Genomic DNA, 144,179 nt, shown 5'->3' on the forward strand with positions numbered 1-144,179 from the left:
TCCTTTCTCCTTCCGCCAGAGAAAGTCAGCCAGGCTCTCAGCCACCGTGCACAAAGACCCTTTGCCGTACCTCCAATTCTCTGTGAGCTTTTCTCTTTCCTTCTAGTTGTAGAATTTTCACTCAGCCAGGTTTCCTGTGGTTCTAGATGGTGTCTGTTCTGTCTTTTAGTTGTAGTTTTGAAATTGTTGTGCGAGGCAGCAGTTTAGGTGCTTACCTATGCCGCCATCTTGGTTTCTCTCCCTCACTGTAGTTTTTATTTGTATTTCCTTAATTGCCAGTGAGGTTAAACATCTTTTCATATATCAGATGTTTGTATGTCTTCTTGGGAGAGGTTTCTGTTCAGGTCCTCTGCCCATTTTTAAAAAAATATATATTTATTGATTTCAGAGAGGAAAGGAGAAGGAGAGAAAGATAGAAACATCAACAATGAGACAGAATCATTGACCAGCTGCCTCCTGCAAGCCCAGTACTGGAGATTAAGCCTACAACCCAGGCATGTGCCCTGATTGGGAATCAAACCGTGACCTCCGGGTTCATAGGTTGATACTCAACCACTGAGCCATGCTGGCCGGGCTGTCCACTTTTTGATTGGGTTGGTGGTTTGTTTGGTATTGAGTTTTATGAGTTCTTTACATATTTTGGGAATTAAACCTTTGTTGGAGCTACTGCTTGCAAATGTTATCTCCCATTTGGTTGGTTGTCACTTTAGAGCCAACTTACTTTCTTTGTGTCTTTCTTATGATAATTTCTTCCTTTTGTAAAAAAAAATTTATTGTAAAAAATAAGTTTTAGACTTTTTTTGTAAACTCTTTTGAAGACTATTAAAATGCTTATCAGATATGATATGAAACTTCTTTATATACCACATAACAGTTACAGCTTTTCATTGTGCATAGTTGAGTAAGTTCAGTGAAATGGGAGATTCTTAAGATTTTAAAGAGGTGTAATTGAGAGAATTTAAGAACTCCATGGAGGTATATCAGAGTTGACTCTTAAAATCAGTAAAAACACTTCATAGTGAGAAAAAGAATACACTCATCACTGCAGTACAGTTTAAATGGAAACGGCAAAGTTTTGGGTGCTGGACTATTTTGGTAACATGTCTTTATTGCTTACTTTATTGATAAAAAAAATAGTACTGGAAGGCAATAAGTGAGTTGAAGGATTTTACTTTTACTTCAGAATGGCCACCTTTGAAATTATGGCAATTACTAATTTCTCTCTGGTGGCACTTAGTACCATGTCTGGTATATAGAGAGAAACACTGGATTTAATAGTTCCATCACAATTGGATAGGGAAATTCTATCATAGTGGATTGGAAAGAGTACAAATGTCAAGGTCAAATACTGGCTTCTCCAAATGACCCGTATCAAATATTTCCCTGAACCTTAGTTTCATTATCTGTAGAAATTAATCAGATTGACTTTACTAATATACTTAAGGAAATACAGATATTTTTAAGGCCTTGTTAACAAGTGGTGTTAAGAGTGAATGAAAGATGATAGAACTATAGACCTACATAAAATTAGATGACTCTCAACTTAATTTAGGTATGTAGAACTTGTCTTATAAATGAGAATAGGCCTGCTCAGTGGTTGAGAATCAACCTATGAACCAGGAGGTTACAGTTCAATTCCCGATCAGGCCACTTGCTGGGGTTGCAGGCTGGATCCTCAATGTGGGGCTGAAGGAGGTAGCCGATCAATGATTCTCTCTCATTATTGATGTTTCTATCTCTCTCTCCCTCTCCCTTCCTCTCTGAAATCAATAAAATATATTTATTTTTTAAAAATGAGAATATATTTGAGGGGGTTATAATACTAAACCTATGATCTTAATTGATTATAATAAATGTTTTAAATATGTTTTTATTGATTTTAGAGAGAAAGGAAGGGAGAGGGAGAGAGAGATAAAAACATCCACAAGAGAGGAACATTAACTTTGACTGGCTGCCTCTTGCACACCCCCTGTTGGGGATCGAGCCTGCAACCCCGGCATGTGCCCTGATCACAAATCGAACTGGTAACCTCCTGGTGCATGGGTTGACACTCAACCACAGTGCCACACCAGCCTGGCAGAATATAATAAATTTATATAAAAGTTATAGCAATTGGTAAGCACAAGTTTAAAAAATTTTTAAAGGCAACTGGTGTTTCTCTTACTTCAAATAACCTTGCTTATTTTTCATATAAACCCATTCTTCTATAATTTTGGATGACATAACATATCTAGACTTGTTATAAAATACTAGAGGCCCAGCACACGAAATCATGCATGGGTAGGGTCCCTAGGCCTCACCTGCTATCAGGGCCATCTTCTGCCCATTCACCAGTCCCCAGTCCCGGCCCGCTGCTGACACCCATCCCTGTTCCCAGAGGTTCCCCGTTGGCCATCCAGCGATTGGAGCCTGCAGGCTGAGAGGTGGGACTGAGAGGTGGTCAATGCACCTCATAGCGACTGGTCGATAGGCTGTTCTGGTCGTTATGCCGTATGGTTGCTGGCCTTTTATTATATAGGATTTTAAGTGTGATGATGATGGTTATGTGAAGAAAAAGTTTCCATTTTCATAGATATATACTAAAATATTATGAATGAAATGATATGGAGGCTAGGATTTGTTTTAAACTAATTTAATGAGAAGCAAGGGCAATGGGGTACATAATTGGCCATCTATTAATAGTTGCTGAGACCAGGTGATGCATAGATGAAGTTTACTATTCATTGCTGTTTGTGTGTGTTTGAAATTTTTCATAATAAAAGGTTATTTAAGATAAAAAAAGAAAGAAGAGATAGAACTCAATTTGACTTAAGGATGCTTTGAAACCCTGGGAACACCACTTGGAAACCCCTGTTTCTTATCTGAAAAAATTGACATTTCTAACAGCCGTTAAAGCCTTCCCAGTGTAAAGTTAAGGAGGGCTGAGCAGAATGTATAGGGTGGAAAAGTCCTGAATAAGGTGATGGCATTTGATATATGCCAGCATCACAGCATGGGCTCCTGAGTCAGACAGGCAGAAGCAGAGTCCTAGTAAAAAATAAACATTTGAGTTACAGATTAAACAAGATGAGAATGGATTTTATGGAGAGTGAGGCATTTCAAGGTCTAGCAAACAGAAAAAAATGGATTGAGCCCTGGATATAGTTTCCCAATATATCAAACTATGCTTTGGTGAGACAGAATTAACAAGTACTCATAGATAGACTAGAGGCCCGATGCATGAAATTCTGGCAAGGGGCTCGGCCCTCACAGCCCCTCGCAGCCTCGGCCAGCCCTCACAGCCCCAGCTTCTTCGGGAAGGTCGTCCAGACGGTCGTTTGGCTGTTCAGTCTAATTAGCTCTTTAATATATAGGATTCCCATGGAGCTGTTGGTGTAGCAATATCCTTAGGAGCTCCATATGCTTAGTGAAACTGTTTGCAAATTTCAATTTTTCTACACATTGTAAATGTAATGATATTTTTTTTCACTAGAAAAATAATATAACTACTTAACCTCAGGCCAAAATAAATACATCTAGTAAGTTGTGGAACAATGTTTATATGTAGGTAGCTTAAAATTATTCTCACTTACAATAGCATGGCAGATTAGAGAAGCTAAGAAAGCCTTCTCCTGAATTAGATGCCACAAAAAAAGTGAAAAATTAGTTTTAAAAAATTATAGGAAGGATTATCTCTCCTGTCACAAAAAAAAAAAAAGAACAATCATGAAAAATATAGATAAAATGCTCCAACACTTTGAGGTAGATAAAACTTGCTTTAAAAAAATTCTCCATAAAAGATAAAATATTGATAAATTGGACTTTATCAAAATTAAAATCTTTTCCTTTTTGAAAGGTAAAATGAAAATAAAAAGGTAAGCCTCAAAAAGGAAAATATTTTATATTTTTCATGGTTCTTAATATGTTTATTTTCAAATAACATGCAAACAGAAGACTAAAATGTCAAATATTTAAATAAGACAACTTAAAAATAATTTTCATCAAACTTTTTAATCTCTGAACACCTATTGTCAAAGTAAGGCCTACATAAAAGCATATTTTAGAAGACTATAATATACACAGTTGCAAATTTGTGTTGCTTATCTTTTTCATATTGCTATGTGAATTCTTTAAAAGGGGTGTTTTAAACATACATATATTACAATATGTAATATGTGTATTGCTAACACTTTTTTCCTGCTATGGTGTGTCTTTCCATTGGCTAAATGGTATCTTTGATTAACATAATTTTTAATAGTCAAGTTTATCAATTTAATAAATTGAATTAATTAATTCACAAAAATGTATAAATGACCTGGGAACATTAGAAGCAGCATAATATCATCAGTCATTATGGGCAGGCAACTTAAATCTTCACAGCATTCAAACTGATATCATTTAAAATTGGTGAGGTGGATAGAGTAACTGGAATTTTGTAGCATTCTGTTATGAACGCAAAGTTGTTCAACCATTTCTTCAAAGCTCTTTGGCAGTTTCTAAGGTAAATACATCTCTTCTATTACTCAGTCATTCCCCATTCCCTCCTTAGGAACATATGTACAAAAAAAATTCATATGTCCACAAAAACACTTATGAATAAATTTCCATGACAGCTTTATTCATAATAGCTCAAAACTTAAAAAAAACAAACACATGCCTTTCAATCAAGAGGATGGATTTACAGAATGTAATATTTATAATATGGGTTGCTATTCACCAATACAAAAAGATCAATGTACTGAAATGGCTGGCAACATGCATTTCAGAGAGATTGTAATATGCCAAGAAACCAGATAAAATAGTGTATACTGTATGATATCATCTATATGAAGTTCATGATCAGACAAAAAATTATGGTGATAGTAATCAGTATACTGGAAAAGTGCTTGTCTGTGGAGTAGTGGATGGAGAGAGAGATTGGAGAGGGGCAACAAGAAACTGTTTAAATGGAAATAATTTGGGGACATTTTAATACAAGGACATATTTATTTGACCCCTATCATCATTCTGAACACTTAAGATATATTCATTTAAATTTTACTTCAGTATATAATACTAGAGGCCCGGTACATGAAAATTCATGCACTGGAGGGGGGGGGTCCCTCAGCCTGGCCTGCCCCCTCTCACAGTCCAGGAGCCCTCAGGGATGGGAAGTGACCTGGCGATCAGGGGAAGGGGATGCCCCATCACACCTCCACTGCTGCCACTTCCGGCAGTGCAATCTCAGCCGTCCCTGGTTACCTGAGTCTCAGATGGCCCTGGGCGGCTGGGCAGCTGCCATCCAAGGCTTGCCTGCACCTCAGGCTGGCCCTGGGCAGCTGAGGGCTGAGGGAACTGGGTGCTGCCATCTTGTAGCTGTGGTCGCCACCATCTTTGAGTTCGTGGCAGTCAATTAGCATATTCCTTCCGTATTGGCTGTGGTGCTGCCATCTGTGTAGGCGTGGTAATCAACTAGCACATTCCCTCCTTATTGGCTATGGGCACTGCCAGCTTTGAGGGCGGGGCAGTCAATTAGCATATCCTCTCCTTATTGGCTGTGGGCACTGCTGTCTTTGCGACAGCATGAGGGTAAATTAGCATATTCATTATTTATTAGATAGGATATTATATACGGTATATAAATTGTACCTCAATTAGGTATTCTTAGTGTTTTATTTAATTAACTAGAGACCCGGTACACGAAATTCATGCACTCGGGGCGGTGGGGAGTGGGTCCCTCAGTCTGGCCTGCGCCCTCTTGCAGTCTGGGAGCCCTTGGGGGATGTCCAGTTGATGGCTTAGTGCTGCCATGGAGGCAGAAGAGGCTTCCCCCACCGCCACTGCACCCACCAGCCGTGAGCCCGGCTCCTGGCTGAGTGGCGCTCCCCCTGTGGGAGTGCACTGACCACCAGGGAGCAGCTCCTGTGTTGAGCATCTGCCCCTGGTGGTCAGTGCGCATCATAGTGACCATTCATTCTGCCATGGGGCTGAAACCAGCTCTACGACCTCCCCCGAGGGGTCCCAGATTGCAAGAGGGCACAGGCCAGGCCAAGGGACCCAAATGGTGCACGATCAAGGCCAGGGAGGGACATGGGAGGTTGGCCAGCCAGGGAGGGACTGCAGGAGGGCTCCAGGGCATGTCTGGCCCATCTCACTCAGTCCCAGTTGGCAGGACCCCAGCAGCAAGTTAACCTACCAGTCGGAGCGTCTGCTCCCTGGTGGTCAGTACACGTTATAGTGAGCAGTTGTGCAGCCTTAGCATATCATTAGTATATTACACTTTGCTTGATTGAATGGACAACTGGATGACCAGACACTTAGCATATTAGGCTTTTATTATCTAAGATTTTTTAAAAGACTGGAGTCTAAAATGGATTGTCTGCTAAATTTGCAGTGATGTGTATATATATATATATATATATAATTTTTCAGATTACTTAATATTTTTAAATTATTATGTTACAATCACATGCTTTTATATATAGAATGAAACTTAAATATCCTCTCCATCAATCCTATAATTTTAGAGATATGGAAAAATGAGGTGCATAGAAGTTAATTTATTTGAATCAAGCCAAATTTAAATTAAGGCAGGACTGGGATTCATATCCATTTCTTGACATCCTACATCTGTTTCTGTTTCTATTGCACCATACTGTCTTTTCTGATGAAAAAAAAAATATGAGAAAAAAAATGTTCCTTATTAAGATATAATTTCACATATATTTACAGAAATTTCATGAGAAGTGTATATCTTGAGCCTTGATGATTACTTGAAATCTTGTTTTAATCAAAAGTGAAAGCTGTAATAATATAAAGCATTTTTAATAACTATACAAATGGAGTTCACATCATAAGTAAAGATTTCTACACAGTAAAAATGTTTTACTCTGTCACCTGTGAGAAATGTATATTCCTTTCTATGCTGTCAGATAATCAGGTATTGGACATTTGTTAGATCTTACCTCTGCAATGAAAGCTAATTTCATGCTCAGTGTGGGATATCATTGCAAATATAGAGTATAACTGCATTATTGTGTGAAAAGTATTATTTCCAATGTAAACAGTATCACATGTATTACTAGTATAATGTAGCTTAAATGTTAAATTAAATGATGCCAAAACCTATGAGCTATCTAGAAGGAAGTGATCTTGATTTCAGAGGCACATCTTCTCAAAATAAATAAATTCATAAAGAAAGTAAATTCCTAGAACATTTTCAAAAGAAACCCCAAAACTTTTTTGATTTATATTCTGCAAAGGAGTTAAAAATTTAACTTAATATTTTTTGTGCAATAAGTAATTCTTAAATGTAAATGCCAGGTAAGAGACTTAGAAAAAAATGTAACTTGAAATTTTCTGTATCCACTATTGCCAGCATCTGTTGGTTAAACTCACAATGAGTTTTATTTTAATTGTCTTTTTTCTAATTGAGTTTATTGGGGTTACATTGCTTCTCAAAACCAGACAGTTTTCAAGTATACAACTCAAAAAAACATAATCTGCACACAGCATGGTGCACCCACCACCCCAAGCAAAGTCTCTTTCTGACCCTATTTGCCCCTCTCTACCTGCTCCACCTATCCCTCACCCCTTTCCCTCTGGTTATTACCACTCTGTTGTCTGTGTCTGTGTTATATATTTACTCAATCCCTTCACCTTCTTTCATCCAGTTCTCCAAGCCCTGTCCCATCTGACAGCTGTTAGTCTGTTCCCTGTGTCATGCCTCTTTCTATTTTGTTTGTCAGTTTCGTTTGTTCATTAGATTCTACATATAAGTGAGATCATATGAAATTTGTCTTTCTCTGACTGGCTTATTTCACCCAGTTTCATCCATGCTGTCACAGAAGGCAAGATTTCCTTCTTTTTTATGGCTGAGTAATATACCATTGTGTAAAATGCACCACAGCTTTTTTATCTACTCATCTAATGATGGGCACTTGGGTTGTTTCTAGATCTTGGCTATTGTAAATATTGGTGCAATGAACATAGGAATGGATATATTCTTTCTAAATAGTGTTTCAAGTCTCTTAGGATATATTCCTAGAAGTGGAATCACTGGGTTAAATGGGAATTCCATTTTTAATTTTATGAGGAAATTCCATACTGTTTTCCACAGTAACTGCACCAGTCTGCATTCCCACCAGCAGTGTACTAGGGTTCCATTTTCTCCACATCCTTGCCAACATTTGTTGTTTTTTGATTTATTGATGATAACCATCTGGCAGGTGTAAGGTAATATCTCATTGTGGCTTTAATTTAATCTATCTGATGATTAGTGACATTGAACATTTTGTTCTTATGCTTATTGGCCATCTGCATGTCCTCTTTGGCCCATTTTAAAAATTGAATGGTTTGTCTTCATGGTGTTGAGTTGTATAAGATCTTTATATGTTACTAGAGGCCTGGTGCACAAATTCGTGCACGGGTGGGGTCTGGACGGCCCCCCCTGATCTGGGTGATCAACCAGGCTGGCCAGGGGGAGGGAATGAGGGTGGTTGGTCGGCTGTCCCTGGCCCCTGGTTGAACTCCCAGTCGAGGGGACAATTTGCATATTAGCCTTTTATTATATAGGATGGAAATTAACCCCTTATCAGATGTCTTATTGTCAAATATGTTCTCCCATTCAGTGGGTTTTCTTTTCAATTTGTTGATGGTTTCTTTTGCTGTGCAGAAGCTTTTTATTTTGCTATAGTCCCATTTGTTCATTTATTCCTTTGTTTCCCTTGCCTAAGGAGGTTTATCAGCAAAAATATTGCTCTAAGAGATGTCTTTTTTTTGCTGCCTGTTTTCCTCTATAATTTTTGTGGTTTGTGACTTACATCTAAGTCTTTTATTCATATTTATTTTATTCTTGTGTATGATGTAAGTTGTGGTCAAGTTTCATTTTTTTGCATGTACCTGTCCAAATTTTCCAACACCATTTATTAAAGAGATTGTCTTTACTCCATTGTAATGTGTTCTTTAATATATATACATTTAATTTAAGAAATTGGTAAAGAAGATAAAGCATGTATTTTTTTTACTTACAAATGCATTGATTATGCATAATTACTTTTTTTACTCCAAAAATTTTGTTCTTTCGCCCATCTTTGTTCCCACTCATTTTCTGTAATTTTTAAAGTTTTTAATCCTTTCTATTTTATTTTATATAATTAATACTTATAAAACTATAGTAGTCTTTCTCATGTACTGTAGTTCAGATGCTGAACTATTTAAATATATCAATTTCACCTTAACTAAATTGTCAGATCCTCTGGGCAAGCTCTATTTATTTCCCTGTCATCTTTTAATTGCTGCATGTTGCAGGCTTTGCATATGTATTCTACTTTATCTTACTCAGCAATTATCAACTCAGTAATGAATTGTTTGGTGTAGAAATAATCTAATTCTGGAACAATGGATTTCCTTCATAGATGTTTCTCTAAATCTGCAATTAACTACTTTCTTTCTAAGGTTCACTGTCAGTCACAGCTATAATCATGTCCCATGAAAAAAATATTACACTCTGATGTGTTCTGCATGCTACATTGGTTGTCGCTTATTGTTAATTAACGTGATACTATGACTATCCTCGTTTGATTTAGAGGATATTCTGATCAGTGCTTTTTATTGGAATGTTCAGCTATTTATAGGATATAATTGGTTAGAAAGTAATTCACCTGACATATCTGATAAGGCCAGACAAGAAAAATTGCCAAAAGATTCAAACTCACTAAACAAAAATGTTGTTCACTAAACATAGAGAGGATCTCAATAGTTATAAAATTATAAACTAGAGCTAAATTGCAAGCAGTGACCCTTCAGATGAAACTAGGTAGGCTAATTCACAGATAAATTATCAACTGTATTTGAAGAGTATAGTATCAGTCAGGGTCCTGGTAGAAAATAAAGGTTACACTCAATTTAGGATAATTTGAAAATGTATTTACAAATATATAATAAGAAGAGGTACATGTGAAAGGGGTCCTATAGCTTAAACTTCATTGGCCTTTAGGTTATATAATTACTGGAAAAAGTGTACCAGTATGTGTTAATGAGGCTTCTCATATTCCCATGTAATATCCTGCATGTCCTTCAATGAAACTTATCACATAACCAACAGCTAAATGCAAGGGAGGACCTTTATTCCTGGTTATGATGTGTTACACTAGAAGTTGGGGTTTTCTTAACAAGGATGCAAAGGAGCTATGGATGGTTCTTGGAGTGGACCATATATGTAACAAGAGCCAATTTTTTTTTTTTTTTTTTTTGGAGAGAGAGAGAAACATTAATGTGAGAGAGAACACCATCAGTGGCCTCCTAAACCCACCCAACCTGGAATCTAACCTGCAATCTAGGCATGGGCCCTGAATTGAACCCACAACCTTGTTGGTGTACAGGATGATGCTCAACCAATTGAACCACCTGGCCATAAGAGCCAATTCTTGATTCTCACAATTTAACTCCATGTATTTGTCCCACAAAAATTTATTGAACTTTTAGTGTGGACCAGTGTTATTCATACATTTCTTTTGATAGGACCGGTATCTGGACTTATTATGCTATTCCTAATCAAATTATGTTTGCTTTTATTAGCCATCCAGTCGATAAAATTTTGTGAGTTTTATACATTTAAATTAAAAAATGTTAAAAAAAACCATACCTCATTTGTAGCATTAATATTGTTAAAATTATTTAAAGATATAGTAGGGAAATTAAGAGTTTTATTGTAGCTAGAGAGAATGCTCCTGTAAAATTAAAACAGGTCAGCCCAGCCAGAGTGGCTCAGGGGCTGAACGTGGACCTATGAACCAGGAGGTCATGGTTAGATACCTGGTCAGGGCACATGCATGGGTTGTGGGCTCTATCCCCAGTTTGGGTGTGCAGGAGGCAGCTGATTCTCTCTCATCATTGATGTTTCTATCTCTCTGTCCCTTTCCCTTTCTCTCTGAAATCAATAAAATATATTTTAAAAAAGTAGACCAGTCAGACTTATACTTGCAAAATAGAAATGACAGGATTTGAAGACTGACTGGACATAGATGATTAGGTAGAGAAAGATGGCAAAAAAAAATGTGCTGTTTTTTTTTCTTTCTATGCTCCTAATTGGTGAATGTTGATATCAGTACATGTTGTTAATCAATAGGAACCTTAAAACAGGAAGTTATAACATATCAGTTTGAGGTGAGAAAATACTAATCATTAAATATTTAACTAAGCAACATAGAGTTCACCCATGAAGAACTTGGAGGAGATGAGTTTAATGACTGTGATCTGACATTATTTTCCGTATAGACATATCTCTTAGTGATTACTTCAAATCCATGAAATAGAACAGTTAATCTAACACTGAAGTCAGGTCTTCAGTTAGTAGAATTGTGATAAAGAAAAAAAGCAGAGAAGTAACTGCTCAGAGGAGAAATTCTCATTTTGTTTCAGATATGTTGGATACTGGAGCCCCAAAATATCACCAAAACAACATGTTGATGAGATAAAGCTAAGTTTATTGCTCACTGCACACCTTAGAGAAAAAAGTGCAAAGCTGGCATATTTATGAGATTTTTAAAGACTAGTTTAAGGTGAGTTTTTCCTATTCAGAATGGAAATCTGTAGGGGGAGAGGTTAGGACTTGGTTAGGAATGGATAAGGATCATGGTATAATGATTAATGATTTATGGGCATAGCAAGGTAAGAATGTTGCAGCAAAGGGTCAAAGATTCTTGGGGTATAAACTGCCCTTAAAGCTTTCTATTGAAGAGTTTATGTATTCTTTCAGAATTTTCTGGAATGAACAATGAAATTATTTACAATACTTCTCTCTCTAGCCAAGAATTTTCTGGAAAACTAAAGCTATCATTGATAAAAATAGTGAAATAGTAAAATCATGTTAATGCAGATAGTAAGCTCTGTAGATGATTTATATTCTCAGATACATTGGTTCTGAGGAGCTGCCATGTGTTTAAACAAAGATATATGTAGATAGATCAGAAGGCTAAGAAAACAGGAGAGATGTTTGAGCTCAAGAGTTTCCTCTGTAGCTGTCAGCTTTGAGAAAATTACTAAAACAATGAGCATAGGGGAGCTCTTTGTCAAGAGACATAAAGAGTGAAAAATCAAGAGTGAAGAATACAACCCAGGGAAGGCAAATCAAAACCCAAAAAGAGGATAGCCCTTACAAGAAGAAGAAAAGGAAAGAGGATATTTAGGAATCAAATGGAATATTTGAACATTTTATCAAATGATATGAAAATTGAAGATGAGGGTTTCATTTCCTCTCCTTTTTTTTGTTCCTACTGACTGCACTACAGGCACTAGGCCATTTTGTTGTTGTTGTTTTAGCAATGAAAGACACTCCTCTACTGCATAATATATCGACAAAGTGCAATAATGCCAGAGAGAGCTGGTCATTTTAATCCAGAATATATGATCAGTTTAAAAATTAAGAAAATAGAAGACAATTATCTCTAAAATACTAAATCACTTTATGTTTGCATGAGCTCAGAAATCATAGGTCAAAGATTAATCAATGAATAAATCATAGCTTTAAACTCTCCTCATAATTAATCCAGCTGAGGCAGAATTAAACAGTAGAGTTCAATCAATTTAATCAGGGGTGTGAATCTTTATATAAAGAATATTAAAGTTTTCCCTATAAATCTCGGATCCTTAATATCATGTTTTTTTACTACTATATTTGAACTTAGCTGTGCATTATTTGTAACATAGAAATGTAACATTCCAGTCCTTTGTCAGATGATGATTAAGTTATAGGAGTAAACCATATTGAGTCTATAGAATCCAAATGTTTATTGAGTACTTATTATGCACTAGGCACCTTGATTTATGCAATCTCAGTTATCCTGCAAAGTGACCACTGCCAGATCAAGTTTTACAAAGGAGAAAAATTAAGTTCAGAAGGCTCATCAACTTATCCAAGATGTCACAAGTAGTAAATGTGAAAATAATTAGGTCTAATTATGAAGACTGTGTTTTTGCTGTTTAATTTATGTGTGTGAGTTTTTATTTTCTTAAGAAATAATGAACCCATATCACGTGACTAAATTATGTGTTGGGTACATGGATTAATGGATTTTCCTGGCAAGTTACAGCCCAATTAGCAGTTTACAGGGAGACCAGAGACACTATGTCAATAATTATTATCTCATAGTTCTTACCTGAAAAGTATGTGAGCAATTGACTAAAAAATGTTAGAAATCGCTGTAATAATTTAAGGAATTAATACTAATATGGTGGAGCTATGAGTGAAATTTACCAAACTTGTGTATGAACTATGGGACTTGCATAGCCTATAGTTAATGCCAATTGCTCCCTATCTTAATGTAATTCAGGAAAAGGTATACCTGAACTGAAAAAGATAAGAACAAGGAGATGAGAGACATATGACTTCCATCCTCAAGAATAAAAAGAGAAATAGGGAATGGGAGATCTTTTTCTATGAAAAAAAAATGTGAATTTTATGTAGCCCTTAGGGTCATGATTTTTGGAACTTTTATGAAATTCCTAAACTTTGTGATTTTTATTATAGTGGCTTTTTTTATAGTATATTTCTATAGTGTTTTCATGTGAGCATCTCTTCCAACTTCCCCATCTCCCACCAAATTGGCTATATACTAATACATTTCTTCTAGTAATAAAATTTTTCCCTCCTGTGGGGAACCAATTCCATCCGGCTGGAGTAGTTCTCATTATACTCATCTAAAAGCAAGATTGGTGACTTGACCTTGAGTCAGCCAATAAGAGTAAGATTTCCACTTTACTGCATAATTGGCATAAATGCTCATATCCCAAGACTAAATTAGAGTGCCCTCTTAAACTTTATCCAGTTGTGGATATTTTATTTTTCTTTCTGCAGTTGCTACTAATTTGGAAGGACATACGACCCACCATGCAGAACAAGGCTTTAGACTTTGGGATCCATGTGACCTGTCTTAATTACTCAACTCCGCAACTGTCGCAGGAGAGTAGTAATAGACAAAATGTAAACCAAATGAAGAGGTTATGTTCCAACAAAATTTCATTTGCAAAAATAGGTAGTAGGCCTGACTTGATCATCAGGTTATAGTTTGCTGATTCCTGATATAGAATCTATATACTAAAGAGACACCTCATGATTGCATCATTTGATATAATCAGAGCTGAGTATAGACAGACTTTGAGAAAAATCTGATATTATTTGAGATCTGTATTAGTTATTTATTGCTGCATAAAAAATTTCTCCAAAACTTAGCAGCTTGAAAGAACACACAGATATTTCCTCTTAGTTTCTGTAGGTCAAGAATTCAGAAATGGTTTAAGCTGATGTTTCAGGCACAGTGTCTCTCATGAGGCTCAACTGGGGCTAGGAACTCACCCACGTTATTTTTGGAAGGCTTCAATTCCCCATGGTCTATTCACTGGAGACCTCACTTCTTCCCCAAGTGGCATTGCCATAACATGGTAACTCAGTTTCCCCAGAGCAAGTGAGAGAGATACAAAGAATAAGAAAGAGAGTAACCTAACTTTGAAAGTGATCTACCATCCCCTCTGCTGTATGCTATTAGTCATGCAGACCAACGCTAGGTGTGAATTCCAAGAAGCAGGGATCATTGGGGGCCATCATGGAGATTGGTTACCACATGATCCTAAATGTGTCCATGTTTGACAATGTCTAAATCCTTCGCTGCATTTACAAGTTAAAATAACAAATAGCTTTTTTTAAGCTTCTTTTTTTTTTTTTGTCCTTAATAGTGATCAAAGTTTTTGCCTGTCTCATTCTATAAAGTGTAAAAATGTTCAAGGTGAGTATGGTGGTTGGTAAAGAAGAGGATGATCAAGGAAGGAACAGGGGAGATTGCAGGGGGGTGGCAATGAGTGTATTATTCTCCACAAGCAGTCATGTGTGATGGAGGACATCCAGAAATAGAGTGTTGGCAGCTCACAAAGGAAAAAACATTAAGCTGAGTTCCTGATAGCAAAGATGAGAAAGAAAAAGGTTTCATATTGAGCCATCACTGATCATAGATGAAACAATGGGAAAAGAATTAAGTGAAGCCACATGTCAGGTAAGTTTGTTTTTCCACATGAGCATAAAGAGCAGAAAATATTAGGCATCTGGAGAAGCATAACTTCAGACAAATTGTACAAGATAATGAGACGTCACTGGGATCTGATAAAAACACTGAAACTGCTCAAGAATATCTGACTATTGGAAAGTTCTGGGATGAAAAATCTAGGTTTATTATTATGATGTAAAAGGCATTTGCTACATAATAGCTAAAGCTGAACAGTGGTTCAGATTTTCTTAGGAAATCTAAATAAATCACACCAAGCAGGCCCATAATAAAATGCAATTATAAAAGGGAAATATCATTAGGATTTGTCTTATGGCAATAAATCATTTTAATAACATGGCTGTTAAAATGCAGGATGAATATCATAAGGTTTTTGGATTTTGGTCTCTATGAGCTGTTGAAATGAACCTATTGAATGAACTAAATGACTGAGATTGAAGCATCCATCTTATATAAAAACTGCTGTTTGAAATTTTAACCCTGCTATTTTGGCTTCTGTAAACGCTTGCTTGCTTAAATAATAAGGAAAATAAGACTACTCCCATTCCAGAAAGGCCGTGGACTATGCCCCAGACAGAGTTGTCAGTGCTGACACCAGGCCAGGCCTTGAGATATGGTCCCATGGTCCCTTCCCAGCACATAGGCCTTCTTTCCCAGAAGGCCCGGAAGTCTCATTCCAAATTTGGGAGACAAAAGAGCTAGGAAAAGTATAAATAGAAAAGGTTTCCTCCATGTGGTGGTGGGGGGGGGGGGGGGCAGAATTTAAAAGGCACATTTTTCTCTGGCCCTGACCTTAATAAAATGTAACTCCCTTTCTCTAAGCATGGCTTGGTTTTTTTTTTTTTCCGGTCTTCTGTAACAAGATGACAGAATTTTGTTATACTTGGAAGTGCAGAATTTTAACTATATGTACATGGAAATAATGAAGAGTACTATTCAAATTAATACAAATATTCAGATATGTGCCTTTAGTTTTATTAAGCATTGTAAATCGGAAGATATGTTTATAAACAGCCTAATAACTAAAGGCAAAATGTTTCTGAATTCTGCATAATTATTCAATATGCATTGTTTACTCAGATAAAGATCAACATCCCAGACTAAAATGGACATGGCGCTTTGACCAGATAATAATAATAATGATATAATAGGAAAAATATGGTATCCAATTTGCTAAATAAAATTTAAATTTAATAGAGCACATATACATTTAATATCAGCAAAGTAAAATACTCTTGATGTAATGGTCCATCATTGTAAACATTTTACATTTTGTTAGTACAACAAAACTCCTCTTGTTCACATCCAGTAATTTTCTGGTTGATAGGTATTCCTGACTCAAGCCACAGCTGAAACTGCATTATAAGGAAAAGGCATCTTCAACATAGTTATAAATGGACTGAAATATACACATTTTCAGTGCCACCTATTGGTAGAAAGAAGAGATTTGCATACAGTTATTTTACATTTTTGTGGTAATGGATAATGTATGAATAGTGAACAAAATATATCTAAAAATTGTGAACTAATTTGGAGTGGCTTCATAAATTAGTATTAGATTTGCTAACTCATTTATATATATGAGAATATCCTGGCAATTTCAGTTGAATAAATAACTAACAATTCTGCATGGTATAACTTTCATGATTTTCACATCTTTGCACTGAGGTGTATAATATAAAATTCAGAGGTAAATTTGGCTTATTTGTTTAAATTGTAAGAAAATGTGACTATAGCTTGATTTCATATCCATGCATTTTTCAAATAAATAAAAAATACTTTTTTACCCAAATATATTTACATAGAAATTAAAAATATTTAAATTAAGATAATCTTTGCCTCAATATTTGGAAATCCAATGATAATTTCTTTGAAAATTTGAACATTTATTGACTGTTTGTTATTTATGTGATAGCAGAAATATATCATTTACTATGCTATTAAATAAAATCAATTGCATCGTTTGGTACACTTAATTTGCTATTTTATTCCCATTTAAAAGTTTTTAAAAGACATACACACAAAAATAAACTCAAAATGGATAAAGGACTTAAACATAAGACGGGAAACCATAAAAATACTAGAGGAATCCACAGGCAGCAAAATCTCAGACATATGCCAAAGGAACTTTTTCATTGATACTGCTCCTAGGGCAATGGAAAATAAAGAGAAAATGAACAAATGGGACTATATCAAAATAAAAAGCTTTTGCACAGCAAAAGAAACCATCAACAAAACAACAAGAAAGACCACTTCATGGAAGAACATATTTGCCAATGTTATCACTTGATAAGGGTTTAATCTCCAACATTTACAGGGAACTCATACAACTCAACAAAAGGAAGATAAACAATCCAATCAAGAAATGGGCAATGGACCTAAATAGAAACTTTTCTAAAGAAGACAGAAGGAAGGCCAAGAGACATATGAAAACATGCTCAAAGTCACTAATCATCAGAGAGATGCAAATCAAAACAACAATGTGGTACCATCTCACACCTGTCAGAATGGCTATCATCAACAAATCAATAAATGACAAATGTTGGCGAGGATGCGGAGTAAAAGGACTCCTGGTGCACTGCTGGTGGGAATGCAGATTGGTGCAGCCACTGTGGAGAACAGTATGGAGTTTCCTCAAAAAACTAAAAATGGAACTCCCATTTGACCCAGTGATCCCACTTCTAGGAATATATCCCAAGAAGCTAGAAACATCAATCAGAAAGGATATATGCACCCCTATGTTCATAGCAGCACAATTCACCATAGCTAAGATTTGGAAACAGCCTAAGTGCCCATCAGCAGATGAGTGGATTAAAAAACTGTGGTACATCTACACAATGGAATACTACGCTGCACTAAAAAGGAAGGAATTCCTACCATTTGCAACAACATGGATGGAACTGGAGAGCATTATGCTAAGTGAAATAAGCCAGTCAGAGAAAGATAAGTATCACATGATCTCACTCATTTGTAGACTATAATGAACAACATAAACTGATGAACAAAAATAGTACCAGAGACAGAAAGATCGATCAGATCATCAAACCTCGGAGGGAAGCTAGGGAAGGGTGGGGTAAGGGGGAGAGATAAGACAAAGGACTTGTATGCATGCCTATGGGCCTAACCAATGCACACAGACAACAGGGGGGTGAGGGCATGAGTGGGGGGGATGGGGGAGTAATGGGGGAATAAGGATACATATGTAACACCTTAATCAATAAAGAAATTAAAAAAAAGACATCCTGATAAGGCATGGGATAAAGTGACAAATAAAATGCAATAATCAATTATCTGTAATAACATTTGGTAGGCAACGTTGAGGTGACATTTTTCCTCTGTTTTTTATATTATTATAACTTCCAAAGATCATATGCTAGCTTTAAAATAAAAAGAAAACAATATCATTAAAACTAACTAGTAAACCTGTAACAGTTTAATAAAATATATGTAATTATTGAAATTAAAAATTCATTAAAATAATGAAAAATAGCCTATGCCTTCCAAATTACCCAGTACCATAATTTTTTTTTCATGGTGTTTGATTTTTTAAAAATTAGTATGAAATTGTGTTTTCCAAATTGCTAATAAGCAATTGTATTATATATAACAATTGTATTTTTACTTTAATTAAAAGAAGGGACTGTCCTAACTTGCCCCATTCCTCTAGCTAGATTGGAAATAAGGTTGTTGCTGAAAGATGAGTGGTTTTTCAACAGTGCTTAGTGAGTCCCTAGTGATCCCCCAGGGCAGTGGTCGGCAAACTGCAGCTCGCGAGCCTCGGTTTGCCGCTCTGTTGACTAATGAGTTTGCCGACCACTGACCTAGACTCTCGATTCCAATAATTACAGGCTGTTGTTCCTTGTGATTAAGCCCCCAGGGGGAAGGGCAGAAGGAATAGAGGAGGGATGGGATCAGGAAGGGCTCTGAATCCCCCATCTCTGCTTCTGCTTTTACTTGTTGCAGTGGCTGGTTTTACGCCTGTCCTGACCAAGATCCCCCATGGGATATGCAGATTACAAGATAATATTTTTGTGAGGCTTTCTCTGTATAAATAATTGGACTTTAAAATATTTTACAACATCATGGCCCATGTCCATGAAGATTTAGAATAATGGTTAGTAAAGATGTACTTATGTACTTGTTTACTATCTAATTAATACACATAAAAATTTTTCATATTATTCAGGCACCATCATTTCCTGCTCATGGACAGGGACTGTCTTTTCATGTTTTTATTTTATTTTCAAATGAAACATTCCTGGATAATTTCATATCTCCAGCCATGAGAAAAAGCAGCAGTGCTGTTATAACTCACAATGCTGTCTCCTGTCGGAAGCTATTTATATTGAAACAATTGGGTCTTCTTGCTTCTGTAATTTCCAATGCCATTTATTTAATGCTGATTACACCCTTTCTCATGATACTACATTATCCATCATCCATGATGACACCCATGAATAGCGGCATCTAATGACTCTCTAAGGTCCAAACCATCCCTCTATTATGCAGAAAAAAAAGTAAATAACTCATTTTCTGGTCATGTTAAATTTAGTAGGTGTATTTGGAATGTAATACTGTAAACATAGAACAGCAATACATTGTTCACCCATGATTTTCTCTTGAACTCTTTAGGCCACAATTATTACATTCTTAGGATATAATCTGTTGTTGTTGACTATACCCCTATCTACCATACCACCACCACCAACAGCATCTTTACCTTGCATGTCCCATTCCTCCTTTCCCGCTGGCATCCAGGGTAGTCACTCCAGTCCTTCCTTGGAGAAACCTACTCTACAGAAGTTGTTGCTTTTGGTGGATGAATGAAGCCAACTCAGCAGGCAGAGAGTTTTAGAACACCTACTATATCTTACTTTCCTTCCACCATCACATTTACTGTCTATGCATCTACTGATCAAACCCAACTGGAAGCCAGAGAAAAAAAGGGAGCCTTGTTGATTCCCTGTACTCATAGTCTTCATCTACCTCAGAGCACAGTAAAAAAGAAGAAGGTCAAATCTATCAGGAAGGGTAAGTGAAAGATATTTACATTATGATTCATAACAGTAGCAAAATTACAGTTATGAAGTAGCAACGAAAATAATTTTATGGTTGGGGGTCACCACAACATGAGGAACTGTATTAAAGGGTCACGGCATTAGAAAGGTTGAGAACCACTGCTCTAGAGGGAGATAGTTGGGACATCGGAGAAAAGTCACTAACCAAGGTCCAGGAAGGAAATCTGGCGAAAAGTTTATAAAATAGATTATGTTCCTTATGGTGGCTCTCAAGTTACCTTGGTCAGTAGTTAGACAGCCAGGAGATAAGCTTTAAGTGAAACAGAAAAAAAAATTAAAGACAAACTGGAAACCTTGAGAGTAAGATGGTATCCTCAAGGACAAATCAGAACCTGACTCTAATTCGAATGATACAAGGTATATGCAGAAGAAGCAAGTGCCCTACAAGCCAGAGTTGCAGGTGAGTCTGGCCTGGGTCTTGAAGAAACCGAAGGGAGAGATCCAATAGTAGGTAGAGGACCTGTGGGTCTTTCAGCACATCAGGGACAGAAGCCAGTGGATCAGCCAAAATGTGGCCAGTTCTGGCAGTGCATGGGGATTTGCACACATCTTCTGTAGGCTTCTGCTTCATTTGTACCTTTCAAATCTCACTTGACTCTCCTGTGTCCAACCCTAACCATACAGGGGATGTGATTCTAGAAAATGTGATTCCTGTTTAACTAAACTGGCATAGTACGAAGCCACCACACTCTATCTTTGCTCTCTTCCTTGGCTGGAGAGCCCCATTACCTCAATTCTGTCACCTAATTGAGGTCGCACCTTCCTCGGCACAGAGAATCCTTTTCTAAATCCACAAGGTCACCCAGCTGGTATGGATCAGTGGTTGAGCACCGATCTTTGAACCAGGAGGTCAAGGTTTGATTGCCTGGGTTGTGGGCTCAATCTCCAGTGGGGGACATACAGGAGACAGCCAATCAATAATCCTCTCTCATCATTGATGTTTCTACATCTCTCTCCATCTCCCTTCCTCTCTGAAATTAATAAAATATATTTAAAAAACAAACAATCAATAAAAGGAACAAACAAATAAATCCACAAGGTCTTTTAAATGTCTTTCCTTATAAATCTTATAACAAACTTCGAAAATCTATTGTAATGTTTACTATATCTCATACTTGTAAATTATCTAATGTTACTACCTTACTAGTAAATGTCACTCCCTTAAACCTAGTACATAAAATTGCTCAATAATGATTCCTTGAGGAAATAAATAAATAGCATTTATCACATCCTCCTCTTTATGTTGGTTTATTTAGCTGTTGTTTCACTTGTGAGAAGGATTGAGTGGCTTATTGGTGTTTCTGTAGTCTCAGCACCTACCAAATGCCAGGGGCATTTTATGTGTTTAGTCAATTTTGTTCAGCAAATAATTTTATATGTATCGCTATCTTTCCTTCTGACAGTGGAAGATGTCTTCCCTGGTAGATTTGTACATTTTCCATATGTTCACACTGCTAATTGGTCACATAGTCTGAGGGCACCTAATAAGTATTGGTTAACAGTGCTTCAGAGATTTATATTAAAATCAATATGTGATTTATACCTGAACATGCTGGATATTTGATGTGTTCATGGGTAGTCATGTCATGAAAGGCACAAGGAATTTTAATGCACTTGTAATTTCACTTGTCAGGAAGCCAAGTCATTGATCATCTTTACAATCACCACAATGGATGACTCTAACTCATGCAGAGAGGCAGTTATGGTAGCTGTCACAAAATGTGATCAATCATTTAAGAATTAATTTCAGCTCAATGTTTATAGATAAATTACATCATGCTTACCATTTGTATATCTGTTTTGCATCATCACTTTTATGGCTTCTCTTATCTTTTTGTGAGGCATGTTAAGCTCTCTGCCTATGAATTCGACCTAGTAAAACAGACCATTTGAGCCACACTAACATGTTCACATCTTGGGGTGGGGGTGGGGGTGAATAATTAAACTATTCACCAGTTGAATGCAATTTAACATCATGCAACTTTACTAGGCAACACATTTATTCAGTCTAATGCACTCTGTTCTGATTTCTAACAACAGAAGCCAGCTGATTTTCAGTCAATAACAATTTACAGATAAAAATCAATCCGTTTTACTTGACTAGATTGCAAAACACCTTATAAGTATTTATGTTTTTAGATATGTTTTTTTCCAAAGCAAACACGTTTAAAAATCTCAATTTAATTTGTTTGTGAAATTTTTTCTTTGTTTGTGAAATATTTTAAAAGCCATTTTTCCTCACCCATCTTTTTCCAGGAATTTTAGCCCTTTTTCTCATTTCTCATGCCCCTTCTATTTTGAATTTTTCTGTTTATATTTATTCTTAGTAAAAAATCTTATTCAGGATCTTTGAAAGAGAGGCTTATGAAACATCTATTTCTGACTATGAAAAAATGTATTTTATCAGACCTCTCCCTTTGAAAGCAGCAACATAAATGATGTCTGGAATACAAAAACAAAGCCAACAAAATTGTTTCTTGAAGTCATCAGAGAATAACCTAGATAGGCAAGACTTAACTGGCCAAATTCCAAAAGAACAGAAATGTCTCAAAATGAGGTGGTCAAGGCATTTGCTGATTTTTTTAGTGATGCAGAACCCAGACGTTGAGCAGAAAACACTGGCTCAAATATTTGTCAGTCTCCCAGGACGAGGAGACAAAACTTAGAGTTCTGGGCTGACAAGGCCACTAGGAATCAGGAAACCCATGCCCTTTCCTCTGCTTTTCTCCTTTGAGCACTTGAACATTTGAGGATGAAAGAAAAGAGAGGTCAAGAAGCCAAGCAGAAGGGAAAATGGAGAGGCCAAAAGGCTAAGGAGAACTCTTGGTCATCTTGTTTTGCCAAAAAGATAAAATTGTGATTTCAGAGCCAACCAAGGAGAAAGGGCTCCAATAAACATCCCAGGCTTTCAACTGCAACCTCTGTAAAACACTCTAGGACAGTGATCTTCAACCTTTTTTATCGCAGGCACACAAACTAATTTCTAAAATTCTGTAGCACACCAAAATTTATATTATATTTTTTGCCAATCTGACAAACAATAAAGGTATAATTTTGATTCATTCACACTGGATGGCTATTGTTGTGTTGGCTGTTGTCATTTTTTTGTTTGACAATCTAAGGGAAAAGAGGTCAGTACCCCTGACTGCAGAGTCAGGTACTGAATATTTTTAAAATCCTTGTGGCACGCAGGTTGAAAATTGCTGCCCTAGAAGTAAAAGCAAACTGGGACTAGATCAGACCTCCGTAATTTGAAACCCCACCTCAAACCATTTGCTCTCAGATGGGTGCAAAATAATCTCATCCTATTTGGTTGACTTTTCAAAAGAAAATTCTGAGGGATGACTTCATCATCTACAGTTTCTACAGTATCTTTCTCTTGTTACAGAAGACCGGAAAAAAAAACCAAGCCATGCTTAGAGAAAGGGAGTTACATTTTATTAAGGGCAGGGCCAGAGAAAAATGTGCCTTTCAAATTCTGCCCCCCCTCCATCCCACATTTTCTTTTTATACTTTTCCTAGCTCTTTTGTCTCCCAAATTTGGAATGAGACTTCCGGGCCTTCTGGGAAAGAAGGCCTATGTGCTGGGAAGGGGCCATGAGACCATATCTCAAGGCCTGGCCTGGTGTCAGCACTGATAACTCTGTCTGGGGCATAGTCCACGGCCTCTCTGGAATGGGAGTAGTCTTTTTTTCCTTATTATTTAAGCAAGCAAGCATTTACAGAAGCCAAAATAGCAGAGTTAAAATTTCAAACAGCAGTTTTTATATAGGATGGATGCTTCACTCTAATGATCTAATATCACCAAGGCATGCCTGAAGACAGGATCAAAAAGAAAGATTTAAAAAATAGACAATAAAAAACCCTCCATTATCCAGATATGGGAAATTAACAGATAACTTTGCTGATTAAACAGAGCAACAGATCATAGACAATATTTACCCTGAAGCATGGAAATGAAGAAAGGAAGAGAAAAAAAAGTGTCATAACTCTATGAAAGTTAATGAAAGATGCCATGTGTTCTGTGCAAGACTTTCCCGACATGAACATTAAAATAATTTTAATTTATAAGTTTGAGAAAATAAATAAAATATTACAAATCTCACCAGAGTAATAGAATCTATAGTAGGTTCAAATGGACATTCTAGAACTAAAAAGTGCAGTGGCTAACATGAAGAAATTAACAGATAACTTTGCAGATTAAACAGAGCAAAAGAGAAGATCATAGACAATATCTACCCTGAAGCATGGAAATGAAGAAAGGAAGAGAAAAAAAAAGTGTTATAACTATATGAAAGTTAATGAAAGATCTAACCTATTTTGTTCTGAAGTCCAAGTAAAAGCAAAGAATGAAAATAGCACAGGACCAACATTCAAAGAGTTACCGTCTTGGAATTTTTCAACACTGACATAAAACATTGAGTCACAGGAGTCAAGAAGCTCTACAAAGAGGCTCATTTTAAAACTCTTCTAAGCATGTGCCATGCATTCTTTGCAGTGTCCTTCTGTGATGTTTGATATCTTCATGTATCCGATTCCTTTTTATCTCCCAGGGTCTTTTTGCCAATCACATTTACCGCATCCCTGCATAGATACTATGCCCAGATTAAGAGAATCACCACAGTCCAAGTGACCAAGTGGCTGCTTCTCATTGTGGACAAGAATAAATACTTTGAGATAAAACATGACATCTCCTTTATACAGCTAATTGTATAATAACCCACTGCGGCACAGAGGGAGGAAACAAATGGATTCTTAACCTATGATAGTAATTAGCTTTTATGCCTGAGACTAAGGATTTGTAGTAGCTCTTAATAGCTGTCTGAAGCCAGTGGGAAAGACTCATTAGCATATCTACAGTACTGGAGTTTTACTCGGGGCCAATCAGAAACTCGGCTCTGCGCATATGCATGCAACTGTGTGAAACGTGTTATTTTTGCCCATATCTCTTTCTTCTATGTAAGTGCACCTATTTAATAAGAATTTTTACATTTAAAAATAAAGAGAAAATATAGATCTCACAATGGGATGTTTTGAGGATTTCCTTTATATAGGGGTATGCCCAAATCTATCTTGCACGTAAATGTGCTTTGTAATAATTGAGTATTGTCTTAAATGCATTGCTTTGTGATTCTCCAGTGACTGGATATATGATTTCTCCAAAACTATTAGGATAAGTCACTTGAAGACTCCCATCACATCTTCCTAAAGTGTCAGTACTTTTACACCATTTGTTATAAACGCAGTATATACATCTCTTTCTCAGAAATGCCTTTCAGGTATAGTTCTCATCTTATTTGGAAGCCTGTTCATGAAAATAATTTAAATGCTCTGATTTTGTGTCAGTTTTGGCCTTGTTTTATTTGACTTCTCAAGAGCAGTAGGTGCCAATAATCAAATGTATTGCTTGATAGTGTTAAACAAAACAAGCAACCCTGTTCTCATGTACCCTTGTAATTCATAGGTATGCACCTTGAGCCAAGTACTCCAAACTGTGTTCTCCAGTCCTTGGGAACCTCTCGCTGAATCACAGGTTTGCCATGTGTTCTCTGCAAGACTTCTTTGGAAGTAGTTGTATTCAGGTAGAAGTTTCCATCTGTAACTACTCCCCACCAATGAAAGGTATGGGCTCAGGTGTAAGAGAAAGCTCTTTTTAAAATCCCCATAAAACATTCACCCAAGATTATACTGTTCTTGTAAACTAGATCAGCGTTTTCTCATTCTGAATTGTGTTTGGCTGTTAATGTTCACTCTCTGACACAGCAGGATGAATTGTGCAACACCAATAAGCACATTAAAAATAAACAACAAAAACCCTTCAATGCGGTGCCACATTCCTGAAGTTTCTACCCAACGTTTGTATCAGATTTTAGATATTTTTGAAGAGTAGGGGAGATAAAATAATCAAACACTTTCTAGCATTATTGTGTGTCTCCTTTCAGCATTTTATCTAAGAAAATAAATACAAATATAAATACATCTTACCTTCAACAACCTTAGAATCGGATACAGACACAACAGGTAATCTCATTACAGTTACAGATAGTGCTACAATAGGGCTATGCATCTTGTTCTGTGCGAACACATTAGGGGCACTTTGGAGGGTCAGGGTTCTGACAAATACAATGAGTTTTATAGGCTAGGCTGCAGATAAATGAAAATGGGAGACCGATGTTCCATGCAAGGATACAACTTAAGAAAGGCCCAGAAGCAAGGGAGCCCACTATTTTGGCAAAAATCAAGTGGTTAGTCATGTATAGTGCAAACATTTGCAAGAGAAGAAGCTATAGAAGCAGACCAGATTCAGAACAAGAATTATCCTAATACACTAATTAGTATGAGTTTTAGTTTACAGGAAAAATGTGAGAGTAGCATGCTCAGACTTGCATTTGGGGAAGAAACATGAAGTTGACAATGTGAAAAAGATATACCCATATTCACACATTCACACACACACACACACACACACACACACACACACACACATTACATAATTAGACTCAAGTTACTAAGAAGTGAAGGATCCAGGATTAAAACGGATGCATCTATCTTCTCACATTTTGTCATCAAACACGATTTTAACTGTGAAAATATTTTTTACTATTTTATTTTTTAAATATATTTTTTATTGATTTCAGAGAGGAAGGGAGAAGGAGAGAGAGATAGAAACATCAATGATGAGAGAGAATCATTGATAGGCTGCCTCCTGCACACCCCCTAATGGGGATCAGGCCTGCAATCCAGGCATGTGCCCTTGGCCAGAATTGAACCTGGGACCCTTCAGTCCACGGGCTGACGCTCTATCCACTGAGCCAAGCTGGCTAGGGCTATTTTTTACTATTTTAATTAGCATCACCAGAAATTTACTAGGCAGCTACCTCTATTGTAGTTACAGTTCTATCTTCATTTAGCAGAGAAGGAACAGGGACTGGAGTTCTAGGGAGGAATGACTTGGCTAAGGCCACAAAGGAAGAAAGAGATAGAGCAGGGTATAAAATCTGATGACTCTCAGCCCAGAGGTTTTTTGAGCAAATACTCATTACAACAAATAATATTATCCACATATCTATAATAACAAAAGCATAATATGCTAATTAAACCAGACAGCTGAACAACCTTCCCATGTCCTTCTGGATGATTTTCTAGACAAAGCCGGGGCTGGAGGACCGAGGCAGCTGCTGCGGCTGTGAGGGCCGAGGGAGCCGCTGTAGCTGCGAGGGTCGAGCCCCTTGCACAAATTTCATGCATCGGGCCTCTAGTCTACAAATAATACAAATGTCATCTGACCCTGAAAAAAAACAGCCCAGTCTTTTCCCTTCATTGTAATTTATTCCTTCAAAAACATTGTTTCCCATTGTTTATTAACCAACTCAAATTTCTCTAATCCTATATGTATGTTATCTCTGTGTGTGCCTCTGTGTGTATTTCAACAACCATTTGGACATCAATTCCACAACGCTGGTCAAAATAAGCTAACAATGTTTCTTGTAAATGTGGTTATTTCAGGTTTTCATCCCATAAAACAAATCAAAGTATATGGGTTAGTATTTCAATATCTTGAGGAGCTTATTAAGTTGGTGTTTCTAAGTACCTAATAAAATTTTAAGAGAAACCTTTCCTGTCAATATTTCCTTACTCAAAATTTCAAAGTTGCTTTTTTAATTTTCGTTACAGCAGAGACATTTCTTCAAATGCTGTGTCCTCTGACTTCCATCAACCAAGTGAAGTTACACTTTCTCTCTGGTAATAACACAATAACTTAACAACTATATTTCTGTTAGAAAAATACATTCACATATCACTTAGATACATATTCTCTGCAGGCTGCTTTCATTTGCCTGGATTATGGATGCATCTCGCAGTTATGTAGCAGAATTATGACATCATCTGCCTGAATGAAATTATGAGTTTAATATATCTCATTTGTGCATTGCAAACACTTTGGGAGCTCTTTTTCTTCTAAACTTTAATCTTTGACAATATAGTTTCCACAGTTTCCCAGCCACAGTAAACTCATCATTGACTGACAACAGATTGCCATTTAGAACATTAATTGTGATTTTTGCCAACAAGAAATATGAGCAGGAGACAGCACAATATTAAAAGTGAAGAATACGAACCAAAAATGAAATACCTGGTGGCATATCTGGAAAGAAACTGGCATGTCCATGATGATGAGGTTTCCATGGGGCACAATTTCATTCCAAAAAGAATATGATGATGACATTTTAGACTCCCAAATTCATAGTCCCCATGAAATATTTATAAGACTTTACAAAACAATGTGGTAATGTGGAAATACATGATTAATAATTAATAAATAAAAAAATCGCCAGAAATCACAATAGCCCTAGTGTTTAAACATGATCTCCTCAGCTCACGTAAAAGCACATATGTATGTGGAGAGGATTGGCATTTACCACCCAAAACAAAGATTGTGGGTTGGATTTTTACTTGAGTACCACACCTTCATTGTAGGTATTGATGTCAAGAAGAAGGAGAGCTCCCCTTTTTCCTTAAATTTGATCTCAGTAATAAAAAGTGATTTTTTCTGCATGCACCAGTTTAAATGTCACCTGAGGCGGCTTCACAGAGTGGCCCATAGCATGTAATGAACCGTGAGACAACTGCCAGATGGTTTGTGGGTTTATTCATTACAAGACACAATCACAGTTTATTAACAAAGGAGAGGAAAAAAAATCAAATCAAGTTGGCTTTAAAGCAAAAGATGAGCTATATTAATGAAACAGAACACCCAGTCAATTTTCATCTAGGCTAATTGTCACCTCTCCATATATTGATTTTTGGACTCAAATACTCAATAGTAAATTAGGGTGTTAAGTGACAGTACCAATATTTCTTCTGGTTAGATATCTAAGTGGTAGACTTTAATGTTTTACTATATGCTGATTTTCAGCCAATTGTGATCAATCTTCCACATGAATGAACATATGCCTTTATCCTTAAAGGTTTTATGCACTACATAAAATGAGAGCGTAGTGAGGGCTCTCAGGCAGAATCCAAGCAAAGAAATGCATTGCTATTTTTCAATCTCAAAAGTCTATTGCAGCAGAAACTCATTAGAGCTTGGATACTTGGCAGCTGTAATTTTTTTCAGTAGAAAGCTGACTTTAAGAAGTGGATTCTCCTCTAACAACACAGAAGGGGTCTTCTCAGTCTTCTCAGCATGCAGAAACTTCATTTCTTGCATTTTTTTTTCACATTGCTCTTCACACCTTCCAGCAGCCATCTAGAGGCATTCATTTTTTTTTCAAGAGCATTTATTTGCCCCAGGAATGGCGACATTACAAGAACGGATGCTGTTAATGAGTTAGCACTAGATTGAATACTTAGATTACACCAAGCCCAATGGAGACATTCATTACATGTTAAAGGTAATAGTAACCAGAACTTCTAAAAGAGATTTTTTTAAACTCATGTGTGTCTTGACAATGAAGATGTTTTTATTTGCAAGAGCTCAGTCAACTTTTTTCTATAAGAAAAGGCTGTTTTGGTGGTTATAGTTTCACAAAAACATGGTTTTGAAAATCAATATTCTGTAACAGAATATTTCAAGAAGTGTTTACTTCCCTCCACAAATATTTACTAAAAACCTAGAGTGTGCTGTTCTGCAATGTGCTAGAGTATGAGGAGATATTAACAAGTCAGCAAACTTACACAAACCCATCTCTGTGGGAACTTTCACAGTGGAAATAACACAAATTATAACACATACCAAATGTCATGTCTTTGGGCAGTATGCACTATGAGGAAAAATAAAGCCAGGTAAGTGGATAAAGAATACAGTGAGAAGGTGCTATTTTATAAAGAAAATGAAGAATAGCCTTTTCGATAAGGAGATATTTAAGTGAGACCTAAAGGAAGTAAAGTGCAAAACTTGCAGATATTTGGGGAAGCAAATCTCCAGCAATAATTACAGAAGCCAATTGTGGTGCCTGTTGGGCATGTGTAGGAAGCAGCAAAAAGGTCAATGTGACTTGAGTAAGAAAAGGGGAGAGTGTACAGAGTAGCCAAGGTGAGAGCATTGGTGATATAAAGACTTTTTAGTTTTATTCTTGGTTAAATATGAAGCCAGTGAAGGAGTCTGAACCAGAGGGTCACTTGTCTAAAAGGAATGACTGGGACTTAGGAATTTAACTAAGTATGAGGCAAGATGAGATGCAGGGTTTCAGTTTATAGAATACTAGGGGCCCAATGCACCTTGAAAGGAACTGTGGGCTGCGAGGCTGCAGTAGGCACAGAGGCGGGTCTTGGCCTATTCTTCATGCCCCTGCCCAGCCCCTCCCGCCACGGCCCCCAGTCCTCTGTCTGCCAGCAGCCCTGCTCCCACTGCTGCTGCTCCCACACACTGACAGCACCAGCCCCGCTCGCACCCACTGACAGCACAAGTGAATGGGGCCGGCATCAGCAGCGGGTGCAGGCAGGGCCGGCGCTGTCAGTGGGTGCGAGTGGCGGCTGCTGCCCCAATTGCCCCTCAGGAGCAGGGGGAGGTGGAGAAGCCCTCAGGGGTGATCAGGGCTGGCAGCCTCCGCTCACCTGCTCCACCATCCCACCACGGCCAATGCCACCATGTTCTGTACATGTCCCCTGGCGGTCAGCGCACATCATAGTGACCGGTTGTTCGGTTGTTTGGTTATTCCAGTTGTTCTGCCCTTCGGTCTATTTGCATATGAGCCTTTTATTATATAGAATTTTAGTGGGCCAGGAAGTGGATGGATTAGAATATGGAGGTGGAAAGTTGAGAATGGGCTAGAATCTGGATATAGTCAGAAGGAAAAGACAGACAAGGCTTATGGATGGATTAGATAAAAGAGGTGGAAGATAGAAGGAAATATAAGATGAATCCAAGAGGCTTGGCTTGAACACTAAGAAAACTGAAGGTACTGAGAAGAGAACCCAAAAGGCACAACATCATTTGTTTTTCCCACAAACATCTTACTTATCACAAGAATTTTTATAACATTTAAACTAGAATTGGAAAATGAATGTCTATATGATATATAATTTATTTATTATTTTTATTAATAATAACGAGAAGAGAAAACAAAACTAATTTTTTTTTCCTGAAAAGAGTGAAACTTTCTCTCTGAAACAAAGGTATGAGCAGCAGGGTTAGTCTCTGAGAATGGGTCTCCATACTCGGTCCACATGGAATGTTTCAGTAAATTCTAGAGCAGAGAACATTTTTATCTTACTTCCTGTGTTACAACCTGGAGGGATTCCAATATTCTTAGAGAAGTCCTGGGTGCATCATGGTAATCATGTGTGTGAATGCTCTTTGAGGTTTTGAAGCTCCAGCCAGCCTAGCGCCATAAAGACAATAAGTGAGAAAGGGCTGACAGAAACCAGTGAATGTTCAGGCATCTCAAGTTGGTAACATGGCTGGTAACTGTTACCAGAGTGGGATTGGGTGGAGCAAATTACACTCATTTTATGAAACAAGCAATTGACACTAATATTTTTAAACCAATAAAATATCAATATTGAAATATTTTTAGAATCTTCATTTTTACCAGTGCTTCATACCTACACATGGGATTTAAAAAATAGGGACAATCATAAAGCAAATCCCAAAATTAGATTTTTTTTAAAAAAAAATTGAATGTGAGCCTGGGAGAAATACAAGGCTGGCTTCTCTGTCAATCTCCTATTTGATGTCCTCAACTCTGAATTAATTTCCCTTTTCTATGACTACTGAATTGCCTTCTTTGGGATCCACCTTAAAAGTGACTTCCCATTTCAATCCTACAACCAAAACCTCATTCTACCCAGTACACCGTGACTCTTCACATGCCTGGGTTCATTTCCCAGCCTTACAAGGGGTTCTGCGTTCTGGAGAAAGGGGCTGTGCTTAGATGATTAAGAAGTCCGGAGACGAAAGATAATTTTGAAAGGCATTGGGGGTCAGAGGATCTTCAGCTAAAAGGAACTGAAGACTCTTTTCTTGACCAAGGACCCGTGCTTTTATTCAACACAATTTGTCCCAAGGTAAGGTGGAAATATACACTTTAAAGGGTAAGGTATCAAAGGGTAGAATACAGAAGCATTATCAGTTTAGGAATAGCCGGTGTTTGGCCAACAGGAGGCAATAAAATGCCCTGACCTGTCTGGCAGCAAATGATTATCCTATTCAGGTTTGGGGGAAGTGCCATTTAGCTGTTTCCAACAGGTAAACTACATATGTGGCTCACCCTTGTTGAGCCCCCCAAGTCCCATCAATCTTTTGATGGAACTCTTGTAATTATTCCATGCTGGAATTGGTTCCCAGCATTCACATCTGCCTTAATTTTGACAGTTCTCACAGTGCAGCATATTTATTTCATGTGTCTGTCTTAATAGAGTTCTCAAAGTGAGCTTCCTTTACAGCAATGGTTTTACCAACAGACAAACTGTTACTGACATCTTGGCCTTTGGAAACCTGTTTTGGGAGTGTTCTTTCACTCTTGCACTAGAGAAGAGAAATAATTTGGAAACATTGCTAGCACCCTCCTGGATCCATTTGTCCTACATGCACTACAGCTTTATAGAAACAGATTTTAAATGACTGTTGCAATCACCAAAATTTTTCAGTAAATGTAAACATTCATTTTTTTTTTCTGAGTTGAAAACATTTCAAAGAATTCAGAGTTTGTGTATATAACAGATGGTTCAATTTGGTCTACAGAGTTCAGTGTATCTAGGGATAATTGGTCTTGAAAAGCAAGGTAATATGACTGAATTGCAACTGAGTATTACACATAAATAAAACATACTTGTAAAACTGTTCAAAGTGATACTTAATTGTCCCACCTGGACTAGCACACAGCAGTTGAAAGTGTTCTGATAGCACCATTTGTCTCCTAACTCACTTAACATTGGCTTTTTGCAACTTCAGATCATATTTGTGCTAACCCAACCGAAGTTCAGAACTAACACAATTTTCCACAACTTTCTAGTAAACAAATGAGAGAAGGCAACCCATAGCTAGACAATTTAAAGATACAGAAAGTCAATTAGCTGCATCATCTTATTGCTACCTTCATTATAAGGAATAGCAATGAGAGATTGCTCTATGCTTATATATTTCCTTTTGTTGTTTTGTACTCTCATACCAGCAGGTATACAATTTACAGCTTCAAATGGTGGATTTTTGTCAAAGGTTAAAACGGATTAATACCAATAGAATCACATAGTCAAGATACTCAGGACCAATGAATAACTAAAAATTTTATGAGGATTTTAGTTGCTTTTTGAGTGCATTACTGAATCTAAAACTTGTACTAGTCCTATGAGATAGGCTAGATCTTGCCGGTATTTAACAGATGGACAGTTAAATCTCAGAGATGTCATCTACCCAATGTCACCCAGTACCTGATGGCAGATCAAACCTTAAAATTCATAGATTTTTATTCCAAATACAATGTACTCAGTCCAGACCTCACTGACTTCTCAAAATAAAATAAAAATAGTAATAATTTCAAATGGTAAGATAAAATCCTCTTTTCTCAGTAGTTTAAGAGAATGTGATCGTTTAACCAATCTAGGAAGTAAAATAAAACATTAGTGAATGATCTTTGAGAAAAGTATTAGAAATAGTGGAAATGGTGAAAACAATATGAAGTGATCTTTAGAAGAAAGTTGAGTGCAACTTCTGAAAGTATTATGTTACATTTGTCAGATCAGTTATTTCAATTCATATGTAGGAGATTAACTTCACTCACTTCCAGGTTCACAGCCACAACTCATGACCAATTATCAGCCAAGTTTGAGCCTTTGATCCTGCTATGGAAAGTGTGTCCTTAGTTTTCTCAAAGGCTGTATGAGAACAGTGTGCAGTGAAACAGGCAGCAACAAGAGATTCAATTGGGCCTGGGTTCCTTCCAATCCTGTCTCCTCCATTTAACAGTTTAGTAAACTTGGCCCAATCATTACTTAAACCATATTCCTCTCACTTTTCTCAGCCATAAATCAAAGATAATAGTATCCACCTAAAACAATTGCTGTGAATACTAAGATGATACATGTAAAGGTTAAGAACTATGTCTGGCATAGAACGAGCAACGATAGATAGTTGCAGTTGTTGACTTTGTATGCAAAATAGAAATATCAGACTGTAGTAGGGCAGCTGGCATAATCAGCTTTTAAGGATGTCATGATTTGTTTTTAAAAAGAAAGGAAAGGAAAGCGATGCAGATGTGGAGAGTGCAGGCTGTAGATAATAATAGTAATGAATGAATGAATGAGGCAACACCTTGACCCTGAGACCTTTAGAGGCAGAGAAAAACAAATAACACAAGAAAGCAGAATTCTTGACTGAAAGGCACATAAAAAATTAAAAGTTAATTTAAGGGATAAATACCTTCCTTGCCCTTTTAGAGATTATTTTATGGAAGGAATTCTTAATGATAAAATGTAGATGGTACATGTATCTGCAAAAGCACACATACATACAGGTTGCCTGCACAGCTTTCTCAAGAACCTGTTCCTGCCTACAACTTCTCAAATTCCAGCTATTCTGTTTATTTTTATCATTAAAAACCCACATAGTAAAAACAATGACATCAGATTAATGTAAAAGATTAATTCAAGAAACAAATCGTAAAGTATTACCAACATTATTTTTCAAATGTGAAATTCTCAATTAATTATATCTATTTCAGAACTATCTCCAGATATTGAAGTTATCTTCTTTTAATATTAGCCTCTGGTACAGATGATGGCTAAAAAAAGAATCGCGAAAAACTGAACTTTTTAAAAATGCACTTGATAATTCATGTGAAGGATGTGAATCAAAGTCAGTGCTACCTATTCATTTGTAAGCACTACAGTTTCAATTAATTATCACTGCTATTCAAAAGATGATTTTTATCATCAGAAAAGCTACCATTGGATGATTATAAGAAAATCAAGTCTTTATTCAGGTGAAATGCAACTTTGTTCAGTTACAAAACCCATAAAACAGTTTTTAAATAAAGTATAGTCTCATCCCATACACAGTAAAATATAATTAAGTTTAGTCCCTCATCCACAGAATCTACATTTAAAAGCTCAACTCTAAATGAGACTTCTTTCTCTTTCTGATTCTTCTCCATTTCATCCCCTCCTTCTAGATTTTGACCTCTGGGTCTTGGAACCATGCAAGATATATTGAGATATTTTATCTAATGTACATATTTTGCAATTCATTTTTCTGTTCCCATATAGTTAAAATAGATTAGTACTCATAGATATTAAGTTACAAAGTCCAGTTCAGTGCACTAAGATATTGCAAATCAAAGCAGGCAGCTAAATCTTTATTTTCTATATATATAAAAGCCTGAGCAACCATTACGATGGAACAACCGGTCACTATGACATGCACTGACCACCAGGAGGCAGATGCTCAACACAGGAGCTGCCCCCAGCCCACAGGCCCCAATCGCTGATGGGGCCTGCAGGCCAACCTCCCAGTCCCTCCCCCCAGCCTGGCCTCCAGGGGGCTGATGGCTGGCTCCCTCCTCAGGACCAGAGGCCAACCTCCAGGTCCCTCTCTCTTCCCCTCCCCGCAACCAGCAGGCCCTGATTGGCCCCTCACCTGCCTGCCATGGTGGCAGTTGGCCCCTCCCCCTTGCCAGCAGGCCCCAATTGCCTGATTGGGGCTAGGCACCAGGCTGGGACAGGGAACTGGGGGTGGGTGGCAGCAGACACAGGCAGTGAAGGAAGGAGGATGGGGAGGTGGGGAACCTGATGGGCCCTGATCACTAGCCAGGCCTAGAGATCCCACCCATGCACAAATTGCATGCACCAGGCCTCTAGTATTTAAATAATTATTTAAATCAGTGGTTCTCAACCATTTTAATGCCGCGACCCTTTAATACAGTTCCTCATGTTGAGGTGACCCCCAACCATAAAATTATTTTCGTTGCTACTTCATAACTATAATTTTGCTACTGTTATGAATCGTAATGTAAATATCTGTGTTTTCCGATGGTCTTAGGTGACCCTGCTAGCGGTTCTCAACCTGTGGGTCGTAACCCACAGGTTGAGAACCGCTGCTGTAGAGCCTAAGACAATCGGAAAACACAGATATTTACATTACGATTCATAACAGTAGCAAAATTATAGTTATGAAGTAGCAACGAAAATAATTTTATGGTTGGGGGTCACCTCAACATGAGGAACTGTATTAAAGGGTCACGGCATTAGAAAGGTTGAGAACCACTGATTTAAATTGCAACACAGGCATCTTGAGAGTTTATTTAGTTTATCTCTTGCATCTTAGGCAAAATTATTGTAGTAGTTAAGCAAATATTCAAGTTTTACATAGAATTAAATAAAATCTTCACATCTGCACATACAGCTTCAACATAATTTATGGATATATTTTTTTATCCGTTATGTATGGTATCTCTGAAGTTTTATTTCCTAAGAACTTTCATAAAATAAGTGACAGCATGAAATATCTTTTTTAATTTAACTGAATACAGACTATGGCATTTTGTTGAACTTATTTCTTTAATGTGGATAAAGATAACATCTGTGCATGCTGACACATTTTTGAATAGTCAGTCTAATCAACACTTTTTAAAATTAAAATAAAATTTAATCATCAAATAAAATAAAATCTAAATTGCCTAGAAAACTCTGGGCTTACAGCTGACTAGCCAGCAGGTCATATATGAATTTCATATTCAGCTTTTTAAAGTTGTAAATTGAAGAAAACTAATTCAAATTACTTGAGGAAAATTTGTTACTCTGTTTATGTCAAATGCTGTGAGCAAGACAACTTAATAGAAATTGGATGCATTGCTATATTGCTGGAAGATACTTTAGTTACAAAGCTGAACAGATATTTAATTATAAGTTCTAATATGAATATTCTCATGACACAAGGAAATTATAACTTTAAAAAATCCAGACATATTAAGGAAATAAGGGATAATAGGAAACAAAAGCAAGGATTCTTCAAAAATATGACTATTTACCTTATAATTAACAAAAGTATAGATTGAATCAAATATTTTACATGAAGGTATTAAATGTTTGTTAAGTCACTCAACAGTTCATCCTTTGGGAAGATAATGAACCAGTTCATTAACATTTCTATGTTATAGCCTCTATGGATATAATAATGTTCCACATGATGAAGCTGGCCTTAGTGATGAGCTGCAATTCTCCCGCTAGAGCTAAAGAGAGAAGAGCGCTGTTAGATGACTCAGGAGGAGGGCACAAAAGCTGCTCAGGAAGGAAGCTGCTTCTTCGGAAGCTAAAGCGGGAGCCCAGTCAAGCCCTTGTGACTGCTCCAGATAGCTAGCTGCTCACTCTCCAGAACTGAGCACTGCTGCCCAATGGAAGCATTGAGGAGAAACAAAAATTTCATTGGTTCTGATTTTTTTCAAAAAACAAATTGTTATTCATGATAATTAATGTTAATGGGTAACATTAAAATTTAGTGTATTGCATGTTTAATTCTCCAGAACTTAATGATAGCTGTTGCAAGTCCTGCACAGGAAGAGCATCCTATCCTATCTAATAAAGAGGGAATATGCTAATTGACTGCCATGCCCTCAAAGATGGCAGCCCCACAGCCACAAGATGGAGGCGCCCAGTCCCCTCAGCCCCTCTGGAGCAGCAGCTGCGCACCTGCCTCCAGAGTCCCCCAGTCCCCTAAGCCCCCAGCCACCCAGGGCCAGCCCGAGGCTCAGGTAACCAGGGCCAGCTGAGGCTTGCACTGCCAGCAGTGGCAGCAGCAGGGGTGTGATAGGGTGTCGCCTTCCCCTGATCGCCAGGTCACCTCCAGCCCCTGAGAGCTCCCGGACTGTGAGAGGGGGCAGGCCGGGCTGAGAGACCCCCCTCCAGTGCATGAATTTTCATGCACCAGGCTTCTAGTATAATATGCAAATTGACTGAATGGTGGAATGACCAATCGGCAGGGGGTGGGGCCAGCAAGCAAGCAGTGCCAGGCCAGCCAAGGCACGTGCCAGTGTGCAGAGGGAGGAGACAGAAATGGGGGGGAGGCGGCAGCGATCAGCAGTGGCGCGATGGTGGTGGGATAGGGATGCACCAGACGGCACCATCCCTGATGGGCTGGCCTGGTCGCCTCCCACAGAGGGAGGCCAGACTGTGGCTTAGGCCCGCTCCCCATGGGCCTTCAGTAGGACATCTCCTGAGGGCTCCCAAACTGTGAGAGGGCACAGGCTGGTCTGAGGGACCCTCCCCCCAATTGCATGAATTTTCATGCACTGGGCCTCTAGTTCTTTATAAAGGAGAATGACATGGACACAGCAGTCGAAGTGAATAATGCAAGGGAGTAATGTTAACGCCCATGGTAATTAAATCTTGACGGATAAAACTGAGTCAGCCCATGAAAGCTACAAACACAAAAAATAGCAATAAAACAAAACTCTACACACACACAAAAACAAAAATCTCCAGATAAAGAAGCTGTTTGTGCAACTAAAAAGTTGTCCCAAAGGTCTCTTTAAAAGAATAATGTGTTGTAAGAGAGAGGAGGTTTATTGTTTATTTTTTATTGAATTTAGTGGGGTGACATTGGTTAATAAAATTATATAGGTTTCAGGCATGCAATTCTACAATACATCATCTGTATATTTTATTGTGTGTTTGCCACCCCAAGTCAAGTCTCCTTCCATCACCATTTTCCCACCTTTACCATCTCCTACCTCTTCCTCACCGTCCCTTTCCTCTGGCAATCACCATACTATTGCCTATGTCCATAGTCTTTCTGGTGTTTGTTTGTTTTTTTTTTATTACTAATCCCTTCACCCTTCTTACCCAGCCCCCAACTCCTACCCCTCTGACAGCTGTATCTCTGAGTCTATTCCCACTTTGTTAGTTTGTTTTGTTCATTAGATTCCACAGATAAGTGAAATTATATGGCCTTTCTCTGACTGGCTTATTTCACTTAGCATAGTACTCTCCAGGTCTAACCATGCTGTCACAAAGGTAAGATTTCCTCCTTTTTTATGGCTGAGTAGTATTCCACTGTGTAAATGTACCACAGCTTTTTTATCCACTCATCTGCTGATGGGCACTTGGGCTTCTTCCAAAACTTGGATATTGAAAATAATGCTGCAATGAACATAGGGGTGCATATATTCTTTCTGATTGGTATTATGGATTTTTTTGGATATGTTCCCAGAAGTGGAATTACTGGGTCATAAGGAAGTTCCATTTTTAAGTTTCTGAGGTAACTCCAGACAGCTTTCCATGGTGACTACAATAATCTGTATTCCTATAAACAGTACAGGAGGGTCCCCTTTTCTCCACATCCTCAGCAGTGCTTGTTTGTTGATTTATTGATGATAGCCATTCCGGCAGGTGTGAGATGATATCTCATTGCGGTTTTAATTTGCATTTCTCTGATGATTAGTGATGAGGAACATAATTTCACATGTCTATTGGCCATCTGCATGTCCTCTTTGGAAAAGTGTTTATTCAGGTCCTTTGTCTATTTCTTAATTGGATTGTTTGTTTTTTTTGGTGCTGAGTTTTATAAGTTCCTTATATATTTTGGATATTAAGTCCTTATTAGATGTATCTGTGAATATGTTCTCCCATCCAGTGAGTTGTCTTTTCAATTTGCTGATGTTTTTGTTGTTGTTGTTGTTATTGTTTTTGTTTGTTTGTTTGTTTGTTTTTGTTTTTGCTATGAGGAGTTTTTATTTTGATGCAGTCTCATTTGTTCATTTTTACTCTTGTTTCCCTTGCCTGGGGCGATATATCAGAAAAAATATTGCTATGAGAAATATCTGAAATTTTCCTGCTTATGTTTTCTAGGATTTTTATCATTTAGAGCCTAACACTGAACTCTTTAATGCATTTTGAGTTAATTCTTGTAAGGAGCGTTAATAAGAGAAGAAGAGACTGAACCTGGAGCTTGCATAGCCCAAAACTAGAGTGCTGTTTCTCAATGGACACTTGAATGAAACAAAATGGTTCCATTTTCCTTAATCCATAACTTAGAGTAAATAACTTCTTAGCATGGTTAAATATTTCAAATATCATTTATGTTATTATATAAGTAACTTTGAATTCAATTCAATTGTTTGGATTGGTTTGAAAGAAATTATCTGTGCATTCTTTTTCAAGCAGATAATATTCAAGATTTCTATGCTTCTCTCTGCCTTACCTTCTCTATGTTTACACAGTCATACTTTTAACATTTTGAGTAAATATCTTCTTCTCAACCTTGACATTTATCTACCTTTCTGCCTCGTGGGTTCCCATGTTCTCTGATACCACACTGACATGTAAATTTCAAATTTTTAATGTGCTCTTTATTTTCAACTTAAAAACACATCAAAATCAGTATGAAATTTACTGTATTCTAAATAGATCTTTTATGATGCTTTTTGCTTTCTATATATAAATAACTTTAAAAAGAAGAAGCATTTTACCTAATTAAGACATTTTATAAATGTTACAGGTGATTTATTTGATTCTATTAACTCTGCAAAAAGTGCTGAAAATCCTGTGGTAGGTTCAAGCTGGCATGACCTGCTTTTCTCTTTTTCTTTTTATCCTCATCCGAGGATATTTTGCCATTGATTTTTAGAGAGAGTGGGAGAGAGAGGGGAAGACCGAAAGAAATATTGATGTAAGAGAAACACATCTATTGGTTGCCTCCTGCATGCGCTCTGACCAGGGCCAGGGCCGGGGAGGAGCCTGCAACCGAGTTACATGCCCTTGATTGGGATCAAACCTGGGACCCTTTGGTCCACAGTCCGATGTTCTCTCTCTATCCACTGATCCAAACCAGCTAGGGCTACTTTTCTTTACTGTTCTATTTCCTACTGCATCTTCTACCTGTTAGACACCTGTGCACAAATTGAGAGCTCTCCAGAATTTTACAACTATCTGATTTTGGTAAATAACCTGGAATGTATGTGCATTCTCTGTTTGACACTTTAGATTCTGTATGAATGGCAACATTTTTTTTTTCATATTACTAGAAGATCCTTTTTTGACTCTAAAAAAATGTGTCTGATGACAAAAAAGAAACTATACACTTTGTAAGCCATGGAAGACTATCCAGATGGTAAATGACAGAGTGTTTAATCAGCAGATTGCTTTTTCTCTGACTGAAGGCCAATAAAAAGTACTTTGAGGATGCTAGGTATGAAGGGGGGAAAAGGGCTGGGAAGGCAGACTGCCAGTGAGTAAGCATTAGAGGACTTTTCACCCTGAACAGCTCGTCAGTAAAGGACTTTTTGATGGTCCTCTCATAAATGTTCAACATCACTTTAAATATTGGAAATGTACTGAGCACAAATTAAAATCAATAGATGAAAATTGAATTGCATAAAAGAAATTTAAAAAGCATTTAGAAAAAGTTTTTCTATTGCAGATATGCATTACATTTCAGATGACAATGCAGAAATTCCCCAAAGTAGTTTCAGTTTTATGTTTTTATCATCAACCGCTTTAATTTCCAGTCTTCAGTTTTTTAAAAAATTAATAGAGAACACTTTTATTTTTATGACCCTATGGGAACTGCTTGCTGTCACTTCTCAAACTACGGAAATTCCAGTCATTATCTTCCTTGTCATATCACCTTCTTCCCTGTGCATCTTCACATGGCCTTCTTATAAGAACACTAGTCACAGGACTTAGGGCCCACCCTGAACCAGTATGACCACATATTAACAAATTGCATTTGCAAAGAGTCTTCTTCTAAATAATGTCACTTGGGTGGGCATAAATTGGGGAAAAACAATATTCAACCCAGCATACTATCTCACTACATTTTAAATTATACAAGGGCAGAAATAGAGTAGGTTTGGGGTCAATATGGCATTCCTAGCACCCATCTGTATACTAATGGATACTCAATAAATATACTGTAATGAATAACACACATTCCAACTTTGATTTAAATATGTTGTAGTATGTGTGGCTACAGTAAGCAGGAATAATATGAATCTTTCAGTATAGTAATTTCTTATTGATAACAATTACTGAACAACTTCATTCTAATGTTCTGTCACTTTGCAATTGGAACCTAAAGGGGCAGAGGGAGACTGAAATAAACTTTTCTTTTCTTCTAAAAGGGAAAAGGTGATGTGTTTGCCTAGTCTCCCTAGAACCACAACTTCCTAAACTAATATTTTAAGCAGACTGAGAGGCTATTACAGTTACTGCCTATCTATACATATAAAAGCCTAAGCGACCATCACAACTGAATGGATGACCAAACGGACAACCAAACAGGCTGCGTGGGGCGACCAGGCTGGCAGGGGAATTAGTGAGGGACGACCAAACGACTGAGAGGTGGTCTGTGTGGGGCGACCAGGCCAACAGGGGGCTTAGTGAGGGACGACCAAATGACTGAACAGAGGGCTGTGTGGGGCGACCAGGCCGGCAGGGGGGTTAGTGAGGGATGACCAAACAACTGAGAGGTGGGCTGTGTGGGGCAACCAGGCCAACAGGGGGCTTAGTGAGGGACAACCAAATGACTGAGAGGTAGGCTGCATGGGGCAACCAGGCCAACAGGGGGCTTAGTGAGGGACGACCAAACAACTGAACAGAGGGCTGTGTGGGGTGACCAGGCCGGCAGAGGGGGCAGTTATGGGTGACCAGGCTGGTGGGGGGGCAGTTGGGGGCAACCAGGCCAGTGGGGGAGAGGGGTAGTTGGGGGTGACCAGGCCATCAGGGGTGATCAGGCAGGCAGGCAGGCAGGTGAGCAGTTAGGGGCCAGTGGTCCCGGATTGTGAGAGGGATGTCCGACTGCCTGTTTAGCCCCAATCCCACAGGGCAGTTGGACATCCCCTGAGGGGTCCCGGATTGGAGAGGGTGTATGCTGGGCTGAGGGGACCCCCATGCACGAATTCTGTGCACTGGGCCTCTGGTGTAGTATATAATGCAAGAACATTCCTCTTTCCACCAAGCAAGGAAATAAGAAGACAGCTTCCTGTAATTCAGAAAGTGTTCTCACCAGGCTCTGGATCTGCTGGCACCTTGATCTTGGACTTACTAGTATTCCAATCTATGAGAAATACTAGTACATTTCTGCTGTTTAAGCCACTCTGTTTATAGTATTCCGTTGTAACAGCCTGAACTAAGAAAATTGTGCAAAGGCCTGTTCCTTTTCACCAGAGCATTAAGGAGATAAGTAATTGTAGGTCTTGAATTTTGATGCTCTAGTAGTTTTCATAAATATTATATATTCTTTGTGTGTGCTAAAAACATGGGTGTAGCCAACGGACTTTTGAAGATTAGTTTAAAAAAAAACATCTTTACTTTGATCCATAAATGTTCTTCAAATATGATCTAAAATACAAGGTCTATTTTCTGCCTATAATTATTTTGGGTCAATAACTGATTCCTATTTAACTGGATCTGTGACTACTGATATCTCTGAAGATACCTTGGAAAGTCTGAAACAACTTTCTATTGTCTTTGTAACGAGACTGTCCTTTTAAAGTGATTTCTAGTGGTACAAACCAAATTTTTTAATAGTTCATTAGGTTTGAATGCAAATGGAATATCTTGGATTAAAAAAATTTCATAATGCAATACTATTTTACTGTTTTACATCTGTCAAATATTTTAATAAACAATTGTTCAAGACAGGCTATCACATAATAGATTCTACCAATAGCTGAAAATTTCTATTTGCTATTATTATGATTGTCAGAGTCCTTGAATATAAGAAGAGAACTTTAGTGTTGGTTGCCAAAAATTCTATGCAAATTTCTGAAGAGAAAGAAAAAAATCTGTTTTAAATGGGTCTGGTATTATATAGTTGATTGAAAATTAAATTCTGAGAAACAGTAATGTAGTCTTATTGGCGAATGTATTTTCTTAAACCAAAGTCAATTTCTTTTGGTCTTGGATTCTATTAAAATTTCCATTAATTACAAATTAATTATAAGTTATAATGTGACATAGAAAACCCCTGTTGTGTGGTGGTGGAGATATAGCTCTGGGATGAAGAGCTTTGTATTTCACTTGCTGCAAAATGCAGAGAAGAGAGGCAGGTTTGGTGTTGGAGACCGGGTGTAAGCTGACAAGGTCCTTGCACCTGAAGGGGCTAGCAAGGCTGTCCCCTACCCACACAGTTTTCCCAGGCTTGTTTGGATGGCGGTTATCAGTAGAATGACAGCAACCTTTCATAGCTTACCAAGAAGTCTGTAACTATTTACTGAGATTTGCTGTACTGAGAATTTGTCCTTCTGCTCTGTCTCTCCCTTAGAGATTAAGAGGAACAAAGAATACATTCCTCTTGACAGACCTCTTATTCAGTGTTTTGTGTATAAAAGGCATTACGCAGTTAATAAACTTGCTGCAGTCTCTAGATAATCTGTAGTCCTCCCGATCCCGCTTTCCTGTCTTTCTTTCTTTTCTCAATTCCCACCTCCCTACCTCAGCTCGGTTCAACCTGTCAGGCTGGCCCTGGCAGTTTGGGTTACTTTTGTTTATGATATTTTATTGTAAAACAAAGAAGTTAAAAAGAAAACAACAGAAAAAAATGACAGAAAAGCCAGTATAAAAGGAAAAATAGAACATTAAAGAAACAGAGATTTTAAAAGAGAAATATACAGGATTAGCCTGACTAGTAATAGAGAAAGTAAAACTAAAACAACCAGATAGGGCTACTTACCTATCAGACTTGCAAATGCATAAATATTTATGAAAAGGTTGATAATACCAATTAATGGTGGGAATGTGGGATAATAGGAACCATCATGTACCACTGGCAAGAGTATAAGGGAATGAAGTCATGATATAATAAACCTGGCAGTATGTAGGGAAATTCTTTATATGTAAATTCTGTTATACTCCTAGCTTACTCCTGGGCATGGGTACCAGAGGAACTTTTCCCCAGGTTCATGGGGGAGCTCATATGCAGCTACCACCATCATGACATTTCAGTAGCTGAGATTTAAAACCATCTAGCTATCTAGCAATAGGCAAGAGAATGAATAAAATTAGGTAGATGCATAACATTGAGTAGATGTAGGGAAAATTATGCAAAATAGTCAAATATGAAACAAGACTGATTTAAAATTTTCTCTTTTTATTATTGTTTTACAAAAAGTTGAAGCTGAAAATACTGCTTGGCTCCTCAAATGCCATTTAATGTCACAAAGGGCAAATAGATTAAAATGAAAAAAAGCACAAAAAACATTTTTCTCTTTCGGTGGGGAAAATGTTCTCAATAGTTTAAAATTCAAATTCACCAAAATAAAAGTTTCCAAAGGTGTAACACATGCCATTGCTGTGAAATTTACTTTCTGATTGAATGTAAAAATTATTCCACAGGTAGTCAACCCATTTTGATGACTAATCTGCTATATAAGAAGACAAATTTAGAAACAGCACATAGTCATTCATTTTAGTCCTATAAACAAGGTGAATTGGGGTATTGCAATAATTCACCTGAAATACAAAAAATTTAAGTGGCTTTTCTCAAGTGCATTTATGTTACCCACGGGACCAAAAGCCCCAAGTCATGTATCCCTTGGGCCAAGCAGACTCAATGATCAAAAGGCTGTAGATAGCTGTGAGATTTATATATACAAGGTGTTCAATTTCACACTTGTACAGCTCCATTGTAAAGAAACATTATATGTGTTAAATAGTCCATTCCTCTGTCATGTCACAGTAGTCAGAAGAAGCTATTCAATATATAGAAAGCAGTATGCCATATGTTATTACAGGATAACTCCAGTATGGTGTAGGACTAGGTAAAATTGTGAGGTAGGAAATTATTTCTTCTTTCAAGATGTATCTCCTCTTCCCATCTTCCCACATTCTGATGCTTGTAACACCATCCCCTTCAGTTGCCCTGTTTATTCTCTTTGCGTAGTGTCTTTGATTTGATACATCTCACCCTAAATATATAAAAACTTTAGGTCTGAGTAGGCCATGGAGAAAGCTAGAGTAGGAGCACTTGCAATTAATAAATTGATATTTCTACTAAGGTACAGGTCCCAAGGCACATAACTATGTGTAGGCTTTGGAGGGAATTCAAGATATGATGTTGAGTGGGTCTAATTAGTTTGATGACTGCTGGCAGGTGGTCTCTGAGTGGATCATTACCTTCCGGACAATCCAGCAAAAAGTTAGCATGTCCCACAAATTAAAGAACTATGGTAATGGCAAGTTCAAGAATAGGCAATATACACTAGCCCAGGTCAGCAAGCTAGCAATAAACTTTTAAAAGGTCTAAGAAAAAGGGTCCAAGTCACAGGACTAGAGCTTCCCGGAGAATTCCAGCCCCCAGGAGTGGAGGAAGTAAGGGCAAATGGCAATCTTAGACTAGGACTGGACAAAGAATGACAGGATAAAAATCTATTGGGCATATATTTCAGGTCAATATTCAGAAATGTCAGGACTGAGTGTCACCAATGAAAACCAACTTTTTAATCAGGTAAATACAAAATATATACTCTGAAATGCATACTGTTGCTATGGAATTTACCACATTATTGAATGTATAAACTCTGCATTATTGAATGTATAAAACTTGACAGGGGAAAATGCCACTAGACCTGCTTAAGTACTTGGTATTACTGATTAGAAATGTGACAAAAGGAGGAATAATCTAGAAGGTTTACTATCTGGTGTGACACTTAAAGTATTGATTTAAGTTTTCCTCTCCACATTAATCCAAGGGCACAGTTATTTCCAAAGTGCTGATTATCTTGAATTTACAGTTCTAGGTCAAGGAGGCCAGTCATGCAGACTAGTAACCAGTCAGAACTTCAAAACCAATAACTGATAAGATGTTACAAGAAAATATATTTGCATTTTAATAAGAGAATGGTCAGTAATCTAGGAAATTAATTCTTAAAGTTAGAAGTATGAGCAAGTGATGAAGCTTTTTATGGAATCTTATCAAAGGTCTCAATATGTATGTAGCATAGATAACCATCTTATTATCCTATGTATAAAGTTAAGATTGTCACATATCTTTATATATATATAAAAGCCTAAGCAACCGTCCAACCATTCAACCATTAGACCAGTAGCTATGACACACAATGACCACCAGGGGGCAGATGCTCAACGCAGGAGCTGCCTAGCAGGGTAATGCACCTGAAACCAGAGAAGAGGGAAGCTGATTCCAGGGTGCTTCACCCAAGAACTGCCCTCTCACAATCCAGGCCCCCTCAGGGGATCTTGGAGAGCCAGTTTTGGCCCAATCAGGCCAAGGGACCCCACCAGTACACGAATCTGTGCACCAGGCCTCTAGTTGTGAGTAAGTACAAACAGAATTGAAGCTCTTGCTTATACTCATTTTATTACACACACACAAAGAAACTGTAATACTAACTCTCCCAGTTTGCATTAAGATAGCTCAGATGTCATGTGTCAGTTTGTTTTTGTTTGTTGTTATTTGTACCTCTGCCATATTTAAACTAAATTACTTCCTCAACATTGTATTAATATTTAATAATATTCTTATAGTATCCTATGTTATAATTATGATTGTACCCCCAGCCAGAGCATGATTTCTTTGACTATCAAAATTTCTTTATGCAATTTTCATGACTTTCCAAGTGGTATGTTAGCATTTGTTCTCCAAATGAAACAGACTGATTTGTGGCATTTGCCAATTTCTGAAATATAATGTTCCCACATATTGAGTGCTTTTCATGTGCTAACCATCATGCCTTGCATGTATAATTTATTCAATATGTATCCAAGCTGCATATATTGAGCCCTGTTTAGTTTAATGAGGAAATTAAATCTCAAGAAAAAATACACCTCAGAAAAAGTCTGAGTAAACAGAATTTAAGAAAAGAATCAGAGGCAGTTTAGCACTATTATGGCTACATAAACAATCTCCACACTTCAACTGCCTGGGTTTAAATATTGCTTCAAATATATAGAACTAGGAGATCTTTGTAAGTGGATTTGTAAAGAGGATATTTACAGTTCTTCTATCACAGGATTGCTGTGTGGACTGAACATGTTTATGTATTTGAAGAACCTAGCACAGCACCTAACACATAGTAAGCAATTTATATCTATTGACTAATTTATTTCCCTTTAATATTATAATTAGAGAGCCATCTAGGAGTAATACACAGTAGAGATCCCCTTTTTTAATGAAAAGAAGTTTGCAATCACTGGTTAGCAGGGATGGGCATTTCAAGGGAAGTCTGAGTGGTTGGAAAATACATATTTTAGAAAATTATTTAATCAGAACCATTAGAGTTTTTAAAGGTAGAATGTAGAATCTACTGCTACATTAAAGATAACAAATAACAGAGACATGTATAAGAAAAAATAGTGTATTTTTTTAAAATCTGAGATCCTGAATTTATGTAATTCAGGGCTGACTTGATGGGGTCCAAACTGTATTCTATTCTCTGCCATTTTAAAAATATTGTCCCTGTCTACATAGTCTAAGGTGGCTTACTACCAAATCCAAAACAGAGACGCTCCTAGGAGTCCAGTGAAGAGTAAAAATAAGGCAGGATGGAGAAGGTGTATAAATTAGCTTCACTCATATCTCTTTGGTAAAATGAAATTATATGGTCACTTTTATGGTTACAAAGTAGTCTGAGACATAAGGGATTTATTCGGGGACAGTGGTGTTCAGCTAAAGTGCAAGGCTTCTAATACTAAGGAAAGAAGAGGAGAATGAATATGAAGGTATAAGTCTTTGCCAGATGAGCTAATCATCAGGGATGCCTTCCTTTTGTTCATGGACAGGTGGGTCAGGTTGGGGTCCATAACAGGTGAAAGGGTATTTGATCCTCTGGAAGATGATCAAGATATTCACTAATAGCCTAATTCCTTTCATTTTCTTTCCAAATGACCTTCAGCAATCCCTAATTACATTATTTTGGATACTGTAATTATTTTGCCTGGGTTGCTATTCTACCTTTAAATGCAATTTACACATCCTGGGTTAGTAATATAGCTAAATCCACTCAGGTGAAAAGGGAACTCTCACCCCTCAGAAAGTAATGAACCTTATCATGGGCATAATCCAGCTGGTTCAGGCACATTAGCTATTAGCAGATGTTCCCTTTGGCTGAAAGATTGACGGCTCTCCTTGATTCTCCTCATCAAGATTTTTTTTTTCATAGTGCCTGAAGATGACTATCTCCAAGGAGACATCACAAATAGGAAAACAAGATTCACAGACATGCATCAATAGAATATATTTTTTATTTATTTATGATATGCAAGGAATATTTTGCATGTTTTTGAATACATGGCTGAGGTCAAGGTTTCATGGTACTTGAGCTTAAGATATTTAAAGCACAAGAAGCTTGCCTCAGAATTTTTGTAATTTTGTTCTTCTTTGAAAGAAAGGAAGAAAAAAATAAATCTTAATTGGTAATTTATTTTAACTTTGTGTTATTCTAAAGTTTCTTAAGCTTGTTTTCTAACCCAAGCTCTGTCAATGAATGTCTTTGAAAATAACTACCCCGTCTTATTAATAAGCAATACCCTTAAATGTGGGACATATTTACAATTAACTAATTATTTCAGAAGCAAGCTGTTAGCCATGTGGTATACCTAATGAATGAGAATTGTTATAAATTTTTAAAAAACTCAGATAACTTTATTTTTATTCATAATTCAACAAGTCTTTCTACTTTTCATATGCTCTAAGGATAATGATATTATGTTACCCATTTGAGCCTATGGATAAATTGAATAGAAGATTATCTAATTCGTACTCCAACGTAAATTCCCAATCTGTTTGTATGTAATGAGTGAGGCTTTGAGAGATACAAAGAAAGAACATGTGTGTTAAAGTCAGATTTGGAGTTTGACTCCTGACCTTATTCTTTTGTAGCTTTGTGAATTTGCCTGATGGGCTTGTCCTTCTGTGTCTCATCTCACCTTTGATCTACTTCCATTTCCTTCATGACTCTTTCAGATAGACTCAACTGAGAGTGAGTCTGTTTCTGTTTGGGTTCAATCAGAATGGAAGTAGGGGTGGATAATTTTCTCTGGGGCCTGAAACTTTTAGTACCCCTTGTAAAATTGCAGAATTATACATACAAAATTAAGTAGGAAAGTGAATATTTATTTATACCGAGTAAAGAAATCACAACAAATTATATATTTTAAGAACACATAGTACAAATTCTTAAATAAATGTTTAAAACAAATACCATGAATATAGCAAAATCCCCAAAATTGTATTTTTGCATTACTAAACTGTCTCTTTCCTCTACATTATTTTTACTGTAGCTTTTCATATGACAATGATTTTAATAATAGCATTCTCTCTAGTGAAAAGAAAAAGATAATCCTGCATTTACTCTTGTGTGGTTGAACAAATTTTGATTTGGTATCCTATATAATAAAAGCCCAGCAACTAAGATGGTGAAACGACCAGAATGACCAGAGACCAGAACACCACAGCCCCTCACCCCGGCTGGCTGGCCCTGCCCCCCAGGGAGCTTTTAGGGGCTATCAAGCAAGCACGCAAGTAGTTAGGGGTGATCAGGCAGGCAGGCAGAGGCAGTTAGAGGCAATCAGGCAGGCAAGTGAGTGGTTAAGGGCGATCAGGCAGGGAGGCAAGCAGTTAGGAGCCAGCAGTCCTGGATTGGGAGAGGAATGTCCGACTGCCAGATTAGGCCCGATCCCACTGCAGTCAGACTTCCCCCGAAAGGTCCCAGATTGAAAGAGGGGCAAGCCGGGTGGAGGGACACCCCCCCCAAGCAAGAATTTTGTGCACCAGGCCTCTAGTTTTACTATATAAAGAATTTAGAAAAAGTTTCTTTTAATCTCACAAAATCCTTTATAGCTTATAAATATTAGGATTGTGTGAAATGAGAAAATATTAGCTTTTTTTATGTGTTGAGTATAAGATTTGAGTATTTTTCCAAAGATAGATTTCAATATTTTGACCTTGTTGCTCCTGTGATACCCACATATTTCCTATCCCAGTTGTCCTAGACACATTTTCTATACAATACTACCTCTGGCGATGCACTTTCTTGTTCTGTAAACAGGTAAGTTGACATAGAGGTAGCAGGGCATTTCTGAAAGCCATTCCCACAGTTGTATGACTAACAATGACTTAACTATACAAAAAAGGGACTGTGAGCCATAAAAATATATTTCCCCCCCCCCCAAAAAAAAAGCAGTATGAATTTATCCCAAGCTCAATTTCCAGGCAAAACTGTTAATGGCCTCTCTAACACACCACCCATCCGAGGGGAAGATAAATTAGAGGGGGAAAATGAATTCTTAATAAATAGTAATTGAAAAAATATTAGTCTTTCAAATTTTTCAGAAACTGTGACATCTAAATATATTGATAGGTTCTTTCATAAGGTCTTGGAAGGGACTTATGCCAGAAAGGGACCTGAAGCATAAACTTTATTAATACTTCAAGGCACATGGATCTGCAGACAAGAGGTGTCCAAGTGGGAGAGAAGAAAGTTAAGATATGTCTTCGTGGCTTCCTCCCTGTTCTGGGATATGACTTCTGGCAGTGGGTGTGTTTTCCTCTCACTATCACTCTATTGCATGGCCTCTCTTTCTTGCCTATAGTTCTCACTGACGAGAGGTTGGCTATTTGTGACTTTGTCTCTATCACTGCAGGTTGTAGGTTGGCAGTGCTTGGGGTCCTGTATCCAAAGGCCCAGTACCTACTGGGTAACATTTTTATTCACTTGCCCATTGAGACCTAAGGATGACAATGATTTCCTGCTTTTGTCAATTTCTGGGTACTTCAATATCCCTTCTTGATTCTGCTCACACCTCTGTAAGGAGTCCCTTATTAAGATATCTTAAATCATCTGAGTTGAATTCTATTTCCAGCAGCATCTTGGCTAAGGAAAGTTACTTTAACCTTCTTAAGCATACATTTTTTTATCTGTAAAATAAACAAAATCAGATCTATTTCATAGATGTGTTTTAAAGATGAAATGAGACAATTGTGCAAAATATATGCCACCATTTCATTCAAACACACAGAATCAGAGAACCCCAGTCTCCCAGTATGAACTAATATAAACTAACACTTCTCACTCTGTTTTTTTTAAATTTACAATGTTGTGTATTTAAAAATATAACACATAAATTTCTAGAATAATAAAATTAAAAAATCAAAACCATACAAAAGATAAGCCAATTTTTATTATTAACTTATATACATATATAATTACATATATGATTATATAGATATAATCATAACAAACATAATGGAGAAAAAAATTTAAACCTACCTTCAGGGAAAATTTGTGCACTGGCAATGTTACCAGACTAAGGGGCATTGCTTGCTTGCACCAATCAAAGTCCAATTAAAGGTGGTTAAAGGAGCTGAGGTCATGGGCTCTATAGCCTGGATGGGGCCAGGGTAGGGAGTAGTTGATCATTGCATCAGGTCCTGATGTCAGCCATGGCATTGTTCTGTATGGTTTCATGAAAGTGTGGTCAGTAGGGTATTTCACTTTCATGGGCCTGGGGCTGAAAGATAACTGAAATCAAGATGTCATCCTTATCTTGACCAAAACTCTGTTTCTGAGGTCAACAGACCTAAGGCTTTGTCCTTAAGATGGTTTGATGCTAACTAGAATCTGATGTCCTAGGAGCTTAATGATTAAGGAAGGGAGTGGTGGGACAGAAAGGACAAAGAGTCCTGTTAAACAAATGGAGTTTCTGTGTGTTTACAGCAACTAATACAGACTGGACTTACCTGTGTGAGGACCAATAATAAACAGCTGGCCAACCAGCACCACTCCATAACCAATGCATTGAATAGTACTATATTGCAACCTTTTATTCCACTTATATTTCTTTCTGGTTCAGGATATCCTTGCACTTGAGCTATGTTAAACGGAAACTTTCATAGCCAAAACCTTTTCTGAAAGAAAGGCTTTCTTGAGCCATATGCTAGCCAGAAAAAAAGGACTAGGCCCTGAGGCATGTGCTATAAACTCTCAGCAGCAGAGCTAGATGGAGAAGACAATGTGTCCACCTTTAAAGTTGACAGGCTCTTTTAAACACCACGTGTTGGAGAAGATGCGTGTAAGTTGTTTTGAAAGAATTCACATGGCTATGATAAAGTAGGTGAGAGGAGGTGAAGCAGGGCTAATTCTAGGATAGTTGATGGTCCATAAAGAAGTGTTTTCTCTTTGGATTGGTTGTGATCAACAATCTGGAAAGTTCGTGGGTAAGCAAAATGTGGCTATTTAGTCACTCTTTCTAGATAATCATGGAAATAGCCACCCGGAAATTAACTCAGAGTTTCAACACACACTCAGGACTGTAAACAGTCTTTTTTTTGCGTTTCCTATGGCAGCTATGAACTGATTAACTGCTCTTGTCCCTTCCACCCTCCGACTTGCTATAATTTAATTTAGGACATTTCAGAATTATTTTTCTGCCAACTCCTTTCTTCCCTCATCTCTGTCTTTCTGGGTTTATGTATTCTTTTTTTACCCTTGGTTATTTTGTAGTAAAACTCTCCTGACAAACTCACTCAGGCCCAGATTTCTTCTAAGAAATTATTTACTAGAAATGGTTTATGCCTGTATCAAATGCCAATTACTAACAGCAGAATCTGTGCCTTATCAGTATACAAACCACCTGATGATGAATCAAGAGCAGAACAGTCTGTCCTCAGCACAGTTCCCATATTATACTGCTTTACCTTCAGTCTGTAGATCAGGAACTCCTAGTGGATTGTTATATGTATGCAAAAATCACATGACCTAGTTTCTGACTCAGAAGTAATTCAGAATTAAGTTTGAGCCCTCACAATCATTTCTCTTGTGCAAAGCTAGTTCTGACTATTCTGTATGTGATATAATAAATAAAATAATCAACATCCAGTGAAATGATGTGTGTGTGTGTGCGTGTGTGTGTGTTCCTTCTAAATATCATATAGAGAACATAAGAGAACGGGCCCACTGGTAGGTTTTAGCCTCCTAAAGATCAAGGTACTTATTTTTAATGAAAAAGGTTAGGTAGGGAGAAGAAAAGGGGAATATTCTTAAAGGGAAAAAGAGAAGTTTCATCTGAATGCATGCAGAGAGCGTTGCCATGGCAACTTTACTCCAAGTGAGAAAAAGAACATTTGTCTTGCCTGTTATTCGGATGTCCATCATGTGCTGGCAGCTGCAGAAAATCTTCTGTTATTATTGCAATTTTTTAATTTTCCAAAGGGGTATAGATGAATGGTTTAAGTAGTGATAAGGCATCTCCCCAAAAGTTCTGGTCATCATCTAAAACACTGGTCCTAATGACAGGATTATCCATTATCTTTTCTAATTAGTGTCATTGTCTAAAATGTCTCCTGTAACTGTTAATAAAGACAAGAAAATGTTTGAGAACACAGAATTCCTTTATAATCCATTTTTTCATTGTTATTTGTATTAGGCCAACTACATTTCATATATCACATCACACATACAGTATATATGTATGTTTATATATATATGATAGACATATATATAATTCATATCACATGTACATATATATCATTCATATCAAATGCTTATGACTAATAGCATTTACAGGGAACAATATAAAAATTATGCTTTATATTGTTTTGACTCCTTATAATGTGATGAATTTTACTATATGAAATCAATACAAATAACAGAGGTTTAGTATTAAAATCCACATTAGTCTACAATTGCAAGGTACTTTATGCTTTGGGGAAAAACTATCAATGCCCAGTCATTTTTGTTAATAAAAATGTGTTGGGATAATTGCTTCTTCACAGGCAGCAAACATAATTCTCCATTTGAGATGCAATTTAGCACAAAGACTGGGAACTGTGGAGCCAGTCACCTGAGTTTAATTCTTGCTTTCCCTTTTACTATGAGTATATGTATAACCTTGGGCCAGTTTTTTAACCTCTTGTCCAATTTTCTTCATCTTTAAAACAGAGAGTGATACTCTATGGAGTTGTTAGATCAAAAGTCCTAATACAAGAATTGACAAACTTTTTCTGCAAAGGAACAGATAATAAACATTTTAGGCTTCATCAGCCATATGGTCTAAGTGGCAACTAGTAAATTGTCATTGTGTGAAAGTGGCAATAGACAAAAATCAATGGGCCTGGCTGTGTTCCAATTGAAGTTTATTTAAAAAAAAAAAAAAAAAAAGCAGACAGCGGGGCTGGGTTTGGCCTATGAGATATACTTTACCAAGCCCTGATTTAATACATAAAGTGCTTATATGGTGCTTAATTCAGAATAATTGCTAAGTAAGTGTGTTAACTTATAGAGTAATTGTGAATTTTGTTGCTGGTTTTAGTTTAAAATGAACAGAGCATTTGAAGTTATCAAAATAGCCTCAATAATAGTAATTCAACTGAGTCATAATGAATTCAGGAAGAAATTGACTCAAAGTTTTGAACTCCACTATGACAGAAGATACTAGGAAAGAGATATGACTGTGGAGATGCTTTTATTGCAATAGTGAACAGTATAATCTACTTCTTATAAATCAGAAAAAATGCTTAATTAAAATGGGTTGAGTAGAATTCACTGCTTTATAATGATGTTTTTAGTGCACCTTTGTATTAAAGAAATCATTTTTAAGAACAAGAGTAAGGTTGGCAACAATCATTGATCAAATGAAGATAGAATTAAGACTGAAGAAAGTGATATTTGAGAGAGAAGGAAATATCCTCAAACTGCTGTGATCACAGTTGATTTTACAAAATAAGCTTTTAATGTTCTTGATGATTCCAGTTGTGCCTGCCTTTCGTAATCAAAATACAGAAACTACCTGAAATTGTATGAATTGGCAGGTTGTGAAATTTCAAATGCCCATTTCAGTGGCACTAGTGATAGTATTTCAGTGGGATTAGGTAATATCCAAGCTGCCCTTTACCAAAATGACTATCCATTGCTCAAACCATTCAATCCCATACCAACACACCCTCCAGGTTTCACTTGCAAGTTTATCCATCAAATGTATAAGGTGTGTAACAAGAACAATAGTTTAAAAAGAAAATAAAGATAAACACTGACTAGCATGCATAATTTTTCCTGGGACAAACTGTATTGAGCAATAAAGCAACATCTGTAATTTAAATATTAAATTTTCTCTGAAAAATTTGATTACAAAGCCCCTGGAAACCTATATTGAAATTGATTTAACTAATTATGGGAATAAGCAATAATTTTGTTGGCTTTGCAAATTTATGTTTAACTAATACCATGAACACACACTGCCCAAAGATTTAAAGTTGAACTTTCTATAAATTTTTATATCATCATATCTTACAACTATGTAGTGCTTATAGTGATGCTCAGTTACAATAATAAGTGTGATACTCTAAATAAATTTAGAGCTGTCTTTGAACACCTGATAATTTTATCTTATGTCAGTGTTTTAGTTCTCAAAGTAATCACTAGCTTTAAATTAAACATTCCATGTTAGTTAATTACTTCAGTTCTATAAAGTATAACTGTCTGATAACCAAAAGAGATTGATCAAAACATACACACACATATTCATTCATTCATTCATTTATTAACATGGATTTGTGTCCTGACTGCCTTGGACAGGCCCTTTTATATCAGTTTCACTGGTAGATCTCACTTTTGATGTAGGGCGGCACCCCGGGAAGCCAAGATAATCATCAACCCAATCCAGGTCCTTGTCAGGGAATAAGAACAAATTCAAGCGCATGCAGAAAGATTTAGCAAAACTCAGTACGTTTATTAAAACAATAGTGCACATTTGAGAAGTGAGAGTGAGTCACCTTGGAGAATGAGAGGCCCCAGTGGGGTCTGATTGAAGGTTTTTATTAAACATGGGCAAGGGTGTGGTAGGGTGGTCTTTGGCTTCTGATGCTGGTGAGGTGACTGCCTACTGAGATTATCCTTGTCTCTCCTCTCTGTATAGAAATGTGTTCCTCCCAATTACAGGAAACTGCGGAGGCAGGAGCTGGCAACAGGTGGTCAATAAAGTTCGCTGTCTGTGATGTCCCAGCCTAGACAGAGAAGGGCAGGGTAGAGCATGAGGTCTTTGTTCTCTGTTCTAACTTTTCTGCTTCACATTGATTCCCAAAAGTACCCCAGTTTGGAAAGTAATATATGAAGATGCACTTTTAGTTTTTTTTTATTCCTAGAAGCTCTCAACAAATAGTTTAGTACCTACCATGTGCCAAGCACTCTTCTAGGCCCCATGTATTATATATAATAAAATTATAGGTAAACTCCATTAATTATTAAAGAGCCCATAGAGGCTTCTACTTTTCCCAGGGTAGTAAAGCAACTATTATAAGCTCTTACTGTTGATAAGTAACTAACTGCCTTGGCTTCTGACACTGATGGACTTCATTGGCAAGCTAAGTACTCCTGACTGAAATTAGAAAATTAAACAGAAATAACTGTCACAGTTGGCGCACATACAGTCCTGGCACGAATGTAGCATCAAGGTCTTGAACACAATTAAGGATTTCCAGTCTTTTATCTAGCTGTGAGGTTTGAGCTCCCAGGATTAACATCTATATATATAAAAAGCCAGGGTTCACAATGTCCAAAAACGACCGGAGGCTCGACCCAACGCCAGGCTCCGGTGGGAGGGGACTTGTGGCAGCGGGGACAGGGGCAGGGGAGGCAGGGCCTGGCCAAGGGCAGCCTGCCTCCCCACATGGCCGGGGCGGCTGTGAACGCTCCTGATGGCCCACAGGAGCTGCTTCAGCTGGGCCTGCAGGCTCCGCTTGGTGCGGGTCACAAAAGCACAGGCACCACCCCCATGCCACACCCCCAGTTCCATCAGTCCCAGGGGCCCTGAGGCGCCCTCCCCGAGCTGTTTCTGGGAAGATCCCTCCCTCCCAGCGCCCATGGCTCCCGAGGAGGCGGCGGCACCGCAGGCAACATTTGGTGGCCATTATTCTGCCTACCACAGGATGAATCAGAAAGAATAAAGTGAAAAGGGACAATGGCAACCAACATTTAAATCTGGAAGGCGGATGAATGTGGTCCATGCCTTAGCAGCCCCAGGATATTGCCCCTGAAGTGGACCCTAAGCCAGGAATGAGAAAAGCGAACGGGCGCCAGGGGTTACCCCACAAAACCCCCAAAGGCGCCCGTGTTAATGAACTAAGTACCCCTGGAAAGCTGGGGCCAAAAACAAGAGGATTGGTCAACAAAGGGCTCTGATCCTCAGATTTCCTTCTCCATTCCACACAGCTGGGCAGCTGCCCCGAACCTGGCCCAACTAAGACAGAAGGTTCATTGTCCTGAGAGGATAAAACAGGTCTCTGAACCCAGGACACAGCAGGACAGCTGGGAGGGGCAGCCCTGTGACCCACCAGCGGCTCCTGTGACTGCTCCATCCTGGATGCGGGAAGCCCGCCTCCGGTCCCATCACCTGGGGCCCCGCCCCTCTGGCTCCCAGACGGTGAAGTGAGGGCTCAACTCTCCAGACAGGACACTCCAGAATTTATCCCCTTCAAGCTCTGACTATGTTAACAACAAGTATTTGGTTACTGTTGTTTCATTTCCTGTTTGTTTTCGTTTTCTTCTCCCTGCATACTGTTTTCTCCAAATTGTTTGTTTTTTTCCTGTTGGTATTAGTTCTCTTTCAGAGTCCAACTCACCAAGAAAATAACACCTAAATAGGATGGCATCAGAGATTTCCCAACGAAACAGCCCAACCCCAACTCTCTGTATTGAGCCCCTGAGTCAACCAGCCCTCGTACCCCCCGCATAAGGCTACTCAGCAGCTTGCTTTCATAAACCGTTTTTTATATTCTTTAAGCAATTATAGGAAAATGCAAAGGTCCTAAGTGGTCAGTATAATGGCTCTTGACGATTGTATACTCCTGCGCAACCCATACCTCACTCGAGATATAGCACATTTCCATCTCCCCAGGAAGTTTCGTCATGCCCCAGTCAGCACCTCCCCCACCACAGAGGAAATCGCTATGCTATCCAATCTCTTAGACATGAGCAGATAACCAGGGGTCATCAATATTTGAGAAAAACCTCTAATATAACAAAAACAAACAGAATTTTGAGGAAACAATATGCGGGGGGGGGGGGGCTTAAAAACAAAACTATAATTACTATATTCAGACTTAGGAAAATATATGGCACATGTGAAATAAAAATTAGATGCTGTTTTTGGGGAAAAAACACTCTGAGAATGAACAAAACAAAACAAAAAAGTTCTTAGACTTAGATAATATCCTAGCAGAAGTGCAAACCTACTTAAAAGGGGTCAGCAGCCCTGACTGGTGTGGCTCAGCTGGTTAGGCATCGTACCCTGCACCAGGAGGTTGCTGGATTCCCTGTCAGGGCACATGCCCCAGTTGTGGGCCAATTGATGTTCCTCTCTCTTCTCTCTCTCTCTCTCTCTCCCATTCCCTTTCTCTGTCTCTCTAATAATCAATAAACTATTATTTAAAATAATAAAATAAAATAAAATAAAATGGGTCATCAAACTACAGCCTGCAGACCAAATCCAGCTCCACCTGCTTTTTAAATAAAGTTTTATTGGAACACAGCTACACCCATTTGTTTTGCTTTTTTTAATCTTTATTGTTGAGAATATTACAATGTCTCCTTTTTTTCCCTCCATTGCCCCCTCCACCCTGTTCCTGACCTGCCCCAGGCCTTCACCACCCTATTGTCTGTGTCTATAGGTAATGCATGTCTTAATAATAAAAGGCTAACATGCAAATGGTCATTACATGCGATCAGCAGGAGACTTTGTCCCCTGCCCTGCGGGGCTTGATGGGGCTGGGGCCAGCCGGGTTTGGTCTCACCCAATGGGGGTGGGGCCAGCCAGGTCTGGGTCTCATGCGATTTTGAAACACCCCTGGGTGGGCAGCACACCCAAGACTCTGACAGGAGGGAGATTTTCATATACATTTTACTAATTTTCTTTCATCTCTGACACTTCTATTATAGAGAATGGGCAAATAGCAATATTAAAATATTTCCTTTAATTAATTCCCTTTTAATGTTCATGAATTTCATGCACCAGGCCACTAGTCCATATATATAAAAGCCAAGCGACCAGAACGACTGGAACAACTGGTCGCTATACTGCTGGCCAACCAGCCCGATCGGGGATGGGGTCAGCCAGTCAACCTCCCATGGCCCCTCCCTCCAGTTGGCCTGGCCCTGATTGGCCCCAATTGGGACAGGCTGGCTGGACCCCACCTGTGCATGAATTCGTGCATTGGGCCTCTAGTATTAATATAAAATCCCAAACAGATATAAAGATTAGTTTGTGCTTCTACATAGAAGGAAATGAAATGAAATTCCACTTGACTAACAAAGACATGAAGAGGCCAAAGTTGGAGCAGGTTATTTGAAATTACCTTAGAAGGAAACTTAGATAAGCAGACTGGAAATAATCTCATAAACATTACTAGCACAATGTCTTGTCAATTACTGATTTCTAGGTGGATTTCCATATCTATCTTGAGTGTGCCATGTGCTTTCTCACACATTACTTAACTTGATCTTCATAAAAATCTTAAAATGATGATAGACAACATGATACCCTTTTGCAGATATCTAGAAGCTTGATTGTTTGAGTCTTTGGGGATAATCATTTTTTTACTTTATTAAACTACTCAATTTCTCCAAAGAAGTTGTACAGTTTTATACGTCCATTTAGAATGATGTAGTATAAAATATTTTGACATTATTAAATTTGAAATATGGATTAATATTTTGCTAAATATGATTCATAACAAAAAAATCTGTGGTTTCTTTTTTAAAATATTTTATTGAATTGGTTAATAAAATTACATAGGTTTCAGGTATACAATTCTACAATGCATCAACTGTATATTGTATTGTGTGTTCACCACTCAAAGTCTCCTTTCATCATCATTTATCCCTTCTTTACCCTCTTCCACTTCTTTTTTAATCTTTATTGTTGAGAATATTACAATGTCTCCTTTTTTTCCCTCCATTGCCCCCTCCACCCTGTTCCTGACCTGCCCCAGGCCTTCACCACCCTATTTTCCTCTGGTAATCATCACATTTTTGTCTTTGTCTATGAGTTTGTTTGTTGTTGTTTCTTATTTTTTTATTTCGTTTATTCCCTTTACCTTTTTCATGCACTCCCCAATCTGCTCCCCTCTAACAGCTGCCAGACTGTTTTCTCTATCTCTGAGTCTGTTTCTTTTCTTTTTTTTTCTTTCTTTTTTTTTGTTCATTAGATTCCGCATATATGTGAAATTATATGGTACTTGTCTTTCTCTGACTGGCTCTTTTTTAACTTAGCATAATACTCTCCAGGGCCATCCATGCTGTTGCAAAAGGTAAGATTTCCTTTTTTTATATCATCAAGTGGTATTCCACTGGGTGAAGTATCATAGCTTTTTTATCCACTCATCTTGGGTTGCTGGTTTCTTTAAGTGTTGTATAACTCTACAATCTGCCTATAGATTAATTTAGAGCTGGCCTTTGAAATTATCTCAGAAGTTCTAGGTTTATACCAGAGTAATCACAGATACAAGAATAATAATATTCATTTAAGTTTTCTATTCTTTATGTAAAGCAAAATTGTAGTACTGCCAGTATCCAATGTGTTAGGCTGTTACATCATATGAAGAAACCTCTCCAAAATGTTAGTGGCTTACCTCCAGAATGATTTATCACTCATGCTTCATGTCCTTTACAGATCAACAGACTTTTTTCACTATATCAAGGACTTGAAATAAAGGAGCAACCATCATTTCAAACACTGTGAAATGTCTGTGCTGTAAAGAGAAGTTTAAATGCTCAGAAGATAATAGAATGACCAAGTGAACTGCATAATCATAAGAGGGCTAAGAAATAGTCCAACCTTGTGCCTAGAAGGGGAGAGAAATATTTGGTAAACAGCAGTGGTAACTACCAAACATATGATTTCATTTAGCTCTCATACAACTCCATGAGGCAGGTATTAGTTTCACTCTTTTAAAGATGAAGAGAAAGGTTAAGTAACTTGTGTAAGGTCATACAGATAGTAAGTAGTGGGGCAAAAACAAAGCCAGTCCTACTATAGTCTCCTTAAGCATTACTGTGTGGTAACTGACAAGGATCAGAGAGAAATGGAGAAAATGTGTCTATTAGATTAAAAGCAAAATACAATCATGCTACTATTGCAGACATGCTTCTTTTTATTCATTATTTCTCTAATCTCTTTTTATAACTGTTCCAAGAAGTAATCTCTAGAAACCTTTTTGACCTTAGCCCTACTAAAATAGCTTCCAAATGTTTAGTTTATGCCTTGTGCTTTCTAATTTTTGTTAATGAGCCAAAAGCGAATATCAAGTGGTGCTTACTTGGGAATCATATTCTTTCAAGTAATTACCATTTGTATTCTTTTACCTAATCACAAAAAAGAGCGTTTATTACTATGAAGTTGATGACTTTAGCTCAAATAAAAGCTTCATAGGTACTAATCTTTATTTTATCTCCTTTCTATTTTGTCTTTGCATTAAGATATTTAAGGAAACTACAGTGACTTAAATCAGAAAGGAATAATTATTACATTAAACAAAAATGTTTTTTGAACATAGAAAATGAACCTGAAGGGTAAAACAAATTAGTATAATAAATATGACCAAATATTTATGTGAAAAGCATAGAAATAACATAGAAGAGCATAGACATTATACAAAGTTCATGTGACAAAAATGTACAGCATACAGAAAATAATTTAAATGGAGCTCCAGTGTAACCATCTAAGTAATAAAATCTCTATAAACTACTAAATTGCTGTTACATTTGCCTAAATAATCTTTATCTGGTAGCTTACAGAAGCTTTAAAATTTTATTTTTCTTGCATATTTTTAAGAGTTTTATTCTCTTCTATATAAAATGCCATCAAAATTAAGGCTCACAACATCCATATTTAACTTTCCAGTTGAATGGATGCATTCAAGGGACTTTATGCCAAGTTTCTTGAGCTGCTCAATAAATCCATCATAAAGAAGATGATCTAAAACCTGCAACAGATGCATTGATCTAATCAGTTACAGTAAAATACCCCATTTAGTGTCATAAACCTTTCAATATCCAAAAGCATTGACATTTAGTAGACCAGAAAGCTGACTCACAGGAATATTTTTTTAATGTAGCAAAAGCAGCAACTGATCAGCATCTTTCAATATATAGTTGTTACTGTGGACATAGTGTAAAATATTTTCCACTAAAGACATAAGCATTGCAAAAATAAAATTAGATACTATGCTCTACAAGTAGGGATCCAATCCTCTATAGAGTATTGTTATAAAACATCATATTAGAGAAAAATTGTAGTGAAAGGTAACTCAAAATTTAATAGTCTCACTTTCAGATACATTCTGAATCACTATTTTAAAATGCTTATAATGAATGTATAGTTGAATGAAAATCAGAAAACCAGGGCTCTGTTCATAACTCCAGCACCACTTACCTGATGATCTTAAACACTGCACCTCAAAACTAGCAAAAGTAGTGAGCTGGGATATTCTTCAGTGTGGTGCTCTACAGATAGGGAACCAATTGTTAAAATCCTTTCTGGTAGAAAAATGTTAAATATAAGTGAATAAACTGCTATAGGATTTACACATGTTATCAGAGAATGCTGCTTTAAAAAAAAGCTAGGTGAGTCATGTTATACCAATATTTTTGGTTTCTTTTGTGTTATGTTTCTTTTCTCCTTGAAGAAAGGGAACAGAATGTTAATGTTGATGCTTCTAAAACCAACACATTTCCAAATTATGAAATGGAAATAATGCTTTTATCAAGATATCATGTTCAAACAGGTGAAAACATGATTGTCATGCAAATTCAAATGACTACATGAAAATATATATTTACATCAATAATGACAGAACCAGTGAAATTGAGTGTTTATAAGTATGTTTGAAAATTAGAATAAGATTGCTATCTATGCTGAAACCGGTTTGGCTCAGTGGCTAGAGCGTCAGCCTGCGGACTGAAAGGTCCCAGGTTCGATTCCGGTCAAGGGCATGTACCTTGGTTGTGGGCACGTCCCCAGTGGGGGGTGTGCAGGAGGCAGCTAATCGATGTTTCTCTCTCATCGATGTTTCTAACTCTCTATCCCTCTCCCTTCCTCTCTAAAAAAATCAATAAAATATATTTTAAAAAAAGATTGCTATCTATAATAATAAAAGCATAACATTCTAATTAGACTGGACATACTTCCAGATATCCTTCCAGATGACCTTCTACGAAGCCGGGGCTGCGAGGGAAGACTGGGTCCTGGGTGCCAGAGGGAAGCCAGTGCCAGCACCAGGGGAAGGAAGGCCTATTCTTGCACGAATTTTGTGCATCGGGCCTCTAGTGTAAGAAATAAAACTGATTGTTTTACAGGGCAATCCTTATTTAAAGATGTAAATGAAACTCCCCCTAGAGTTATTCTAGAGAGCACTGGCTTAAAATGTTTAAATTGTAATCATAAATGACTTTCAAGAAAATTCTCTTTGATTTTTAAAAATAGCTCTAAAGAATTGGCCCATCAGAAAACAATATTCACAGTATATATTTTATATAAACTTAATATTTATATCTCTTAATCATATACCACATAATGAATATTTTGTATATATAAAATTCAAAAAGCTTCCAAATGGTTTTCTTTTAGTGAAAGGGTTATATATAGGCATATTATTGGAAGGATTTTTATGCTAAGATACAAAAAGTTTTGCCTGTCAAGACTCCACATCACGCTTGAAGAGAAATATATTTTTATTATATCAAATAACTCAGAGAATAACACATTCATTCATTCATTCATTCACTCTTATTTGGCAAGTAGATATAGAGGGATGGACACAGAAAAAACATATGCATCCTTTCCCCGCAAATTCCAGGTAGCCCCCTTGAAGATGCTCTCCATAGATTTGAGGGAAAAGCATCCGTCACCAATTTTCGTTGGTTGGTAGAAGAGCTGAAATTCTCTATAGAAAAAAAATCACACAAAACCTCTCTCAATCATCCTTATTGAAATTGTTATATACCTTCAGCAGGGATTTCCACCCTCTGAGGAATTTAAAGCACCCTGGCACGAGTATCAGCTAAAGTTTGTTGTCCGTTGTCCTTGTTTTCATGAACCATTGAATCATGGCATGTAGAATTCTCTGTCTTCTTCATCAAAAGCCATTAAAACAAGAGTCTCTAGAAATATTTTACTAATCATTTTGACGTTTAGTGCTAGGTAATATATTACATGATATAACTGGAATGATTATACAAGAAAGGAAATGATGATAAAACATTTTCAATTCTGTAACATCTTATTTACATTATTCTACCTTAAGTTTTCAAAGTACTTGGGAATTTTTAGCACATTCCTAGTCTGTATTAAAAATCAATTTTGAATTTAATGAAATTGAACTGGAAAATAACATAGAACTAAGGATTTTGTACTCAGAGACATCATTACATGCAAATGGTACTTATTGCAGAATCACTAGGCACAGTAGGTTGCTGAGTTACAGCTTTGATAAAAGGACAACTTCAGCTTTACAAATGTTAAGCCACACTGTTGAAAGACAACACCCAGGAGCTGCACCCATTTTTTTCATGAATTAAAAAGCAAGTAATAGCCCAGCTGGCGTGGCTCAGTGGTTGAGGGTCAACCTATGAACCAGAAGGTCATGGGGTTTGATTCTCCATTAGGGCACATGCCTGGCTTGTGGACTGGATCTCCAGTAGGGGGCGTGCAGGAGGCAGCCGATTAATAATTCTTTCTCATCATTGATGTTCCTATCTCTCTCTCCCTCTCCCTTCCTCTCTAAAATCAATCAAAATATTTTTTAAAAGCAAGTAACAAAGTTAATCTAACACTTAAAAAGTGCTTTAATTTTCTTCTTTTGAGAAAGGACTTCCTATTCATGAGATTTTAGTTGCTTTCTCATTTCTTTTCTTCTAGACAATAAGACCATAATGGGTGTTATTAGCATTTTTGTCTAATAAAAAATTCAGAGTAGATTTGAACAATATGCTATAATGTAACGGACCAATATCAGCACCAGTGACAAAGGAATTCATGAAGTAATCCTTTCTATTTTTAAATAGTCTTAATGAATAGTCATTTTAATATCTATGTCATAAAAATAATCTGAAATTTGGAAATAGGGAAAACATTACTGGGTGTTCCTTTATTTCAGTCCTGGATATGACTTTATATTGTCTAGGATTTTTCAGAACTCTGTAGGGGCATAGGTTAACTGTTAATTTTTTATCTGGTAGAAATGCAAATACTGTCTTCTTAGTAGAATGTATACACTCAAAAATTAAACTTTCTGATTATGATAGACTTCATTTTTTTAAGTAACCTTGCAATTTTATCCTAGCTTGCCTATAAATAGCTAGTTTAACAAATGTTATTGGGACATACCTTTAATTAATGTGTTGAATAAAATCATTGACACATTTTCATTTTATAATTAGATGACACTTAAACAATATGGGTTTGAACTGCACAGTTCCACTTAGAAGTGGATTTTTTCAAAACCTGTGGCTGGGAGTCCGAGGTTGCAAAGGGCTGACTCTATGCTTGGATCTATGCCATTTTATATAAGAGAACCTGAGCATCTGTAGATTTTGGTATCTACAGAGGGATCCTGGAACCAATCCACTGCAGATACTGAGGGACAACTTAGGTTTGGGGAAGTCAAAAATTTATGTGAATTTTTAACTGCATGTGGGGTTAAAACCCCTACCCCTGCAATGTTTAAGGGTCAAATATATATGGAAACCATAACTTTACCTCTTGGAAAATTATACTCTAACATTCCTAATGGTCCAGATTCAAATATATTTATTCAAAATGGTTCTTAATTTTATCTTTTATTAGAATCAACAGGAGAGATTGTTAAGCCACAGATTGCTGGGCCCCAGAATTTCAGATTCAGTAAGTTAGGGTAAGGTCCAAGAATTTGCATTCCTAAGTGATAACTGTGTTGTTAATACTGGGACCAGGTTTTTGAGAATTACTGTTGAAAATGTTAAACATCATTCATCACAATACTCTGCATAAGATTTGGGAAGTTACATGACTATTTTATATAAGACTGTCATAGGATCTTATGAGTTACATAATTTTTCAATCACTTTGCCATATAGCAAATTAGAATCAAATTCATTTAAGAATTTTGTATTTATATGTTAAATAAAAGAAACATCTATTTATTTTTATTATACAAAAAAATACAAAATATGCAAATTAGTAAGTCCAATGTTTTGACTTCTCTATTGTGTTTTCAAAATTCTTACATGATGAAGGGGATTCTTTATCTATTTAAGTGCAAGGAAATAATTTTTTTTTTTTTTTTTTTGTAATCCTCACCCAAGGATATTTTTCCATTGATTTTTAGGGAGAGTGGGAGAGAGGGAAAGACAAAGAGAAACATTGATGTGTGAGAAACACGTTGATTAGATGCCTCCTGCAGGAGCCCCGACCAGGGCCCGGGTCAGGGAGGAGCCTGCAACCAAGGCACGTGCCCTTGACTGGAATGGAACTGGGGACCCTCTGGTCTGCAAGCTGACGAAGAGCAAGGACATTTGATACTGTTAATTTTTGTATTCTTTTTTTTTTTTTTTTTTTTTTTTAAATATATTTTATTGATATTTTACAGAGAGGAAGGGAGAGGGACAGAGAGTCAGAAACATCGATGAGAGAGAAACATCGATCAGCTGCCTCCTGCACACCTCCCACTGGGGATGTGCCCGCAACCAAGGTACATGCCCTTGACCGGAATCGAACCCGGGACCCTTCAGTCCACAGGCCGACGCTCTATCCACTGAGCCAAACCGGTCTCGGCTAATTTTTGTATTCTTTTAGAACTTTTTGAAAATAGGGAAACATAAAGAACTTCTCTCGAAGCAGAGCCTCTCTTCTGATAGAGGAATTTAAAAAATCACCTGGAATTTCTGCCCAGAATGAGCATTGCTTCCTAATAATTCTCTTCCTGTCAGGCTAGCGTGGCTCAGTGGTTGAGCATAAACCTATAAACCAGGAAGTCAGGGTTCGATTCCCAGTCAGGGCATATGCCCAGGTTGTAGACTCAGTCCACAGTATGGGGTGTACAGGAGGCAGCCGATCAATGATTCTTTCTCATCATTGATGTTTCTCTCTCTCTCTCTCTCTCCCTCTCCCTTACTCTCTAAAATCAATAAAAGTATACTTTTTTAAAATTTTCTTCCCAATCACTTCTTAATATTTGCCAACCTTCACTGAGTTAAGAATAACCAAGAGGTACTTGTTAAAAATACATAATCCTGGGCCTCCCCCAGGCCCTCTAGATCAGAATCACCAAGAAAGGAGCTGAAGATGATCAGTTGCTCAATAACATTCTAGGTGATTCTAATTATGAGTTGCAGAGGGTGATCTGGGGTCCATATATGACTAACCACTTCCTTGATACAGTTCAGTAGTCCCCCAACTTGTCTTCTTTGTAGATCTTTAAGAAAAATACTGATTCTTCTCACCCCTAGATATTCTGATGCAATTGTAAAGTATCATTGGGACATTGGGATATTTAAAACGTGGCATATTTCTCTAATATTCAGCAAAGTTTGGGAAACCACTGACCCCGTCAGTAAGACTTATTTCTGAGAGTTTAAGAAAAAGAAACTTCTCTGGCTCAGCATCTCTGACGTTTATTTTGTAGCACCTCGTGAAAGAGGAAAGATTAAAAACCTCAAGTTTTCATTTCCATGGGTCAGAAGAAGATGGTGGACTGGAATAGTGACGCTGGCCTTTAGCTTGGTTGGTGTGTTGGGTTTTTACATTGCGGGGACTATGGAGTAGTCAACATGCTGTTAATTACTTAGAGGAATCTCCCGCAGAAGAGGCCGTGATCTGGCAGTAAGAAGCCACGAGGTTTTGTCTTGTCTCAATCACTTAATGCCTAGAAGGTCACTCTCTTTTCTGGGCTTCTACAGTCTCACCTTTACAATCGGGCCACTACTCATCTTGACCTCCTTCACAAATTATGGTGAGTCTGTGAGTGTGAAGTATTTTGTAAAGTAAGCAGTGCTAATGATACCATTCTCTTCTTGTTGCAATGATATTACCAAAGTAATCAATTTTATGACATTCATCACATTCGAAGTGTTTTTTTATTTTTAAACTATTTCCTGAAGTAAGCCATGCATACTCAAGAGTGACAAATTGTAAACCCAGAGATAGAAAAATGTTTTACAATGAAATGCTCTCAATAAATTTAGTCTAAGTATTTTTAATGTTTATGTGATTGATATTTACCTCATGATTTTATTTATTATTACCTAAAATACTTAAGATGAGAAAAAGTAAAATATTTGTCAAAAAGTTTCCTAACATCTTTATTCTACTTTATTGTCCTTTTGACAAATAGTCCTAATTTTTGTTATTGAATTTCAGCAGTTGCTTTTGAAATATTTACCATCTAGTTTCAGTTTGTTTTCACTAAATGATATGAACAGATATAGGGTGGTTTAATCTTTTATGCATTTGTATGTTATACAAGAAACAGATTGGAAACAGTTCCATGTTACCATGTTTCCTAGACAATAGGTACTTGAGTTCTATAAAGATAAATGCTTTTTAATTCATTTTTCCCCAAAACATGCCTATTTTCCCAGTTCACATTTGAGTTACTTACTTAAAAGGCTTGACAGATCCATGTGTGTGTGTGTGCGCGGGAGGGGTGGGGGGCTGGTGGGGAGGCAAGGATAATATTCTCAAGTGACACTTGTACCACTTAGATTGGGATACTAGAAACCTAATTAAAAAGAAAACTTACTATGCAAGAATAATATCCTGTTCCCCCAACATAAAACAAAACAAAGTTGGGATGGATGGAAGGGTGGACTTACGGAGTTCCATTTAACTTCTGTGGAAAACTGAACAAAAGTGGCTTTAAATAATGTTCTGGCTTACACCATTTCAACTATTTTAACAATGTCCCATCAAATACTATGTTTTGGTCCAACAATCTATCTTTTGAAGTCACAGAAGTGAGACATTATTTTTAAATTTTTTTTTCTCATTTCTTCAGTTTTCTTGTTCTGGGACAATATTCTATTAATAAGAGTTTTAAGTCCCATTTGGCGGGCACTATTTAATTAATTTTTAAATTTCCCAGGAATCCAAAGATCCTTACTTATGAATGGTTTGAGGATATATATTAACTGGCAACAGCACAGCTTCAAGAAAATTCTACTGTGTGTGCACATTGGGCTTGCCTATGCAACTGGAGCCCACAAGTCCCGAAAACCGACTTCTCAACAGGGAGCAGAAACTGGGCACGTGAGCTTCTTTCTACATCTGGAAGCATGCAACAGGCTTTCTCTATAGATCCAGTCTAGCCCAGTATTCATAAATATTTTACTAACAATGAGCACATGGGTCTAAGCACTCAGTATATTTTGCATATTAATTGGCAAATGTGCCCTGAGACCCTGCTGTGTTGGAAGCACTATGCCACACGCTGAGGCAGCTGGTGAACAACAGAAATGTGACCTATGCTCTCCGAGGATTTATGGTCCAGTGAGGGGAGACATGCTATAGCAATACCAGGCGACTGTAAGCTACGTGAGGACAGGGACCCTGTCTGTCTCTCACTGCTTAATTCTTGAAAGCTGCCTTAATGAAGTCTAGCAACACATTTGCTCACTGTAAATTGAATGAATGAATATATTTAGAACAGTTGTTCTTCTCTTTATTTTCAATATTCTTATTAATCTGAAGTTCACTCAGGCCATGCCAGAAATCTATTTCATCTTTTGAGCGGACTATGGGAATTAAGAAGCCTATAAATTATATCCCAGGCTCTGGTTCAGCTCAATATACTACCCTGTATCAGTACTGTGCCTCAAGACCAGCTACACAGGCCCTGTTAAGGAAAGATAGCTATTATCTGGGTCAAGATTCATCTACTCACAAGAGTATTTATTTAATATTCCTTTTGAATATCTACATCTCACTAATATTTTGCACAAGTATAAAAGCCCATATAGGGAAGTTATAGAAAAACCATATAGGAGGGTCTTCTGACCCCATGGCTGATGTTCACAGGAATATGTGAGAGAGTCACATCTGAGAATAATGTCAGGGATGTTTCCTAAAATGTAAACAAGGATTTTTTCCTTTAGTGTGTTAGAATTAATTGTCACTTGGGAGATATGGAATATTTTAAATATCACAAAGTACCTCCAAGTTTCTAAGTTTGAGTATTTCTTTTGCTTTTGTAATATAAACTTTCTATGTCATTTCTATAATTAAAATAAAACAACTTAACAGTCATAATAAAATGAAATCACATTGATTGGGTTAAGAAATATAATCCCAAGAAATCAGAAACATCAATCAGAAAGGATATATACACCTCTATGTTCATAGCAGCACAATTTAAAATAGCTAAGATCTGGAAACAGCTTAAGTGCCCATTAGCAGATGTGTGGATTAAAAAACTGTGATACATCTACACAATGGCATACTATGCTGTATAAAAAAGAAGGAACTCTTACCATTTGCAACAGTATGGATGGATATGGAGAGCATTATGCTAAGTGAAATAAGGCAGTCAGAGAAAGATAAATATCACATGATCTCACACATTTGTGGAATATAATGAACAACATAAACTGATGAACAAAAATAGATCCAGAGACAGAGAAGCATCCAACAGACCTTCAAACCTCAGAGGGAAGGTGGTGGGTAGGGGGGTAGTAAGTGATCAACCAAAGGACTTGTATGCATGCATATAAGCATAACTAATGAATACAGACACTAGGGGGTGAGGGCATGTGCTGGGGGGTGGGAGTGGCCAGGGAGAGGTCAGTGGGGGGAAAAGGAGATATATGTAATACTTAAATCAATAAAGAATAAAAAAATAAATATAAACACAAAATTGTTGAATGGTTTGTAATATATAGCTATACCTATATGTAAATTACATATATATAAACAAACTATGTCTATATATAACAGTATTTGAACAATATAACAATTCAATTAATTTAGTAAAAATCACTATTAATACTTTTAGTTTTGCAGAATAATGTCAAATGATGCTATATAATAAATAAAAATTTACTCTTTCAGGGGTGAAAAATACATCAAATTAGTTAAGCTTTCATAATTAACTAGAGGCCCGGTGCACAAAATTTGTGCTCTTGGTGGGGGTCCCTCAGCCCGGCCTGTACCATCTCGTAGTCCAGGTGCCCTCAGGGGATGTCTGACTGATGGGGAGAGGCCTAAGCCGGCAGTAGAACATCCTTAGTGCTGCCACGGAGGTGGGAGAGACTCTTGCCACCACTGCTGTGATCTCCAGCCATGAGCCCGGCTCAGGGCTTCTGGCTGAGTGGCGCTCCCCCTGTGGGAGCACACTGACCACCAGAGGGCAGCTCCTGCACTGAGTGTCTGCCCCCTGGTGGTCAGTGCACGTCATAGTGACCAGGAGTTCTGCTGTTCAGTCAATTTGCATATTAGCCTTTTATTGTATAGGACTAGGGGGGGCGGTCCCTCAGCTAAGCCTGTGCCCTCTTGCAGTCCGGGAGCCTTTGGGAGATGTCCAACTGACAGCTTAAGCCTGCTCCCCCAGGCCTAAGCCACAGTCTGGGCCCTGTCCCCCATCTCTGCCCCACCGCCACTGGTGGCCTCCCTCTGAGGGAGGTGACCGGTGGGCTGATCGGGAGATGGTGCTTGCTGGTGAGCGGCCGGCCCTGCCCCCCATTGCCCTGCTGCTGCTGGTTGCAGCCCCCAGATCACCATCCCCTCCCTCTGCCTGCTGGCACCTGCCTTGACTGGCCTGGTGCCGCCCACTCACCAGCCCCCAAGGTAGGCCAGAGGTGTGGGAAGCTTGGCTTCCTCCATTGCCGGGAGCAACTCAAGCCTCCTGCTCTCTCCAGCTCTGTAGCTGCCACCATTTTTGTTTGGTATTTATTTATCTTCTATAATTGAAACTATTGAAACTTTGTAGCCTTGAGCAGAGGCCAGAGCCGGCCAGAGCAGGCGGGAAGCTTGGCTTCCTCCATTGCCGGAGAAACCCAAGCCTCCTGCTCACTCTGTGGCTGTGGCCATCTTGGTTGGGTTAATTTGCATACTCACTCCTGATTGGTTGGTGGGCGTGGCTGGTGGATGTAACAGAGGTATGGTCAATTTGCATGTTTCTCTTTTATTAGTGTAGATGTCTTAATCTGCATATCTGAATTAAATTATGATGAAGAATCATTGATTTGCAAGCACACAAACCTAAATACATTGAATAATTTGTGCCTCTGTAAAGCAATAAACACAGTTCTAAGAGCTATTCAAATTATTTAGAATTATAAATTTGTGAAAGTTTGTGGACTGAATTATAAGTTTGATGCTTTTTTAGAAAAAACTAGTCCAATAGAAGTCTATGTAGGGAATATTAACAAAATGTACTTGATTACCTTCATTGTCTAAAGCAGGGGTGGGCAAACTTTTTGACTCGAGGGCCACAATGGGTTCTTAAACTGGACAGGAGGGCCGGAACAAAAGCATGGATGGAGTGTTTGTGTGCACTAATATAAATTCAAAGTAAAGGAGCGGAGGGGAGAGCAAGAGAACCCTCCACTCTTTTGACTCCGCGGGCCGGATAGAACAGCCAAACGGGCCGGATCCGGCCCGCTGGCCGTAGTTTGCCCACGGCTGGTCTAAAGTCACTAGATATTTGACAGATAGTTGATTCAGACAATTATGGCTCTTGCTGTTTTGACTTTTCCTCTCTCTGCCTCATTTACTAAAAGACACGTGTGAAATACTAATGAATGCGTAGAAGAAAATATTCCCTAGTTTGCATTAGTTGGTTAGAGATTTTAAAGGCATTGATGAGGAAGGGATATTTAGTTGCTATTGAAAAGTACTTGGCCAGATGCAAGGTTTAGCAGAAGGAAGAGTTGGAGATTCAGGGAGAAAGAATGACATATTGATGGTCCTGAAGCAAAGGAAAGAAGAGGCCATGGAAGTAAAGAAAGTCTGGAGTGCTGACATGCAAAAGTTAAGGGAAAATGATATAAGATAAGGCTGACATAGCAGAAACCAGATAGAGCAATGCTTCCAAAACTACCTGATATGGAAGAACATCTTCCTCTCTCTACACACACAACACATACGCACACACACACACCAAACTTTCAGGAACCAATTTTATTTCACTATAATAACAATGAGTAAATTAAAAAAACATTAAAAATAAAAGCTTATGTTATTATAATTTTTCAATAATTAGATTCATCAGACATAAAAGTATTCTGTCAAATTAATATTAAAGTCTCTAAATCTTTCCTTTCAATTTTTGTATTTATCTTATCATATTTCATGAACTGCCATGAAATTGTGGATCACACTTTAAGTATCAGAGGTTAGCAAACATTTTCTTTAAAAAGCCACATGCTATAAAGTCTTTTTTTACAGCTACCTAACTCTGCCATTGTAGCTTGAAAGCAGCCTTAGGTGATATGTAAATAAATAGATGTGATTGTGAGCCAATGAAACTTATTTACACAGTCAGCTGGCTGGATTTGGCTATAATTTGATGATACCTGTTATTGTTTTAGAAATTAAAGAGGCTTTTTGATGCTTTTCTAAAACCAATATGAGGAGAATGAAATTAAATTAAAATAAGTAATATGAATAAAATAAGTATAATTTGATTTGACCTTTATCTTGTTCACTCTACATAATTAAATGGAAAAAAAAGAAAAAACTTTATAGGAGACAGATATTATGAGACATATGGACTCAGGTAATGGCATTTTCTATAACAGAACCATCTAAATTCAAGAGATGTTTGGGAAGTATAAATTAATATATGATGATCAAATATCTCAGTTTTCCAGGGACTGGGGGGTTTCTCAGGACACTAGATTTTCAGTGCTAATGTGTGGAGTAACAAATTATTTCAATATTTCTGTCTTTAAAAATCTTGATGGATCATAATAAATGAATTCATGTCCTTATACCTTTGTCCAAACCTTAGAATGTACAACACCAAGAATGAATCCTATTGTAGACTATGGACTTTGGGTTCAATTGATGGTAACAAATGTACCACTCTGGTGCATGATGGTGGTGTTATGCATGTGTGGGGGCAAAGGTCATATGGCAAATATTTGTACCTAGCTCTCAATTTTGCTGTGAATCAAAACTGCTCTAATAAAATAAAGCCTTAAAAAAATAAACTTGGTAGAAAGTGGTGTCATTAATTGAAATCTATACTAATAAAAGGGTAATATGCTAATTAGATTGGGAGACCTTCCGGACATCCTTCTGGACAAAGCCATGGTGGTGGGGCCAAGGCAGAGGCAGTTAGGAGCAATCAGGCCGGCATGGGGGTGGGGCAGTTGGGGGTGAGCAGGCCAACAGGGTGGGAGCAGTTGGGGGCCATCAGGCTGGCAGAAGGGGCAGTTGGGGGTGAGCAGGCAGGCGGGGGGGGGGCAGTTGGGGGTGAGGTGGCTGGCAGGAGGGTGGCAGTTGGGGGTGAGCAGGCTGGCAGGCAGAGTGGTTAGGGGCGATCAGGCAGGCAGGCAGGTGAGCAGTTAGGAGCCAGCTGTCCCACATTGCGAGAGGGATGTCCAACTGAACCGGCAGTTGAACATCCCCCGAGGAGTCCCAGATTGGAGAGGGTGCAGGCCAGGCTGAAGGACACCACCACCACCCCCCTCCCCACCCTGTGCACAAATTTTGTGCACTGGGCCACTAGTAAATAATAAAGGAAGAAATGCAAGTGAGGGAGACATATATATGTTTTGGTTTCAGTTTAGAATGGACAAATTATCAACTACCTGAGAAACAGTCTTGGGACTGAGCAGGAGACATTTGATATATGGTTCTGGATTTCATAAAGAAATACTAACCTAGAAATACTAATACATGCTGGGACATTAACAGATTGTCAATGCACCTGCCAAAGACCACATGAAACACACCTGTCATCAAATGCAGTTGGGTTCCTTGACTTTTCTCAGTGAAGAAAATCATGCACCACGGGGAACTGTGAAAACACCTCAGTGAGAGGGTATTAGAAAGGGCACGAGTTAGCAGGTGAAAATTAGCATTACTAAAGTGTTAAAGGGTTATTCTGGATTGTATTTTAAGTTTTTATGTGGAGGGCTTTAGGACAGGATGCAAAGAAATAGGTTCTTGGCTAAGCACTTTTCTTAAGCAAGGGAATGCTATGATGGAGTACCACAGTAATTCATCTAGAAGGTGGGAGGAATGAATGGAGTAAGACTAGAACTAATCAGTAAAGAAGCAGTCGTCACTCCTATTAGCCCAGAGAGAAGAATGTTTGGTCTTTGTGTGTGTGTGTGTGTGTGTGTGTGTGTGTGTGTGTGTGTGTGTGTGTGTGTGGTTGCACAGTGTTCTAGCTTTTGTTGGCACTCAAACGTGATTACAAAAAGGTCTTGTTTTTGTCACATTCCAGCAGTCACCCAGGGACCTTTTTTATGTTATGAAACTGTTTACGTTAATAGGGGATATTGAGGCCTAGTTTTTATGGCCAGGAGAAATATCAGCTAATAGATGTCAACAGTTACTCTTTCCTTCCTCAAAACTAAAGCTGATATTTAAAGCTATGAGCATCCCAGAGATTTCTTAGGCAGAGTGAGCAGATTGCAAGGAGAAAGAATATAAGGCAGACCCTGAATTATATCATCAGGGTTTTGAAATCTCTACCTTCCCTCCTTTTTCAATTACTCCCATCCCCAACCCCTGAAATCATCTTTAGGTCCTGGGGTAATATAGACAAGATCAAACAAGTTTTGCCTCTAGCAAATTGAGAAAATTGGTTGATAGGAAACCAGGGGACTCCACAGGATACAGGATTCTGACATCTCAAGCTCTTTTCAAAAATAGTTATATTTAAAAAAATCCAAAGATCACAGAATCCACTTTTCGCAATGTTTATAGCAGAAAAAGAGGCTTTTGATTGGTATTTCTGAGAACATTAAAAGGGGCATGGATAAAATTTTAAATAATGGTTGGGAAGGGTATGAGAGAAAGCTGAGTAGAAGAATACAACAGAACTTAAAGATATTGTTAAGGGTCCCAATGAAATTAATCATCATGTATTTCAAATTAATCATCAGTTTAGAGCATCTTCATGGTTAGCCATTCCCTGTAGGCTTAGGGATACAGGATCTTAGAAGTTAGTACCTTTGACTCTCATTTTCTATCTACTTCTGCTCCTTCATGTTTAAGTCTTTTCAGATTTAATTTCAGACATACCTACAGACATGCAGCACAATATTGTCGCTTAAAGCACAGATTCAGAGATCATTTCTGAAGGTTCCAATCCTGGGTCCACATCCTTCTTTTTGAATTTTTATTGAATTTATTGGGGTGACATTGGTTAATCCTATCTAATAAAAGAGTAATATGAAAATTAACCATCACTCCACTACACCCACAGGCCATGCCCACCAGCCAATCAGGAACAAGTATGCAAATTAACCCAACCAAGATGGCTACAGCCACAGAGTGAGCAGGAGGCTTGGGTTTCCCCGGCAATGGAGGAAGCCAAGCTTTCCACACACCCTGGCTGGCCCAGGCCTCCACTCAAGGCTACAAAGTTTCAATTATAGAAGATAAATAAATCCCAACAAAAATGGCGGCAGCCACAGAGCTGGAGAGAGCAGGAGGCTTGAGTTGCCCCCTGTGATGGTGGAAGCCAAGCTCCTGCAGCCCTGACCTGCCTTGGCCTCCACTACAAAGTTTCAATTATAGAAGATAAATAAATCCCAACAAAAGTGGCTGCAGCCACTGAGCAAGCAGGAGGCTTGGCTCCGCTCAAGGCTACAAAGTTTCAATTATAGAAGATAAATAAATCCCAGATACCAGGGCCTCTGCTTGGGTCACCAGGGGGCGTGGCCAGCCTGCAAACCACCACAGGCCCCTCGCCCAGGCTGCCCCACGCCCCAAGGGAACCCCCACCCTGATCTGGGACACCCTTCAGGACAAACCAGCTGGCCCCCACCCCCACCCATGCACCAGGCCTCTATCCTATCTAATAAAAGAGTAATATGCAAATTAACCATCACTCCAACACACAAGATGGCTGCCCCCATGTGATCAAAGATGGCTGCCCCCTGTGGACACAAGATGGCTTCCACAAGATGGCCTGCAGGGGAGGGCAGTTGGGAGGGACCAGGCCTGCAAGGGAGGACAGTTGGGGGCGATCAAGCCTGCAGGGGAGGGCAGTTAGGGTGACCAAGCCGGCAGAGGAGGGAAGTTGGGGGCAAACAGGCTGGCAGGGGAGCAGTTAGGCATCAATCAGGCTGGCCGGGATGTGGTTAGGGGGTGAACAGGCTGGCATGCAGAAGCAGTTAGGGGCAATTAGGAAGGCAGACAGGCGAGCTGTTGCGAGCCAGCAGTCCTGGATTGTGAGAAGGATGTCCGACTGCCCGTTTAGGCCTGATTCTACCGGACAGGATCGGGCCTAAATGGGCAGTCAGACATCCCTCGAGGGGTCCCAGGTTGAAGAGGGTGCAGACTGGGCTGAGGGACACCCCCCCCATGCATGAATTTTGTGCACCGGGCCTCTAGTAAAATTATAAAGGTTGTAAGTGTTCAATTCTATAATACATCGTCTGTATATTGAATTGTGGGCTCACCAGCCAAAGATATCCATCACCATTTATTCCCCCTTTACCCTCTTCTACCTGCCCCCACCTCCCTTCCCCTCTAATAATTACCATACTGTTATTTGTGTCTATGAGGTTTTGTTGTTGTTTTTGCTTAATCCCTTCACCTATTTCACCCAGCCCCCTGCCTCCCATTCCCACCCCCCCATCTCCTTCTTGATCTTTGGCCTTGGGCAAGTTAATTAATATGTACCTCAGTTTCTTCATCTGTAATGTGAAAATAAAGCCTCATAAAATTATTATGAGAAATGAACAAGTCACTACTTGCAAATTTTCTTAGTATGCAGGGCTTTTTATTCTTTTGTTAGTACTATTGCTTTTTGTTGTTGCCTTTATTATTATCACATTGTTAAATATTAATTATCCCAAAGAGAGATCTTGCCTTTGTCCCAGCTCCTTATAGGTAATTTTTAAATCCTAGGAATTTCCAGAATTATAGGAGTATCTCTGTTATTCATAGTGGGTCCATCAAACTGATACCATTGTAATTAGCCTAGTTATTAATAACAGGAAGAGAGCAAAGAGAAGGCCAAATATTATAGGCATATCATTTGTGCAGCTTTGTCAGGAAGCTACAGTTGAACCCTCCCCAGGAAGCTACTGGTCTATTCCCTGCAGATCACTGGGGGAAGGGGTTGGACAGAGGGAGAATAGACACATGCCCAGTAAAATCTGGGTGAAATAGGGAAGGTTACCTGTCTGTCAGTCACACTGGGAACAGGTCATTGGCCAGAGGAGGTATGGCCACTGCAAGCTTGGCAAGATTTGAGATATCTAATCTCCTAAGCAAAGGAGTTTTCTCTCTTGCTCTCTTGACTCCTGGCTCTCTGCTGCTCTCATGTTTCTGCATTCACCTACATGACCCACAGCCATGTGGACCCCCCACACACAATGGACTAATGGATTGCAACTAGCCTGATCCTGTATAGGACACAATTCCAACATGGAATGGAAACTCTGGACACTAACTTTGATTTTAGCTCCACTTAATCTCTAGCTGCACTTCTTCCAGGACTGAATTAAGGAAAATGGGACATTGAAAACCCAGGGATGTAATTTCACACAAATAAAAATCACTCATCCTCCTGTGTGAGTCTCAGAAAATTATTTTTCTGTAAGGACCCCATCCCAGCACCCAGTGGACAGAGGGACACCCCACTTCCACTGATAACAAGACCACATCTGATCATTTATTCTGACATAATGAAAGATAGGACCAGCCATAACTGAGAGTCTTAGGGTGAGGAGTGGCCATGCAGAGAGACCATGTGATTAGAGCTGGGATGTGGAGGCATGTGATACAAACCCGACCTCTGAGGAGGAAAGAGGGCTGGGGATTAAGTTGGACCATATGGGCCATGATTCAGTTAATTATGCCGATGCAATATAACCTCAATAAAATCTCTGGTCAATGAAGTTTGTATAAGCTTTCTGAGTTTGCAATACTTCCATTTGTGTGATGTCACACATCAATGCCAGGATGGTAACACATCCCTGAGGACATAGAAACTATATATTTTTTGGATCCACCAGCTCCTGATTCCAGCTTATGCATTTCTTCCTTTGGCTGATTTTGATTTGAATATTTTGGCTACAATAAGAAATGAAATCATAAGCATAGTGCTTTCCTAAGTTCTGTAAATTGTCTTAGAGAATTATGAAAACAGTGTAGTTGTAGGAACCCCCAACTTTAGAGACAGCTGATCAGAAGGGAGGGTGGCCCTGAGGATTCCTGAAGATGTGTGAAGTTTTGGGAAGAGTTGGCTGTATGAAGATCTGAAGATCTTAACTTTGAATTTGGCTAACTGTGAAAATATGCAAGTTAATATATGCAGATTATTTTACTGTATAGTAAGTACTACTTAACCATTAGCTATTAGCATTATTTTTGTTGTTTCTTGTATCATTTTTACTTTCAGATTCATTTTCCTCTTTTGCCCAGGAGCAACAACAAAATGATTTACACTGAATATTATCATGTATAAAACCACTGCTCTTCTTCACATTTTCTGTGATGCCTTGGCATCCTGAGATTACCTGTACTTGATGTGGCATTCCAGTCTCTACCTATTCCCACTGTTATTCTTTCATCCTAGTATATTCTCCACATACAATTCAGAGTTATCCTTTAAAAATATAGGACAGACAATAATTACCTTGTAAGCAAAACGTTTAATATCTAACTCAGTACTGTATCCATACTTCTCTCTGAACCCGTAAGATCTATGATAATATGGCTCTCACACCCCGTCAGTTTTCATCATAGGTCCTTCCCCCCTTTCATGCTTCACTCTAACAAGCTGAATTTCTTTCTTTTCCTCAAACACATCTCCTGATTCCTGCCTCAGTGCCTAGAATACTGTTTCCCCAGAACATTTCTATGACCCTCCTTCTTTATACAATTTCAATTTCTATTACTATATAATCTTCTCAGAAAAAGTTCATTAGGTGTGTGTCGAACGAATAACTTAATGGATAAATGTTTAAATAAAGAACAAAAGAAATAGATTAATGAATGAATGAATGAATACACTCCAGACATGGTAATGAAAGTGGATTATGCAAATAAAGCTCTTTGGAATGAACACAGTGACATTATTTAATTTGTGGACATATAAAATGCTGTTTTGTTTTATTTTTATGAGAGGAAAATTGAGTGACTATTACAGCCTGAGGCAACTGGAAGATGAATTTGTCACTGAAGTGAGAAAACAATCAGTGAAGAAAATTAAAGCACAGGAATAAAACCTTGATTTTGTAAGTGGTATGGAGAACTTTAGTTGCTAGTTGTGATTAAAATAATAGCTCTCAGCGTACATTAGTTCTAAGTGCAGTATTATAGAATATATATTTATGTGCATTTAAAATTTGTGTGAAATTGTGTTTTAAGTTATATTACTGTACATTATACAGTAAACCACATTTTAAAAACTTTAAAAAACAGAATAAATTTTTGCATCTTCAATGATGTTAATTTCTACATATTATTTCATTTTTAAAAAAGAATTCCTTAAGGTGATATAATTATATTGTTTTCATGTCATTTGCTTATATAAAGAATGATTTAATATTATCTTGAATAAATAACCAAAGTTAATTGAATATTTTATTGCAAAAATGATTGATTTCCACTTATACAAAAGACTCACTGCTGTTGTTTTTAATTTTTGCAATCTTTTGTGAATTAATTTTCTTCATTTCAATTAGGTAATTATAATTATTCAATTTTCTTATGGAAAAAAGATAGATACATTCTACTTCTGAACAAATTAGTCTTTGTGAATGTTAAGTTTGAGATTTGAAATAATACAATACCTTCTTTATAGGGTAAAAAATGTTAATTCAGAAAAATAATAATATTTTAATGTTATGTCTTATATTTTTCAATTAAAACCACTCCATTTAATGTCATTAAATAATACATTTTCATAAAATTGATATTTCTGTATGTATTTGTTGCAGCAATGTTACTTGGCATTCTTTAGCCAATGAGACTAAATTCAGCGAAAATTACATTTTAAAAAGTAAATTTATTTCTTTGATAAAATAATGCTCTAAAACATTTTGTTGTGTCAGAGTGATGTAATATAAATTAAATATCAGAACTAATTTTTGCAAGACTGGACCTTAACCTCCTGTTTTTCTTTCATTTAGTTTCTTTGTAGAGTTGCTATGAAGTTGTAGACTGTGAGAGAAAAAGACAATTATAAATTTTTTATACTTCTATGGTTATAAAACTTGGATGAATTGACATCCTTTTAAAAAGACTTAAATGTATTGCCTGGCATGAAGAATTGACCCCATTAACAGTGTGCTGGAAAGGGTAGAGATAAGCCATCATAACTTGTAGGGTCAGCAGGAGAAGCTGTACAACTATAGACATTGCAGGAGAATGATTTAGAGATTGGGTCCCTTGGCAAAGTGCCTTCAGCTCCTAACATGAATATCAGCATGACATGAAGTCATAAAAAGGGGGCTTTCATGCAGGTTCATATCTAAGTACTTCAGTGTTCTCCTCCATCAAATCCCTCTTTGTTTACCATAGTCACATATCCTAACCCTTACCCCTCTGTTCAACCACCATATCTCTCCTTTTCAGTTTCTCCTTTCCCAAACTGCCCTCCACCCTGTCTTCATTTCACAACTGGCATTTAAGTAGATTTGCTTTGTAGTGCATTTATAATTTTGAGATCTTATTAAATGGCCAAAATATTTGTTTTAATAATAGGAGTAAATATAATGTGTGTGAAAGTGTTTTAAACATGTTGATTATTCAATCCTCAAACATTGTCATCTTCATTGAACAGATGAGGAATTTAGGCATTGAGAGTTAAAGTAACTTGCCAGTGTTCAAGTTAGTTTAAGTGGTGGAGCCAGGATCTGACCCAGTCAATTTATCTTACAGTTTTTACTTCTCAACTTTGTTTAATAATTTCTCTTCTAGAATTTAATATTAGTTTAGCTTAGATCATTTGACACTATGAAGGGATCTTAATGGAATGCTTAATGGAATGCATTTTTAAATACATAACTTTTTAAATGGCCTGCATTATGAATATATATATAGATATATATATAGTCATAATATATATCTGACGAGAAAAAGAAGCTCAAATGACTCTGGAAGTAGTTTGGTCTTTGTAAATTCCCCAAATATAAACCAAACTAAATCATAACATTCTTTTGTCTTCTAGAATTGTATACTAGTTAGTTAAAGAATAAACTTTATAAAAATTTCCATGGAGAATTAGAAATTCTTTTCAGAATATGCCACCAAAACTGACTGAGTATTCCTTTATATGATAAATCACTATAATTTTCTAAGTAGTTCATTTTGGCTCAGAATATAGGCTCTGGGATAAAAACTACCACCACTCACTAAGGTGTATGTCTTTGAGCAAGTGGCTTCACTTGTCTCAGACTCAGTTTCTTATTCTGTTAATTGACAAATGAAGTTTTATTTAATTCATAGAGTTTTTTTTAGAATAAAAGATGGTCATACATGTAAAAATATAGCATGAATCAAGTATTCACTATGAGCTAATGTTAACTTTAGCAAACTAAGGCTACGAGTTTTCTTACTCACAGGAAAGGGCTCACTCTTTGATACCAGAAGTTTGTTGTGCTCTTGTCCCCTTATCTCCCATTTTTGTTCAATCAGGGATGATGATGATCAACCCATTCACAATCAACAATATATAATTTTAGTCAATGCCTTAGATTGATGTCTCAAGGCTTCAGATTTCTCAAGAAAAAATAAATTAAAAGAAGGAAAGAAAACATTGTTAACAATCAATGTACTATTTTAAGTATAAGTACTATTATTGAATTTCTCATCTTCATTTGGAATATAATTTAAGTTTATTTTGTTCATAGGACATATATAACATGGTTAGAAAGGAAGATTGAAATTATACTTATTTATAGTGTTAATACACTTTTATGCATGTATACTACACTCCAAATCAATTTATAAATTAAAGAACAATTAGTGAAAACACTGTCTACTAAGCTGGTTATTAAATGACACTTCCTTGGGTTTAAATGGCAAACTATTTGAAGGACTCTTTAACTCAAAATATTTTAGGTTTGTATGTGAAATGTAGACCTCAATTTGGGAGGGTCTATAAAGCTAAACCACAGAGAATAAGGTGCTCTAAGCACTCATCTATCTGCTCTAAGGATTTACATGAATATATCTAATGGCCTGGAAGTAGTTTGGTCTTTGTAAATTCCCCAAATATAAACCAAACTAAATCATAACATTCTTTTGTCCTCTAGAATTTTATACTAGTTAGCTAAAGAATAAACTTTATAAATATTCCATGGAGAATTAGAAATTCTAGGCAATTAGATATATCTCACTTTGCTAATAGGCCCCTGGTCCAGAGTGGCCTGCTGTCAGCCTACAACAGACATACCAATGACACCACACTCCAAGGACTTTCCACATATCTTGTTAGTACCTCCAGCATAGTTGTCCAGTACTTAGAGCTGCAAATATTTTCAAGCACCTAGATTCTCTCCAATTAGAAAAGAACATTTAAAACTTTAATCGTTGGCTATGTCTCTAACTTTTAGAGCCGAGTTATGGAATAGTAAAGCTTATTTTACGCATTTGTTATTTTGTGAAATTTAATTAATAAACCTTTGATATTTAACAAATCTAAAGACTCAATTGGACTAAAATTTAAAGATTGCCCTTCTCGAATAGCTCTTAACCTATTTGCTAAGGTCCAAAGTTTCCTTTCCCTTTCCTTTATTATTCCACTTATTTTTATTATTCTTTTCCTTTTTCCTCCTCCTCTTCCTTCTCCTTCCCATTCTTTCTCTTTCTCCTTCCTGCAACATCAATAATAAGTTACATATAACTGCATTTTGAATGTTTCTGAATTTGTTTTCGTATTATTTAATTCTCACAGCATCCATATGAAGCAGAATATTATTTTATACCATTTAAAGAAACCCAGGCTGACATGTTCAAGTCCTTGTTTCCCACTCTGACCAAGGAACCAACCCATTTGCACACAAAGATTAAAGTCAATGAGCTGTTTTTATGGGCTTCACTTCTCACATATTCCATCATCAAGAAGCAAATTTTTTACATGGTATCCACCAGCTGGTGCCAGAAACCAATCATTCTACCACTAATAGAAAGATGTGGCCAGGAAACTGGGAAGGCTGGTCAACAACCTTAATTGTTTTGATCACTCACTGTTTAGTTGAAACATTGTTAGCTGAAGCAGCCTCCACCTGTTTGTTTCATGTAATTTCCTGCCTAAAGGTTATGGGCTATCCCATAGTCTCAATAAAAGGGATTGCAAGGCCAGAGCAAGGGGTAGTCCTCCCACTAGAGGTGGGCTCCCGCCTGGCCCCCAATATTCCCAAATTAATACTTTTCCAAGTCTCTTTTCATTTGTGTGCGGCCTTCTCCAGAACCTGAACCCTGAACAGGAACCCTGAACCACGGGGGACGTGAAAGGGGTTCCCACAAGCTGGTACACCCTTCATAAGGCCGATTACTGGAGAAGAATGGAGAGATTCACTGAAAAACATCAGTTAGTGGACACATTGTGAAGATGAGATGCTATGAATAGCATTTGTTAAGTGTTCTGAGATAATAGCCAATTTGTAATATAGCTCTTATCTCATACTCAAAATTCATAATTTTGGAATCCAATGGGTGGGACTGGAAGTGGTCCCTTTCACCATTATTCCTTTTAACCCACTTGCAACCTTTTTTTTTTAGCTTATGTGTAACTATGGACTTTGATGTCACACTCTAGGCACACGGAGAAATATACTAGGAAGGTAAGAACTCCTCTTGGGCATCTGTTAGTGCTGCCATATCCAATGTTTAAAGCACCTGGATTACTTCAATGACTTTATTCAGGAAGGGCCATCAGGGCTCAGATATCTGCAGAAGGAAAACTCAATCACCTCTGGAGGTAAAGCATCAGGACCAGCTGAAGTGCTGAATAAGGACAAAAAGGAACGATGATGGTTAGTGAAGTTGTGAAATCAATGTATAGGTTGCATGTCATCTTACAGACACAGAAAGTGTCATATGTTCTCAACCCCCTTTCTAGTTGTGCCACTTATAGATTTACTTTTTTGCCACAATTTTCCTTTCTTTTGCCCCCATTGTATTCTACTGCTGTAGATATATGGTGTATATCTAGTGATGGTTAATAGTTCAGAGAGTTTAGATATCAAGATAGGATTGTGAGGGGACTAGCAAAACCAGAACTAGAACTGATTACGGTGATCAGGCACTGACAGGCGCGCTTAGGGGGTGGGGAGAATGATTATGTTTGTTTTTGAATTAAGGATAGTTAGCTGCCTAGCCTGAGTGGGATCGTGACTGCAGTTTGGGAGTTGAAGAGTGGCCGGAGGTGTGTGATGATGTTAGGAAGGGGAGGAGTGCCTGCCCGTGAACATGTGTGGCCCCTTACCATCTTTCAACGCCTTCCCTACTCCTTGATCATTTCTTGCACTCTGTGTCCCATCATTCTATGGTAGAAATCAGAAGAGTTGTTCTCTTCGACTTCCTGTAAAGTGTCGGCACAAATAAGCACCTGAACCAACTGCGATGTGATGTGAGGAAGTGGGTATGTGAGGAATCCCTGTCTTAGTGAGTGTGACCACACAGGCAAGAAGCTCCAGACAGGCAGGTGTAGATGAGGAACCCAGCGCTGCCTGTGCGCACTGCGGCTGCGGCCCAGAATCAGGTGTGAGAGATGGACAATCTGTGGGTGCCCAGCAGCAGCAGCCGGCTCTATTGCTAGAACATCCTCTAAATCAATGTGGGGAGTCTGGCTGCATCACTACTTAGGAGCCTGACTTTTTGACCCATCCAGAGACTCTGCAGTCTACCCGATATTCCTTACCACCATTCTGTTTCTCTGACAAGACAGGGCCTTATTCTATTGTTTGCAATTAAGACTATCTGTTGAAACGTTGGACAATAAAATAAATTTTAAAAGCCTTCAAATAAAAAACACAAGCTATTTCAACTTTTTAGCACCAGGAAGAAAGGCCAGGAGAGGAACCCAGTAACAATCAAGGCCTGCTTTTAATAACTATAACTGTCTTTTTTATATCCACTTTTCATTCTTGAACAGAAAAAAATTACAGGAATAGAAACTTTTAAATGATATCAATAGAGGTTTGATGGCAATTACTCAAGGATATCGTGTCACTCAATTCATAGAATAACTTCCATAATCAAGAAGAGTGTAAACGTGTAAAGACCAGAGGGATGAAACAAAAGGTCAGAGATGAAAAAAAGAAGATGTAATGTGGGCAGAGCGAGCCCTCTCATAGTGAAAGTTATTGAGTGATTCAGCAAGTGAAAAAGCAATGAAGCAGTGCCCTGTTAGGTCAGCCGGGGTATCTGTTATTGATGCTGCAAAGGTCTTACTTCACCCGCAAGTATAAATACTCAACAAGGTCAGGACTTTTTACCTTTGATTTAGTTGTTGGGGTGTAAAACCGATTACTTGAGACAAAAACCAAAAAAAAAAAAAAATGTCAAAATAGAAAGTCATTTTTTTTAAATCAAAAAGGTTAGCAAGATCAGGCAGCGTGAATGTGAATCTGAGGTGACAGAAAGGTTTCAAATCAATAAGAAAAAAATGGGATTTCTCTCTCTTTCTCTCTCTCTCTCTCTCTCTCTCTCTCTCTCTCTCTCTCTCTCTCTCTCTCTCTTTTACCTGTAAATAACAGTTGGTTTAAGTTCAATTCGAACAAAGACAAAAAGTCAGTTTCAGAACCAGTTTGCAATCACTGACTCACTCATCAAACATTTATTCAACACAGCATGTTTCTCTGGCTTAATGCAAAGCTCTGAGGCTTAAAAACAAATGAGTCTCTTTCTATCCTGGAATAGCTACAATTAAGGGAGAAGACAAAGAGCCCATCAGTGAATTTAGAGACACACTTAAAATGCTGTAGCAGAGGAAAGTGCCGGATCACGTGGGGGCCCAGGGATACGGGTGTTTGAATGAGCCTAGCTGGGCGGTGGCTAGTCTGGAGAAGAGCATTACAGCATCTGTGCATTTTCCTCCTCTCTCCGGATCTTTCTTCTCCTTCATCTCTATATTTCATTTATGTTAGCTAATAAAGAGTTAACAAAAATGAAAGGAATGCTAAAAGAAAGTGATCCAAGTAGAATAAAATTCATTCAAATTTAGAATATGTGATAGAAGTATTCTTAAAATTAGAACATATAAAAAATCAGAGTGAAAAGAAATACCTTCAGCAATTATATGTAATCTGTGATATGTCTCAGTGGAGAGAAGGAAAGGTTATCTAGGCTGCCTCTGGGTAAAATCTGAGTAGTCTTGCTCTCCACACTGGTGGGAAAATGTGCATAGAATCACGGTTGTTCTCTCCTTTATTCTGGGCTGCTGTAGGCACCGCATGGCCCTCTTCCCCCAGTGTGCAAACATTAGCCTCTTGCCTATTAATTTATTTTCCCTACGTTTCTCTATAATGGTTCAAAGCCTGTGTTTATGATACCATTTCTACTTAAAGTCATAGATATTAACACTGTGGTATGTTGAGGTGTATCCAACATAATACAGAAATACACCATAGGCAGAGCCTGAAATTGGATAAATATCATTCAGATGAACTTCATTATTCAGGTAATTCTTGTTGCCCATCTCTTGATGTAACTAAAATCTACTAAGAAAAAGCAATTGTTGTTTTAAATCAAGGAACTAGTGCTTGCTTGGGAATTACACCTAGTCATATTTTTTCACATAAGCTATTACTTTGAATAACAGAGACCTAAATAGGTGCATTTGAGGTCTATATTCAGAATATTTTTATTTTATTATTGTAATCTGCTAGGAAACTAAAAGAAAGAACATAAAAAATAACAACACCACGATTGTGGGTGCTCAATGCCTGCACAGTAGAAGAGTCTAGAAAAGGAATACTAATACTCTAGAAATGTCGGTGAGTAGCAAGAACCTGTTAAGAATAGTGTACGACTCACTCGGCCGGGTGGTTCAATGGTTGAGCATCGACTTATGAACCAGTAGGTCACAGTTTGATTCCAAGTCAGGGCACATGCCCTGCTTGTGGGCTAGGTCTCCAGGGTGGGGCCTGCAGGAGGCAGCCAATCAGTGATTCTCTCTCGTCATTGATGTTCCTATCTCTCTCCCCTTCTCCCTTCCTCTCTGAAATTAATGAAAAAAAATATTTAAAAAAAATAACAGTATAAGACAGTCAGTCAGAGAGAGGAGACAGAATCTTCACTGTCAGGGAGAATGCTGCAAACCACATAACATTGATTGCTCCCCCTCCTCAGGAAAGGAACTGCATTAGATACAAGACTGCTGCCACCAAATTGGGTTTATTTAGAAAGAAACACAACTTTATGGACCATATGGGGAAAGAAAGAGAACAAAGAAACAATTGATCTTTGACTAAGACTTGCAAAATGACATCCAAGAAATAGCTCCACAGACTTGCAGATCTGAGGCAGTATCTCGCTTGGGGTCATCCTTAGACTGAATCGGTGGTGGGGAAAATGCACACTGAGTTCTGGGAAGAAAGAACAAGGTCTGAGAGAGGGAGAGTGAGAGAAAGGGAGAGAGAGAGGAGGGGGTTGAAAACAGCGCTGAGAGAGGATTGCACTTAAGGATGACAAAGAAACAAAGAACATGTGTACTTTGGAATATTTTTCTCTTCTCTTGTTGAGGTAACAAGAATAGAACAGAACAGAAATTGAGAGCTTAATAGCCCCATCTGACATGAAAAAAATAAATAATAAAAAATTTAGAAGAATACGAAGCCTAATACAAATATGCTAATAAGAAAATTCCCCTGCAACAAATTTCTATTTGAAAGATTATATGCTCTGAAACATTAAAAAAGAATTTCAGACAATAAGGTGGTGAGGGCCTGGGGCAAGGGGTGAGGGGTGATTGGAAGGGATCAATGGGGGGGGGGAAAGGGGACATATACTTTCAACAATAAAGATTTAAAAATAAAAAAAATAATTTAAAATAAATTAGAAAAGAATTTCCTATTTTAGGTCTCTAGTGAGCCCATAAATAATCTGATTTTCTATGAAATTAATCCAGCCTTTGAATTGCATTAGTATACTCTGAAGAATAGAAAACTATACATTAGACATAAAATGAAAATACATTATTCCTTTACTTGAAATGGAAATTAACTTGTCCACAAGATATAACGTTTCTCCCAAGATACCAATGGTTAATTGGCATTTATTTTATTTTATAATAATTTCAATAATATTTAAATTTTAGTAACTTATAGTTCTTTTATTCATTCCATTATTTAGCTAGGTAAAATTGTTCTTTAATATTAATAATGATCTTTTGATAGTAATATTTTATCTGTCTAAAAATACTCTAAAATACACCTTATTACAAGCAGTGAGTTATATTGCAGGGAAAAGGAGATAATTACTTTAGCCTGCTATCCTAACAATACAACCATAGTTACCACAGGCAGGTTATCAATTTTGAAATAATCTGCACCAATAGTTGTGACTCTCTAGCCTTAAGACTTTCTAGACAACTCTTTGGTGAAACTTGCAAAAGTTGTTCTAATAAACAATTCTTTAGTATTGTCTAATGTTTAATTATCTGAAATTAGCTTAAAATAGCATTTATTGGTAAGCTTTAATTGTCTATTCTGAGTAACCTTCCAAATTAATTACGTATTCTTTTGGCTTACCAGAAGGATAATGTAATTAACCTGACTTCTTAAAAACATTTCTTGGAGTTTCTCCAGAAATAGAATTTTAATTTAGATTCTTAGTTTCTATTAGTCCAAATTTTCAATGGACTTATTAACTTGGTGTGGGGTGTGTGTGTGTGAATGCATATGGATGCCTTTACTCTCTCTTCAGAAATTACTCTGGGTGTTGCCCTACTGACCTGATTTTTTTCCCCTCAAAATCAGGCTACCTTGCCTTTATCCTGTGCATAAGCTTGCATGAGATGAATCTTTAGTCTCAAGATGTTCTTAATTCTTCCTCCTTTACAAAATGAGTATCTTTTTGATCACACATTACAAAGCCACTGCTGGGGGCATCGACACTGACCAAGGCAAGAACCATCTCTCTAAAATATCCTCAGATATTGAATACACAATAAACTTTAGAAAAAAAGTCACACTCAAAGTGCAACGTGAGTCTATCCTTAAACTGAAAAAACCATTCTATATGCAATATAATGTGTGGCGACACAGAAAACCTGCATTGCTGGTCTAGACTGAGAAAGCAAAGGTGGATATTAAAAATTAAGCTTCATTTGGAAATTTCTATAATTTATGATCTTGGTTAAGCTTCTACTTTTGTTTTTGACACTATGAAAGTTTCTAATGAAGTAAGAACATGCTCAAGGATTTTACAGTCAGTGATCAGGTGATAAGCAATTGCATAAATAATGGAATAAAATTAAGATCAATGTATGTAAAGTAGAAGAAGTGTTTAGTTCTATCCGTGGAGCAGGGCTCAGAAATTCTTTCCAAAGAAGAGGCTACTTGACCTGTGTCTTGAAAATAAGAAGTTATTAGATTGGCAAGATTGTTAGTAGGGGAAGAACAAGAAATCTAGAATGTATGTATTGAGTTTTTAAAAATATGGTTTATAAAATAGTCTGATTGTTTTTCAAGAAATGTAAATATAATAAGCATTATATTTATATTTTTATATTACTTTTCTTGGTGGTACATTTTGTTTTTATTTATTCCTGTCTTTTTTTAAGGAGGGACTGGGGGGTGATTGTTTGTTTTTCCTTTTTCTGTCCTGGTCCTTATGCATTATGTTATGGCATTCCTCTACAGAGTCCAGTTTCTTTCTCACACTAATCTCTTGCTAAGCTTTACTTTGATTACTTGAAAAGGAATTAATATTCAAAGAGAGACTGCATACTGTGAACTATTCATGGTGAAAGCCACATGGCTAGGGCCAAGTTAGTGGCCTCTAGGAACTGAGAGTGAATTCCAGCCAGCAGTTAGCAAGACAACATGAACCTCAACCCAACAACCACAAGAAACTAAATTCTGTCAACCACCTGGGTGAGCTTTGAAGACAAACCTAAGCTAAAAGTGAGACTGTTGTCCTGCTCATAGCTTGAAAATTGGCAAATGAAACACATTTTTGCAGTATAATAGAAGAACACTGATTCATACATGCATGTACATGTTTGTATATAGGTAGGTAGATATATTATCTATCTATTTATATATCTATTTATTGTAGATATCAAAAATCATAGTGAATAGAGCTGAGTTTACAATGTAAATAATGGTCTGTTCCATGTTGAAACCTGTTTTTGCACTGAAAATATAAAAATTTTCTCCCCTAACACCATACGATTGCTTGCTGAAGGCAGCAAAATGAAAAGTTGTTGACTACTTCAGTCAGGAAGTCATGCAATATAACTATACTATATGAGAAATTATGCAGCTTTAAAAATTCTCTAAAAAGAGCATCATAGTCTAACCTCAGCTATGCATTTTAGCAAATACAAGTTAGTTTGTACTTTCAAAGCTATTCTACCACCCAAAATATATTGCCTGGCAGGCATGTTCAGTGGTTGAGCATCAACCTATGAACCAGGAGGTCACAGTTTGATTCCCGGTCAGGCACATGCCCGGGCTGTAGGCTCAATCCCCAGTGTGGAGTGTGCAGGAGGCAGCTAATCAGTGATTCTCTTTCATCACTGATGTTTCTATCTCTCTCTCCCTCTTCCTTCCTCTCTGAAAGCAATGAAACATATTTTTTTTAAAATAACTCATTTCTTAGTTTTAGTTATATTTTCTCTTGTTCAGTGCTCAGGGTAGAAGACAAAGAACTGGTGCCCCTCTTCTGAAAAAAAAAAATCTCTTCACACTCTTGGTTTTATTATTAAAAGTACTTTAAACTCCATTTCCTTAAAATCACTCACTTTGTAAGGCCACATGGGAGGTTTGACATGTTATGTCTGTGAAGATTAGAGCTAGAGTTGATATATAAGAAGGCCCCTCAGAAATTCAGCCATCTGATTTCTCACTAAAGAGATATCTCCTTAATCAAACTCATCCCTTTTATTAAAAGCTATACTTTCCAAAATGAAATCATTCCCTAAGCCAAGAATGTTCCCTGCCAATGATTCTATTGGAGTTGAAATACTATTTCCTATACTGTAATCCAGAAAGAAATATGTCCAAATAATAATTCATAATAGAATATCAATGTGATTTTTATCAAAGAAGGTATAACACAAAACTGTAACAAATTTAAATTTATTAGACAATTTAAATCAAATTGATTAGCATTTGGATATAATCAGTCATGGGCATGAAATGGTTTTTAATCAGGTAATGACTTCATTAAACATGGTTAATCACACACCACCTTGAACTCATTTTCTAAACATAGAATTAATTATTCAAATTATAGCAATTAAAACACACCAGTCAATGGCTGGATTCATTTTTGAAACTACCTAGGCAAGCTTGCCAAAAAATCTACTCATCATTTGCAGGAGTTGGAGTGTGTATTGAATATCTAATTAAAGAAAATAGACTTTGAATCAAACAGTGCTATAGGAACAAAATATGGATAATGTTGTGTTGTTATTTCTTAGCCAAATCACATAATAGACTTAGAGACTTAAACAGGGCTTAGAGGATACACTTGACTCTTGAAAAAAGTGGCTCACTTAGCTCTTATACGTAATTTATCATTTACTTTTAAACTATGGTATTATTGTTTTTTTAATATACAGTACTCAATTCAGATAAAGTAAAAATATATTTTCTTTACTGCCCACAAAATCAGCATATAAGTATAGAATACCTACTCAATGCATAGGTACAGCAGGTAAACAAAAGAAGTACAATCTACCTGAGTGATTTTAAATCCAGTTTTGGATGCTAGATATAAAATGAGGAAAGCTACAGATTATATGTACTTAAATTAGTCAATTAAGGAGGCTTTTGGGCTTTCTGTTTTGAGGCATACACTTGGCAAGCATATAATTTTTTTTTTGCAGCTCAACTGGAGAAATTAAATTAGATTCTGTTTTATTTGACTCTACATAGTCATTCTTGACCACTTTGGCACTGAGTAGAATAGTTTATTTTCCTGAGTATGCTCATTTATGTATTCATTGAGAAATGATTTTTTATGGCCAATAAACATTTAGGAGATGAAATGGAGCATATTGCCTTAAATGTATCCTGTATCTCAAAGTTTTAGTCATAGCAGTTTAAGAATAAAAATTATTTTGTGTAATATTTGGTTTTTCAAAATTTGGTATACCATTTAATTATCCTACAATGTTCCAATTGCTAATGGGTATTATAATAATATACATCTATAATTGTAACAAAAAATTCCAACGTTAATTTTAAGGAGTTGGCAGACCTATAGATGTCTCAATGTACATCAGTTATATTTGCCCACCCATTGAAACCCACTGTATAAAGATTACATGTGAAAAGAATTCTCACAAATTCACAGAATGAAGTGGGTTTTTTTGTATAATTCTTAACAATCTTCCTTTCATTATAGCAATCTTTTCCTTGTTAAAATGACCAAATCAGCAGGCAAAAAAAAAAAAAAAAATGATCATATTTACCTCTGTGGAAGTGGTAACTCTTAGTAACATAATGTAAATGTGACAATAAGATACATAACTCATTTCCAAGAAACATCTAATTTTCACATATTAGTTGTAATTTAGAAAATAGAGTGGAAACATCAATGTGTCCTCATCACATAATGTTCTTTTATGGACATGAGCAGTTCTCACAACAGTTTTCAAAATAAACAGCTGTCACTAAAGAAAATAGGCAGTGATAATAATAATAATTTCAACTTCATTCCATTTTTACTTTATAGTGCAACATCAGGTATGAATTTTTCTGGAAATTAATATGCTCCCCATGTCATTCTGAACCTGTACTTACAGCATATTAAAGTAAACTCATTGACTTAGTAATTTGGTGCCTCATTACCATAAATATATTTAACAAGACTGAATAATTTTATTGGAATTTTCCAGAAATTATATCATTATAATATAACTCAATAAGAGGAAACATGAAAAAAAATGTTCCAATATCTTGCCCATGTACAACCATATTGTAGTAAAGGTTAGCTGACATATGGTGATATTTTTTCTTTGAAGCCAGAATATAATGACAAATAGTAGCTAAAACAAGCAATACACATTTGAAATACCACCCTGAAAATTAATGAATTTTCATATACATATTTGTCACATGTAATAAAAATGCACTTTATTATGTATACACAGAATACTGTTTAGCTGCACAATTACTATCAGGATTTGAGTGTTTTTTGGTGCCTTACCCTGGTCTCAGTCCTGCAGAACCCTGTAAAGTATTTCCTGTGGCAGATTTTACTAAAGGTTTGGAACTATCAAGGCATGGCTGGAGACTGGAATTATGCTATATCCCTGCTCGTAAAACATATTCCTCAGATGCAGGGGGTTGAGTTAATCATACCCCTCAGTGCAAATTGTATTATATTATCATTGATTTATGAAAGGCCCATGTTAAGGATAGAATTCTGTTCCCTTGAAATTCATATGTTGAAGTCTTAATCCACAATGTCACTCTATTTGGAGATGGAGCCTTTAGGAAAATAATTAAAGTTAAATGAGGGCATAATGGTGGAGCCCTAATCTATAAAATTGGTGTCATGCCATGCGGTGTAAGAATGAAAGGAGACACCAGAGACACGCCCCCCCCCCCCCCCCATCTCTCCAAAGGAGAAAAGCAGAAAGACCATGTGAGCTCACAATGAGAAAATGGCTGTTTATAGGCCAAGATAGTTACCATCAGAAACTGAATTTGTTGGCATCTTGATCATGGGCATCTAGCCTCCAGAGCTGTGAGAAAATAAATGTTCAGTGGTCAAGCCACCTAGTCTGTGGTAGTTTGTTATGGCAGCCCCAGCAGATTAATACAGCCACTGTCTTATGTTTTGGACTTATTTCAAGTTTAATTATTCATTTCTCATACCTTTGTCTCCCTAAACCATTCCCTGTCCCCTCATCTTCTAAGTAATCGTCTTTATGTGTTACATATATCCTTTATTTTATTTTATTTTATTATAAACTCATTACATATACTTTTTGCATGAATATATTATAATTTCACAGAAATGGTGTGATTTTTATAGCTCATTATGCATGACTTACTTTTCACTTGGCATCCTGTTGTTAAGACCTACCCATGTGGCTATGTGTAAATACTTCTAATTGCCACATACTATTCCAAAGTCTGCTTCCAACATGCTGAATCTAGCCATCTTCCAGGGGCAGCCTGTAAGTCACTGCTGCATAAGCATGCAAATAATCAGTTGCTGTTGTTTACTTTGGCCCCAAGCTTCCTTTCTTTGTTTTGGCCCCTTCCTTCCTTCCTTCCTTCCTTCCTTCCTTCCTTCCTTCCTTCCTTCCTTCCTTCCTTCCTTCCTTCCTTCCTTCCTTCCTTTCTTTCTTTCTAATCTACCTGAGACCCTTTCCTTATGTCTCAATGTTGCAGGAGAAATTAGTGGGTCCAATTTCCCTGACATTAGTGGGAGTGGGGTGGCTCTTGGGATATCTTCAAAAAATGAACTTTCTAAGACACCTATGGGAGAGTGACGGTTTTTATTGGTGTGGAATTATATTTCTTGGGTTGCAAAGTCCCTTGCCCTTTAACCGGGTCCCGAAAAAGGTACAAGTGGGATCCAGCAGAGCCAAAAGCAGGGCCAGGGTCCAGAATCTCTGTTCCATGTTAATTAGCCTGATGCTGAACTGCCGGGTCCAGTCCAGCATCAGGCTAATGGAAGTCCATTAGTCCGTTGTGTTGGTCCGACATGGCCGTAAACCACATGGGCGGATGCAGGAGAGCACACCCCCTGCAACAGGGGTCAGGCAGAGCAGCAAGAGAGAGAGCCAAGAGAGAGCACACCTTTGCTCAGGAGTTTAAATGTTCAGGTTTCAGCCCCTTGCAGTGGCCACATCTATTCTGGACACTGACCTGTTCCCACGTGTGACTGACAAGTAAGCACCTTCCCAAGTCACCCAGACCTTACTGGGACCTTCTGTTGTCCGGTCCCTTTCCCCAGGGATCTGCAGGGAAGAGACTTGGAGAATGTTAAATTGCAGCTTCCTGGAAAAGCTGTATTTATGGTATGTCTATTTGCTCCTTTCCTGTTAAATAATAACCAGATTATTACAATGGTATCATTAATTATATCTTTTCTTTTCTTTTTTCTTTTAAATATATTTTATTGATTTTTTACAGAGAGGAAAGGAGAGGGATAGAGAGTTAGAAACATCGATGAGAGAGAGACATCGATCAGCTGCCTCCTGCACACTGCCTACTGGGGATGTGCCCGCAACCAAGGTACATGCCCTTGACCGGAATCGAACCCGGGACCCTTCAGTCCGCAGGCCGATGCTCTATCCACTGAGCCAAACTGGTTTTGGCAATTATATCTTTTCTTACTTCTTATTCATAAACCCCTTTTTGAAAAACCCTCTATGAAAATATGTAACTGCAAGATAAATTCAGTCATACTAGTATTTACTATGTTCTTAGCCATCTGCATCGTGCCTCAGGGCTTTGCCTTTAATGTTAAAGGAGTTGATCAATGTAGAAATTAGACTTTTCCTTAAAAAATTTCAGATAACAGTGGCTTAAAGTGGCATTTTTCTCTGTATTTAAATAATAAGATTTAAATTACTAAAATTTAATTTAAATTGACATAAAGCCCTAGCCAGTTTGGCTCAGTGGTTAGAGTGCCAGCACACAGAATGAAGGGGCCTGGGTTTGATTCTGGTTGCAGGCTCCACTCCCAGCTCTGGTCGGGGGGCATGCAGGAGACAACCAATGGGTGTGTCTCTCTCACATCGATGTTTCTCTCTCTGTGTCTCTCCCCTTCCCTTCTACTCTCTCTAAAAATCAATACAAAAAATATCCTTGGGTGAGGATGAACAAAAAAAAAAAAAATTAAAATTGAAGTAAAAATGTTTACTAGTATAGCATGATTAGGAATACATTCTGTTTTTACTTTTATCTCTTCCCACATATCCCCTCTCCCCATGCCTAATTTTAACTGAATCCCACTGTGGAATAAAAAAGGCATTTTTTGAGTCCTGGTTTATGTTGCAATGAAATCAGGTGTGTCATTTTATGTAGGCATTTGCGAATTTCAGGCTCCACCTTCAATTAAAGGAACTCAAGGAGAGGCTCTTTTCTCCTAACAGTCCAAAGCACAGGACTCCAGTCATTTGGATTTTCTCCTATACATCACTTGCCATTGCACATTATCTCTCAGCAACAGCTGGTGACACACAGACAGGGCGCCTCTAGGAAAGCTCTCTCCACCCTCCCTTCCATCTGTTTCAGTCCATTTACCTTGGAAAGAAAACACTGTTTTAGCTGGTCGGCTTGCAACATCTCTTCCACAATGTACTTTAAATCCCTTCAGTTAAGGGATGCAGATTTGCATTTTGAGGCTAGCTTTGCTTTAAGATCTAATCAAAGTTGAAGATTTTCATAACCTGATGATCAAAGGGAAATTTTTTATAGCCAGAACAGAAAATTATAGGATGCCTGTGTTATCAAAAGAAAGTAAGACTAATATGTAAGTATGTTTGAAAACAAAATATACTGATTGTGTTTTTGGTTCAATTTAAACCAGTTTCCGTTTTCACTAGAGAACAGCAAGAATGTGCAGTCCTTATAAGGGCTTCCAGATCTGTCTCCAGACTACTGCTCTTGACTGGAAGTGAGTGGACACGGATGAGAAGAAAAGCACATCTTCTTTTGATGTTTCTTCACACCTTTATTCATGGTCTCAATGTCCAGACCATCTATATGTATAAAAACCTAAGCAACCAAATGACTGGTCGACTGGTTGCTATGACAATGCACTGACCACCAGGGGGCAGGCGCTCAAGGCAGGAGCTGCTGCCTCTCAGTCAGTGTGCTCCCACAGCCAGCCTCCTGCGCCAGCCAACGTCCTGCGGTCCCTCCCCCGGCTGGCCAGCCCTGATCGGCCCTTACCCATGTACCAATTCGTGCATCGGGCCTCTAGTGATTATAATAAGATTTATTCTTTTCTTTTTCTCTCTTTCTTTAAAAAAAGTATTGTAACCTTTTTGTGTTTGATGAGAACACAAGCTTTAGAATCAAACTGCCAAGGTCTAAAGCAAGGCGGGTTTTGTTTTGTTTTGTTTTTAACATGTCCTGACTCTCAGTTTCTTTATCTAAAAAGTGAGGCTGCCCAACTGGCATGGCTCAGTGGTTGAGCGTTGACCTATGAACCAGGAAGTCATGATTCGATTCCTGGTCAGGGAACATGCCGGATTGGGGGCTTGATCCCCAGTGTGGTGCATGCAGGAGGCAGCCGATCAATGGTTCTCTCTCATTATTGATGTTTCTATCTCTCTCTCCCTCTCCTTTCCTCTCCCTAAAATCAATAAAAATATATTTTTAAAAAGTTTTTTTAAAAAGTGAGGACCCTATTCTATAGAGTTGTTATAAGGATTAAATATGTTTTATTTAAAGTGTTTAGCACAGTGCCTATCCCACTGAGAGGGGACAAATGCAAATAATGTAAGTATTGCAGAAACAATGAGATGCTCTTTTCTCCGGGTTACTGTGATTCTTATTTTCAAAAATGAATAACTTACTTTGTTTTTAAAATTAATCTCATTGTTTTTTTGGTTTGAGGAAATGAAAATAATAAAATCTTATTCCTAATGTTGATGTTTTAAGAATTATACTGTTTCCTCCTAAATTCATTATTACTATAAAGCTAATTTTATTCAGCAAAACATAAAACCAGTGTTTATATTGATGTTTTCTAGTGCACTGATTTTTTTGTTTGTTTCTGATTTAGTGGCATTTTTAATTTTTGAACAGATTTTTTTTGTAGCATATGCATACTTTTTGTATATTCTCAAGTGAACACTTGCATCTTTGGGGTGGAAACATAGAAAATATATGCAAAATTAATTGCTCCATTCAGTTGTATCTAAGTTTAGATATTACTTTTTCTCATTAAGCAATAAAACATGTGAATAATAAGCTAGGTTATAAAATGTATTTATTCATTTTCCACTTTTAAGCAATAAAGATGGGTTTACCATTGTTTGTCACAGACCATGGTAAGAAATTTTATTTTGCTCCAGATTTTGTTACTCTGAGTAACACAGTGTCAAATCACCACGTGGAAGTCTGATATAGATCTCAAAATTAATTGCCAGAAATGAAATTATTCCTGACTCTTAGTAATGGCACTAGCATTCAGCCATTTGCTTAAGTAAAACAAACAAAATACTGTCCCTTCAAACTTCACATCCAACCCCTCAATAAATCTTATAGGCAGTATATTAAAAATACATTAAAATTCAAATTACTAGTCACCATCCCCATATTCATAAGCCATAATTATCTTTTAAATTGTCTACTGAAATGGTATATTATATTAATCTAAATGGGTTAGTTTTATTTATTTAATTGTTTATTTGTTTTGAGGAAGTAGAAAATGCATAATCTTTATTGTCTTAAAAGACAGATAATAAATGAGCCCATTGTAATTTTTAACCCACTGAAACAATACAAAAATATATAGATAAAATGACAAAGTCCTTTTTCTTATCTTGCCCACTCCTTTATCCATTTAGAGAAACTCTAGTTAAATGTTTAATGTATATCCTTTAAGTCTTTTTTTCCCCTACGCAATTATACCTGTGGTTCTTAACGAGGGTGATTCTGCCCTCCAAGGCACATTTGACAATATTTGAAGGCAATTTTGCTTGTCAGGACTTTAGGCTTTTGTTACTAGCATGACTTAAGGTATGCTGCTAAACTTCTGCAATGCACAGAACAACCCCCACAACAAATAGTTATTTGGAACAAAATGGGAATAGTTAATATTTTCACTATGCTATGCCTGTGTGTGCGGATTTATTTGCTTTTGTCCTACTTGCAGTTCATTGATCTTCTAGGATATATAGAATAATAATTTTCATGAAAATTGGGAAGACTTCATCCATTATTTCTTTGAACATTTTTCCTGCAACAGAAAATATGGTAATAAAGGATAATTAATGATAAAGATAAAAACAGAAGCAGAAGTCAATTCATAGTTTCTTAAAGGAGGTAGATTGGTGAACAAAGGTAGATTGGTGAATAAATTTGTACAAATAAGTTCGCATCCTAGTAGTGTTGCCGTTGAAAATAGGGCTAGTCCACGGAGTCGTGAGAAAGGCATGTCAGGGACCTAGACATGGGTGGTGAGGTGTAGGGGTAAGATTTATTGAAGCTATAGCTAACACATAGGACTGTCCCCAGGGGCCCAGTATCTCATTTATGACCAGAGGGCTCAGCTGTGTCCCTCTATTGAAGAAATCCTGGGCCTGGTGAGCATAAGGGTCAAGATCCAGAGCTGAAACCCATCATCCTGGGCCCCAGTAGTCCAGTCTCTGCTCTGGCTGTGCTCCAGCAAACACTGCTGCCCGCCCCGGGCCTGCTCTTGGAGCCGCACTTGGAGCTGGGCGGCCAGCAGGGCCCCATGGCTGCTCCTAAGGAGTGTGAAATAACCGGCAAATGTGCGCTACCCAGAGGGGCCTTTGTTAAGCGTTGATTATATTTTCTCAGGCTTGGAAAGGAATAAGCTTTCTTTCAAACTAACCAATCTCTTTCCCACTCTTTCACAGGTGTGTGCTGGGTCCTTCCATTATCCAATCTTATCATTTCCCCAGGTTTTCCAGGCGAGACTGGCCCTTTATGTCTCAGTTTTGGCTACTACTGTGCATGCCTCAAAGTAGAAGGATTCTCCCCCCACCCTCGCCGCACCATCTTGATTTCTACCATGCATGCACCCAGCAGAGGAATTTCTCCTTTATTGGTTATTACCCACTTCCCTGCCCCAATAGTTCAGGCAAATGGACCAGTTATACCTTGGAGAGATTGTTGGAACGCCAGTCCTGCTTCAGGGGCTGAGGTTGAGGGGAGGAGGGATGGGATGTAGGGGTATTATTCCCCTAGGTGGAAATTTGGCTATCCCTTGGGGTGTCTGAAACTGTAACTTCCTGATTCAATCGGGCCCAGCCAGTCTAGCTCCCTTCTCTTTTGTTAACTCCTAGCTGTGCTAATAGTAGCAAAGTAAAATAAGCCAGTTATTGAATAACTAGGATTAGTCAAAACAAATAACATAAGAAATTTATCACAATGCTAATGTGTTTGTTTTTTTATATTCTGAAGTTATAGAAAAAAAGTGCTTATTTTAAAAGGAGCTAAAAGTGAAAAACATATCCAGCTACTAGGTAACTATATTATCCTCCCCTCAACCAGATAAAAAATTTCAGAAGATACAAATTAAGAAAAGAATTTTTAAAAATTAATCACAAATTTAATGGGCAAGAATATGAAAATTAGAAAGGTGTTATTTTTTAATGACTAAAAGTACTAAAAAGGCCGTTTTCTCCCTTTTTTAGCTTTTAGTAGATAATGTGACTATGATCAGATGAAGAAAATAATTTTTTCAAATCTTCTAAAGAGTGAAATTATAAAGGATTAAAAGATTATATTTAAATATAATGATATGATAATTCTTTAGTACCTAGTGTTAGCTTTTTAATTTAATTCACTTGAACAAACAACTATTAAACTTCTAATATGCTTCAGGAACTATTAAAGGGACTGAGAAAAAGAGAAAGAAGATTAAGATCCCTCACTCAGGGAGCTCACAGTTTATGATACGGATTAAAAGACTAAATCTGTCATAATAAAATGTTAAAAGTTGGGCTAGGAAGCAATGGAAAACCCTCCCTTGCCATGCATGTTTTTTATTTCCAAGGGATTTACAATCCTATATAATAAAAGGTTGATATGCAAATCGACAGAACGGCAGAACGATCGGTAGCTATGATGTGCACAGACCACCAGGCGGCAGACGCTAATGCAGGAGCTGCCCCTTGGTGGTCAGTGCACTCCCACAAGGGGAGCAATGCTCAGCCAGAAGCCGGACTCATGGCTGACGAGCACAGTGGCAGTGGGGGGAGCCTCTCCTGCCTCCGCAGCAGCGCTAAGGGTGTTTGGCTTAGGCTGGCTCTCCATCAGTAGGACATTCCCCTAGGGCTCCCAGACTGCAAGAGGGCGAGGCCAGGCTGAGGGACCCCCCCGCTCCCCCGCCCCGGCCTCAGTGCATGGTTTCATGCACCAGGCCTCTAGTTTAAAATAAAGAATCTAAATCATTGATTTATAACCTGCCATGGAGTAATTTCCACTGAGAAGGCATTGGATTAAGAGTCTTTGGAAAATACTGAACTTAAGAGTGTTTACTTGTTCAACCTGAGTATCTCATGTATTTACTCAAACTCAAAATATCCGAACTGAATATATATTCTCAAATGTGTCCCTCCTCCTGTTTTCTCATCTCACTGTCAATTAAAAGGCATCATTATTCACCTAGTCATTCAAATTAGAAGGCTGAAGATCTTTCTAACTTCTTTTTTTTTCTCAATTCCCTATTGACAAGTCCTATCCATCTCTTATTTCCATCATATCTTGTGTTGCCTCCTTGCAATCATCATTTCCCTGAGCCTCCAGCCTCTCCTCCATTCCACCTATCCCTCATACTTTCAGGAAGTAAAACGATCATTCTAACATGCAAACCAAGTTACATTATGTGTTCTGTAGCTCACAGTGTCCCACACAATAAATGTGAAATTCCTTAATATGGTTTCTGCTTCTTGATCAGTTTTTTTTTAATTTCTTTATTGATTAAGGTATCACATATTTGTGCTCATCCCCCCCATTCCCCTCCCGAACCCTTCCCCACGCATGCCCCCACCCCCCTGTTGTCCGTGACCACTGGTTAGGCTTATATGCATGCATGCAAGTACTTTGGTTGATTTCTCCCCCTTACCGCCACCCTCCCCTACCTTCCCTGAAGTTTGGCAGTTTGATCGATACTTCCCTGTCTCCGGGTCTGTTTTTGTTCATCAGTTTATGTTGTTCATTATTTCCCCTAGATGAGTGAGATCATGTGATACTAGAAATACACTTATAAGAACCAAAAATGGGACAAGCAATAACGGTTATGCTGAGAGGCAAATGAATCAGTCTGTAGTGAGTTTCTTTCTGGGCCAACAGTTCTTTTGAGTCCCAATTTCAATGTCAAACAGTTCCTTATGTGTACATGTCAGCAATGATATCTGGATGGTGGACAAATGGTGGTAATGCAGGTCTGACCCTCTCTGCTTTGGTCCTGGGCAACCTGCAGTGACGCACAGCTGCTGACTGCTAGTATGGCAAGGCGTCGTCAGCGTCTTCCATCTCCGGACTGTTTCTCTTCTGTCTTCATGGCTGGAGCAATTACTCTCTGTTGCAGGAATCCACATGGTCTTGGAGTTGTTTTCTGAAAATATACAAACATATTCTCAACCAAAAGTTAATAAAGGAATCTTTTCTATAAATTTGACTTGGGATCCTTTTTCATTTTTTGCCCAAACGATTTTTCCTTTGGCTTGTTTTGATACCATGTGTGTTTTTCATGGGTGTCTTGCTGTTAGCATTACAAATGAAAGTTAATTTTCTAAAGTAATAATTTTCTAGATGTAATTTACTAAGATCAAGTGTTCTTGACCAGTTTTCAAAATTTTTTGCCACATCATGGAACAAATTACTGGTAGTTTTAATATTGTAATTAACTAGTTATTAATAACAGGCACGGAGCAAAGGGAAGGCCAGATATTATACATTGAGTGGCCAGATTATTATGATCTCTGAATGCATACTAACCTGGCCATTCAATGTGTGTGTGTGTGTGTGTGTGTGTGTGTGCATGTATTAGAGGCCTGGTGCATGAATTCGTGCATGGGTGGGGTCCAGCCAGCCTGGCCAGGGGGAGGGGACATGGGCAGTTGGCTGGCCTGCCTGCTGGTTGAACTCCTGGTCGAGGGGAAAATTTGCGTATTAGCCTTTTATTATATAGAATATGCACTGAGTGGCCAGATTATTATGCGTTCAGAGATCATAATAATCTGGCCACTCAATGTAGGCATGTCACTAGGGCTGCTTCCCCAGGAAGCTACAATTTTACACTCCCCATGGATCCAACAAAGGGGAGATAAACACATGCCCAGTAAACTTGGGGTGACAAACAGAAGGTGCTTGTTGTCAGTCACACCTGAAGTAAAGGTCATTGGCCAGAATGGGTGTGGCCAATGAGCTTTTGCAAGGTCGCAAACTTTGGGATATTTAATCCCCTGAACAAAGGAGTTTACTTTCTTGGTTCCTCTTGTGTTCTTGGGACTTTTGGGACTTGTGTGATTCTGGTCTTGGGTGACTCTCTTTTGTTCACCCACATGGCCCACACCATGTGGACCCACACACACAATGGGCTAATGAACTGCAGCCAGCATGATATTTAATTGGACTCAGATCCAACATGGAAAGGAAACTCTGGTTATTGGCTTTGCTTCTAGTTTTACTGAAACCCCAGCCATACTCCTTCTATGACTGAACTAAGGAAAATGGAACTTTGAAAAGCCAGGAATTTAACTCCAAGCAAATAAAAATCACTCACTCTCCAGTGTGAGCCTCAGGAAATTCTTTTTCTCAAGATATCATAAGGACTCCAGCCCCAGCACCCAATGAGGAAAAGGACCTCCCACTTTGTCTGATAACAGTTTTGCATAAAGTGAGAATAAAACAAAGAAAACAAACAAACAAACAAAAATCCCTGCACTCATGGAGTTTACATCCAAGTGGGAGGGAGGAAGATGAAAAATAAAAAGTAATAATAGCAATAGTTGTTGTGGAGAACATAGAGCAAGTGTAGGGTAATTGGAGTTGAGTTTTGGGAGAGTGTACAAATTTATATAGTGTGGTCAGGGGAGGTGTTGAGGTGATATTTGTACAAGAACTTGAAATACATGCAAATTGTAACTTGCACAATTTCTTTTAAGTTACACTATTTTTCCAAGTCCTTCTCACTTCCTAACATGTATATAAACTACTTATTTATTATGACTATTTCCCCCATAACTACACAAAATTTTTTATAAAATATGCATATTTGCCTTGTTCATTGACTTTTAGTTCTAGGAATAATATCTCTCACATACTAGTGTCTCAATATATATTTAATGACTATATGTATTGCATTGAATTAAATTTCAGCCACATTTGAAGAAAGTATTAAGTTAAAACAGATTTCAGCAACCCTCAGACTCATATATCATAAAATAAAATAAAAGTTTGCCATTCAATCCCTTTGTGACAAAATTCAAACAGATTCTTGGCTCCATATATCAAGAGACTCACAAGTTAACACCAGTGTATAAAGCCTGAAGCAACAGCAGCTGGAACAACATATGCAATGTTGCTCCCTGCCGGTTCAGAAGGATAGACAAAATACAGAAACAGAAATAAGGGCAACAAAGATTATACAAATATCCTGGCAGCATTATTTACTTCAGTTTATAGTTAACACTTATATCGTGGATCATTCTGAATATCCAAGGTCTGAACATTTAATTTTCTAATATGAAACTAATTTGTTCTGATGTTGGAATAGAATTTCAAGACTGAATATCTGAAAAAAATGCAATCATATACCAAAAAAACTGAATATCTGAGTTCCATTTAAGTCTGCTCAGACATATTTCTGAAAAACCTTTCCCTCTTCTAGTGGTATTTCAAGCTATTATTTATTGATTGCTAATTACATGCTCGATGTATTTTTATATTTAATCATCATGAAATTCCTACAAGATAAATTTATTATCTCTCTGTTATGGTTGAGAAAACAAGAAGGAGAAAGGTTAAAAAGGTATCTCAAAATTACATAGTGAATGGTGTAGTACAGACCTGAAGCTGCATCTGCCAGCATTCAAAGTTCATGCTTTTAACTAATATTTTGTACTGCCTTAAATTTCACAAAGAATAGTTCTATATCAATACATATGTATTTTACAGAATTGTTTACTACTTAGTTTTTTAAACCAAAAAAATATTATTACATTTAAGAGGGCTCAAACTTGTATTATTGCTTTAAATCTATATTTTCAAGAAATTAAGAACAACTTAACTTCTTCATGTCAAATTTAAAGAAATTGTAAATTTAAATGTTTGGCTCTAGAATTTCTATTTATTTTTAACTTGTCTTTTATAAAAAATTGAATCACACAAAGTGTAAGAACTATAAATGGTAAAATTTTAAATTAAAAGAAAGAAAATAAAGTTACCAAACATAACAGCACTCAGAGATGAATACTGTTACTATTTGGTGGGAAATGCCTCGGGTACATTTATCATACACATATGAGATTATACTCATATAGTCATGGTCTTATAAATATCTGTATTTCTGGATTTTTTAATGAAATTTTTATTTGTTTAATTTCTTTTTATTTTGTCATATTCATACAAGCCTAAGTGTTAACAGGGAAACATTTAGAAACTAATATTTTATCTTTATTATTGAAAGTATTACAGATGTCCCCTTTTTTCACCCCATTTACCCCATCTACCCCGTACTCATCCCCCCTTCCTGCCAGGCCTTCACCACATTATTGTCTGTGTCCATGGGTTATGCATATATGCATATAAATTCTTTGGTTAATGTCTCTCCACTCACTCCTGGACCCTTGCCTTCTCTCTGAGATTTGTCAGTCTGTTCCATGAAACTAATCTCAAAGCGAATCCTGACCCTATTTTCCCCTGGATAAATGCCAGTCACTCTTCCAAACTTGTTCCTTTCCATATGAAGTAAAGAAGGCAAACAGGCTGCTCAGATTGGGCTCAATCCCTAAATCCCTAGCATTGGCTGCTACTGGATGTACCAAATGCTTGAATCCAACTTGGCATTCTGGAGATTTGCTCATGTCACTGATAATGTGTTGCATAACTGTTGATACAGTGGTCAATGTAAGGGTCAAAATGAAAAACATGTTTGACGTTTTCACAGCTGAGAACAAAATGAGCTTCTATGAGTATCTCTCATCCACACACAGAGACTGTGATAACTTGTCTACCTGCTATTTAGAGACAATGACATATTGATTGATCTACCTTATCAAGCCCTCTTAATGGCAAATTCAGACTGTCCTTTCAAGGAAAAAGTTTGCTTCTCTGTTTTTTAACCTAATTTAGAAGGCCTATTTTAATGAGTAAATCTGCATGAACAAGTCACATGTTTTCACCTTGTAATCTTTTGGATCAAGTTCTCTCTGTCCAATCCATATCTCATTTGTATGCTAATCCTACAAATTGAAAAAAAGGTGTTATTTTTGATGAAGACTGATATGCTGGTAAATGTTTAACAGTTGGTTTTCTAGGGAAAAATAACACTGGTGATAGTATTTACTAATTTCTGTGGAGTAAATACTTCCACAGTTGCATATTTCATGCTATAAAGTGACATCACTAAATGCAGAAATGGGAAGAAATACTCTTTTATACAGTATTTCCACCAATTAGAAACAACAGACATTTTCTACTAAAGTTACTACTCAATTTGCTTTATGATCAATTCTCTAATTCTTAGTTTTGAAAGAATAAAAAATCATCTAAACTTAACCTATCTGTGAAAAAAGGTGTTAAGTACTTTTGTACTGATTTTATTGCAGAAATAACATATTTTACAAGTGTCCATAATATGTGATATTACCTTTAAATAGTATTTTCTTTTCATATATTTACTATACTTTTATAAGAAATGGGGAAAAGAGGGTTTTTTGAACTGATGTGAGTCTTACAACTCCAAAAATTAATATTAAAATCATGATGAGTAATGAATGAGTAATTAAATTAATAACTAGTAAACATCATGGAAAAGAAATGATAATTTCGTTACTAAACTGTTAGTCATTGTGAGTCCCAATATTGTAATCATTTCCTAAAAAATTATGTGATACTTTATAAATGTAAATGCATTTTTAAAGATACAACTTTAATGATCTGCTTGATTTTCCACTGGAGTCATTTCTCTAACGTTAAGTAGTAAACAACTGCTGGATGTCAGACTGGACTGCCTTCTGGGAATCAAAGATGTTCTTTTTCAGAGAAACCACAGGATGCCTACTTGAAGGTTCAATTCAGTACACACGCTGAGGCCAACTCCGCTCAGTCAAGAGAAGCAAAGGTTTGCAGGCCAGAAGATCAGGGATTCGACACGATTCTCCTCTGTTCTCATGTTTGAGTTGCTATACTGGGACTTTTCTACCCTGACCCAACCCCTGCCATGTACCCCTGTTCCAGAAGTAGTCCCTGTCTTCTCTCCAGTCTGAGTTTGTCCTGATTTTCAGTTGGTACCTTTATTATTTTAGTCCTGATTTTTCTCCCCACCACTTATAAGGCCGCACTTATATCAATAGCTTGATGATGATCCAATCTTCTTTCTATCCATTCACTTGCTATTATTTCGTATCTTCCATGCCAGACACTCTCCTACACACTAATTAATATTAGTGAGTAAAATAAACCATAATATATTTGCCAATCTCAAGTCAGGATTATTCCATTAGCAGCCAAGATTGGATATACTAATGGTTATTACTGTTGATTAACTAATAGCAGTTGCATTAGTTAGCAGTTGCATCATCATACATAGCAGTTGCACCATCATACATACACACACACACACACACACACACACTAACTAACTAGGAAACCCCAACACTACCATTTCCATGTTCAGTTAGTTCTTGAACAGGTTAGGTTCACCTATACAAGAATGTGAATAGGCTAATTAATTAATTACATATTTTCTAAACTTGAATTCAGCCTTTCATTTTATTAAGCCCTAATATATTAAAATAATAAATTTTGGTAGTCATTTTGGCAATGGAATTAGCAGTAGCATATACTTTAGAATTTTTACCACTAAATATATTTGGTTACATTAAGACAATGAATTCCTTATGCAAAAATATCTAAGATCACCCTAACTGGTTTGGCTCAGTGGATAGAGCATTGGCCTATGGACTGAAAGGTCCCAGGTTTGATTCCAGTCAAGGGCATGTACCTTGGTTGCGGGCACATCCCTAGAAGGAGGTGTGCAGGAGGCAGCTGATCGATATTTCTCTCTCATCGATGTTTCTAACTCTCTATCCCTCTCCTTTCCTCTCTCTAAAAAAATCAATAAAATATATTTTTTAAAAAATAAAAAAAAAGATTTAAGATCTACTAGCTTATATAAACAAATTATGTCTATTATAATCTCTGTAGCTGAATATGTATATTTGAGATCAGGGATCAGCCAACAGGTCAAACTCATGTGTCAAATATTATCCCTGGAATGCTTTGGCATGAACTTTGAGAAAAATATCATTTTAATCCTATATAATAAAAGCCTAATATGCAAATTGACCAAACAGTGGAACAACTGGTCGCTATGATGTGCACTGACCACCAGGGGGCAGACGCTCAATGCAGGATCTGCTTCCAGCCCACAGGCCCCAGGCCAGCCAAGGCAGGTGCCAGTGGGGCCCCCAATTGCCCTGCCAGTCACCCCGCAGAGGGAGGCAACCAGCAGCGGTGGGGGGGGGGGCAGGGCTGGCAAGTGGGCAGCACCAGGCCGGCCAAGGCGGGTGCCAGCGGGGAGGCCCCGATTGCCCTGCCAGTTGCCCCACAGATTGCCGGCCAGGCCTAGGGACCCTACCCATGCATTAATTTCGTGCACTGAGCCTCTAATATTTTTATAAGGTTGTAAAAGAAATTAAAGAAGAATATGTGATTGAGAACAAAAATGGCCTGCAAAATCTAAAATGTTTACTATCTAACTCTTTAAAGACAAAGTGTGCTAATTTCAGATGGAGACTTTGAATCAAGATTCTTACTCAATAATTCAGGTATCTGTGTATTTAAATGCTAATAGGCTGTTATTAAAATCCAAGTTAGAAAACTTAGTGGCTAGAAGTTTACAAATATAAATTTATAGAGGTTGTCTTCCCTACTGATACTTTTAATATATAAAAGTTCTCACTCTGACACCTGTATATTTTTGTATCTAGCTAAACTGAAGACTTATGGATATATTGATTTCAGAGAGGAAGAGAGGAGAGAGAAATAGAAACATCAATGATGAAAGAGAATCATTGATCGGCTGCCACCTTCACATTGCCTACTGGGGATCGAGCCTGTAATCCGGGCATGTGCCCCTGACCGGAATCAAACCCGGGACCCTTCAGCCTGCAGGCTGATGCTCTATCCACTGAGCCAAACCAGCTAGGGAAAGACTTATGGACTTTTAAAGAAAATAACATAGCCGCTGAATTATTGAGGATTTTAAAAAATTCATTTTTTCTTGGAAAATTTTAACATGATAATTCAATCCAATGAGAGCCCATTCATACCATGTCATTCCTTTCATCTTCGTTTATACAATATTGATACCTTAACTGTTTTAATGAATTTTTCATTTATTTATTTCTGTGCTCACAGAATGTGGCAAAGGACCTAAGAATCATTAATAATGGAAAGGACTCCCTTGCTTTTGTTGGGCTTCCTACATCAACATGGCAAAGCATAATAAACATATGGATCTCACCAAAGGCATTTAAATCCAACCTACTCAGTTTTCTGACACAGCACAAGTAGTAGAGAATTCCAAAATTCTAAAAACATGTTTGCTTGAAATTATTAAAACACACATCTTCACATTCATTACAAACATGCCTAGCCACTATCAATTATTGTTACAAGAATTCCAGGAGAATTGATACATTTAATAGTTTCTGTTACATGGGTATATGTAAGTTACTACAACTGAAAAGTAATTCATATAAGATTTCCTTGTAATCATATTCATGACATTTCCATTAATAGTATTTAGTTCTTTGGTTTTTGTTATTTATTTTGTTTTTGCTACATGTCAAAGACTGAAAAGTATTGAGGAGGGAAACAAAATTGAGAAATTTTATTAATGTTTGTTCTCATTTTTTATGTACTGTTGAATTGGAAAAATTTGACATTATTTGACTTATGTAAAAATGCTATTCTGTGTTCATAGATACATAATTTAAGACCTACCACCTTGATTTGTCACAAAGTCCTCCTACACTGAAATATATTCCAATTTTTGAAACATGTCTGTAGACTCTAAATTCTAATTTTCAAATTGCATTCTGCTTAGTGGAAAATATATTTGCTAAATATTAGAAACACTGTTTGACATGCTATTTTTTCTCTGTGGCATTTAACCTCTCATTCCTGAGGAAGAAAACTCTGAAAGTGTATAGGTTGAGTTCACACCATCAGCCTGATCCCAAGTGTGGGTAGATCTGCCATGTTGCTCTAGGATTTCATTTCTAAACAGATCCTCATCTCAAAGGAAACATGCACTTTCTCTTCATTCTATAAATCTTTTTACAATTTTTCTCCTTACTTCTAACTGATAATAAAAGTATCTCAACTCTATTTCAAAAGTGTCTCTTGAATCCCACTAAATTTTCCCATCCCTACAACCTCAGTTCACATCTTATGAATTGTCATATTGACTATTACCATATCTCCCTATATCACCTCTTTTCCTCAAGTTTCCAAACCCTCATTCCTTTCTTCAGTGAGTACAGAAAGCAGAAAGTCAAGGATTAGTTCATGGAAGACCTTGTATTGTTCTTGAATTATTCTTTAGGTGACGGAGAACATTTTACAAAGGCCAATTGTCTGTGTCATGTTGCTGTTCCTGTCATAGGTAACACAGTAGTCCTCTTTTCTTCATGGTTCCACTTTCCTCAGTCTCAGTTACCCACAGTCAACCACAGTCTGAGAGCATTAAATGAAAAATGTCAGAAATAAACAATTTATAAGTTTTAAATTGTGTGCTGTTGAAATCTGATGGAATTTCATGATGTTCCTCTCCATCTTATCCTGCGTATCCAGACTATATACACTACCCATCTGTTAGCCGTTTAGTTGCTGCCCGGGTTACTAGACAGAATATCACAGTGCTTGTGTTCAAGTAACCCTTGCTGTGCTTAGTAAATAGTCCCTAAGTGTAGACGTAGTGGTCTCAAGAGTATTGATGCTAACGATTCTTATATACCAAGGAGAAGCCATAAGTGTTTCCTTCAAGTGAAAAGGTGAATACAATGCCATTAGATATCTTGAAGGAGAAGGAGAGATCACATTTACATAACTTTTATTATATCTACAGTGTATAGCTATAATTGTAAAACCTTAACAGTAATTAAATGTGGATATTAGCATCTGTGTTGAGGTATTAGGCACAGGAACAGAAATTAAAAGACTTGCTTACGGAATATTTCAATGCCCAGAAAAAATAATTGATCCTCTAGTTCAACAGAATAAAAAAATATATGGGCTTTGTTCTACTTAAAACTGGCATTCTAAATGGTTACTTAATAAGAAAATAACAACAGTTCTGTTCATGGTTTAGCAAAGTTATATTTGAGTTATACTTGGTTTTGAAGATTTGTAAATCTGTGCTTTTCCACCTTGCTTGTAGTTCACAGTTCAGTTAAAGACCTTGCTAAAACATCTGATGCTTTGCTGCACAGCCAAGGGCTGCATAATAAAATAATATATTAAAGTAAAATACTGTATTCGTATTTGGTAGAAACATGCAGTAGGAATGAAGAAAAGTTGAGAGCAGGTTGAAAGTAAAATAAATTAGGCAGCATGGATTTGAAAGAAACACTAACTTAAAAATAGTCACAGGTCCTGCTATGTTTATGTGCGAGGGGGAAGGTAACACCTCAGATTGGTTAGTTTTTCTCCATCCAAGACCTGTATTCAAAATGATAAAGAAAACAGAAAGTTGGAAAATGATTAAAACATATTATAGAGTAAAACTACAGGTTTCCAGGAAACAAAGAGTAAAGAGAATTACTGAATTACTTACAATAATAATTCTAACCACAATATAATATTAAATTGATTATTTATTTTCAGTGGGTTCAACTTTCCACTCCCCTAAAAAGAGCTCAAATTTTGAGGTCGAATAGACCATTGAGTGCATTCCCGTTGCAGAGAAATATAGATTTCTGCCCCGGATATTCCTCCCATAATTTCAAACTGCTTTGTTTTCGTGTTGCTTTATGTCCTCTACGCACATGAAAAAAAGGGAGATAATATTCCAAAGGTGATTTACTGGTTTGTTTTTAGCAGCAACTAATAAATTATGGGCTGTAAAACATTTGGAAGATACAAAATTTGGGGCTAATGTATAATCATAGGTGCTGCAGATACCAGATACCATGTTATACAGAAAGGACAACTGGAATGTTCCAGGTTTTCACAATTTAAATAGGCTAATGACACAGAGCAGGTATAATTCATTAAAAAAAAAGCAAAGATCTAAATTCTGCAAGCCAAAAAGGATGACATAAACATTGTAGGACTTCACTTATTATTAAAATTTATAAAAATTAAATAGCCAGTGCTTCAAGCTAAGAATGCCATGACACTATAAAAAAACGGATCACAAATTCATTATTTAGCTTATGTTAGACTATGAGGAGTATCAAGCTATAATTACATTAAAGAACATCTCATTTTAATTTTTCACCAGGATCTATGAGAACCAAATACTCACATCAAGAAGAAACAAGGTAATTGTCAGTTCTGGTTTTAGCTTCCTACATTTGCCTCGGTACAACCCCCTCAATGCTTTGAACTGACCTAGTTCCTGAGCCAATTCTGACTGCACCAAGAAATGTAGCAGTGCTACCACAGGGGCCCTATAACATCAAGTCGGGTTCTCACTTTACCATCTATGTTGTCTAGTTAACATCCCAGGCAGTCCCTCCCTTGATGGAGACTCCACTTTAGAAAATTCATCTTTATTGAGCATTTTATTCCATGTTAAAGTTTGTCCTTAAAGTTGAGTTAACCACATACCTCTCAGTTAATGTACTTAATCATCACTCATCACTATAAGTTAGTTTAGTATTTTTTCTTCCTTCGTCATCTCCTATTCTCAACATCTTCTCCATGTATTAAGGGGGGTTGTTTCTACATAATGCAAATAGGGAGGAGTTAATGAAATGTAGGAGTCTTTCCAAGGCATCTTTCTGTATTCCTATGCATTGTGATGAGAATTAATGGAAACTGCAACTCAGACAGGATTCTTAATGGTATAGAACCTTAATGAATGAAGTTTGGAGTCGTCGTACAAGTCAAGAAACCACAGTTGTCCAAGGTATTTTCTGAGGCCAAAGGACATATGAAATTGGTAGTGGAAAATGGGAATTATCAAGACCAGCTACAACCACATGATCAGCTGCAGTGAGCGGGCTATCAGTTACACCTATTTCTTCCTTATTTGTGTCTGTGCATATGTATGTGTATATGTGTGTGTGAATAAAAAGTGTTTATATAGATAAAAACATTTATATATCTGCATATTCTAATAGTTATTCTTTTTATCTTTTCACTCCTATTCCTTTATCATGCAGAAGATGTGTTGATGTGTTAATAGTGGTTAACCTTATATTTCAGTATTTAAATGAGAGGATATCAAAGTTAGGGAATATCAAAGGGGAAGTGTGACTTAGAATAATAAACATCAGCTCTAAATGAATAAAGTAAGACTTTGTGCATCCTTCAGGGGGAGTAGGCTAGCGTGCTTGGGGTTTTATGAAGGACAGTTGCATCGTTTAGAGTGAAACCTCTTATATTTATTTGTAAGTTAAAACCAGCTAAAATGATGTGTATGGATACGAAGCTGACAAGGTATAGATTGTGGTATGCTCTTCCCTGTGGCTTGGTTATGCTGGAAACTAACTCTTTAAGAAGCCCCTCCTCTGTATGTCTCTGAATTAAAATTGGCCAAAAGAGAAACTCATTGGAGACTTAGAATGCATGATGATAGCAGTGACCATAATCCTTGGAAGATGCATGTTAAGTTCAGATGTGATGACTAACAGATTCAGGGATGTGTGGTGAATTCCGTTTACCATCACTGTGATCTCCTCCATGCCCAGCTCTCTTTCATAAATGCTGGCCCTGCTGAACAACAGTGCCCCTAGGCTCACCACCCTGTGCTTGGCTGTGGATCCTCAGACACAGTGTTGCACAGAGACAAAGATTTCCATATAACTCTCCAGGAACTTGTGATCTTGCTTCAGCAACTGTGTGGCTTTGGTTTCTCCTATTGACTTGTTGGTGATATTCTGCCAAGACTTTTCCCCATGGACTCCAGATTCTTATATCCAAATTGTGGGCTAGACATTTCTGTTTGATGTGTATTGTATATCATAATATCAAAATGGGCAGTGTTCAATAAATACTCAATTACTGATCATACCACATAAAACTTGCTTTCCTATCGTCTTCACTATCTCTGTAAATGTTAGATTTATCCTTCCAGTGTATTAATGCAATCCTTGACTCCTTTTTCTACAGTCCACAGTTCAACAAATCCTTTTGCTAATTCCTTCAGAATATTTACAGAACTGTCCTGGTATCCACTTAACTACCCGATTTAGACCAATATCTTCTTTCACCTGAATTATTATAAATAACCTTCTCACTAGTCTTTCTACTTCTGTCTTTGATACCTAGTGTCTATTTTCAACTCAGTATTAAGAGTAATTATTTATTTTCAAGTATGTGTAAGCTTATAAGACTCTTGTGTTCAGAATTCTCTAACAGCTCCCTGCTTCAGAATAAAAGATAATATCCTTATGATTTCCTGTAACACCTCACATTACTGGCTTCAAAAGGAAAAGTGTCATACCCCAGACAGCATTAAAAAGTGTTCAAGGATATTTTTTTTATTTCAGAGTGATTCAATGGGCAATTATTGAGAAGGAAGAAGTGATATCTGATATCTTGAAATTCATGAGACAGTCTTGTATAACAAAATATTTCCCCTTATCTGTATAACTTGAATACTGTAGTGAACATTATTTAGGGTTAATAATATGTTTATACTTATCCAAAATCAGAATCCATATTACATGTGATTATAAAGATCTTTGTGTGACTTTAAATATTTTGCTGGTGCAGGAATAAAACCACCATATTAATTCACACAAAATTATACTTTGTTTGGTTCAAATTTTTTAAAGAAATATTTTCTTTACTTTGAAAACCACATTATTTATGACAACAGTACTTGTAATATTTAAATCACATATGCGGCACAGTTGTGTAATATGCTATTATAGAACTTCATGGTGATTTTATTTATAGATCCAAGCATTTAGCTACATCATTATATCTTCACTCATAACTATGTACAAGCAATTGAATATCAAAATGCATATTGTTTTATAAATTAATTCCATTTTATTCTCCTTTATATTACAATTAAGAATTTTGTTTTCTTTAAATATTGTTAGTATAGGTATATTATATGTTAAGTATATTATCATGTAACAAACTAGTAGTGTTAAATTGCCATTACAAGAGGGTAGTGAGCCTAATAAAGTAGAGATTCCCAGTCTACATGAAAGGGTTCCCCTGCTTCCTCCCTAACCTCATTTCTTACTAACTTTTATTTTCTCTCCTCCAACCACAATGATCTCCCTGTTCTTTGCTCATCTTAGAAAGGTCTTTACCAATGTAAGTGAATAGCAAATCCCTTATCACCTGTACATTACTGCATAAGACCTAATCAAGTGAGGTATTTCCTGGTTTATCATTGAAAACAAAACGCTATCATACTCTATGCCTCCTTTTTTGTGCTTAACTCCTTAAATTTGTTATCCCCTCATGTACTGTATATTCTACTTGCTTGTTTACATTTCTGCCTGTCTTCATTCATTAGAAATAGGCTCTGTTAATACAACAGCATCCATCACCTGGAATTAGAGGCAAAGGCAGTGTCCCATTCCAGACCTGTTAAGTCAGAAGCTCTGCAGATGGAGCCCAGCAATTTGAAGCAAAGATCCCCCTTCAGGAGACACTGGTACAATGTGCAGTATGAACTGGAGTATGCCTTTTCCTCTTGTTCTAAACCCGTACCCAGCCTCTCTACCTAATTTTCAGACTCCCGTGTTTTTGTTAACGTGTGTTTCCTGCTGTTTGTCCAGAAAGCAGTCACTGTGTAAGTATTAATATATTTTCTTAATTAACATTAGTTCTGTTAAGAAATAAATTAGGAAATTTCCTGCAGCCTGTTTAACACCTAGAATAAATTCTGAGGTTAGCTCTTGTTCACATCCTTAACTACATCGTTACTATGACAAAAGATGTGCTTATTTTTCACATGCTTCCCTAGGGGTTAAGTATCTTGTTCTTTATAGACTAAATAAATACCTAATTGCTTCTCATCTTAGAAAATTAACTTGGATGGCTGTGTAGAATTTTTCCATTCTTTTGATTTGTACATTTCTTCAATTATATGTTGGTAAGCATAATATGATAATCAGTCATGTGTGTATGAAGTTATTTAATACCATTTATGTCTAAAAACATAAGTATTAGAGGTAAAAGTAAAAATAAAAAATTTTAGGCTGTGAAATTCTTAATTGCTCTTGGAATATGAGTATTTTTCGCTTAAAATAGATTCCTTAAAGTAAGTAAATACCGGGATACCAGCACAGTGTTTGCCCTGTAGAGATTAAACACACTGCTCTAACGCCTCCCATTTCTTAGAGGGAAATTGAACAGTGTGATGTGATGGAAGATGTATAATGGTGCTTTTGCTGCTGCACAATAGGGGATCCATTTTAAGCTTTAGACCAAGCAGAAAATGGCTCATTTCATCAAAGAGATTTAAAATGCCTCTCCTATCACCCAGTAGCAGAGGCTGCTGATTACAGTAGGAAACATACACACACACTTTTCAGGTAAAGAAAACAATAACGTCAGTATCTCACACCACTTCTTTTCAAACATAAAGCAAGCAGCTAGTTTTAAGCAGAAGATATTAAAAAGAAACAAGGTCTTCCGTAACAATCAATGTATAAAAACTCAGTGCTTACAGGACTCAGACAGTGTTAAAGGACCTACTATGGTTACAAAAGAGTTCCTTGCGGCTAGGCATGTGTCTCCCCACATAGATATCTTAGAATGGAACAATAGCGAAGGATTTTGAAGAGCACCTTGGCTCTCTACTTAAAGAGATCTAGTCCTATTGTTTCTAGGTCCTCCCCAGTGCCTTAGAAAAAGCACAGCTCTACCATTTTATAGCGGAAGCCTTAGTACATTCTTCCATTTTGTCATGTAGTATATGTAGAATCAAATCTACACAACTTTTTTATTATCAGAAAATATGAGCCAGCCTCAGCACATTATTCTGTGGTCTCTATAAAGTTCCAAGGTATATAACTTCTTCAATTGTTATTATAAATAATTATGTAGATAGAGTGGACTCTATTTTACTACTAATAACTTAATACCTAGCAAAAAGAAACTCTCAATAATTCTCTTATAGCAAGAATTGTATTTTCATTCAGAAAATACAAATTCATTGCCTCCTTCCTTCCATACACTAAGCTAACTCAGGAGGTATACATGTAAACAGACAGTCTTTGCCCTTACGTGTCTTCATTCTAGTAGGGAAAACAGTCAAAAATACTGCAAGCAATATAAAATATAAAAATAATTAATGTTATTATAGAAAAATATGAGTCTGACATAGGTCATTATAAGCTTGGAATAAACAGAGTCTAAATTTAAAAGGCTATTGATGGAAAGAATTTTCATAAAGGAAAAAAATCAACCTAAACTCTAAAATAGATTAAGGATTTAGTTATAAGGAAGAAGAAAGAATGTTTAAAAAGTAAAATCCTTTTGACAAAGTCTATGTTAAGAAAGAGTATGTTTGAGATGCTAGAAGATTGAAATGATGCTATAGAATACCAGTGTGTCTGAAGCATAAGTGAAGATAAAGTAGCAAAGGTGACCTGCACAGAGAGAACTATATTATAGAAGCCCTGTAGGCCAGTTAAGAGTTTGAATGTCACGTGGAATAAGAACCCAATAAGGAATTTTGGACAAGGAAGTTTCATGACACTATTTACACTTTCAGCATACAATTTAGAATGACATACAAAAAAGATGGGGGAATAAATTCCTGTCTTTTTGGTGCTTGATTGCTCATTTCTTTGTAGCATTGGGTAATATTTCATTGTCTGGATGCACCACAGTTTGTTTTATCCATTCACTTACTAAAAAAGACATCCTGTTGCCTTTACTTTTGACAATTATAAATAAATCTGCTGTAAACATCTGTGTGCAGGTTTTTGTATGAATATAGGTTTTCAACTATCTTGGGTAACTACCAAGGAGTGTCTGGATCTATGATAAGAGCATGAGTAATTTTATAAGGAACTGCCAAACTGTTTTCAAGTGGCTGAATCATTTTACATTCCCACCAGCAATGAATGACAGTTCCTGTTGCTCCACATCCTCTCCAGCACTTGGTGGGGTCAGTGTTCTAGCTTCTGGCCGATCTAATCGGTGTGTTGTGGTATCATTTTCAATTCCAGTTTAAAAATGTCAAAGGGCACATAGGAAGGTTTGTGGGAAAGGAGACAAGTCAAGAGCAGTTGGAGGAAGTTCAACTCTTCTAGATGTTGCACTAGTATACACATTTTCCCAACATATCTCATGGTTCAGTTTTACCCATAAGTAGAACACATTTGATGACAAGTTTACTAAGTTTCCTATTTTATAATTGGTACACTAGTTAAACTAGGCATTTCAAACTTTAGGGTTCTCATTACTATAATAAGAAAGGAAAATTGAATTTTCTTTGGGTTGGCAGTAGCAATTGACACTCCCTGCCTTGGAGAGCATTTATCCACAAAAATATAGGAAATTAAAATAAAGTCAGCACGCCAAAATTAAAGGGGTTTTATTGTTTAACTTTCATAAAGAACGTTAATTGAGGTAAGTATGTGACCATTCTTTCATAGCCACAGGAAATTATTCTCTACACATTTTCACAAAAGAGATACCAGTGACATATAATAGACTTGTTTCTAACCATTACTGCTTTGATTTTATATAACAATCTGATAATGTCCTTCAATAAAAGCTAATGAAATAGTCTTGTAAAAAATAATTACTCTGTAGTTAAAACAATGAAGGGGATAAGGTTTTAAATGTTCTGAATAAATGAGTAAATGCATTATTTCCTTAATATAAAGGTAAAATTTTCCCTGACACTTAATAATTGATTATGTTTTCAGTAATGGTCATGAAAATATGCAAAGGATTATCTATATTCTATTAATTCACCTTAAAGTTTAATGGGACACATGTAGCTTCCCCTTATTAAGAAATATTTCAATCTTTTAATTTTGTAAGACATGTATATATTTATTTCTATTGCAGTTTTATTGTACTGCATAATTGCTACTTATGAATGTTAATATACTTTTATTTAATATCTATTTAAGTTAATAATATTATAGCTTTTCTTGACAAATTGTAATATATTTAACAATCATTTAAATATATGTATTCTGCTCTTCTTCTGATAAACCCTCTCAGATTTAATTTAGAATATAAATATGTCTGATTTATATTTTCATCCCAGTTTCTATATCAATAGATGAAACATTGCATGTGCTTGATTGCTGCTGGTTGATTTTGAAAGCAATTATGCAGTACTGTGGTTAAAGGATATGTTATTTGTATTAATTTAGATAATAGTAGTTGCTATAAAAAATAAGTATCAATTTTCCAAGGGTTCACAAACTAGAAATTTATTTTCTTTTATGTCAGCATGCAACGCAGATGTCCTGGTTGGTTGTGAACATCTTTCATTTATGTGGTGATTCAGGACCCACATCATTTCCATCTTGTGGCTCCTCATTCTTTCTTCAGTCTTTCCCAATGGGGAAGGGATTCTTAAGACAATTAAGCCCTAATGTCCTAAAGTATCCATTTTATGTAATGAATTAACTTTTCTCCTGGGCATCTAACATGGTAATAGTTTTGTGGATCCTTGAGAGATCCTTCATAAGCCAACCACATCATTTTCTGTATTTTTTGGTTTAGACAAAAGCCCCAGTTGAGAAAGATTTTCTCAGAACCCTCTGCAGAAGGAGTAAGAGAGTGGAAGAGGCATACACACTTCTTCCGAGGCTCAGACAAGTGCCACACGAAACTTCTGCAGATGTTATTGGCAACAACCTGTCACCTGGACAGAGAGGGATGCTGCAGGAAATGGAGCCCCGGGCTGAGCAGCCTTCTTCAAGTGGTGGCTCTGACTGTGGAAAACAGAGCAGGAATTTGGGTGCAAAGTTCACTGTCTCTACTTCATTATTTTGTGTATTATCTGAAGATAAAAAACAGAACTAATCCTACTGTTTATCAAGCATCTTATTTGAGTAAAGTCGTGTACTATTTATGTTGTGGAATTTCTTAACAAGTTTTACATGACAATTAGTATTTGAACCCAGATTTACTTACCCGCAAGTTTCATACGCTGTACTTCCTACACTGATTTGCTAGCATAACTAGAAGTCAACACAAAATTGAGTAATGCATATTCACTAACTTATACTTTCCAAGAACGTTAGGGGCCAATTCCAATATTCTACTTTACTGAAAGGATAATTTGGTCCAATTTGTTCATCACTAATGTCCTTGGGAATGTAATTTAAAAAACAATAATTTAAAAATTGATCAAGAGTAGGAAGAAAGAAAGAAAGAAAGAAAGAAAGAAAGAAAGAAAGAAAGAAAGAAAGAGAAAGAGAGAAAGAAAGAGAGAAAGGAAGAGAGAAAGGAAAAGAAAGAAAAGTTGATCAAGAGGGACATATGATTTAAGGACTTGATTTGTGAGAGATACTTCTATAGTAGATAATTTTTTATCATTCCTAAATAGCAATGAAGTACTGCTTTAAAAAAAATGCAAGCAATACCAAAGAATATAAACTAAAAATTAAAAACATTAAAGCCCCTTTCTGTTTCCTGCCACTACTTATGGGGATTTTTTATCAACAAATTATTGAAGGTTTAGTTGTTACTGCCTAGATGTCTAATTCATTTAGTAGTGCTTAGAAATATCCCAAACCACAAAACTCACTAGCAAATGGAATAAGCGAGGCATTTTTTAAATGTTTAATGCATATAAGAGTAACCAACGGATGCAAAACATTGGGGGGTGAGGGCAAGTATGGGAGTGGGAGGGGGCAATGGTAAGATATGTACACATATAATACCTTAATAAAAATTAAACTCCTAAAAAAAAAAAAAAGAAAAGAAAAGGAAGAAAGGGGCTCATCCTCCCTCAGACCATATAAAAATGAACTGGTCAGATAATTACAAAATAGGTCCAGAAAAAACAAGTCTTCACTGCTTGAGATTTAAAATGTTCCCCTTGAAAAAAAGGAGATATATGTACTACTATGTGTTGTAATTTACACAATAAAATTAAATTAAAAAATAAATAAATAAATAAAAAATAAATGTTTAATGCTTCAGTGCTATAGAATGCATATATAACCCATAGTTTTAAATACTTGTCTGAAAAACATTCTCTCCCATGTCCATTCATTTGTGAATTTTCTACACATATTTCATGTCATCTAACTAGAAAAGTATGATCACTTTAATAAATTATTCAGATATAAATTGCTGTTGCATTTGAAGCATAAAAATATGATTGAGCAGATGCTGCCAGAATGTCATATGGGATATAAAATTAAATACATAGAATTTGTAATTGGTGAATCTCATAAAAATTAATTATCTAGATAAACTATATATGTACATTCGATTCTTTAAAATTACTATCTGAAATCAATGTCATTAAATAATTTATTGCTTACACATTTGTCAAACTAGCAAAATTTTCTAGCCAATATTTTCTAAATGGGGTATATTACACAGTTTCTTGGTGTCTTTGTTTTAAAGTTTCAAGATGATATCTATCAAACTTTCTCATATATTCACTGCATTATCGCATTTGTATTGGAATAAAGTAGCTAGGAAAACAAACATCAGAAAAAAAAAAATATCCCAAGTAACAATTGCGTCAGACACAGATATGAACCATTCATATTCCTTTCAAAAAACAAAGACGTGCCGTTCAGTTGTAAAGAATGTGGGTCAGCAGAAAACCTCCAGCTGTCAGTTCTTAGGAGAGCACCTCAGCCTTCAAGGTCATGCTATTCTCATAGCAACCCCCAGACAATGTTTGAGCAAGGTAGTGGTTAAGAGTACAGTGGTGTCCACACACGTGGGGCATTTCCAGGGGCAGGCTTTGCTCTAGAGCCCTGTCATGCCCAAATATACTTGTCAGATTGCATCCTGAGCTGCCTGCTGCCTCTGCCCAATCACACGCCATCTCCTTTGCCTTCACAGGTAGCACTCCCATGTAAATCTTCTACATTGCTCACCGCTTTTCAGCTTCTGCCTCTCAGAGAAACCAATCATCTCAGGAACTGAACTCAGATGTTTTGCCAACTACATTATCCATTTGAAAAGTAAAACAATAACCCCCTAAAGCAATATGCTTCCTATGGCACCTAACCTAAAAACTCTTGAGTGCAACTTTAATTTTATCCCCAACACGAGTGGAACTACACCAGCTTTAGTCATTTGCATACTAGTTTATATCTTCACCTATTATTGATGACCAGCTATTTACCATTATTGATTTTGCATTACTTACTAGCTGAACCCAGTAAGTCATTAATCTGTATGTGGGTACAAACATATATATGTGTGAATGCATGCATACATAATGTGAAATAGTATATATAAAATATTTTATCTATTTTTTGGACTGTTTGATTACAAGGGACTTCATTCTCATGACAAGGGACTTCTTATTACATGTCTCATACTATTTTGATAGGTAAATGAATACATGCATGGATGGATTCATAGCCAAAATTATATAGCATACTAATGCAGCTGGGTTTTAAAGTACAGTCTTAAAATTGTTCCATTAAATTATATTTTGAGATATTTAAGTTGAATTAGAAGAAGCTACATTTTTAGAGGTATCAGTGAGAAATCAAGCTTTGCAGAACTTGGGGGAATCTGACAGTAATGCAGAATGGCAGCTGACAGAGCATATCATGTTAACCCACTTATAAAATGTTCTTTTGTCCTGCTATATTTCTATGCCCGAGGTGTGCTGTATGGTGTCTTTTTGGCAGTGAGGACAGAAAAGTAGAAATTCAAGCGGTTCTATAGAGAAGACTGAATTGAAGGTGACAGAGTTACTCATGAATATAATTATTCATACAATAAATATAGCTCTGAAATAGCTGTAAATCTGTTTTTCAATGGGATATTTTTATAATTGGATCATTTCATAAATGTATTAAGAATTTTGCAAACTGAATTAATTCCTCTTGTGAATTCCCTTGGAAAGTGAATAATCAATTCTTAATTTGCCACATATGTATTGAGGTCTTTTTTTAAAGAAGAAAATCATGTATATTAACTTGCCTTTTGTGGGCAAACATTACACAATATCTATAAAGAAACAACATAGACCAAAATGAAAAGATTGTGTAAAAGCCAATCTCAGATTATCTGAGAGGAAAAAAGAAATAACTCTGCTTATATAAGAGAAAACTTATAAAAAGAATTTTAAGTGGAATGGTTATGTGCATAAACAACATAAAATGTTAGAACAACCACAAAAGTATAATAATTTGCAAAACAGCTTTCCTCTAAAGAGAGAAAAGTGATCTCTAGAGCATTATTTCATTTAACCTTAAATTCTACTCTGCTAGAAAAGCAACTGCATTAATCTCTTGAAAAGTATTATGAATTCCCAGTTATCTCTGAAATAAAAAACCTGAAATCAGACAAAAACTTTATAAACTTGTTTAAAAAGTGAATGTAGCTTATGGATATAGTTATTATTACAATGCCTAAAATCAATTAATTTAAGACAAGAATTCCTACAATCTAAATGTAGTCTAAATAAAATTTCAAACAGTTGAAGGAAAACCATGAATTTCTTGATTAAGGTAACAGAGCTTTCAACCAGGCCACAAACCAGTAGTAAAAACCACGAGTGATTTGTCAGATCATACTGTTAGGTAAGGTTTACAAAATAATGGCTCCTTTGTCACTAATTTCTTAGTCTGAGACATTTGTTTTATTCTCTTGAATTGTTCCCATATCCTCCTACTTCGTCTAACAATTTCTATTCTTACTTTCATAGTCTCCATCCAGGAGTAAGTCATTCTTTCAAAATGAAAGTTAAAATGTCCATACTACCCAAAGCAATCTACAGATTCAAGGCAATCCCTATCAAAATACCAATGGCATTATTCACAGAACTAGAACAGTTGATCTTAAAATTTATATGGAACCACAGAAGGCCCCCAATAGCCAAAGTAGGCTTGAGAAAGAAAAGCAGAGTTGGAGATATTACCCTACTGATATCAAACTATACTGCAAGGCCTTAGTGATCCAAACCCCATAGTACTGGCATAAAACAGACACATAAATCAATGGAACAGAATAGAGAGCCCAGAAATAAAACCATGCCAATATCGTTAATTAATCTAGGAGGCCGGACTACCCAATGGGATAAAGATAGTCTCTTTAATAAATGGTGTTGGGAAAACTGGACAGATAACTTGCAAAAAGTAAAATGTGTCCACCTCCTTAAACCATATACAAGAATAAACTCAAAATGGATTAAAGACTTAAATGTAAGACTCAAAGCCACAGAACTCTGGAGGAAAACAGGCTCCACTGCCAATACAGAACTGGTCAGCCTACCTGCTTTACAGCCAAAGTAGTTGCCTAGGCCCGTGGTCGGCAAACTGCGGCTCGCGAGCCACATGCAGCTCTTTGGCCCCTTGAATGTGGCTCTTCCACAAAATACCACGGCCTAGGCGAGTCTATTTTGAAGAAGTGGCGTTAGAAGAAGTTTAAGTTTTAAAAATTTGGCTCTCAAAAGAAATTTCAATCGTTGTACTGTTGATATTTGGCTCTGTTGACGAATGAGTGTGTCGACCACTGACCTAGGCCCAAAATCGATCTGAGATGAGAGAAAATGAAGAAGTATCACATAGAGACAAAAAAGGCAATAGTGCTCTTATCATATAGCTGCCTGAATCCATAAAGAGGGAGAAAAGGCAATAAACATACCCTATGTCTTTACCGCACAACTAAACAACTAGAGAAAGCACAAAAAGGGCCCACGGCATGGTGTCTTAACTTTAGGATAAAGGACCATCACAGGTTTTGAGGATGATTCAAAATTATCCTGCCCTTTACAACAACCTGGTATATCGTAATAAAAACTTTGATTTTCCTTTGCCATAAGTCATGACAGACCACTTTGATTTATAACCACTTTATCACTTAGCTATGCCCCAGTGCCCAATTTACTCCTAAGAATGACGATGGGGTCTCAGGAATGCCATCTGGTCAGGACTATTCCTATCTGCTGAGATAAGCAGTAAGGGAGGGGGGCATGGAAACTTCGAAGAATAAAAAGATTGTAGCTGAGAGCAGCAACTAAGAAACTGTTGTTTGAAGAAAAGGACTAGATAGAAACATTGAGGGAGATGATGAGGTCATGACACAATCAGCAGTAAGCAATTTAGACTCTGAATCGAGTGAAACTACTAGGTTAATAACTCCTACACACTCTGGGCATTTACAGTTCAGTTTCAGAGATGTCCAGGAAAATCGATTTTTCTCTCAGAGTTTGAATCAAAGTCCCTATTTCTGAGACCTAAAAATTAGGATTTGTGTCTTAAGATTAGACGCAAGCTAATGACCAAAATCATCAAGTTCTATTGAAAATAGTGACTATTCCAGGAAAAAAAAAATTTAAGTTTTCAGAAGAAATCCACAGTTTGAGAAATAAACATAAAAATACCTTGTATAAAAGATTAGGAATTTGGGGCACAGAATGGGAAAACAAAATAAAATCAGGAGCAAGAAAAAGCATGGCATAATAAAAGTATTTCTGCACAACGCCTAGAACTGCACCCCAGTTAAATAGAGCACTTCAGAGGAAGCATTCCAGAAGTGCTAATAATAAAAATAAAAACTGGAAAATATACAAGAAATGCTGGAGATGGGGGGATAATAGACCAAGATTCCAAATTCCATCTATAAGCTTCCAAGTACAAATATGCTTTATACTTGTCTTCTAGTATTTAGAGCAGAAAATACTATTGAAATTACACTGTTAATTTCAGGATCTTTGTCACTATTGGGCCTGGTAGAACCATGTTATAAGAGTATGTAGTAAGTCAATTTTATCTGATCTACATATAACTATGTAGATTTCAGTACAAATTCTTTTTAAATGGAATTTTATATGATGATGAGTCTCAATACTTCATACTATAATTTTTTTTTAAAACTTTGATTAGTCCCAAACTGTTTTCAGCTAATTATTTTAAATTTCTGTGAAAGTAAGTTTAATTCCCTTTTGGACATATTTTTTTTTAATTTTAACTTAAACTAATATTACAGTGTCTATTTCTTTTATACAATAGTAATCTATGGGACAGTATAAGGTAGTCTGTTCCTTCAACCTCTCTGTCCATGTCTACAGTACACAGGAGCAGATGAGATAGCCATTATTCAACATACAGGAGCAATTTATTAAACACTTATTATGTGACAGACACTGTGTTATCTTCTGGGTAATAACACTGTAAAGTTATGCTCTGAAATGTTATTAGTATCAACAAGAAAAAAATGCCTTTTTTTCTTACATATTCTATCATGGCAGGAAAAAATGTGAAATGCCAGGACAAATAGTACTTGGTAAATAGGACTGAGAGAGCAGAAATGAGAAACAGAAGCATAGCAAACTAGACCCTGGGGAAAAGGGTGACAAAAGAAAGTAGAGAGGACAAAAAAAGAAATAAAATTCTCAAGAAATTCTGAAAAGGAGAGTTGGCACTAACCAAACAAAATAGAAAATTTAAGTGTGTGCATGTGCCTGTGTGTGTGAGGGAATAGAAAATTAAAGTAGGAACATTGTTGGGTTTTTTTTTAGCATAAGTCTATTGAACATTTAATAGACTACAATATAGTGTAAGCACAATTTTTATAGGAACTGGGAAACCAAAAAGTTTGTCAAAATCATTTACATGTGATATGCTCTTAATTATGGTAGTCTGGAACTGAATCCTTCATGTCTCCAAAGGTATGCCTGTCTATTAATTAAATTCACCATCATAACATACTTGTGCATCATCTTATATTTGTAATACCCTCATCTAGACTTGCTAATATTATCTCACAATAAACCTCTAAAATATAACAAATAAAATATCCCTGTTCAGAACAAGGATTCAGAAGAAGTCCCCCCAAGATGTGCCTCTGTGATATGTGGATTATTTTGAGCTGAAGGCAATTGATACCCTGCAAGCTCACAAGAAACTTTTACCTCTCCCTTAAAGGATTTAAATTAGGGGCCTTGCCCATAATGAGTTATCAACAGAAATAACATTTTATGACCTATCTATAGGGCAGGGCAAATTTCTAATTACTGAACATCTGCTCTTCTTATCGTCCTGTGAATGACTTTCTTTTTTTATGGAGCCTCATGATGCCTTACCTCATCCTTAGCTCAGAATGTCATATATAGTTCATTTCGCTTTCTGTCTCTGAACTTCTCATGTATGAGGGGTTCTCTGACTCTTTCACGTATGTGGGGTTCCCATACATCCCTATGTTATTAAATTTAGTTATTTTTCCTTGTTTATCTGTGACATATAGATTTAATTATTACACCAGCCAAAGGAACCTAAGAGGGCAGAGGAAATATTTTTCTCCCCCACAACAGAAAAATAAAATCAGAGTATGGGAATTTGATGAGATGGTGCCAAGTCTAGTTTTCAAGGGGAAGAGCGAAGACACCAATTTCTGACCCTGAATCTCATTTGAAAATTAAAGTCTTGTCAATGTAGGTTATAAGCAGTGGTAAGCCATGGCCTACCAGAACTATCTGGACGGGAAGAAGTTGAGCAAGGGCAGTAAAAACACAAGCTTTCTAAAGAGAGGCAGAAATTGAGGCTAAAACATCTGCTCTGGGGGAAAAGTAAAAAGCTCCAGTGGCTAGTACAGAATAAGTACACCAAGAGTACAGAACAAAGTAATCATCTAAGCTTATGATCATTCAAATGAAAAGTGAGTTAGCTTGCATGGTCCAGGCTATAAGAGAGTCATGCTCAAGTAAATCAAGATTTAATGTTAGAATAAACCAGAGAAGAGGAAAAATGTAAATTTGATCACATTATTTTCTGATTTTATATCTGTTGAGGTTTTCATAACCTGTATGAGATAGATCAGAATCTTTAAGATGGCTTACAAACCTTCCAATACATAAGCCATGACTATATTCAGCCACATTTGTAGTCATTTCTACTACCCAACTAAGCTTATTTCATCTCTTCAAAGGAACCATGATCTCTTGTCTCTAAGCCTTTAAACATGTTGTGTGTTTTGAATGCAAAGACAAAAATGATAAGATCTGACTTGGTCTAGCAATCACCACCCAGTAATTATTCAAGGGCTCTGCTCATAGATAATAGGCAAGAAGGTACATAGTGGTCATTCATCTAGATGCCATTTTCTCCCACTGTGGCACCAGGTGATCTGTGGTTACAAAACTACCTGCAGTCACTTCCTTCAACAAGAGTTTGTGGGAGTGGAGCCGGCTGGTGTGGCTCACTGGTTGAGCATCAACCTGTGAACCAGGAGGTCACAGTTCAATGCCTGGTCAGGGCACATACCCGAGTTGTGGGCTAGATCTTCAGTGTGGGGTGTGCAGGAGGCAGCCGATCAATGATTCTCTCTCGTTATTGATATTTCTATCCCTCTCCCTTTTAAAAAGAATACATTTTTTAAAAAAAGAGTTTGTGGGAGTAGAATGCCCAGCAACAGATAGAAAATTACTGTAGAAGATCCAGTCAAAATGCAAAGAAGAAAAGCAAAATCATCATTAGTAGCACATCAAAGTTACAGTCACACATCATCACACAGTGCCTTAAGGCTGAGTCAATGAATTGTTAATTATTCCATATAGGTATGAAGAGGTTAAACAGTGAACTTGGATTAGTGCCTAAAACAAGCAACAGCCATTGGCAAAGACATTAATTGGGGTTATGTTTACCCTTTTTTTAATCAACTCTAATTATTTGTTTGAATAGAGATCCTATTATTACCAGTCCACATTGCAGACAGTAAAGGAAAATATGCTTACATTTCTCAAGTATGAATCGCAAAATTTTGCCAAGTTGAGCTCCCGTTTGACTTACTATTTTAATAACAAGGTTGCTAAGGAGAGATTTTTCTTTACAACAGATATAGCAACCTCATTAATGAATTTGCTAATTAGTCTGGCTTTAATAGATAAACACATTGAAGTAGAAGCACAGACTAATCAGTTTTGCTAAAGGGGATGGTCACCTTCCATTTCATTAACTCTTGGGCTTATAATGAGATATATTAGTTCTCATGAAAAATCTTAGGGAAAGAAATCATAACATGACTGCAACATTTTAAAATTTCACATCACTGTAACCATATTAAAACCTGATCAGCCAAAACCGGTTTGGCTCAGTGGATAGAGCGTCAGCCTGCGGACTGAAAGGTCCCAGGTTCGATTCCGGTCAAGGGCATGTAACTTGGTTGCGGGCACATCCCCAGTAGGAGGTGTGCAAGAGGCAACTGATCGATGTTTCTCTCTCATCGATGTTTCTGACTATCTATCCCTCTTCCTTCCTCTCTGTAAAAAATCAATAAAATATATTTAAAAAAAACAAAAAAAAACAAAACAAAAAACAAAACCTGATCAGTGCATTGATGATTATTACAGCTATTACTATTGGCCCTTTCAACATAACCATTAAATATATTGAAAGTTATATTTCTACATAGTACCATTATAATTATCCTAAAGACACTAACAAAATACCTATTAAGCAAGTTTGTTTCAAGGCTTGGGACATTCTAAATAGACCATATATTTGGGGGATTAGTGTGAATAAATCTGACTTGTCAATTATCCAACTAATTAAAAAATAGTTTTATACACTGTTTGATTTTTTTCATATTGCATAAATCAAGTGATATATTCCAGTAGATTTTATCATTTGTTGCACTATTGTATTACTCTTTCTTTCTTATTTCATTAGTGCATTAGCCAAAGTATCATTAAAAAAAATTAAATATTTCAAAGAGCAGACTTATAAAGGAACTCCACTTACAGAGTTGTGGGCAGGGATAAGGAAATAAATAAGGAATGATGAGACCCCAGAGCAGCAATGCAAAACATTATCACTTCTAGGACTGAAAAGACAAGAGCATTTTCAGAGCCCACTGAGATCTGGAACTTTAGAGCAGTGTCCAGCTGGCATACAGCTACTGCCAGAGACCCTGTAAAGGAGAAAGAGAGGAGCAGGAAAGAGATACTGTGGTCTTTTATTCCATTCTGCTGCAATCTGCTGGTGGCGCCCACTGGTATGACCCAACCAGAGGACAGTCAGCAAGGGAAATTTGAAGATGCAGTTCATAAGGCTCCGCCTCCCAGGGCAGAGATGGGAGAGAAGGGCAGAGAGTAGACAGGGAGGAAAAACGCCCAAAATGTAGCACAGTTAGCAACATAAAGGGATACAGATAGCACTATATGGACGTAAATATTTCTAGGAAGTCTTTTTATTATAAAACTAGAGGTCTGGTGCACGAAATTTGTACACTGGGGTGGGAGAGTGTCCCTCAGCCCACCCTGCACCCTCTCCAATCTGGGACCTCTCAGGGTATGTCCAACTGCCGGTTTAGGCCCCATCCTGGAGGGATCGGGCCTAAACGGGCAGTCGGACATCCCTCTCACAATCCAGGACTGCTGGCTCCCAACTGCTCGCCTGCCTGCCTGCCTGATTGCCCCTAACTGCTTCTGCCTGCCAGCCTGATCACCCCCTAACCACTCCCCTGCCAGCCTGATCGACACCTAACTGCTCCCCTACCTGCCCGATCGCTCCCACTGCCCTCCCCTGATGGCCCAATCGCCCCCAACTTCCCTCCCCTGCCAGCCTGTTTGCCCCTAACTGCCATCCCCTGCTGGCCTGGTCCCCCTCAAGTGACCTCCCCTGCCGGCCTGGTCACCCCTAACTGCCCTTCCCTGCAGGCCTGGTCCCCTGCAACTGCACTCGCCTGCTGGCCTGATCACCCCTAACTGCCCTCCCCTGCCAGCCATCTTGTGGTGGCCATCTTGTGACCACATGGGGGCAGCCATCTTGTATGAGGGTGTGATGGTCAATTTGCATATTACCTCTTTATCATATAGGATTTGTATTCTGTATTAATTAATTCAAATATACAGAAAAGTATAGAGAATACTCTACCAAGTACCATTGTATAACAAACCAGCTTTTTGTAACCTTAGAATTTGCCCATGTTTGCTCCATGTATTTAATATATAGTATACATATATCAAATATAGAATTTGAACCACTTCCCCTCCTTTCATTCCTATATATTTTATTCAATTTATAATTGATAATTCCACATGTGTGTTTATAACTTTATTTCATATATAACAATATAAAAATATATGCACATATAAATATATAAATAAATATATATATATATATATATATATATATATATATATATATATATATATATTGGGGAGGGCCAGTGGGACCCCACCTGTGCACAAATTTGTGCACTGGGCCTCTAGTATACATATATAATTGTATAAAACTATATATATAATGTATAGTGTAGTATTGTATATTATGTCTTAGTCTTCAGATAAGATGTATGACAGTATAGTTTTTTTACAAATTCACTTTTCTTATAACTTTATAACTTAAAACTTTAAGTAGATAAAAGAAATTCCAGTTCATTCATTTTACCTTCATTATATCCCTTTGTATTTGAAATAAAAATTTCCTTATGAATTATCATATAGAATTGAATATAAGAGCTCTCAAATTTTAAGAATTAAAAACAATGCTATAATTGAACTATGATTTGTTCTTGTGTCTTCAGGGTCTGCTCAGCTTGGTCAGATATACTAGTATACCATTTCAACTGATGAAAGTAGACTTTTAGGCCTCCTTGATTTATGACTCATGGCTCAAGATTTCCATAACTTGCCATTTAATTTCTATCAGAGTACTGGCAGTGTGAGAACTAATTCTTAAGTATTTTTATTTTCTGAAGAGCACATGACCATGAAACAAAATCCAGTTCCTCAGTTTTGGCTACTGATAATGGCTGACTGAAAACAAAAAGAATACTAGAAAGACTAGAATGTTTATTTATTAGAAAGCATCAGGAAATTGTCACAGTAGTAAGTAATTATACCACAAAGATTTAGAAGAATATTAGGAGAGGTGTGGCTGGTATCTATCTTTGTTCTTAACCTGAAAATTCTAAAGACTGAGAGGGCAAAAAATTAAACAGTGCTTTCCACAGGCAGATGGGAAAGACAAAGATTGGAGTTTGAACTCACAAGCAGAGAAGCCCTAGAGAATACCCTGAGAGTCTTCATGAGGCCTGACACCCAGATTACAATAGTCTCAGTCACTGATTGGGTTAAATTACCTCAGGATGGCCAGTGAGTTTAGCCTGGCCACCAGCTGATAGCAAACACAAATCTCTGGAGGAAAAGAACAGTGTCTAACAATTCAATTTATCTCTACAGATTTTATTTTTAATGTCTGGTACTCAATCAAAAATAAGCATACATGTTTGTAAGGTAAAAAATTAGAAGAGATAAGAGATCACAAACCCAAAATAATTGAACAATAAGAGTCAGATCATGCAGTTCTTACTTATTAAACATTTTTATAGCATTCAATATGTGCTAGCTCATATTCTGAGTACAAAAACAAAACAAAACAAAACAAAAAACAATAACCACCCAGCTGTTTTGTCTCAGCAGTTCTACTCCAGGTCAAGACACTTGCCCTGGTTGTAGGCTTGATCCCCAGTGGGGGCCATGCAGGAGTCAATCAATGACTTCCTTTCTCATTGATGTTCCTATCCTTCTATCCCTCTCCCGTCCTCTCTCTCTAAAAGTCAATTAAAATATATTTAAAAATAACAACAACCTAAAGTCATCTAAATAATCATAGCAAAGCTAGAAAGTAGGCATTATTACTCCTCTCATTTTACAGATGGGGGCTGTTGTAGACATAATAGTGTCCCCCAAAGATGTCCACATTGTCACACCTGAAATCTGTAAATATATTGTCTTACAGGGGAAAGCAGAGATAGCAGTAATGAGAAGGGATTTTGTGCAGGAAATGCAGGTAAAATCTTAAAGCTAGAAAAAGCAAGGAAATGGATTATACCCTAGACTCCAGAAGAAACAACTGCCAATAACTTGATTTTAGGATTTCTGACCTCCAAGAGCTACAAACAATACATTTCTGCTGTTTTATGCCACTAAATTTATGCTTTATTACAGCCCCTCTCCCTCTGACTCTCTCCTTTCCTCTCTCTCTCTCTCTCTCTCTCTCTCTCTCTCTCACACACACACACACACACACACACACACACACACACACATTTCCTTTCAATCTCTCAGTCTATGTGGAGGAACCCAAATGGTGAGAAACTCTTATCTTCCACCAACAGACTTGTGAGGGAGTTGGAAGAGGAATTTCAGCTCAGTCCATTTTTCTGAGACTGCTGTCCTGGCCAATAGGCCAACAGTTTGACCACAAACTAAGAGACCCTGAGCCGGGCAATCCAGCTAATATCTGCTGTGCTAAGTGTTCATATTGTGGTCACTCATGCAATCTTCTATTGGAATAAATATTTTAGAGGTGCATTATACCATATTTTCTCAATGTACCCTACAGATCACTTTTCTCTTTTCTTCCCCTCCTCTGTTGGTTTCACCTTTGTTTTTTTGTTTACTCTTCAACTGGGTTTATTTTACCTATCCATTATGTCTCTTATTATTTCAAAAACTATGTATTTTTCAATTTGTTTATTAATACTTTATTAATTTTCTAATTAGTTTTGTCTTTTATAATATCTAATTTAAAAATTTAAATTATATATATATATCTACACTAATAAACAGAAAGATGCAAATTGACTGTACCTTCATGACGCCCACCAGCCAATCAGGAGTGAGTATGCAAATTAACCAAACAAAGGTGGTGGGTTAATTTGCATACAGAGGTGCCCAGTGGTCAGGGGCAGGACACTTGCATAATCACCATGGCAACGAAGCAGGCATTTCACACCGCCCCAGCCACTCCAGGCCACTGGGCAGTGTGAGAAGAAGGAAAGGTGGCTCCGGGCAGAGTGAAGGCTGTGCCAGCAGCCAGAGTAAGGAAGGCCCATTCTGTACAAATCTTTGTGCATTGGGCATCTAGTGTACATATATATATGTCACTCCAACACACAAGATGGCCGCCCCCATGTGGTCAAAGATGGCCACCCCCATGTGGACATAAAATGGCTGCCACAAGATGGCCAGCAGGGAGAGCAGTTGGGGGTGATCAGGCCTACAGGGGAGGGCAGTTAGGGGTGACCAGGCCTGCAGGGCAGGGCAGTAGGGGGGGAACAGGCCTGCAGGGCAGGGCAGTTAGGGGCAACCAGGCTGGTAGGGGAGGGCAGTTAGGGGCAATTGGGCTGGCAGGAGAGCAATTAGGTGTCGATTTCCTGGCAAGGGAGTGGTCAGGGGGTGATCAGGCTGGCAGGCAGAAGCGGTTAGGGGCAATCAGGCAGGCAGGCAGGCAAGCGGTTGGGAGACAGCAGTCCTGGATTGTGAGAGGGATGTTCAACTGACCGTTTAGGGATCGGGCTTAAACAGGCAGTCGTACATCCCTCAAGGGGTCCCAGATTGGAGAGGATGCAGGCTGGGCTGAGGGACACCCCCACCCCGTGCACAAATTTCATGCACCATGCCTCTAGTTAATTCATATTATTCTATCACATTGTTTTGCTTATGTAATTCATATAACAACTTCCCATAACTGGACACTCAAGGCATTTCTTTTATTTTTCACTTTTATGATAACACTGAGATACACATTTTTTAATATAACTTCAAATATGTCTCTGATTATTTTCTTAGGATAGAGGTCTACAAATTTAATTATGGGGTCAAATTTTCACAATATTCAAAGGTTTGGAAATATATTGTCAGATTGTATTCCAGAAAGTGTCTATACTTTGTATATAAAGTGCATGTATTTAATTTTAGTATTCTTAATTTATCCAGATTATTTTCCCTTGGTCTGTGAGCTCTAGCACAGAGAGTTAATTAATTGCCCTGGTGGATATGGCAGAGAGGCGGTAGGAGGCGTTCCTGTACTGCACGAGGAAGACTCTGCAAGGAAGCCTTTTGTCTGATCCGTCCGTGAGGGTCATGAAGAACCTGACACAGTTTACAAAGGAATCTGAGAAAATGGGATCATGAAGTGAACTGTAATGATTGAAGTATACCAATCTTGGAGACGTGTTGAGAGCCGATTCAGTTTTTAGGATAAGAAATCTTAATAAATTAAATATCCTCTAGATCACATACACATTTTTACAAAGTAATTTCCCTAAGAAAAATCTTCTCTACAGGAGTTTAGCTAAAGTAAACGGATTAAGGAAACCGCTTTTACTTACGTTACTGCTGACAAGGCCAAAACCAGCAAAACAAACATGCAAGGCCTCAGCTGGCTAAATGATTAACCTGGCAAAGTCGAAGTTGCTGACACACTAATAAGGAAAGATTTATTTCCAAAAGATCTGTTGTTGCATCTGCAGAAGATTATGTAACTGTGTGCTATATTTTTCCTAAAAAATATCTGTTAACTCTGAGAAGACTGGAAGCTCTTAAAAGGATTGAGGGTTTTGCAAGGAAAATATGTAAGGCAATATTTTTATCTTCTTTTCACCTGCTTTTCTGTAAGCTATCTACTAAAAAGAGACGGTACTCCACTTCAGAATCTTTGCTAAGTGTATGCTCTTCATTTCAAATTGGTTTTGACTCATGCACATGTATGAAATGTGGCCTAAACAAATGCTCAAGATTCTAGAGCATATTTCTGATTCCTCTAACTTATTCATGTGACAGGAGACTTTCGTTATTTTTATGCTCTTACAATCTTTGAATTTCAAAGTACTATGTATCATGAACCAAGTCATAAAGCCATTGATACCAGCTGAGAGTTGAAATATTTGCTCTACCGTCTTTATGACTTTAAAGTACATCCCGGGATGAACTGCCTCCAGAACTGAAGTCTAATAGATAAAAAGGTTGATCCATGCTATGAAAGTGTCACCAATTTCTGCTTTGAAGAAGAACAATGTGTCCTAGAGACTTACGTTTCCTTGACTGCTACCACCCAATCAAGTTGTTCCTCCTCAGTTGTTACCTGAATGCATGGAGTAGGCATATTGTAACTTTTTTTTCCTTTGTAGCATTGATCGTACTTTCAAAATACTTTATCATTCTAACATAAACAAAGAAAGTGAGTTGAAGGATCTTAAACAATAAACATAATTCTTGTAGCATGAAAATATATTAACATAGGGATCTTTCTTAATCTGTGATATTAACGGTGACTAGAGGCATTCTACATTAAGAAAGAAGAAAAATACAGTAAAATATACTTGCAAACCTACTGTATTGACAAATAAAATACTTGTTTACAATGTTCCTACTTCTTACTTACTTCATAATGTGGAAAGCTTATTATTTTATTTAAAGAATATGAGCATTGACCTATGAACCAGGAAGTCACAGTTTGATTCCTGGTCAGGGCACATGCTTGGGTTATGGGCTCAGTCCCCAGTTTAGGGTGTACAGGAGGCAGCCTATACATGATTCTTTCTCATCATTGATGTTTCTATCTCTCTCTCCCTCTCCCTTCCTCTCTGAAATCAATACAAATATACGTAAAAATAATAAGTGAAAATATTTATTCCTCAGAAATAAAAGAATCTTCAAAGATAAAATAATTTTGATATTTTAAATAAAGAACTCACTTTAGAATTTTCTAACGAATAATTACTTCAGTCAGATAACTGATTACCTATATATGGAAAAATAAGTTTTATTTCACCTCAGTATGAGATAAATAAAATAGCAGAAGCCATTGTGATGAAAACATCAGCAGAAATAGTAGTATTTCTTCATTATGCCTCTTGAATATTTTCCCAGTATCTCTTCAAATAAAGTTCTCTAGTTCTTCAGGTTTGAAAATGTTGCCTCATAACTTCATCATGGATCTTAATTAGAATGCCTCACTTTTCTGTGTGTATTAATTAAAAATCATAAAGAACAATTTTTTTATGAGATTCTATGGTTAACATAGGTCCTACTTTTTTTTCCCCCCACTTGGGTCATTTTGTCCATCTACATTAGAACAAAAATTCTATTCCTTAAGGTACCCAGTGTATGGTAGTTTTTATGGGAGCCCTAGTTAAAGTTGATTAAAATTTTTCCAAAAGAAAATCTATCACTTATTGAATATATTCAATATATTGAATATATTCAATAAGTGATAGATTTTCTTTAATAAGTGATAGATAATCTGTTAATATCACAGATTAAATGTTAAATGCTGACTATATAGTACATGGTGGGACAAAAGTAGGCTTGTAATTGTGAGTACATGACACACAGGAGTTTCTGTACTAATACTTACTTATTTATTTTTAAAAATTGATTTTTAGAAAGGAAGGGAAACAGAGAGATACCGAAGTAGCTGGGCATGTGCCCTGACTGGAAATTGAACCCTTCACTTTTCAATGTATAGGACAACATTCCAACCAACTAATGACTCATTATTTATCAATTATTGTATTATTTTTCATATGAACAACTGTAAACCTACTTATGCCCTACCCTGTATGTGTTATTTCATTTACAGAATAAATGAAAACTGAATGTGGATTAGTATTCTCATTTTAAAGATAATAGTACTTTGCCCTAAATTATATCACTTATTAACACTGGTTGCAGCATTTGAGTTTGCTCTTATACATTATAATATTCTACCTCCCTGGTATAAACTCGCTACACACCTTATCCACTCCCACTTAATTTATATTTTTCTGGAGCCCTGGCTTTTGAACTCCTGTTCCAGGATTTTGTCTATTACACCCCATTTTCTCTATCTGACATTCCCAATGCCAAAATTACAATAAATTTAACAGCAAGTTTACTTGTGGAAAGAGAACAAGACCTAGATAGGAATCTTTAATCCACCAATCAATGGTTGTATGACACGAACTCGCCTGCCCTCTGAGGGCCTTATACCTTCATCTGAGGAATGGAGTTATGCTTAATGTGAGGTATTTTCTGAAGTTTGATGTAAAGTCTGTGCACAGCGTCTGGCTTATAACAGACTCATGCATCATTCAGATCATAAAAAACCTTTAACATAAATCTGTGGTTCTATTATAAGGTTTTTCATTTTTGTGTGATCCTATATACCTAGAATTTAAAAGTTCCTTAAAAGTCTAGAATTGCTGTCTTGAAAATTAAATATTCATTATTTGCGTTGTAATGTCAACTACAGCAAAGCAAATGAGTCTTTGGATCGGTATTCTCAGTTAAGAATTGTTTTCTCATTAGATGCTTCTACACAGATAATCAATTGTGAAGTTATTGAGAGCAAGAGTTGCTGCTAACTTGAGTTGGCAGATAACATAACTCAAAGTAAAGAATTATTAAGAAAAATGTCTACACTTCATTATTACTTCATTTGTTGATTCACTCACTCACTAAGGAACAATTGATGTGTGCAAACACTGATATCAGATGCAAAATTTCCAAAGATAAATCAAGAAGGACAGAGGTAATAAAAAAATACATAAATACGATTAAAACAGGATAAAAAGTGAAATTTTTCATAATAGAATTGAACAGAAAAATCCCCAAAGGCTCTAGGTTGAAGAGATTATTTTTATCTAACTTGATCAGGGAAGACAACATAGAAGGCAAATAATTTACACAGGGTTGTAAAAGATGAATGATATTGAGTCTTTAAGAAAACAGGGGTATTGACGAAACAAAATATGTTTTTAATGGGGAGAAAGCAGGGGGCACATACACAAGTACTCAGGAGTTCCATTTAGCTATAATGTAGCTCCCTGATGAAAACTAGTTGAAAGTTAGCTTTGAAATCATGGCTGTGTTGAGTGCCAAATGATGGAGTTTTTATGTATTCTGAATGACGTAGAGATTAATTATAGATTTTTTTAGCAAAGGGACATTACTCCAAGCTGTGACATTTCTTTAGGTTACTCTCATTCTCCAACCTGCTCAAGCAAGGGGTAAGACTAACCTGATATTTGAGTTACAAATCACTGTATCTCTGATCCTGCTCCCAGTTTTGCTAACTGTAAACCCTTTAAAATTCTTCCATATCAGGAGCTTTAATCTTTTACCTATATCCAAGAACTAGGCATAGCCTGAAAAATACATCACACACACATGCACACACACACACACACACACACTTTTTTTTTTAAATTATCTTTCTGTCATGTAAAAAAATGTGTATTTGTTTATGGAGAAAATGTTACATCAATGATTTTATATCTTTGCTGTAAATGGCATAATACAGTACTGTGCATACATATGTGAGTATAATCATTAACCATATTTCATTTAGAATAGCTTCTAGTTTATATAAATTATTAAAAATATATTTTGTCATTGTTTATAATGGGCACAACTTAAGTTTGAAACTATCAAATAAAAACATTAAATGAAAATAACATTTCTTTTTATTTTAATTTTATGGAAAAATCTGATTGGCCATAAAACCACAGTATTAGAGAGTGGCAAACATTTTTGCCCATAGTAACCTAAAGCCATTAGGACTGAAAACTCTGCTCAGATGTATCTATCTAACCTGAGGATGTGTCACACAGCAGTGGTTTTTCTCATGAGACGATGGCTTGGTTGAAGAAGCCTGGAATTAAAGCTATCTTGAATCAAACCCTTCCCAGGAAGCATCCTGCAAGACAGCATATTCCATTTCCAACTATGAATCGGAGCTGCCCATAACTGGAGAGAGCTTAGTACAACCGTGTTTCCTGGCAATGAAAGCGGCTTGTAGCTTGTTGTTCCAGAAGAAAGTAAAGCAGTACCTGTGATAAATGATACCAGCCATTCAAGAAGCATGCCACTTGTGTCCTAATATATTACAGAAGGTCATGAAGCATTAGCGACGCTGTCTTTTCTCATCAGCCTGCAGTTACATGAAACTAAGGACATCTCTCTGTGCAGCCAGCTCCTAGATGTCATCTTATGTGCACTTGGATGACATAAAAAAAAAGAATTTTTACCTTTGGAGAGCTTCTTTTAGAATTCCCCAAATCCCCTGAATTTCCTCTGCTATTGAAATCTTTAGCTGAAAGTTAATTATTGATCCTCTGTTCAGAAACAGGACATCTGCAATGCTTGGTGACACACTGCTTTTGCTGTTTGGGTAAAGAAAAATATGTGTAGGAGTAGTGATTCAAAAAACAGTTGTCAAGTAGCAGCGAATGGTTCTGGAAGAAGGCTTGAATTTTTACTGAGACAGTCACTTCAACAAAGCTGCTGATCCCCACGCCTTTAAATGCTTTGCACGAGGATTGGAAGGAGATGAGGTTGTTCCTGGTGGCAGAAAATGTTTTCACCTCTCAATAAGTAATCCCTGAAGTGTTTGAATAAACTTCAGGAAAATATTTGATACTTTCTGAGTGATCAGGAAAGCAAAATAATTGCCCAGGAAGCTGTTTGTTCGAGGCTTCCTCCTATGTCAAAATTTTGGTACACTAGTTTATTCTTGACTGCTTGATCTCAGTGTTCCTGAGAGGAATACATTAAATTTCCAATTGCAAGTCCTGATTTACATGTACCCTATCGTACTGCCAAAGCTTAATATATTTTGAAGTAGTTTATACATGTTTACGATGAATAAAATTTCTTCATCTATTGCTTTTATAAGATCTCTTTTCTTGTTTCAACTTAAATTTTATTTTTTAAATTATTAATATTGTAACCTCCATCTTTATAATAGTTTTATTTGCCTGGTATTCATTTTCCACCCTTTTATTTTTAACCTTTGATATATTTTTAAGAGAGAATCTTCAAAAATATTCTTTTCTTTTCCTTTTTCTTTCTTTTTTATTTAATCTAGGCGCTTCAAAATCTGAGTTCTACACTTTTAGATTGATTACATATATATATGTGAGTAATCAATCTAAAAGTATCTTTCTAACTGAAAAATTAAGCCAATGGATACTTATTTGAAACTACTATTCAGTTAGAACTCATATGTGTTGTTTTATTTCATATTTTACTTCCATTTATTAGTTTACTAGAGGCACGGTGCATGAAATTTGTGCACAGGTAGGGTCCTTAGGCCTGGCCGGCAAGGGGCGATCGGGGCCTTCTGGCTACCAGCCAAGGCCTTCCTTCGCTCGGTGCCGCCTCCTGGTGGTCAGCACACATCATAGTGAGCAATTGAACTCCGGGTCTCCTGGTCGAGCTCCCAAGGAGACACTTTGCATATTAGCCTTTTATATAGAGAGATTGGATAGATTGTGTTGTCTTCTGGTTGTTTCAAAGTTACACGTGTCTTACATTTTTCAGAAATTGCTCTTCATTATTTTTCTTGATGATTTTCAGATTCATTTTCTAGTCATCTTTCTTAAACTTTGTTGATTTAGTTAGCTAAAATCTACCGTTAAATGCATCTAGTGAACTTTTAAATTTCAGTTGTTTTTAACTCCAGAATATATTTGGTGACACATTTTTATCACCCCTTCCCTGGATTCTTTAAGCATGGTTTCCCTGTCCTAGAATGATCTAGTGGGAAAGGCAGTCCAGTACTCTGAGCTGCACTTGTCCAGAGATGAGTCCCCAGGTTAAAGTTTCCATAACAAGGAGCTAGAGAAGATATAAGGAAGTGATTCATGGCTCCAATGCCACAGACCCTCACATTCGTTCTTACCATGATTAATAAATTTTCTTGAATTGTGTTTCTATTTTCTGTGTTCCTATACCCTCTATTTTCAGATCATGTTTCCATTTCTGCCCTTAGGACAATTTCCAGAGACTTTCAATGATTTATTTTCATAATTTTCACCAGCTAAATTGTTATTTTGCTAGGAAAATGACCCACCAAGCTTATTACTCTGGTCTTGCCCCACCACATCCTTGTGAATGGCTATTTAAACTTGCATAGAATACTCAG

This window comes from Plecotus auritus (assembly GCF_963455305.1).
Source record: "Plecotus auritus genome assembly, chromosome: 1".
Classification (NCBI taxonomy): domain Eukaryota; kingdom Metazoa; phylum Chordata; class Mammalia; order Chiroptera; family Vespertilionidae; genus Plecotus; species Plecotus auritus.